General features: G+C 43.8%; 1 protein-coding gene across 4 annotated transcripts; it reads right to left on the bottom strand.

Moving 5' to 3' along the window:
* Nucleotides 1-6123: 6123 nt before the first annotated feature.
* LOC115460506 (membrane-spanning 4-domains subfamily A member 4A-like) lies at nucleotides 6124-67686 on the bottom strand. Of its 4 annotated transcripts, none has more exons than XM_030190273.1 (7): nucleotides 67662-67686; nucleotides 55396-55567; nucleotides 44124-44243; nucleotides 41182-41238; nucleotides 36241-36417; nucleotides 22949-23068; nucleotides 6124-6532 (listed from the first exon to the last, which is right to left on the bottom strand). In XM_030190273.1, exons 2-7 carry the CDS (start codon nucleotides 55555-55557, stop codon nucleotides 6347-6349), a joined length of 822 nt encoding a protein of 273 aa, XP_030046133.1. In that variant the 5' UTR covers nucleotides 55558-55567; nucleotides 67662-67686; the 3' UTR covers nucleotides 6124-6346. The 4 variants fall into 4 exon arrangements, with proteins under 4 accessions (XP_030046133.1, XP_030046131.1, XP_030046132.1 ...); XM_030190271.1 differs by lacking the exon at nucleotides 67662-67686 and adding an exon at nucleotides 67132-67445; XM_030190272.1 differs by lacking the exon at nucleotides 67662-67686 and adding an exon at nucleotides 66182-66246.
* Nucleotides 67687-121896: the final 54210 nt, after the last annotated feature.

Genomic DNA, 121896 nt, shown 5'->3' with positions numbered 1-121896 from the left:
ATCCTAGCTTATTGATAATGCCCATCTTAATACGTGTCCATATTCAGCTTGTCCATGAGCTTGTTTGCATTCAGCGCTCTGCTATTGATACCTTGAGTCTTTGTATTTAACTGGGATCCCCTTCACCAATTTAAATTTTTATCCACTCCTACCCTAGCTGAGATAATATTTACCATCTCTCTGACCTCATGTGCACCTTCCTTTAAATTAGTTACCTTACTTTCTAACTCCTCCTACTCTCTTACCTATCTCTGTTTTCCATCTTTGCTTAAACCCCACGCTGTCTATTAAAAATGTTCTATTGTGTTGATATTGTAAATAGTATACTAGACAATACTTGGTATTGTTATTTGAATATTTTTACTGCTGTAATTCTCTATTGCACATGTTTGATTTATTCTTACTGTACACTGCCTTGAGTGAATTCCTTCAAAAAGGCAGTAAATAAATCCTAATAAATAAATAAATAATTGGTAGCCCTGCTTTTTAAAAGGAGCCCTAAGTAAAGTTGATTTTAGAATTTTGTAATTTAAATCAAAAGAACTGAGGGCAACTTTCCTGTTAATAACTGTGATTTTTTTTTATTTCTGATTTTTGCGCAGCTGTTCTTATTTTTAAATATATTTGGTTAGAATGAATTCAGTTATCTCAATATTGACTGGATAAATGTGACATCAGGGAGTGCTAGGGAGATACAATTCCTAGATATGACTACTTCTTGGAGGGGTAGCTATTTTAGATCTATTCCTTAGTGGAATGCAGGACTGTATGACAGGTAATTGGTGTTGGGTCCACTGGGAAACAGTGATCATAACATGATTAAATTTGACTTAATAAATGGAGTGAAATCACCGAGGAAATCTACCGTAGCAGCATTTAATTTTCAAAAGGGCATCTATGACAAGTGTTTGTTCGTTTTGCCTGTCTGGTCTGACAAAGAATCCTGGTGGTTTGTGTGTTGGGTTTGTGAGTGCTTTATGGGAACTGTAGAACCACTGGGAATGTGGCCCCCAATAGCCTAGAAATCTCTGGGGCTAATTGGAGAGCGGGATATTTGCCCAGAGGAGGTTGTGACCCAGCTGATGGGAGGAGGGTGCTAGTGTAGAGCACAAGTGGCAGGTGCAGGTAGACCTGAGCTGTGTTGGGGATAGACTCTCTAAGTGGCTGTGGGTAACCCCAGGCGGGTGACTAGGCATTTTGTGACAATATGAATGGTTGTGTTCTGGATGGATTGCAGATATTTTATTAAAGTAGCGTTGATGCGTGTGTGAATGATGTTACAGTAGTTTAATCATGAGCTAACTAAGCTATATAAAAGAGTCATAAAAGCCGAGGCATTGAGGTATTTACTGACAATGCAATAATGACATAGATCAATGAATCTGAATTTAATGGCAATAACCAGATGATGATCTAAAAGAAAAATGCTATTTATTTATAACGTGATATTCACGCTTTAAAGTGACATAAGTATAATGTTTTTAACGTGTCAGTACAACTGTCAATCAGTTCTAAAAACAAAGAATAAGCAGCTGGGGACACGACCAGCTTGCTTTAGCCATGACTCAAAATGCTAAGTGAAAGTAGCATCAGAATCAGAACCCATTAACTATTATTATTATTAACATTTGTATAGCGCTACCAGACGCACGCAGCACTGAACACCTGACACAGAGAGAGACACTTCCTGCTCAATAGAGCTTACAATCTAAAAATACGGACAGACAAGACAATTAAGGGCGAAGGAAGTAAAGGGTGAGAAGGAACAAGGGGAGGGCAATTGAGAAGTGGCTAGGAGCCAAAAGCAATGGTGAAAAGGTGGGTTTCCAGCATAGATTTGAAAACAGGTAGAGATGGAGCTAGACGTACAGGCTCAGGAAGTCTACTCCAAGCATAAGGTGCCGTGAGGGAAAAGGAACGAAGCCTGGAGTTAGCAGTGGGGGAGAAGGGGGACGACAAGAGAGATTTGTCCAGTGAGCAGAGTTCACAGGGAGGAATGTAGGGAGAGATGAGAGTGGAGAGGTAAGCAGAATGGATGCATTTAAAGGTCAGCTGCATAGGTCTTGCATCCCTGAAAGACATTGTTATGAATTAAAAACAGATATTAAAGCAGTGGCGTAGCCAGACAGCCAATTTTGGGTGGGCCTGAGCACAATGTGGGTGGGCACAAAATTTTCTCTCTCTCCCCCCCCCAGCCAAGCATCTGTTCCCTCTTTCTACCCTCCTCACCCTCATAGCCTATTTCCCTATACCTTTTACCTCCCATCACCAGCATCTTCCTGTCCCATATCTCTCCCCTCCCCCATTGTCCAGCATTTTCCCTTTCTCTTCCCTACCATCCATTGTCTATCTTCTCTCCCTGGATCCATCTTCCATCTTTCTCCCCTCCCCCGCTTGTGCATCTCTCCTTTCCTCTCCTCTTCTCCACCTTCTTCATGTCCAACTTTTCTCCCTCTCCCTGCCTTGAGCCCCTGGTTTAACATCTCTCCCCCCCCCCCCCCCCACCATCTCTCCATCCTTCCTTTCCCTCACCTCAATGCCATGTTCAACATTTCCCCTCTCATCTCTCCCTCCCTTCCACTTTCATGTCCAACACACATTTTTCTCTCTCATTCCCTTTCCCTCCCTCTCCCCATCCCACCCATATCCAACCATTCTCCCTCTCTTTTCCCTTGCAGCATCTCTCTGTCCCTCCCCCTACCTGTCTCACTCCCTCATCCCAACAGTGCTCCTGTCTCTCCCTGACCCCCCCCCCCCACCACCACCACCAGCACACACACACACACACAAAACAAACCTACCACCCGCCAGCATGCTGCAGGTTTTTTTCCCTCCCTTTTCCCAGCCACCACTCACTGACATGCTGGCTGCAGGCCTTCTTTCCCTCGGGCCCTCCCTCCCCTTCGGGCAGCGCCGCAGTCTACCTGTACAGGAAAGCTGCACGGCACCAGGTCCGTCCTGCCGCTACGCTGCTGCCCTCCGCTCCGTGGTCATTATCTTTCTGGCACAGAGTTGTTACTCGTTCTTCTGCTGCTTATCTGCGGCGGATCCGCGCGCTGCCAGGGCTGTATGCTGCTGTGACTGCTTCCTCTGCGCTGGCCCCGCCTTCTTGAAGAGGCGGAAGTCGGGGCCAGCGCAGAGGAAGCAGTCGCAGCAGCATACAGCCCTGGCAGCACGCGGATCCGCTGCAGATAAGCAGCAGAAGAACGAGTAACAACTCTGTGCCAGAAAGATGATGATGACGGAGCAGAGGGCAGCAGCGTAGCGGCAGGACGACCCGGTGCCGTGCAGCTTTCCTGTACAGGTAGACTGCGGCGCTGCCCGAAGGGGAGGGAGGGCCCGAGGAAAAGAAGGCCTGCAGCGTGCACCGTTGCTGGGTGGGCCTGAGGCCAAAGTGGGTGGGCCCCGGCCCACCCAGGCCCACCCGTGGCTACGTCCCTGTAAAGATCATCATCATTCACAGGTTGCTTGAAATAAATGTTGCTATTTTTCAAACAACTGATTACAACTTGTTAGCAAATAATTTACAATTTAGATATGTCATTTACAATGATTTAATAACTCATTTGCAACTCTTCAGAGATCCAAAATTATGACCCAGATTCACATTCTAAGTCATCAAACTGTAAGTTAGCTGTTTCTTTAAAAGAATGAAAAGCAAATTAATACATAAATTTATCTTTTTTTTTCTAAGAAAAAGGAGGAGAAGTTGCATGACACTTTTAAGGGGGAAGTTATCAGTGTGGGCTACTGTTATGATTTGTTATTGTACTGTTAACCCCAGTTACTACTACTACTACTTAACATTTCTAAAGCGCTACTAGGGTTACGCAGCGCTGTACAATTTAACATGGAAGAACAGTCCCTGCTCAAGGAGTTTACAATCTAAAAGACAGTTATTAGTAAAATGACACCTGTGCTAAAATAGCATGAGTTAGTGATAAAATAATCCATCGTAATAGTAGCCCGTGCTGATAACTACACTCCTTAGTGGTCCAGTAGGAGCCATTATATAAGCAAAATGTAAGCTAGTGAAGAAACTGTTCAGACTAATCTTGGCTATTTGTGGACTTTTCATGATATTGGGTGTCAGAGGTTCCAGAGTACAACATGAATTAACATGGGACAAAATCTTCCATATCTGTTAGCTAAAGCACTTTCTTTTTTTGTGTGATATCAGTATAAAGTGCAGCACAGTACAATAAACTGTTAAGCAACACATTCTATATGTAAGCGCCTTCTTACTGGTGCCCAGGGGCGTATCTGCGTGGGGCCTCAGGGGCCTGGGCCCCCGCAGATTTCGCCCTGGAACCCCCTACCGCTGCCAACCCTCCCCCTCCGTTGCTCGCCTACCTTCGCTGGCGGGGGACCCCAACCCCCGCCAGCCGAGGTCCGCGTCCTCCTGCCGCTGCCGGCTGCCTTTGGTCCTTTCATTTGTCCACTGAAGCTGGCGCCGACGAAAGTTTCTTTTGAGTCTGACGTCGCTGCACATTGTACGTGCAGGACGTCAGGCTCAGAAAATGTTTCTGAGTCTGACGTCCTGCACGTACAACGTGCAGCGACGTCAGAGTCAAAAGAAACTTTCGTCGGCGCCAGCTTCAATGGACAAATGAAAGGACCAAAGGCAGCCGGCAGCGGCAGGAGGACGCGGACCTCGGCTGGCGGGGGTTGGGGTCCCCCGCCAGCGAAGGTAGGCAAGCAACGGAGGGGGAGGGTTGGAAATGGTAGCAGCTGGGGGGAGGGGGATCGGCAATGGCAGCGGCGGCGGCGGCGGCGGGGGGGGGGCTATAATGTGCCCCCTCACTCTGGCCCTGGCCCCCCCTACCGCCGCAGTTCAGATACGCCCCTGCTGGTGCCCCAATGCCACATGGTGACAGCCTAATCTAGAACAGCATTTGGGCACCCGGATTCTGCTAATTAGTGTAACTCGGCATTGGTGCAGCTAAAATCTATGCAGCGAAGCTGCACCAGCCATAGACCTGGTGTAACTGTGGACACCTAAATGGGGTAAAGGCATGTGTAACTTACACTATTCTGTAAGGTACGTATGTAAGTCAGAGCACCGCCCATTGCCTAGCCATGTACTGTTCAATGTGAGCACCCCTTGCACTTAGCACTCTGCCACTTACGTGTGCCATTACAGAACACTCTTACACAGGGCCGCAGAGAGACTAGGCCTGGCCCGGGGCAAGGGTGCCCCGCCGTAGCCGCCCCCCATCGCTCCCTCTGCCGCTGCAGTCCCCGGTCTCACCTGCCTGCCTCCATGGCTCCGGGCCCCCTGCATTCAAAGCGGTAGTCGCAGATCGCCTCTCTTCTGGCCTTCCCTCCCTGTGTCCCGCCCTCGTCTGATGTAACTTCTGGTTTCTGCGAGGGCGGGCCAGAAGAGAGGCGATCTGCGACTACCGCTTTGAATGCAGGGGGCCCGGAGCCGAGGAGGCAGGTGAGACCGGGGACTGCAGCGCCGGTGGCCTGACCCCAGCACCGGGCCCCCCACTTGGAGGCCCGGGCCCGGGGAATTTTGTCCCCCCTGCCCCCCCCCCCCCCTTGGCAGCCCTACCCTTACGCACATAAATGTACATTACCATGAACATGCTGGTATTCAGTACATTTACACACGGAAGTGGCATGTAAATGCGGACACCTGGTTATAGAATTAACTTAAAATGCTACCCTGATGGCATTTATAGGAAGCACATATATTGGTCCATCAACCTTTAGTTTTTTTTGGTAAAAATCCACAAAAGCTAATTTTGTTGATTCCCTGGCTCTTTGCAGAATATAGGACCCCTTTTACAAAGTGGTGGTAAGCCCAACTCAGGCTTACCACTCACTAAAAAGGAAGTACCGCCAGGCTACGGCAGCAGCCCGGCGGTAGTTTCCACATCCAGCACGCTGTCATATCCAGTGCTACAAAATATATTTATTTTTGTAATGCCGGTGTATACCTGGCAGTAATCAGGCAGTGCCATGTATTGCCCGGTTACCACCGGGTTAGCGTGGGAGCCCTTACCGCCACCCCCCCCCCCCCCGAAATGGCCACGCAGCAAGTGCTTCACTTGTCTCATGACCATTTCTTTAAAAAAAGAAAGACCTATCTTTTACCCGCTGCGGTAAAAGAGGGCCTCAGCATGTGTCAAAAACACACGCCAACACCAGTGCAGACCCCCCTTTTTACGAAGCTTGGTAAAATGGTTTCATAATAAGCAGACTCTACTTCTAAATATTAGATATTTTGCCTCATTTCTCTCCCTCACCATCCTTATTTCTCAGGAGATCTTGTTTTACTCATTTATTATTAGCTGTCAGAGGTGCCAGAGAGGGAGGGTCGACATGAGGTCTGCATGGATCAATATTGTTGCACAATGGGGCTGCCATAGCAGAAAGGTTGACTGCTATCAGTATACATTGGTGCTGGTACAAATGGAAAGTTGGGGTCTAGTCCGAACTGATCATTCACAGAATATACTGGTGGGGGTCCAGGATTGAAGTTCGTCTCTGGTTTGGGTTCATGATGCAGGATGACGACTGATTGCTAAAGGAAAAAGAACAATATGGTCAGGTTTATTGTTAACTAGTAAAAAAGGCCCATTTCAGAAACAAATGAAACGGGCGCTAGCAAGGTGATGAGTTTCTGGCATTAATGTTTAAAATGGCATTATTTTCTGAAATGTTTTCCCATGTTTAAAAATATGTTTGTTTTTTTTGCAGTATGTGTAATATGATGTGTAAAAAAGAGCTGTGTGACATTTGCATGTGTTCCGAATTCCACTGTAACACTTTCTTTATTGAGTGGGTTAGGGGAGGGAGTGTGTGTCTGTGTGTGAGACATAGAGATGCTGTGTGTCCTTGACAGTGTGTGTATGAGAGAGTGACAGAGAGGTTATTTTGGATGTCAGAAATCCAGTGAGATGCAGCTGTGGGAGGGGCGTAGGCGTAGACTGGGGGGGCGAGGGGGGGCAATGCCCCCCCAAACGACGATGAGGCGCTGCCGCTCCATTAGTTAAAAAAAAAAAACAACACATGCAGGCACGCGCTCCTCTCCATCTGCTTGGCTTCCCTGCCCTCTCTGTCTGCGTCCCGCCTTCGACGCAGAGAGGGCAGGGAAGCCAAGCGGACGGAGAGGAGCGTGTCCGTCTACCCCTCTCTCTTCCTCCCTCTCTCCGGCGCAGGCAGCAGTCTTTTTCAGTGTTCCTGGCAGCGGTAGCAATGTACACGCTGCCTTCGGCTCTGCCCCAAAGCCTTCTCTTCAAGTTCCTGTTCCTGCATAGGTGGGAACAGGAACTTGAAGAGAAGGCTTCCGGGGCAGACCGAAGGCAGCGTGTACATCGCTACCGCTGCCAGGAACGCTGAAAAAGCTGAAGACTGTTGCCTGCGCCGAAGGGAGGGAGGAAGAGAGGGGGTAAACGGAGTCACGATCTTGGACCTCGGGGGGGGGGGGCAGTAGAAGGAAGATGGATGGAACTGGGAGGGGTGGGGAGCAGAGGGAAGATGGATGTACTGGGAGGGGTGGGGAGCAGAGGGATGGACCAGGAGATGGATGGGATTGGGAGAGGTCAGGCACAGCAGAGGGAAGGAGCAGAAGATGGATGGGATGGAGGGATGGTGAGCAGAGGGAAGGAACAGAAGATGGATGGGACTGGGAGGGGTGGGGAGCAGAGGGAAGGAGCAAGAGATGGTTGGGACTGGGAGGGGTGGGGAGCAGAGGGAAGGAGCAAGAGATGGATGGGACTGGGAGGGTGGGGAGCAGAGGGAAGCCTACTGGAAAGAAGACACTGCATAAAACAGAAGACACTGGGACCAAAGCGAATAGAAAAACTAAATGATCAGACAACAAAGGTAGATAAAAGTATTTTATTCATAATTTATTAATTGAAATGTGTCAGCTTTTTGAAATGTGCATCTGTGATATTTTGCCTGTAAACTTCAATTCCTTCCTCCATATTAGCATATTCATTTGCATATGTTTATATGCAAATGATATGCTAATATGCTCCGCCCATTCTTTGCCCCCCCAAATGAAACAGTCAAACTACGCCTATGGGGAGGGGGGAGTATTTGAGTGAGTCAGCCACTCTCCTTGTACTTGTTCTGTGCTGGCAGCTGTTACGGAGGTGCAGGCCGGGGTCAAGTCCTTGTCAGAAAGGTCTCTGACCTGCTTTGTGTGATGTGTGCTGATGATGATCGTATCTGTGGTGTCGGGACAGAGTGGCTCCTGACACCGTAACTGAGCCTGTGTGCATCAGACTGTGGAACATGTAGGCACGCTTGAGTGTTGAAAAGCAGCAGCAACCACAACAATTAAGAAAGTGTGAAAAAAAATGGACACTGTAGTAATAAAGCCGAGGCAAGAATCACCGAGGCTGTCTGCATGAGACTGCGGAAGATGTAGGCACGCTTGAGTGTTGAAAAGCAGCAGGAAGAACAACAATTTGAAAAGCAGCAGGAAGAACAACAATTAAGAAAGGGGGAAAAAGAAATCTACAGTAGGAATAAAGGCGAGGCCACAAATTTCAGTAGCACATCAGTAGCAAGAGCCTTGTTTTGGTGCAAGGGTTTCTCCAGGAGCAGCGGGGAGTCTGGATCGTGCAGTGTTTTTTAAAGCTGTGCCTGTCTCCCTGCAGGACCTGGCTGGCATCGGAAGCAAGGCATCATGCTGGCCTTTCGCTTCATGTTTGCTCTGTGCAAGCCAGGCTGGAGTGTCAGTGCTGGGTTTCTGCAGGAGCAGCGGGGACTGTGGAGCATGCAGTGTTTTTTCAAGCTGTGCCTGTCTCCCTCCAGGACCCGGCTGGCCTTTCGCTTTGTCTTTGCTGTCTGCAAACCCTCTGCAAGCCAGGCTGGAGTCCCGTGGAGATCGCGTTTCCTAGAGTGTCAGTACTCCGCCCTTGTCGTCATCACGTTGTAACGCAAGGGGGGGCAAACAGTCATGGTGGAAAAAGACAAATTCCGATCTACACCACCATGCAAGAGGAAGTTGCAGCTTCATTTAGAACGTTGGGGTTGCGAATTATGTCCGGAAGGGGCGTGGCTGAGGGCGGGTCTATGAGTGACAGTGAGTGGTGCATGAGTGAGAGTGAGTGTTGCTGACAGCCTAGCCTTCAGTGTTTCCCTCCCACAGAGTCAGCTTCAGAATGTTGCAGGTGAGAATTATTTATATAGATGTGAGTAATATCTCTATCATTGTACAATTTCTTTCTTCTTCTATTCTATTTCATCATAATGTGCCGGTATTCCCTCATCCATTTTCTTCATCACCAGCATAATTCCCACCATATACATGACCATTGTCATGACCATCATCTTTCTACCACTATTTAATTATTTACTTAGCAGATCTTGATGACATGCTTCATTAAAAAATGGAAGCATTACAAATATTAATAAAGCATCATAAAAACCTTTCATCCCAGTCACTCTCACTGACCCAACCCTCCTAACCCACTCAATTCCCACAATTCTAATTCCATCTAACTCAACTCCCCCAATCACCTCCATTAACTAAATGCCCAGTTAAAAAAAACAAAACATGTTTTCACTTTATTCCTGAATGTCATATACTGTAATATCACTCAAAACAAGCTCAACATAAAACCTGATTTAAAAAAACAGAGTTAAATCTTTTCCTGAATGCAAAATAGTGGCATTTAACATGAAGGTCAATAAGTAGAGAGTTCCATAACTTGGGCCTACAGATCACAAATAAGTACAAAGAGTAGGGATACTGAGGTTCTGGTGGGTCCTCTTATAGATTTGTTTAATAAATCTTTGGAGATGGGAGAGGTTCCACAGGATTGGAGAAGATTGGAAGTGATTGATCCCTCTTCACAAAAATGGTGACAGAGAAGAAGCTATAGGCTGGTAAGCCTCACTTCAGTCACAGAAAAAGTAATGGAAGCACTGCTGAAGGAAATAATAATGAATTTCCTGTAATCCAATGGGTTACAAGATTCAAGTCAACATGGTTTTACCAAAGTTAAATTGTGTCAAATGAATCTGATTGAATTCTTTGCCTGGTTGACAAGAGAACTGGATTGAGGACATGTGCTAGATGTAATCTACTTGGATTTCAGAAAAGCCGTTGACACTGTTCCTCATAGGAAGCTCTTGAATAAGCTTGGTGGGCTGAAGTTAAGACTCGAAGTGGTTAACTGGATTAGAAACTGGTTGATAGCTAAGATACCAGAGGATGGTGGTTAATGGAATTCACTTGGAAGAAGGAAAGGTGAGTATTTGAGTGCCTCAAGGATCGATGCTGAGGCCGATTCAATTTATTTGTGAGCAACATTGCCAAAGGGTTAGAAAGTCAGATTTGCCTTTTTGCAGGCGATACCAAGAGTTTCAACAGAATGGACACCCCAGAGGGAGTTTACAACATGAGAAATGATTTAACAGGATAAGAAGAATGGCCTAATGTTTGGCAGTTATAATTTAATGCAAAGAAGTGCAGAGTGATACACTTGGAGAGTAGAAATCCATGGGAGCTGTATGTGCTAGGAGGTAAGAGGCTGATGTGCATAGGCAGGGAGAGGGACCTTGGGGCAGGGGCGTAGCCAGACAACTGATTTTGGGTGGGCCTTGACAAGAAGTGGGTGGGCACCAAGTGTTCTCTCCTCCATCACCACCACCAAAAAAAAAAAAAATCTCAGCTGGCAGGAAAATGCTTCTTTCCACCTTGGCACTCTGAAGTAGGCATGCACTGAAAACTGAGAATGCGTGAGTGTCGGTATCGTGGAGAGTCGCATTTTTGTTACGTCGGCCTTCGTTCTTCTTCTCTGCCTGTCCCGCCCTCGTGTGACGTAACGTCGTCGAGGGCGGGACAGAGGCAGAGAAGAAGAAGGAATGGCGATGTCGGCAGCTCAGCAGAGCTCAGTGCTGCGTTCCCGGACCCTCGCTGTTTCAATAGCGGAGCGAGGGCCCGGCCGGGTGGAAGGTGGGTGGTGACGGCTCGGTGTGGGGGCGCGAACTCAGAGGGGGAGGGGCAGCGGCGAACTCGGCGGTGGGGGCTGGCCTTTCAACCCCCCCTTCCTATAATAGCCCGTTTTTACGGGCTCAAAGTCTAGTACACATATAAATGATTATTTCAGAAGGCCACTGTTCACACATTTCAAAGGATCATGGTGGGTATGTGGTTTGGACATGCCTTGAGTGGGACAAAAATCTCCATGTGCATTCCTCATTTTATAAAGGGGGTTTGTGGCCCTCTTAGAAAGCACTCATGCTCTAAACAAACAGTAGCTAAGCCCTGCACATCAACATCCACAACAAGTAAGACTGTTTTCTGAACTTTTCAACTGTTTATGCTGTTTCAATAGCGGAGCGAGGGCCCGACCGGGTAGAAGGTGGGTGGCGGCGGCGACTCAGGTGGGGGGAGCTTTAGACGGCGGTGTCCCTCCCTCAGCATTAATGCGCAGTACAGACCCTCTGTGTTCCGCCCCCCTTCATCACATATTAACGTGGGGGCGGGGCAGAGAAGGTCTCTACTGCGCATTTGCGAGTGAGTACGGTCACTCGCCGTTTATATGTTTGATATGCTTCTATTTACACACGGATATACTTCTAAAATAACTCTTGTTTCTCAAGCTTGATTTCTGGGCTCAGCATCTCTTTTCTCATGCTTGTCACTATTCTTTTTTCTTTTCCCTGTCTCTCCTAAACATTTCTTCATTTCTTTTCAGTAGTCTGTCCCTTCTCTTTCACTCAGCACTGAATATTTTAACAATATTTTCTCATCTCTTTCTTCCCCTCATCTACTTCTCTCCTTGCTTCCTTCCTCTTTGTCTCCTGTCTTGACTCCTCCTATCTCCTTCCCTTTCCTTATTTTTCCTCATCTTTTTCAGACTCTCTCCTCCATTCCTTATCCCTTTCTTCTTACATTATTCCTTTGGATTCTATCCCCCCCACACCACAAATTTAGTCTTCTCTCTCTCATCCTCAATTCCCAGATCTCCCTATATCCCACTATCCTGGGCCCTCTCTCCTCTCTCTTTACCCAATACCTGGCCAATCCTCCCTTCATCAGCATCCAAGGTACTTCCTTTCTCATTCTCATTTTCCTCAGTTCTCTGTTTTCTTCCATCCATGGTTCAGCTTACTCTGCCTTTGATCCCCGTATGCCTCCAAAAAAAGCTCTCCCCACATTTTCTCTCTCCCTTTCTCATAATCTCTCCACACATTTTCTCTTCTCCATCCCCAGATTCCTTCTCTGCCCACCAACATTATTTCAAAGTCTCCACTCATCCTCCATTCTTCTCCCCAATGTTCACGCAATCCCATGTGATACTCTACCTCTCCACTCAATCTCAGAGTTGCCAAGTTACCTATTCCAGCTTTTACAAGATATATGGCAAAGATAGCAAATTCATAAAGCAAGGAGACAGTTCAGGAAGCCAGACTATTTCAATTCAAATGGGATAGACTCAGGAATTAACTAAAGAAATACTTTTTTACAGGAAGGGTGGTGGGTATGTGGAATGGCCTCCCTGTGGAGGTGATGGAGATGAGGACTGTGTCTGAAAACAGCAAAATGTGAGACAAACACTGCGACAGAGGAAGGGATTGTAGAGCTGAGCAGTAGGTGTGACGGGCAGAGTCAGACCAGAGAAGCTATATGGTCTTTATCTGCTGTTATTTTCTGTGTTTCTGTCTGTCAGACAGGGGCGGGCCCAGCAGGAGAAAGACGCGCCATCGAAGCTGGGTGAAGGCAGGCATCAGGCTTTCTTCTTGCCCGTGCAGCGCCTTCGGACAGAGGAGAGAGGCGCTGCACGGGCCCGGTAAGAGGGAGGGGGGCCCGATGGAGGAGGGGAATGGCGGCGACGACCCCAAAAGGGGGCGGGGCACAGGACGGAGGATGTCGGGAGGCGGAGCTGAGGTGAGAGAGTAGTGAGGAAGGGTGGGGGGCAGGGGTTGCTCGAATTTTGCTTTTTCGGGGTGGGGGGAGCGGCGGAAAGTGGGGAGCAGCGGGGGGGGGGCAAGGCCGTCCGTACAGGACGCTCCTGATGAGCGCCCTTGCCCCCTCCCGACCCTTTTTTTTTATTTTTGTTTTGATTTGGGAGCCATGTGCTTGTGATTTGACTGTGTTTTGACTGTTTGTGGCATGCGCAGAGCAGCTAACATAACGCTTGGCTGCTCTGCGCATGATTTGGGGGGCGATTAACGATGTGTATTGTGATTCTTTGATACATTGTACGTTTCAATACCGATCTCAGCATGTGTGACTTTTTTTTTTGGTGCATTTTTCGTTATTTTAAAATCGTTAGGGACTTTAACGATTTAGATTTTTTTACGTTTGGTTGATGCATCTGCCCCCTAGTTTGTATCTTGAATGTTGCTGAAAGAGGGCATTGTACAGCATTCTGCCAGCTCTGACCTACTGCTAATCTCAGTACCAGGGAGACTCTTTGCCAATGGGGCACAACCTCTGATCTGCAGTTAACTTTAAGTAAAGGTGCTTATTCCAATAAAGGACGTTTTCGGAGAGATTAGTCTTCAGGTGTCAACTGGTGTTCCAAGATTATACAGCAGCAACAAGTCCTAGAGGCCTGCATGTATGCAGGTCCCTGGAGCACTTTTAGTGGGTACCGCAGTGCACTTCAGGCAGGCGGACCCAGGCCCATCCCCCCTACCTGTAACACTTGTGCTGGTAAATGAGAGGCCTCCAAAACCCACTGTACCCACATGTAGGTGCCCCCTTCACCCCTAAGAGCTATGGTAGTGTTGTACATTTGTGGGTAGTGGGGTTTGAGGGAGGGGGGTTGGGGGCTCAGCACCCGTGGTAAGGGAGCTATGCATGTGAGAGCTGTTTTTGAAGTCCACCGCACTGACCTCTAGGGTGGCCAGTTGGTGCCCTGGCATGTCAGGGGGGGGGGGCAGTGTACTATGAATCCTGGCCCCTCCCACAACCAAATGGCTCGGATTAGGACGTTTGTGAGCTGGGCGTTTTTATTTTCCATTATCACTAAAAAAAACAAAAGTCCAGCTCAGAAATGAACAAATCCATGGCATTTGGTCCATACAAACCATATTTTCGAAAAACAAAAAAGACGTCCATTTTTTTCGAAAATACGGTCTGTCCCTCCTCTTCACGTACCCGTTGTCGGACATAGACGCCCATGGAAATAGGTGTTCGCGTTCGATTATGCCCCTCCATGTCTCATCCTGTCATCACAATATAATACAAACAAAACCAATACCATAAACACTCCGGATTACACCTTCCCGGTCTCAGACAGCTTAAAAATTTGGTGAGTCACAATCGATCGAAATCTCTCACTTGAAGATCATGCGAAAAATACTGCAAAAAAAATATTCTACTCAATGTGGAAACTCAAAAGAATTAAACCTTTCTTCCCAAGGGAAGTATTCTGCAGCCTAGTACAATCAATGGTGTTAAGCCATCTAGACTACTGCAATGCCATTTATGCTGGATGTAAAGAACAAATCATTAAGAAGCTTCAAGCCGCTCAAAATACAGCAGCCAGACTCATATTTGGGAAAGCGAAATACGAAAGCGTCAAACCCCTAAGAGAGAAACTACACTGGCTCCCACTAAAAGAACGCATTGCGTTCAAAGTCTGCACCCTGGTCCACAAAATCATTCATGGGGAAGCCCCAACCTATATGTCAGACCTTATAGACTTGCCTATCAGGAATGCAAAAAAAATCAGCATGCACATTCCTCAATCTCCATTACCCTAACTGCAAAGGACTAAAATATAAATCCACATACGTGACCAGTTTCTCATACATCTGCACACGGCTATGGAACACACTACCGAAGGCCATAAAAATAACGCAAGACCTAACTATCTTCCGAAGGCTACTGAAAACAGATCTGTTCAAGAAGGCATACCATAAACATCCATCTTAAATACTAAATAACAAGACTTTACATGACGTGGACACAAATAGAATCTTACCACTTGACTGATTACCTCTCTGTTCCAAATATGCTATGCTACTTGTATGTTACCATGTTACCTCTCATTCCAAGTATGCTAATCCCAGGAATAACATGTATAGAATGTTTGTACGTTTGGGAAGCTTGCCAGGTACCCTTGGCCTGGATTGGCCGCTGTCATGGACAAGATGCTGGGCTCGATGGACTCTTGGTCTTTTCCCAATATGGCATTACTTATGTACTTATGTAAGTCCATAGACCATTATTAAATGGACTTGGGGAAAATCCACTATTTCTGGGATAAACAGTATAAAATGTTTTGTACATTTTTGGGATCTTGCTGGGTATTTGTGACCTGGATTGGCCACTGTTGGAAACAGGATGCTGGGCTCGATGGACCTTTGGTCTTTCCCAGTATGGCAATACTTATTTACTTATTTATTTACTTGTATGTTACCATGCATAGGAGCCAACTTTTCAGAATGATTTGGGGTGCTAAGCCCAGTGGAAATAACCCTTCCCTGGCCACATACAAGGAATTTTCTCAATATTGGGGGTGCTCGAGCACCCACAGCACCCACAGAGTCGGCTCCTATGTTACCATGTATGTAGGTATACCATTATCTGTTCCATGTATGCATTACCTATTGTAATTCTGTTACCCAGAAATGGCAACCGCCATTACGGCAAATGTAAGCCACACTGAGCCTGCAAATTGGTGGGATAATGTGGGATACAAATGCTACAAATAATAATAATAATAATAATAATAATATATTGTTAGATGCTTTATCTGTTGTAGATTTATGCCAGGTACTAGATCAATGTACTCACGTAGCCAGGCACATATTGGATCTTGTGTTTGTGCCATTATATTGTAATTCCACAACTGTGTTGCAGTTTTTGTCTATTGTTTGGACTGATTATTATTTGTTGTTACTAGATATTCCACTTTTACAATCCACTGTGGATGGGAGGCTACAAATACTGTTAGGACAATCAGGCCCAAAGTGGATCCCATGACCTTAATGGCTGCCTGATCTCCACTGTTGGGTGATGTTTCCAATACCCACTGCCACTCAGCAGTGGAATATGTTTGAGGAGGTGAAGAAAATAGAAGTTAGATCTCATTAGAAATCATGTCAGCCAACAGTTTCAGTTAGTGAAGTATGTAGTCCTATATTGTTAAGGGACATGGAGAAACTATCTGTCCCTGCTTTGACAACTATTGTTAATTCAATTCTGAGAAAAGGTGTATTACCAGAAGTGTTGAAAACGGTTACAGTTCATCCTTTAGAAAAAATGTTTCCCTGGGATTTAAGGAAACCTCCAATTTTCGTCCTATTTCTTTATTATCAATAACAGCTAAGCTTCTTGAAAAATCTGTGTATGTACAATTGGATAATTATTTATCTTGACAATCTGTGCTGTATCCATTTTAGTATGGCTTCCACAAGGCCCACAGCACTGAGGCGTTAATAGCTGCCACTGTATGAAGTACATCATGGTCTGGATTATCATACAAATTATATTTTTATTTTTCTTGATATTTCTGCAGTGCTTGATATGTTGACTCATCAGATTTTGCTTTTGTGGTTGCGAGAATGTGGCCTTGTGAGAACCATACTGCAGTGGTTCCAATCATTTCTTGTAGGAAGAACTCAGTTGGTCCATATTGAGGACCGTTTATCTCAGGATCACGTGTTGGAGATTGTGGTGCCCCAGGGTTCCACAGTCTCAGCTATATTGTTCATTCTGTGTCCTCTTTGTGAATTGATGAAGTCATGTGGTACATCCTATCAAATCTGCGCAGATGATATTCAGTTTTTCGTTCCATTAATGTTATCAATGGCTACTACTGTAGCAAAACTACAGGAGGTATTTGAGGGGATACTGGAGTGGATGAATGATAACTCCTTGCAGTTGAATGTGAATAAAACAGAGGTGTTAGTGTCCTCTGACTCTACTCCAGATTACTCCCAACTGTCTCTCTGGCTGGAACTTTCATTGTTCGGAATCTGGGAGTCCTGTTGGACTCATCTTTGTCCTTCAGATCCCAGATCCAGGCAGTGATTAAAAACTTACTTTAAGTTTCAATTATTGAGTAAGTTGAGACCCATGCTATCTAGGGGTGATTTTTGAAAAGGTAAAACAAGCCATGATTTCTAGCACTTTGGATTATTGTAACATTATGTATTTGGGTTTACCTGCTTCTTGTACACAGGCGCTGCAGATAGTACAGAATTCTGCCGCGCATTTGCTGTATGGACTGTCAAATTTGAACATGTGTCAACTTTACTCCAGCAGCTGCCTTGGCTTCCTCTGGTCACAGAGAATTAAATTTAAATTACTGTTGCTAGAAAGGGGATATTAGCGGTATACAAGAATTGATTTGATGTTCAGTGAGTACCAGTGTACTTGCCATGCCAAACTTAAGGCATTTACACCTGAGCATTGCAAGAACTGGTACGTTTTCTGTAGCCAGCCCTTCAGAGTGGAACAAGTTGCTCTTAGCATTGAAATCACAGTAAAATGTTGCATCATTTAAACCAATGCTAAAATGTTATTTTTTAAGCCAAGCTTTTGACCTGACATAATCTGCCTTGCCTCACTGATTCTGCCCCCTTGCTGCACCATGTTTGTTGATTGTATTTTAATTGTATATGTTGCATTGTTACCTGCCTTGGATAAAGGCGGACCATTAATAATACAAATATAAACATAACAGAAATATGATACAGACATTTAAATACTTGAAAGTATTAATATAGAAGCAAATCTTTTTCAGAGAAGGTGAAATGGTAAAACTAGAGGGCATGAATTGAGGTTGCAGATGGTAGACTTAGATGTTAGGAAAATCTTTTCACAGGGAGGGTGGTCAGTGTCTGGAATGCTCTCCTGAGGGAGATGGTGGAGACAAAAATGGTGATGGAATTCAAAAAGGTGTAGGATGAACACAGAGGATGTTAATTAGAAAATGGATGTTATTTAAAAAAAAAAAAAAAAACTTAAATGTCTGCTGATGTATCAAGTGGGGAATAGATGGCAATTGCATTTGTGAAGAACTAAAGCCAGTGCTGGGAAGACTTACTACTACTAATCATTTCCATAGTGCTACTAGACATACACAGTGTTATACACAGGTACTTTCTCTATCCCTAGAGGGCTCACAATCTAAACTTTTGCCCAAGGTCACAGGGAGCTACAATGGGAATTGAACCCAGGTTCCAGGGATCACACCCTGATGCACTAACCATTAGGCTACTCTTCCACTTCGACATAGGTTTGTGTCCTGTATATGACAAAGACAGCTTGGGATGGGCTGGAGAGGACTTCAGTGGCAGCGCCAGTGGTTGCAACATGAGAACAGTGGCAGGTGGACTTGCATAGTCAGGGCCGGTCTGAGGCCGAGGCGACCGAGGCGGCCGCATAGAGCCCTGCGCTTAGGGGGGCCCCGCGCGGCGTGCCTCAGTCAGCCTTGACCTAGTTCCGCCCGCCCGGGGATCGCCGCCGCTCGTCCCAACTGCCCACCCTCTTCTCTCCCCCATGATCAATCCCATTCCTTTTTTTTCTTTTAAATTTACCTCCAGTCCGGCAGCATCAGTGAAAGCGCTCCCAGTAAAAGCGCTTCTCTTCGCTCAGTGACCCGCCTTCTTCTGATGTCAGGACGTCAGAAGAAGGCGGGACACAGAGAAGAGAAGTGCTTTTACTGGGAGCGCTTTCACTGACGCTGCCGGACTGGAGGTAAATTTAAAAGAAAAAAGGAAAGGGATCGATCGTGGGGGAGAGAAGAGGGCGGGCAGGGGAAAGAGGCGGGACATGGATGGGATGGCAGCCAGGGCTCAGGGAGAGAGGGGAATTGCTGGATATGGGTGAATGGAGGGGAGAGAGGAACAGATGGGAGGGCAGGGCCCAGGGAGAGGAGAAATTGCTGGAAATAGAGGGGAAGGGAGAGGGGAGAATTACTGGATGTGGATGGAGGAGGGAAGGGCAGAGAGGGCCAAGAATGGACTTGGATGGGATGGCAGGGCCCATGAAGAGGAGAAATTGCTGGAAATGGAGGGGAAGGGAGAGGGGAGAATTACTGGATGTGGATGGAGGAGGGAAGGGCAGAGAGGGCCAAGGATGGACTTGGATGGGATGGCAGGGCCCATGGAGAGGAGAAATTGCTGGAAATGGAGGGGAGGGGAGAGAGGAGAATTGCTGGATGTGGATGGAGGAGGGAAGGGCAGAGAGGGCCAAGGATGGACTTGGATGGGATGGCAGTGCTCAGGGAGAGGAGAAATTGCTGGAAATGGAGGGGAGGGGAGAGGGGAGAATTGCTGGATGTGGATGGAGGAGGGTAGGGCAGAGAGGGCCAAGGATGGACTTGGATGGGATGGCAGGGCCCAGGAAGAGGAGAAATTGCTGGAAATGGAGGAGAGGGGAGAATTGCTGGATGTGGATGGAGGAGGGAAGGGCAGAGAGGGCCAAGGATGGACTTGGATGGGATGGCAGGGCCCAGGGAGAGGAGAAATTGCTGGAAATGGAGTGGAGGGGAATATTGCTGGATGTGGATGGAGGAGGGAAGGGCAGAGAGGGCCAAGGATGGACTTGGATGGGATGGCAGGGCCCAGGGAGAGGAGAAATTGCTGGAAATGGAGTGGAGGGGAGAGAGGAGAAATGCTGGATGTGGATGGAGGGGAAATTGTTGAATTTAAGGGCTGGATCGGAACAATTTGAAGGCAGATGCTGTAACTGGAGAAAGGATAGGGACAGGGGGCTACAGATGGTAGACAGAACACGTAAGGACACAGGAGGATGGTGGACATGGTGAGAGAAAAAATATCAAACGGAAAGAAGACACTGCATAAAACAGAAGACACTGGGACCAAAGCGAATAGAAAAACTAAATGATCAGAAACCAAGGTAGAAAAAAAGTATTTTATTCAGAATTTATTAATTGGAATATGTCAGCTTTTAGAAATGTGCATCTGTGATATTTTGCATGTAAGTTTCAATTTTTCTAGTATTGCTGCATGCAGAGTCTGACTTCTTGAGGTAACTTTCCATTCAGTATTTTGCCTTCATACAGTGGGGGAAATAAGTATTTGATCCCTTGCTGATTTTGTAAGTGTGCCCACTGACAAAGACATGAGCAGCCCATAATTGAAGGGTAGGTTATTGGTAACAGTGAGAGATAGCACATCACAAATTAAATCCGGAAAATCATATTGTGGAAAGTATATGAATTTATTTGCATTCTGCAGAGGGAAATAAGTATTTAATCCCTCTGGCAAACAAGACCTAATACTTGGTGGCAAAACCCTTGTTGGCAAGCACAGCGGTCAGACGTCTTCTGTAGTTGATGATGAGGTTTGCACACGTCAGGAGGAATTTTGGTCCACTCCTCTTTGCAGATCATCTCTAAATCATTAAGAGTTCTGGGCTGTCGCTTGGCAACTCGCAGCTTCAGCTCCCTCCATAAGTTTTCAATGGGATTAAGGTCTGGTGACTGGCTAGGCCACTCCATGACCCTAATGTGCTTCTTCCTGAGCCACTCCTTTGTTGCCTTGGCTGTATGTTTTGGGTCATTGTCGTGCTGGAAGACCCAGCCACGACCCATTTTTAAGGCCCTGGCGGAGGGAAGGAGGTTGTCACTCAGAATTGTACGGTACATGGCCCCATCCATTCTCCCATTGATGCGGTGAAGTAGTCCTGTGCCCTTAGCAGAGAAACACCCCCAAAACATAACATTTCCACCTTCATGCTTGACAGTGGGGACGGTGTTCTTTGGGTCATAGGCAGCATTTCTCTTCCTCCAAACACGGCGAGTTGAGTTCATGCCAAAGAGCTCAATTTTTGTCTCATCTGACCACAGCACCTTCTCCCAATCACTCTCGGCATCATCCAGGTGTTCACTGGCAAACTTCAGACGGGCCGTCACATGTGCCTTCCGGAGCAGGGGGACCTTGCGGGCACTGCAGGATTGCAATCCGTTATGTCGTAATGTGTTACCAATGGTTTTCGTGGTGACAGTGGTCCCAGCTGCCTTGAGATCATTGACAAGTTCCCCCCTTGTAGTTGTAGGCTGATTTCTAACCTTCCTCATGATCAAGGATACCCCACGAGGTGAGATTTTGCGTGGAGCCCCAGATCTTTGTCGATTGACAGTCATTTTGTACTTCTTCCATTTTCTTACTATGGCACCAACAGTTGTCTCCTTCTCGCCCAGCGTCTTACTGATGGTTTTGTAGCCCATTCCAGCCTTGTGCAGGTGTATGATCTTGTCCCTGACATCCTTAGACAGCTCCTTGCTCTTGGCCATTTTGTAGAGGTTAGAGTCTGACTGATTCACTGAGTCTGTGGACAGGTGTCTTTCATACAGGTGACCATTGCCGACAGCTGTCTGTCATGCAGGTAACGAGTTGATTTGGAGCATCTACCTGGTCTGTAGGGGCCAGATCTCTTACTGGTTGGTGGGGGATCAAATACTTATTTCCCTCTGCAGAATGCAAATAAATTCATATACTTTCCACAATGTGATTTTCCGGATTTAATTTGTGATGTGCTATCTCTCACTGTTACCAATAACCTACCCTTCAATTATGGGCTGCTCATGTCTTTGTCAGTGGGCACACTTACAAAATCAGCAAGGGATCAAATACTTATTTCCCCCACTGTATTTGTTGTGTCATGTGTTTTTCATGTGTGATCAAGGTACAGTTTCCTGCTAGCGTGTAGTATTTGCAGCCCTTTTTTTTTTTTTTTCACAAGGTAGTGTATTGGAGCCTGGTGTAATTACAGTTCTGCCTTTCCATGCATAAGGTTGTAGCTCGTCCTGTCCTTGGAATTAGTGTTGTTATGGTTTGGTAAGGTTCTGACTGTGTTTTTGCACAAGTTTGTGTATAGTGTTTTGCAGTGGAGAGATTGTGTGTCCGCACCTCTGACCCCCCGGGGTTATGAGAATTGGAACTACTAATTGTGGACTTGAACTGAATAATTTCTTGGGAGGGGGGGGGGGGGTTTCATGATAGCATTGTGCTTATTATTTCAATCAATTTTTCTGTACAAGTTTAGCTTCATTTGTCTTTATTTGAAATTTCATAAATAAAAAATGTTCTAAAAATTGAATAATCTTATAAATGGGTGGGGCGTGGGGTGGGGCTAGTATAGGGGAGGGGCTAGGATGGGGCCCCACCAAATTGGTCTGCATAGGGCCCTGCACTTGCTAAGACTGGCCCTGTGTATAGTCATAACATAAGAGCATAAGAGTACCCATACTGGGTCAGATCAATGGTCCATCTAGCCCAGTATCCTGTTTTCTAAACAGTGGCCAAGCCAGGTCACAAGTACCTGGCAGAAACCCAAATTGTGGCAGCATTCCATGCTACAAATCTTAGGGCAAGTAGTTGCTTCCCCATTTCTGTCTTAATAGCAGACATGTACTTTTCCTCCATGAACTTGTCCAAACCTTTTTTAAACCCAGATATGCTAACCACTGTTACCAAATCTTCGGGCAAAGAGTTCCAGAGATTAGCTATTCATTGAGTGAAAAAATATTTCCTCCTATTTGTTTTAAAAGTATTTCCATGTCCTTGAGTGTCTATGTCTTGTCTATGACAAGATGGATTCAGATAGGCTTGTGAGGGCTTCAACGGCAGCTCATGTGGTTAGAACGAAAGGACAGTGCCAGGCAGACTTCTATGGTCTACGACCCAGAGTACCAAAAAAAAGAAAAAGATCAAGTATCTTATACCACATCCATTATTGGATTAATTGATAATGTGTGTGACTGTTGGGCAGAGTGGATAGGTCATTCAGGACTTTATCTGCCATCATCAGCTATACTACTGTGTTTAAATTGGGATTTGAAACTGGGTTCCTTGGGTCTTTTGGGTTAGAGTCCACTGCACTAACCACTAGGCTACTCCTCATATTTGTTACTAGTTTTAGAAAAAAATAAAGAAGTCACTCTAGCAGATGGTGTATTTGAGCCAAGAAGCAGATTTGTAGTCTGAGGACTACAGTGTATAATAGTGGTTTAATCAGAGATAATTAGTTTGTTATAATTACCATATTGTTGTTGGGCTTGTAGCATATAGCTGCACAACTAAACACGCAGGTTGATTTTGAAATGCAGAACTCCAGGAGCATCAGAACCAGGAGAACACCTTCAATTCCATTCATGGCACTCTATGAAGAAAATAAGAGGGGGGGGGGGGGGGGGGGGGAGAGAACAGCATTTGTTTAATTTCTATACATTTTTATTTTTATTTATTGGGACTTATTAGTCACCTTTATGAAGAGATTCACCCAAGGCACTGTTCAACATGGATAGCTTGACATAAACAACTTAATTGTGGAGGAGTGGCCTAGTGGTTAGGGTGGTGGACTTTGGTCCTGAGGAACTGAGTTTGATTCCCGGCACAGGCAGCTCCTTGTGACTCTGGGCAAGCCACTTAACCCTCTATTGCCTGCCGCATTGAGCCTACCATGAGTGGGAAAGCGCGGGGTACAAATGTAATAAAAATAAACAGCATAACAATAATTAAATGTCAGCATAAAATACAACCAATTAGGTAAGCTCGGAGGTATGTAAATTCAATCCTAGTAAATAGCAATGACATGATACAGTATCAGAAATATAGTATAGTAAACCATTCATATAACAGAAATATGATAAATGTCAGCAGAGTGCAATGATATATCATAGTATGCTGTATCATTTACTATACCATCACTTATTGCATTGCAAATCAGAACAGTTTACACATCTAAAAAATACAATAACAAATTTAAACTATGCAAGAACATTCAAATAACATAGACATGCATAGATGTGATACTCATAAGCCTTTACAATACAGTGAACCATCTTAATAGGCAACCAGGGAGGTGGGAGAGGGGGGTGAAACAAGTGCAGTTCAGATTGATATTGACAAGATGGGCAGGACAAAGTTATTAGAAATTAGAACAGGTACAAAGAGAGGTGATGAAAATGATGAAGGGGATAGATTTCATCTCATACAAGGACAGGCTTAGGTGGTTGGGGCTCTTCAGCTTGGAGAAGAGATGGCTGAGGAGCTATATGACAGAGGTCTGTAGGAATGCGGCTGGTACCAGTAATTCACCACAAAGTGTGGTAGAATAGGGATGTGGATACAGAAATTAGTATGCACTATGGAATAATGATAAAGACCATATCTAGCCAGCTTACCAAGTTTTAACCCTCTGGAGATACAGTGTACTGATAATCTATAAAAATGCGCATAACTAATGATAAAAGGAAAAGGTTTTATTTACAAGAATTAAGCATAAACAAGAATGAAAATGGAAGTAACCAGGATTTAAAAGTTATGTATAAGTACAAAACAAAAAATGTAGAATAAAAGTCTAAAACAAAAATCACATGCTGACATTCTGCTTTCTACTGTGTAGATATACTACTACTACTACTATTTAGCATTTCTATAGTGCTACAAAGCATACGCAGCGCTTCACAAACATAGAAGAAAGACAGTCCCTGCTCAAAGAGCTTACAATCTAATAGACAAAAATAAAGCAAGCAAATCAATTAATGTGGGGGAGTGGTTACAAGTCAAAAGCAATGTTAAAGAGGTGGGCTTTCAATCTAGATTTAAAAATGGTCAAGGATGGGGCAGTAATATTCCAGTAAGATGTGTAAATAAAAAACTTAAAGCAAGATGGTCAATATATTGTATATAGATATGCTGCCTTCTACTGTGTAACCCCTTCCCTATGGAATTCCCTCCCGGCAGGCCTCTGCCTAGAGATTGGATTCCCCAAACTCAAGGCAGCCTTAAAACTCACCTCTTCAAGTTAACATTTGGTGATGTTCAATGATCATTCTTTTGTGCTGGGTGGCAGCAAGCCCTGACTTAGTGCAACTGTGTATGTTAGGTGGTGACTGTGCCCCTACTATATTACTTGTTGTATTTCCTTTTTTGTTTTTCTTTTTATTGAAAGAGTTTTAATTATACAACTAGAATAAACAAAGAAATAAAAAGCAAAATGAATTAACAGTGGCTTCACTAGAAATATTGGTACATAAGGTCATTACTCTTCAAACATTTTCAGTAAGCACTATGGATATAAACATTTAGCTGTTGTTTTAAGAATCTAGACAAAAGGAATCTAACCAAGCCCAGAGTTTTCAAGTTGAGTTAACACTGAGATGTTTATGGGCTAGGAGGGTTTCGTATTTTCTTACTACACATATATAACTCCACCATTCATTGAAACATAAATTTGAATTATTTTTCCAATTAGCGACAATAAGATGCAAAGCAACAGCTAACAATATATTAAACAATTTCTTATCTGGGTCAGAGAGAACAATGTCAGGATGAGATGCTTGTAAAACAATAGAACATGGTAAATGGAGGTCAGAACGTATGGCAAACCAATTACCCACTCACAAGCATACAGTGAGTTATCATCAGTTGGTAGTGAGATATAATGATATTTATAATAGTAAATATCTTGAATACATAAGAAATTATTTCTTAAAGGAGTCCAGAAAAGTGTTTAAAAGCTCCAGGTCATCAAAACTTTGAGTCGTGTTGTGCACAGTCACACGCATATGCGCTGGGTAGAAAAGACCGAATTGCGCTCCCAAGTGTTTTCAGGCGGTCTCTGAATGTTAGAAAAGCCTTCCTTCTTTGCACTGTAGTTTTGTTGAGATCTGGAAATATGGAGATTTTTGAACCATCAAAGACAAGAGGAGCCTTTATTTTAGATTTTTGCAATATGGTTAATGCTGTTGGATAACGTAAAAATTTAATAACCATGGGTGTTGGAAATTTTTGATTTACAGGTTTAAAAAGATGGCGTTATATGCACCCGTTCAATTTCAAGCCATTGATCAGAGTTAAGATCAAGTATCTTCAGCAGAAGAGTTGTTAAAAATTCACAAGGATGTAACCCTTCTGATCCCTCCGGTAATCTGATAAAATGAACATTATTCCTTCTGGACCTGTTATTTAGATCTTCTATTTTTATTTCAGAAAATCAATTTCCTTTGTTTTCCTTTGCAAGTTATTAATCAGGTTTTCATGTACCTCCGATTTAAGTTCCAGTGCTGATGTGCGGGCTTCAGTAGTAGCGATATTTGCTTCAATTTCTGAGATTTCTTCTTTAATATCAGATAAAGAAACCTGAATATCTTGTAAGAGACCTTTAATAGAGAGAAGTTCACCCATAATAGCATGTAGTGATATCTCCGGGGCAGGTTCCATCGCCATCTTAGTAGATCGAAGATCTTGTTTATGTCTCTTGGAGGCTGGAAGAGGCGTTGTTATTGGGTCTATTTTTTAATTTCATCTAGCCATAACAACAGATGTATTATATATATTAGAGTCCCACAATAAGGATTTCCAAAACTGATGGTAAACTCGAGATTCTATCTTTGAAAACAGGAGCCACAGAATCAGGCTGCCATGTTGCTCGAGGCTCACCAGCGCCCTCTACTTGTTGTGTTTCTGATTGCTTAATACTTTCCTTGGCTCTTCTCTGTCCTATCTGTTATTGGAGGTCCTTTCTATATTCTAAAAATGTGTTTTGTAATCCCTATTTGTTTTTGAATAGTGGTATATCAAATAAACTTAAACTATAATCATAACCCTGGGATTGGTAGCATGGAATGTTTCTGCTAATTGAGTTTCTGCCAGGTACTTGTGATCTGGATTGGCCACTGTTGGAAGCAGGATACTGGACTAGATGGTCCATTGGTTTGACCTTGTTTGGCTATTCTTATGTTCTTTTGTAACTATAACATTATATACAAGAATGAACACTTATCAGAGATTAGTTGGAATAAACACACTCTAACTGAGACGCAAAATCAGTGCCACCTGTTTGTTACCCATGAGTGAAAGTGACCACAGAACTTGGCTTCTACAACCTGGGTCGCATCAGTGATGCAACTCTTTCCTACACTTGGAACAACTGGAACAGGTGGCCATCACAGGCAGTGCATTCACCTGAATGCATTGCCTGTGACGGCCACCTGTTCCAATGATCGATGAGTTGATCAGATAAGATGAAAGCTGTGATGTAGATATTGCCCTTTTATATCATTTTGATATCAGCAAGGTCTCTAATAATCTTGATAGCTGGTTGGTTGTGCTTTTTATGTTATGGCTTGAAAAGCCACAGGAATGTCTTTTGATGTCATTCTGGATGCTTTTCCCAGAATTGTAACCCAACAAGTAAGAAGTGGGCTAGAAATGTTTTAAATAAATAAAATAAATACATTTTGGACTCCAAGGAGACGGGGGTTAATATGACTTTCACTTGACTTTCAAATTGCTTACATTTTTTTGTCTTGCATCAGTCAAGTAACAGAGTCACTGGTTCTTTCTTCAGAAAGGGCAAGTCTTAATTATAGCCAATGTATTGGAGCACCAAGCACTGGAGATTTTGTGACAAATCAGCTGTACCAAAAGTATGGCATGGTCAGTCTCCGTAATACAGTTGTTATCTTATGGCAGCTGCTTTTACCCCCGCAGTCTACAAAATCTTGATTGGAATGGAAAATGGGTAAATGGTTATTCATTCTTTATTCTTTCAAAAAGTACAGACTAGGAGACACACCATGGTAACTTTTGAAGCATATAGGAGATTTTTTTTCACTCAACAAATATTTGATGCAGGAAGATATGGTGAAATCAATTTGCATAGCAGATTTTAAAAAGGGTTTAGTCAAGTTCCATAAACTCATATTAAGGAAGATCTGGGGAAAGCCGTGGTTTAATATCTTGCTGCTTCTTGGGATTCTACCAGGTACTTGTGACCTGGACTGGCCACTGTTAGAAACAGGAAACTGGGCTAGGTGGACATTCGATCTGACTCAGGCATTGGGAGAAATAAATGGGTGACCGAATTGAAGGAAAATTATACGAATAAGGTATTTTGAACTGATCTTAGTTACAAAGTATGTGTTAAGCTCATCTAGATGGAGAGTTACTGGACAGTCATTCAAACATTCAAATCACCTTTGAAATCCTTCCTTTTCTCTGCGGCCTTTTCCTCTGCCCAATAGACTTTTCTCCTCCCTCCCCCCCCCCCCCCCTCAGTCTCAGAAAGAGTTTACTTTTTATTGTTGTAAACTGCTTAGTCACATGTATAGGCTCAATTCACTGTATATCAAGTGTCTGGAAATAAAGGCTTGGGAGATGAGCCAGGTTTCACCATGGCTTATGCAAATCGGATTCACAATACTGTAATTTAAGCTATAGGGCTAGATGTATATGTATTCTCTGCCAATTGCACTACTATTCTGGAAAGCCAATTGAGCCTACTTTTTATTATAGAATAAACTTAACACAAAGCCTATAGTAGGTATCCTGTTATAAAATTACTCTGTTTGGGGGTGACTCTATAAGGAGCTACTCATTTCTGGGTGGCAGGTACATGTGTAAATGCTGGTTTCCTGTCACATTACTGCATAAATGACTATTTTTGGCTAAGTGGTATTCTATAAGAAAATGCAAAGATGTGATCGGTGGAGTTTAGGTGGACGGTGGGTAGGGGTGCAGATTTGCACATGTAGATTATAATCTATGTGCATTCTTTTTGAATTTTAGATGCATAAATTTATACCCACTCTAGTTGTGCTTAAAATATGAGCAAGTTCTTGGCCCCTTACGTTAGGCTCAAAATAGGTGCATTCTTGGTACCAAAATCTATATTACAAGTCTATTTATTCTAAATAAGGATGCTGAAATGTGAAAAGTCATCAGCATCATATTTTATCTTATAATTGATTAATAATAATAATAATAATAATAATAATTAGTACAGGGTCATTTTTCAGTAACATGTCAGCTGACAAAATGCACATGTCCTTTTGAGCTCACACATATCAACTTGATCTTAAAATGCAAACTATCCCTGGAGTTTTTGTTTCTGGTGATCATGTGCCCCAAAAGAATGTCTGTGCACGTTTTGTCCTCTCCAAGCAGTTAGCTCATGGGAACTATTACCACACACTGGAATAACACTGCACACTGATTTATACACTAACTGCATACAGCCTTATGGAGCAGGAAATGAGTAGTGCAAGGTACTTGATCATGTGCTGTCGCTGGTGCAAATAGAGTGGGTACACTTACCACCCCCTAAATAAAAGATGGTTAGTGCATCTGCACTCTTCTTACACTTACTGCATGGTGAAGCGTTTCATACTGTGGTAATTTTATGGGAACATGCTGGGAACACCCCCAACAGTCACCACACAGGCTTTGAACTTAGGGGGTAATTCTATAATGGAGGACACCAACATTTAAGTGCCAATAAACATGTGATAGATCTGCAAATCTATCTCCTACGTATTCATTGTATCCCTAAATGAGAGCCCGCTATTTCAGTCTAGTTACAAATGTCTCATAGGTCCCTATAAAAAGTAACTACATATATTCCTGATATAGAATCTTTACTAATATCGAAAAATCACCACCAATTCAGAGACATCTGTCATTAGTTAGACCAGAAATAGGCAATTATGGTCCTTGAGAGCCCCAGGCAGGTCCAGTTTTCAGGATATCCTCAATGAATATGTAGGACCCTATGAGGGGCATAATTGAACAAAAACGTCTATCTCCATGGGCGTTTATCTCCGAGAACGGGTCCGTGAAGAGGCGGACCAAACCGTATTTTCGAAAAAAATGGACGTCCATGTTTTATTCGACAATTTGTGAGCTGGGCGTTTTTGTTTTTCAGTGATAATAGAAAATGAAAGCGCCCAGCTCAAAAACGAATAAATCCAAGGCATTTGTTCGTGGGAGGGGCCAGGAGTCGTAATGCACTGGTCCCCCTCACATGCCAGGACACCAACCGGGCACCCTAGGGGGCACTTTTACAAAAAAAAAAAAAAAAAAGGTAAAAGAGCTCCCAGGTGCATAGCACCCTTCCCTTGGGTGTTGAGCCCCCCAAATCCCCCTCAAGACCCACCACCCACAAGTCTACACCATTACTATAGCCCTAAGGGGTGAAGGGGGGCACCTACATGTGGGTACAGTGGGTTTGGGGGGCGGTTTGGAGGGCTCCCATTTACCAGCACAAGTGTAACAGGTGGGGGGGGATGGGCCTGGGTCCACCTGCCTGAAGTCCACTGCACCCCCTAACAACTGCTCCAGTGACCTGCATACTGTTGCCAGGGAGGTGGGTATGACATTTGAGGGTGAAAATAAAAAGTTGTGAAACGGCATATTTTGTGGTGGGAGGGGGTTTGTGACCACTGGGGGAGTCAGGGGAGGTCATCCCCGATTCCCTCCAGTGGTCATCTGGTCATTTAGGGCACTTTTTGGGGCCTTATTCGTGGAAAAACAGGGTCCAGGAAAAGTGTCCTAAATTCTCGCTAAAAATGCATATTTTTCTTCCATTATCGGCGAAAGGCGCCCATCTCTGATCGCCCGATAACCACGCCCCAGTTCCGCCTTCACCACGCCTTCGACACGCCCCATCAACTTTGTCCGCATCCGCGACGGAGTGCAGTTGAAAACGTCCAAATTCGGCTTTCGATTATACCGCTTTATTCGTTTTTGTGAGATAAACGTCTATCTCCCGATTTGGGTCGCAATATAGGCGTTTTTCTTTTTCAATTATAAGCTGGTATATAAAGTAACTACATATATTCCTCATATAGAATCTTTACTAATATCGAAAAATCTTTATAAAACTTGTAATTATAACTTACCAGGTTCTTCTAGTCCTTAATATCTCATTCACACATTCTCTCATAACCTAATACACTCATACTCCAAACCATATAAATTACAATAACACTCTTTCCCTTGAAGAGATACAAAGATAACAGAGATAGCATATGCATATAACACCTCTTATCATTACAAAAATATCTGGCTACAAATTACACCATCCCTTATGTACTTGTCTGTTTTCCTGAGTCCACTCTGATACAGAGTCAGGTGAATTTTCGAAGAGAAGGGTGCCCATCTTCCGACACAAATCGGGGGATGGGTGTCCTTCTCGCAAGGTCGGTCAAATCAGCATAATCAAAAGCCAATTTTGGGTGCCCTCAACTGCTTTCCGTTGCGGGGACGACCAAAGTTCACGGGGGCGTGTCAGCAGTGTAGCATAGGCGGGACTGGGGCGTGCTTAGGAGATGGGCGTCCTCGGCAGATAATGGAAAAAAGAAGGGCGTCCCTAACGAACACTTGGGTGACTTTACTTGTTGCATTTTTTTTCACGACCAAGCATCAAAAAGGTGCCCGAACTGATCAGATGACCACCGGAGGGAATCGGGGATCACCTCCCTTTACTCCTCCAGTGGTCACTAACCCCCTCCCACCATAAAAAAAAGCTTACAAATACTTTGCCAGCCTCTATGCCAGCCTCAAATGCCATACTCAGGTCCCTCGCAGCAGTATGCAGGTATCTGGAGCAGTTGTAGTGGGTGCAGTGTACTTTAGGCAGGCGGACCTAGGCCCATCCCCCCCACCTGTTACACTTGTGGTGGTAAATGTGAGCCCTCCAAAACCCACCACAAATCCACTGTACCCACATGTAGGGGCCCCCCCTTCATCCCTAAAGGCTATTGTAGTGGTGTACTATAGAAGTGATTTATAGTAGTAGTAGTAATAGTGTACAGTTGTGGGTTTGGGGTTTTGGGGGGCTCAGCATCCAAGGTAAGGGAGCTATGCACCTGGGACCTTTTTCTGAAGTCCACTGCAGTGCCCCCATAGGGTGCACAGTTGGTGTCTTGGCATGTGAGGGCGACCAGTGCACTACGAATGCTGGCTCCTTCCACGACCAAATGGCCTGAATTTGGTCGCTTTTGAGATGGGTGTCTTCAGTTTCCATTATCGCTGAAACCAGGGATGACCATCTCAAAAACGACCTAAGGACGACCATCTCTAAGGTCGACCTAAATTTCATGATTTGAGCGTCCCCGACCATATTATCGAAATGAAAGATGGACGCCCATCTTGTTTGAATAATACGGGTTGCCTCGCCCCTTTATGGGGCTGTCCTGTGAGGACGCCCTCATGAAATCTTGGGCGCCCCGTTCAATTAGGCCCCTCAGAGTCTCTTTTCTTGTATTTATTTCTGATGTACGTTAGCCAGCATTATGTTCTTTTTTTAAATCCACTTTTCCTTATATATGCATTGAGTCTGTCTTCCTGTTGTTACCAATATACAAATGTCACCATTATTCCTTGTGGTTTGACGCCTACTCTTAAGCTTAAAAGGAATCCAGAATGCTTATAAGTAGTGGAGAGAGGAGAAATATCCACAGATTCGATCATGGAAGTTACTCATAATCACTGTAGTACCGAAGATGAGAATGGGTGATGACTAATATAATGCTGGCTAACGTACATCAGAAATAAATACATGAAGAGAAACTCTATGTATTGTAATACTCGTATCCCGGTAGCAATCCCTCTGGGGTAGTGGTAGCTCCCTTCAGCAGTCCAAAACAAAGTCCTTCCAGACAACACAGCTTTTAGTTCAAACCCAGTCTATTCCCCCTCCTCCACAAAACTCAGTTCAAAGGGGGGTAATGTTCCATTCAGTTCCAAACATAGCAAAAAGAAAAACTCTCAATTTACATCCAAGTTCTCCCAGTTCCAACCTCCTGGGTTTCAGTTTTAAAAGTCTCTCCTCTTGGGTAGTTGCAGAATGGCAGTACACCTCCCACAACACAGCTACTTGACTCCTGTGACCACCCACTGCCTTCAATCCCTGCAACTCTGCCCCAGAGTACAATTACAGTCCATGTCAATGGGTTCCTCCAAACCTGGTGAGCTGGACCCTCCTGACTCTCCATCCTCCAAGCACTCCATTAACTCTGCTTCTCTGCCAGTTTGTTGGTTAGTGCCTTTCCCTGCTTCCGCCCAGGTGGGAGGAATCTTGTACTGATTTCTGACTCAAGGGAATTGAGCTTTGTCATCACGGCTCCCCCTTCTGGCCCTTGTCTGCCATAGCAGCTGCTCTTTCCAGTCCTTACCTCCCTCCCTTCCATGGGGTGTCCCTACCGGGTTTTGGAACCTACCCCCCCCCCCCCCCCCCCGATTCCTTCTCTCAGGGTCTTGTGGAGAATGTAGTCTGGCCCCATACCTCCTCCTAGCCTGCTTAGACCCTCCAACCTCCTTACAGTATCAGAGTGGACTCAGGAAAACAGAAAAGTAAACAAGGGATGGTGTAATTTGAAGTCAACTCCCGCGGTCACTGCTAAACTTGGATATTCAATTCCACGCCTTTTCCGGTGACCGGCACTGAATATCCGGTTTATTTTTGGCAGGTTAGAAGATAACTGGCTATATTGACATTCATACTTAGCTGGTTATCTTCTAACCAGCCAAAGATATCCCACATATTCACATGGCCAAATATTGCTGCTGAAGTGGGGCTGAAAATCAGTGTATAACCGGTTATGTCGGCTGATATCTGCCAGCCGCTAACCAGTGATATTCAACGGGAGATAGCCAGCTATCCCCGCTGAATATTGAGGGATAGCTGGTTATAGGGCATTTAACCGGCCAGGTACCGATCCAGGCTGATTAAATGCTTTTGAATATCGGGGTGATTGAGTGTGCACGCTTTTGGAAAAGGATGCACTGTGTGCAAAGAGGGCACACTCTTTCTGAAAAGTGCACAATATCCTTTGGATTCTATAAAAGGTCACCCAAATTTGGGCATGGATCCAAGATCCATGTGCAAAATAATGATTTAATTATTAGAGCTAACAAGTGGCTCTGGTTGCAACACTGGGTGCTTAAATTGACTCACGTGCAACTCAGAAGGGGGAAGGACATGGAAGGGGCATGGGTGGGTGAGGGGCATTCACAAAATTTAGGTGCAGAGTTATAGAATATTGGGGATCCACACCCAACTTGCGTGCTACAATTCACACCAAGTTTTCGGCAGGTGTAAGTCATTATGCCCACAGTTGGGCACAAGAATCCATGCTAGGCATTATTCCATAAAGAATGTGCTTTTATTGTTTGTTGTAGACCCTTGAGGCAGGCCATTCTTGCCAAAACACGAGTCATGTTGGGTCTTTGTGAAGACTTCAATAAAATACCTTTTCAGACACCATTGTTTTAAGGACCTTTTTAGTCTCCTTCATTGTTGTGTGTTTGCTGTGCTACAATTTACACCAGGTTTCAGCAGGCATAAGTCATTATGCCCACGGTTGGGTGCTAGAATCCATGCTAGGCACTATTCCATAAAGGCTGCTCATCCTGGAGTTCCTTTTGTAGAATAGCGCTGAGTGTGGATTTTTCCTGGCATCTAATTTTTGGCATATAATACTATAAGCATAAGGTACTTGTATTATTTTAATAACTTATTCAAAATTAAATCACAATAAATATCACCTCAAATAAAATGAAAGTATATATGTATAATGTGCTCAGATTCTTAACTTCACTCACTGCACCATCAGACAAGCAAATGGAAACATCTTAGCACATTAAGCTCCCTCTTAGGTATGTTGCTCATTTGCCTTATCGATGTCATCAAACAATACAAAAAATTATATATAACCAAACTTATCTGCACAAGAGAGACTCAGCTGGAGGTTCCATCCAACTATTGATGTCATAAGAACAAAGTACCCCCCCCCCCCCTGTTTACTAAGCAACTCTGACACAGCCATTCAATGTGACGGCAGAAAAAGACCTGCACAGTCCATCCAGTCTGCCCAACAAGATAAACTCATATGTGCTACTTTTTGTGTATACCCTACCTTGATTTGTACCTGTCCTTTTCAGGGCACAGACCGTATAAGTCTGCCCAGCACCATCCCCACCTCCCAGCCACCAGTCCCGCCTCCCACCACCGACTCTGGCACAGACCGTATAAGTCTGCCCAGCACCATCCCCGCCTCCTGCCACCGGGTTTGGGTGGCAGAGCCGGTGGCGGGAGGCGGGGATGGTGCTGGGCAGACTTATACGGTGTACCAACAGACTTATACGGTGTACCAACAGTTGCTAGCATGGCTTACTAAACAGGGGGATATTATTTCCCACGGTGTCCCCATACTTAATGTGCTGTGATAAAGATAGGATTGTGTTTTATACAGCCCCATTTGTCTGTTTAACTTAGGTGGTTAACTGCTGAATATCATCAGGTAATCGCATAAGTGCCGACTGCCCCCCCCCCTAAAATAGCCGATCTGTAGTAATATTCAGGTAACTGCCCTGTACCTCCAAATTTGGGTGACCGTTATAGAATCCAGGGATATGGTTTGAGCATTGCAATGGGTGCCCTCTTTGCAAAGAGTGTGCACTGTTATCAGCAAATGATAAAACATTATTTTTTGTGGGGTTTTTCTGTTCATTATCATTTGATAAAGACGGGCAGTAATGTAGGATATTGGGCAAATGAATGCCCATCCTTAGTAAATGTTGGCACTTACACATGTAACTAATAGTATTCTATAAGTTTTGCTTGTAAATGTGCAAATTGCCCCTCGCATGTGATCGCCTCCCCTTTGCAGTCACGTGCTATAGAACTTCTGCACTGCAGTATGGAATGGCGCCTCCGTGCATTTAGATGCGTAACTGCTGTTTCAGCCATGTTTTAGTGCTTAACTTGTGTTTCAGCGCAGAAGTTATGTGCCATATTTGGTGCCCAATATAAGGAGTATATATTTAGGAGGGATATGTATAAGAGCCTTAAATTAAGTAATAAGCCTGCAATTTTTATTGTATTTCATTTTGGAGCTGGAGATAAACAATGGGAGATGAAGAAGAAACACTCCCTTAATCCATTGTGTAAATCCCTGGCCAAAATGAGCACTTTTAAAAAATCTGTGTGTGCCTCCGTGTTGGTACAAAACCTGATAGGGAAATGTTTCCCATATGTGTATTCTAGCTGTATAATGGGAACATATGTATAAATTATTGGCCAACTCAAGCCACCCCCACCACTGCCCCTTGAAATCTGTATGTAGTGTGGATGTCCACTTATAAAATATTACTTTCTGAAATCACCATTTACATATGAATGTGATCCACTGCTCTTTAAACTGAGAGATGCTTCTAAAATAACTTCAAAAAAATCACTACATCTTTTTCATAGAAAAACTTTTCTCAGCATAGGGAACCCAAAAATCATTATCACCATGAGTCTCATGATCTATTTTAAGCCAAATCTTGGGGGGGGGGGGGGGGGGGACGACTGACTATGGGGACAATATGGCAGCACCCAAGGCCCACAGCAGTAGGGGGTCAATTCTCCTCTAGCTTCCATCTAGTCTAATTATTTTTGATGAGGTTAGGGGCCCGTGATCCTCAGTGCCCAGGGGCCCAGATCACTGCCAGTCCGCCCCATCTTAATCTCATAATATAATTATTTGAAAGAAAATGTACCTCTAAGAAACCTTGAATCTCCTGGCAGTTGTCATCACTATTATAATAGAGTGAATCGTAATTGTTATTGCAGCTGTAGTTGCTATTGTAGGTAGAGCTCAGATCAACAACAATAAGAATAATTCCAATTACTGCAACAACAGCGCCGGTAATATTTAACACCAAGATGCCCTTCACCTGCCACACAAAGAATACAAGAATAGAGATTGTTAGCTTTCTGTTAGTGCTTTATAATGTTTATTAGAAGAAAAGCAAGGTATCTCTCAACATCTTTATCTATCTTTGCCTTATTTGCATCCCATCTTTTCAAATTTTTTATTCACTCTAATATTTACCACCATCACCATTATCGGTATTACCTCAACAGCTCAAACCTCAGCTATAACAGACTGGGATCTGATCCCATGGAGGGGCATTTTCAAAAAAAATTTAAGTAAAAAAAAAAATCCCTGTTCATAGCCTCCAACCCCCCCCCAAAACATCCATGCCATAGCCATAATCAAACAAGAAAAACATCATGATTTCTTGTTCAATAGTGACACAGACGTTTTTGCACTAAAAACATCCAAAATAAATAGCCATTTTCCAAAATGAAACGACTAAATTTTGAACAACAAAAAAAACAGGGACATGAACGTCTATCTGGCATCATTTTCAAAACTATGGCCACATAGAGGTCCCTGCAGAACCAAAGGATGCATGTTTAAACCAGGGGCATAGCTAGGTGGGGCCACGGGGGCATGGGCCCCCACAGATTTAGCCCTGGCCCCCTCTACTTTCAACCCCCCCCCACCGCTAACCCTCCCCCGACACTTTTGATCCCCCCTCCCGCTGCCGCCAACCTTCCCCCGCCACCGCCAGGTACAGGGAGGGGGGCAGCAATCACTGGTGGATTAAGAAGGGGTCATGCCTTAATCCCTTCAATGGTCAGCTGATCAATTAGAGCAACTTTTTATAACTTGGACATGACTGAAACAGTTCTAGATAAAAATGTCCTTTTTAGACATGGACGTTTCTTCCCACTCGAAAATCCTGGATGTCCTATTTTGTGGCCTTCCTAGTCCCGCCGAAAACATGCCCACAACATGCCCCCTTGCTATTTGCATGAACTGCAGTGTGAAATGTCCAAATTCTGATTTTCCGACATCAGGATTTGGATATTTTTAGCAGATGGATGGTTTTTAAAGCATTTTATAACACTCATCAGCTTTGATAATGAGCACCATAAGGTCTCATGATCCTGACAGGAGTAGAATGGACCACTAAGTGGATGGAAAGTCTGTAAGGAATGGTGTTCCTGCAGTAAGACTCAGTAGGGGGCAGTCTTCCTGTCTGAGTCAGTACTAAGCCAGTAGCCTAGGCAGGATGTTAGCTAGCTGATCATTACTCCTCCTATGTCGGTAAGTCAGGCACCCAATAGTCATTGAAAATCTGGGACAATGTTACTCCTGGTATGATGACTAAACTCCAACATAAGTTGTACAATTTTGTTGACATTCCTCAGTAGAAAGAAGTTACACTGCAAAAAATTTCAGGTCAACATTCAAAGGCACTTAGCCATGTGGTTAGCAGGCACTGGTGGAAAGGATCTTCAGTGGCACTAACCAGAGAGTGCTGCTGGATATGTCATCTCAGCACCTTGACACAGACAGTATTGGGGGTGGACTGTAGCAAAGCTTGGGCAGAGTTGGAGGTTGTTGAGTTACAGAATGGAGGAGTAGCTTTATGATTACTTCAGTGGCCTAAGAACCAGGGAAACTGGGTTCAATTCCCAACCTGGCCTCTTGTGACTCTGCACAAATCAGTTAATCCTCCATTGCCCTAGATGCAAAATAAAAACCTGTGTATAATATGTAAATTGCTTTGATTGTAACCACAGAAAGGTGGTATATCAAATCCCATTCCCTTTCCTTTTCCCCATCCCTTTGCCATATGCAGACCACTCAGTAGATAGCAAACCGATAAAATTAGGACAGAAAAAGCCACCTTAACTTTATCTAGTTAGCTGATTAGTGGAGGGTCAGTACTGAATATCTAGTGTTATTTTAACCATGCTGCTTAGAAATGTATTTGTTTTTTTTAGCACTTGATATACCACAGGTGATCCTTGAGGTGACTATCCTGCTTATTTTCGAAGGAGAAGGCCGGCCATCTTCCGACACAAATCAGGAGATGGCCGGCCTTCTCCTAAAGCCGGCCAAATTGGTATAATCGAAAGCCGATTTTGGCCAGCTTCAATTGCTTTCCATCACAGGGCTGGCCAAAGTTCAAGGGGGCGTGTCGGCAGTGTACCGAAGGCGGGACAGTAGCATGGTTAACAAATGGCCAGCCTCGGCCAATAATGGAAAAAAGAAGGCTGGCCCTGATGAGCATTTGGCCGACTTTACTTGGTCCCTTTTTGTTCACGACCAAGCCTCGAAAAGGTGCCCAAACTGACCAGATGACCACCAGAGGGAATCGGGGATCACCTCCCCTTACTCCCCCAGTGGTCACCAACCCCCTCCCACCCCAACAAAAATGTAAATACAATTTTTTGCCAGCCTCTATGCCAGCCTCAAATGTTATACCCAGCTCCATGACAGCAGTATGCAGGTCCCTGGAGCAGTTTTTAGTGGGTGCAGTGCACTTCAGACAGGTGGACCCAGGCCCATCCCCCCCTACCTGTTACACTTGTGGTGGTAAATGTGAGCCCTCCAACCTCCCCCCCAAAACCCACTGTACCTACATGTAGGTGCCTCCATTCACCCCTTAGGGCTATGGTAGTGGTGTACAGTTGTGGGGAGTGGGTTTTGGGGGGGATTTGGGAGGCTCAGTACCCAAGATAAGGGAGCTATGCAGCTGGGAATAATTTGTGATGTCCACTGCAGTGCCCCCTAGGGTGCCCGGTTGGTGTCCTGGCATGTGAGGGGGAGCAGTGCACTACAAATGCTGGCTCCTCCCATGACCAAATGGCTTGGATTTGGCCGGGTTTGAGATGGCCCCCATTAGTTTCCATTATTGGCGAAAAACAATGGCGGACATCTCTAACGCCGGCGATCTCTGAGGGTGGCCCAAAATGTTGAGATTTGGCCAGCCCCGACGGTATTATCAAAACAAAAGATGGCTGGCCATCTTGTTTCGATAATACAGTCAGGTATGCCGCTTAATGGGGCCGTCATTACAGATGGCCGCCCTTATAGATGGCAGGCCCCGTTCGATTATGCCCCTCTATGCGGTTTAGAATTTCTATTTCAGGTACTTTGCACTGTCCCTAATGGGCTCACAATGTAAGTTATGTGGAGGGGCATAATTGAACAAAAACGTCTATCTCCATGGGCGTTTATCTCCGAGAATGGGTCTTTGAAGGGGCAGACCGAGCCGTATTTTCGAAAAAAAATAGACGTCCATGTTTTATTCGACAATTTGTGAGCTGGGCGTTTTTGTTTTTCAGTGATAATGGAAAATGAAAGCGCCCAGCTCAAAAACGAATAAATCCAAGGCATTTGTTCGTGGGAGGGGCCAGGAGTCATAGTGCACTGGTCCCCCTCACATGCCAGGACACCAACCGGGCACCCTAGGGGGCACTTTTACAAAAACAAAAAAAAAAGGTAAAAGACCTCCCAGGTGCATAGCACCCTTCCCTTGGGTGTTGAGCCCCCTAAATCCCCCTCAAAACCCACCGCCCACAAGTCTACACCATTACTATAGCCCTAAGGGGTGAAGGGGAGCACCTACATGTGGATACAGTGGGTTTGGGGGGCGGTTTGGAGGGCTCCCATTTACCAGCACAAGTGTAACAGGTGGGGGGGGATGGGCCTGGGTCCACCTACCTGAAGTCCACTGCACCCCCTAATAACTGCTCCAGTGACCTGCATACTGCTGCCAGAGAGGTGGGTATGACATTTGAGGGTGATAATAAAAAGTTGTGAAACGGCATATTTTGTGGTGGGAGGGGGTTTGTGACCACTGGGGGAGTCAGGGGAGGTCATCCCCGATTCCCTCCAGTGGTCATCTGGTCATTTAGGGCACTTTTTGGGGCCTTATTCGTGGAAAAACAGGGTCCAGGAAAAGTGCCCTAAATTCTCGCTAAAAATGCATATTTTTCTTCCATTATCGGCGAAAGGCGCCCATCTCTGATCGCCCGATAACCACGCCCCAGTTCCGCCTTCACCACGCCTTCGACACGCCCCCATCAACTTTGTCCGCATCCACGACGGAGTGCAGTTGAAAACGTCCAAATTCGGCTTTCAATTATACCGCTTTATTCGTTTTTGTGAGATAAACGTCTATCTCCCGATTTGGGTCGCAATATAGGCGTTTTTCTTTTTCAATTATAAGCTGGATATTGTACCTGGGGCAATGGAGGGCTAAGTGACTTGCACAGTGTCACATGGAGCTGCAGAGGGAATTGAAGCTGGTTCTACAGCATCTCAACCCACTGCTGACTGTCAGGCAGCAGCAGGAATCAAATGCTGTTCCCCAGGTCTGCAACCCACTGCCCTAACCATTAGTCCACTCTTCCACTCTGTTGGGTTGAATCACTGGGTTTGATTCCCAGTGCAGCTGCGTGTGACCTTGGGCAAGTTACTTAACCTTCTATTACCCCAGGTACAAGAAAAAAAAAAAAAAAAAAAACTTAGATTGTGAGCCCTCTAGGAACAGTTAAAATGCCTATATATATATATAGGGCCTTATTCTATAAAGGTTATGCTCCTAAATAACAAGCATAATCTATTTTGGAGCATAGATGATTATGCTTGTAATTTAGGAGCATAAATTATAAATTTAGGAGCATAAATTTAGGAGCAAAACCTTTATCAATTAAGGCCCATAATGTGTACATCTAGTAGCACTATAGAAATCATTAGTAATAATTCCATTCTCTTGCTTGAAAGCCCACCAGTAGTTCAATTCAAAATAAAAGAACAGATTGACAAAGGAGATGGGTTTATAGTCACTCACCAAACACATTTTTGCTTTATTCTTTGCTGCCACAGACAGAGATCCTGAAATGATGAACTGATAGAGAACAAGTAAATAAATACAATTAACCAAAAGTATTAAACACTGAAAATGTTTGCAGGGTCAGTTCCTCCAGTGACAAACTAATAAATGTATTTTTTTTCTCTCTAGTGTGAACTTTCTGTAATGATAATCATCTTTAATGTCTTATCAGTGAAAGTTTATAGAATTATTTTTAGTGTTAAATAGACAACAATATCTTCAGAGACTTGAAAGAAACTTATTTAATTCTAAGAAGGAACATGAAGAGACCCAGAGAGTTCTGTGAATGAGAGTTTGGGTCAGTCATTTCCTTCCTGACACCCCTCCTGTTGAATTTTGGTGCCTGTAGCATTGATCTAAAATGGAAGAAACAGAACTGCAAATCCTACAGTGTCTAGGGATGCAAGTTTAAAGTCAGAACTCCAGCAACTTGGGCTCTTGGTATCTCAGTATAAATGAAATTAAATCCTCTAGTGTCATCAGAACTCACACACAACCAGCACATCTGTGTGTGTGTGTGGTGGTGGTGGTGGTGGGGCAAAGTCCACACTATCAAATCATGCTGTGTACTTTTCCCACTAGGTGGTATTCTATAACAGGTCTTTATGTGTTTAATTGGCTACTTATGTGTATAAATGACTACAATACAAATATTTATGTGCCTTCTTGTCACCTAAAGCTGGGCAACTGCTTAAGGAATTATTCCCTTAGGGAACCTCCATTTCAGCACCCCAAGGACACATTGTTGGAGCCAATTCCATTATATAATACTAGCATAACCTAGTATTGGTGCGCCTAACATTTAGGCACCCACACTTATACCAGCCAAGGACACTCATAACTTAGAGTGTTCTGTAGGAATAAGGGGCCTGGTTTTCAAAAGGCCAGTCTGTATAGTCAATCTGTGGCACTGACCCCACAAATCCTATTTTTAAAAAATTTCCTGAGATTATTTGCATATTCTTTATGTGCACAGGTTGCTCTACACATAAACGGTGTGCAAATCAGAGGATGAGGAAGTGCTGAAGGTATTCTGTGAATCAGAGCTAGAAGTTATTTGCAGAGTGGAGAACTTCAGTCACTCTGTGTATAGCTTCTGCATAAGTTAGGCAACCAAAACAGAAGATCTAACTTACACGTATGAGCAGTGATATGTTCTTTATTTATATATGCATTCATTTGTGCCATTTAAATGCACCACTGAATATTCCTCAATAGTACAACTAGTGATAAATAATGTGCACTACTGATTAACAAAGTGTGATATGTATTAATAGTGACACTATTGACAATGAGGGAGAAAGCCCTGAAACTTTTTTCTCCTGTTAGAAACATAGAAACATGACGGCAGATAAATGCCAAATGGCCCATCCAGTCTGCCCATCCTCCGTAACCACTAACTCTTCCTTTTCCTAAGGGATCCCATGTGCTTGTCCCACGCTTTCTTAAATTCTGACATAGCCCTCATCTCCACGATCTCCACCGGGAGGCCATTCCATGCTTCCACCACTATTCCCGTGAACAAATACTTTCTTAGATTCCCCCTAAGCCTATTTCCGCTTAACTTCGTCATATGCTTCCTCATTCCAGAGTTTTCCTTCATCTGAAAAAGGCTCACTTCTTGTACATTAATGTGTCTGAGATATTTAAACATCTCTATCATATCTCCTCTCTCCCTCCTCTCTTCATGTTGAGGTTCATAAGCCTGTTCCTATATGTTTTATGTCCAAGACCGCTTACCAATTTTGTTTCATTTAAAAGAATATGAAATGACATGGGTCATGGCACTGAGCTTTCCCCAAGTTCGAGTGCCAGTCTTTACAGATATTAGGATTAGAATCAGAAACTTACTACACACCACTAGGATCTCATTTTAGTCATATTTAGCTTGATAATGCAAATGATTCTCTATTCCACTGCTTGATGAAGCAAAGAACAACCCTCTACTTCCTTGTTACAGAGACAAAATCAGTTTCTTTAGACTGGATAAATTAATGTTGGAATAGAAATTAGAGAATAGCTGAAATGAAATGTGCTTTCGTTTTCAGTGATTGATAGCATGATGGAAGCAATTTTTTTTAACTGTTCACACTGGGATAAAGTCAGCAGCTATGTTTTATTAGTAGACTTTGCACTGAGTTTCAAAGTAATATAGGAACAGAATTCTCCTTTGAAATCTGCTATAGTGAAAAGCATTAATAAGCTTGAGCACCAGTTTGTTTTTCAAATTCAGGAGCCCTTTTACTAAAACCGTGTAGGCACCTACATGCTCCCAATGCACATCAATTTTGAGTTACCACTTGGCTACCGTGTGGCCCTTATGGTAATTTCATTTTTGACACACATCCGATACGCGCACCAGAAATTCTTTTTATTTTCTGGTGCGTGGGCGGTAATTGGGCGGTAATCGGCATTTTACGCACGTAGACCATTATCGCCTGGTTACCACGTGAGACCTTACCACTAGGCCAATGGCTGGCGGTAAGGTCTCAGACCCAAAATGGACAGGTTTCATTTTGCCACACATCCATTTTTGGCAAAAATTTTAAAAAGGCATTTTTTTACAGGTGCGCTGAAAAATGATTCTGCATGCACCCAAAACATGCGGCTACACTACCGCAGGCCATTTTTCAACGCGCCTTGTAAGGCCCCTCAGCCTTCAAAAATGTCTCCACTAAGTCTGGCTATAAGTCTGCATGTTGTGATACACAGTTTGTGCTGTTAGCTGGATTGATGGAGGGCAGTTTCCAGATGGTCAGTTTACAAGTTACCCACATCAATGGCTTTAAAAACAGTTCTCCTCTTGAAGAAACTTCTACAGCAGGAAATATTTTTTGATGTGTCTTTGAATTCAGTTTGAAATCTGAGCACAACGTTTAAGAAATATTCCATGTACTTACAATGACACCACCCCAGAAAGGAATGCCGGAATTCACAAACACACTGTAAATTGGAGAAACAGCAGAGACCAGAACGATTCCGAAGATGAACTGAATGATGCCTATCATGATCTGGATGGCCTATTAATAAAAAGGAGCATATAAAACATTTCATGATTGTTTTTTTTGTTTTCATTTTCTTTGGTTTATTTATATCGCTATAGTGTATGGAAGATTTGTTTGCCTTCCAGGCGGCTAGATGGGATAAAGAAATGTCACGCTTTTTGTTAATTGCTGATGGATATTTAGACTTCAGGCATCAGATCAAGACCTATCATGTTCAGAAATTTGTATATCAGGGGTAGTAAAATGATTTTGTTATTGGGTATATATTTTATCTTTTACTTTGTAATGATTGCATTAGTATGAATGTCTGGTTCTGCTGTTATTTTATATTTTGATCTGCACTGAACTATAAGGCTTTTGAGAAATATAAGAATAAACTGTTCTGTAATGTTATAACTGGATATCTGCATTTACATACCTCTTACACATACATGTACAGAATGCTAGCATTTAAATGTACACTTACCCCTGAATTCTATATATGGCACTGAGACGCACACAAAAATTAATTAACAAGAAATAATTGGATGCTAACAATCAATTATTGCAGTTAGGGGCCCTTTTACGGTAACTGCTCGCTGAGACCCTTTTTATCGCAGTGGTTAAAAAGGCCGAAAAAAGACATGGCCGTGTGGTAAGATTTTACTTACCACATGACCATACAGGGGGGGGAGCACTTAATGACACTCATTGAGGTGGCGGTGAGGGATCCTCTGCCAACCCGGTGGAAACTGGGTAGTACATGGCATTGACTGATTACTGCTGGGTAAATAATAGAACCCTATTTTCCCTAGGGTGGGACATGGCGCGCACTGGGCCGGAACTACTGCCGGTGCCCGCATTGGACTGGCGCATGGTAATCCCGCGTTGGGCTTACCGCTGCTTTGTAAAAGGGCCCCTTAATTTGGACTCTTACAATTTGCAAGCGCATCTGGCCATACTCTGTTCTATAATGCTGGGTGCCTAAATCTTATAGCGTGCAACCCAAAATGGAGCATTGCTATGGGAGTGACATGCAGGGTTGCCAGATTGAAAAAAATTTTCCCCACCCAAAACCAGCCCCAAATCCGCACAAAGTTAAACCCCGCCCCCGACGTCATCAACCTCGCCTCCAACATCTTTAACCCCGCCGCTGACGTACCCTCCGGGTCATTAACCCCACCCACGATGTAGCCGCCGACGTCACTAACCACGCCTCTGACGTAGACACCGACGTCACTAACCCTGCCCCCGATGTCATTAACCCAGCCTCTGCGGGGCTTCTATTGGACCAAATTGGACCAATAGAAGCCCCAGAAAAGCGCCCAAATCCACACCGCGGCTTTTTAAAAGCCGCCCAATTTCCCGCAGCCCACAGCCGGCAAAAATTGCCCGCAACCGGTCGCGGAAAGCCACCCAATTGGGCGGGAAACCCGCAGACCTGGCAACTTTGGTGACATGGGTGTTCCAAAAAATTACAGGCAGTGTTATAGAACGTTGGGTTTCTTTGCCCACTGGGATTTTCAGCAGGCGTAACTCTAGTGCCCATAGCTGGGTGCAGGAACCAGTGCTAAGCAGTATTCTATAAAGGGCACATGGTCTTTATAGAATACCACTATAGTGGGACTACAGGGGCATAGCCAGACCTCGGCGGGAGGGGGGTCCACAGCCCGAGGTGGGGGGGCACTGTTTAGCCACCTCCCCCCGCTGCCGACTCCCCCCCGCCACTTTGGACCCCTCCCTGCCGCAACCGCAACCCCCCGCCTCTGCCCACCCCCTGCCTCTCCGCCGCATCAGGTACCTTGTTTGCTGGCGGGGGTCCCCAATCCCTGCTAGCCGAAGAGTCTTCTTCAGCGCCGGTCGACTCCAGCCCCTTCGTTGTGTGATCATCTGTCTCTGATGCCTTACGTCCTGCACGGGGCTACAATCACGGTGCAGGACGTAAGGCGTCAGAAACAGATGATCACACAACGAAGGCACCGGAGTCGACCGGCGCTGAAGAAGACTATTCGGCTGGCGGGGATTGGGGACCCCCGCCAGCAAACAAGGTACCTGATGATGCGGCGGCGGGGCGAGGGGGGGGTCAAATGTAGAGGGGGCCAGGGCGTACTCTGTGGGGGCCCATGCCCCCGTGGCCCCACGTAGCTACACCCCTGGTGTGACATCGCAGATAACAGCATAACTGCAAGGGACATTTACATGGACAGAGCGTGGGTGTGACAAGGGCGGGACTTCCAGTTACACATGTCACTTACACGATACTGTCAGTTACGCATGTCTCCGCTGCATTTACTGACTGCAATTGCACCCGGTCTATGGCTGGTAGAACTGTGGTGGTATAAATGTGCGATACTGGTTTACACTGGTATCGTATAAAGGAATTCAGATGCCCAGATGCAATTATAGAACAGATTCTCATCATGTGGCATTGAGGCACCTAAATGGAGGAACCCACTTGTAGAAATGCCCCAATAGCAACCAATGAGAAAACTGAATGATTCTTGAAGTAGTTTTTACAGTAGAATTAACAACAAATAAAATGAAATAAAAGGATACATTATTCTGTGTAGTCTACATGTATTGTGTGTGTATCTATCTATCTGTTCCTTGTGTATGTGCTGGCCATGTGTTGTATCTCTGTGGAAGGTAGAGAGGGGGGACACGTGTGGGGGTGACACATTTTAGGGGATGGGGGAGCTTGGAGCATGCAGGAGTAGTTGTGAGGGGACTAGTTTTGAAGTGGAACAATTCTTGGTTTGATAGGGAAGTTGCAGAGGGTATCTTTTGAGGTTAAGGCACTTCGGGGGTCTTTTACTAAAGATGAGCTTGAGTTATCTGCAGCAGGGCCCATTTTATTCCTATGGGCCCTGCAGCAGATAACTTGAGCTAATCTTTAATAAAAGACTCGCTTAATCAGGTGTAGTGTCAGCTGTGGGTAGGGTAGTTTTCGGGACTTGGTTAGTTTGGGGGATAATGGAGCGGTTTGGGGGGGGGGGAATGACGGGGTAGGAGTAGTTTGGTGGTTTTTAAGACAAGGAAATAGCATCTTTTAAATTGCCTTGCTCTGTTCTCTATCTGTAACATTTCACTTGAAGTTTCTGTGCTTCAGAAGCTGGAACTCTCTTTCTATAGAAATGCATTGGGCCATTTTTTTTTGGGGGGGGGGAGGCTTATTTCTCTGAAAGCCGCACTCCTATTTGACCCATTTTCTTACTTAGTGTATGTTTTTACTGGGTTTTTCTCTCATGCTAAGTTTCATCGCATTCCACAGTGAGTGACCCCTACCTATCATCACCTCTGGCCATTGCTACTCAAACTTCTTACAACTGGTGACTGTTTTTCCTCAGCCTACTGTAGCCTCCCCCACCCCTCATCCCTCTCCCATTTCTACTCCTTCTCAGCATCTTCACCCCAAGACACTTGTTGGCTCTCTCTATTGTCAGCCCATTGCCTCAAGCACAGCTCATTTCCCTGTCTCCTATCTGTGCATGTGGAGTATGTGTGTACATATTTGGCTCTGAGCTTATCTGTAACAAGGAAAGGAGAGAACAGGGAAGAGGAAGTTTGAAAGCAGGGATTTTCTAATCGCTATGTTTCACTGTGTCAAAGTTTCTATGTTGTAGAAGCTGGAACTGCCTATCCCATAGAAAAGCAATGGGCAATATTTTTGGGGAGTCTATTTCTCTGCAATTCCCAGTCTGATCTGACCCATTGTTGAACTCTTTCTGCAGTTTTCCCTCTGCTAAATTGGGTCCCATTCTGTTACATTTTCAGATAATTATTTTGCCCTCAAGCAGTGATGGCAGATAAAGAACTGAAGGTCCATCCAGTTTGCCCAACAAGCTAGCCACAGCCTCACCCACCACTTTGTGCAGGTCATAGCCATTCATGCTTAAACACTGCTTGGCATTTTGCCATCATACCAACCCAATATAAGCCATTAAATATGATGCAGCATTTATAACCCATATTACCCCAGGTCTGATGGCAATACTTTGATTAACTTGTTAATTTCAAGATTAAGATGTCTTCCCCTCCCCCTTGTGAGCACTACTACTACTACTTAACATTTCTAGAGCGCTACTAGGGTTACGCAGCGCTGTACAAAACATTTTATACCATGCAGGTAGCTTTGAGAATTTTCTTCAAAATGGTAGAGTAAATAAAGAGATGTGATACTGAAAAGAAAAGCATGGAACAGTGGAGGTAACAAAGAACAAGAAAAGGACCAATCAGCAGAAGACAGGAAACTAATCACACTGCCATGATCAAAGGTTTAGAGGGTGTGGGAGAATACTGACAGAGAAGAAGAGAGACAACAAGGGGACTGAAGTGATCAATTAAAAAAAAAAGGTCAGGAATGACAGCTGATCATGAGCAGTTCTGAGAGCAACCAGGAAACGTTTCAAGAAGGATTTTGGACGAAGAAGAGGAAAAATATTAAAATAGAGGGCAGTATAATGAAGAAGGGAAGAAGAAATATAATGATGGCTATAGACATAGAATTTCAGATAAGAACATAAGGAACAAGGAGTAGGGATGGCTCTTCAGAACAAGACCAAGGAGCAAAACTTTATTGGATGTGAAATGTATTGATTGTCAATACACTCATGCACATCAGCCCAGTATCCTGTTTCTAACAGTGGCCAAACCAGGTCACAAGTACCTGGCAGAAACCCAAATAGTAGCAACATTCCATTTTACCAACCCCAAAGATAGCAGTGGTTTCCCCATGTCTGTCTCTATAACAGACTAATCCTCCTGCAAAGACTTCCAGAGCTTAACTATTCATTGAGAGAAAAAAAATATTTCCTTCTATTTGTTTTAAAAGTATTTCCATGTAACTTCCTTGAGTGTCCTCCTAGTCTTTATACTTTTTGAAAGAGTAAAAAATTGATTTACTTTTACCTGTTCTACAGAACTCAGGATTTTAAAGACCTCAATCATTAATCCCTTCAACCCAAGCTGAAGAGCCCTAACCTCTTTAGCCTTTCCACATATGAGAGTGACGCTTTATTTATATTGATATTCAGCTACACTTACAATAGGGCCAGTTGAGCATCAGCACAGATCACTGCAGCACTATCTGCTTCACGTTGGGTGCTTCAGGGATGGAGTTGGGGTTGTCATCAAAGTAATGCGGGCACCAGTGATACTCAGTTAGGGTTATCACATGGCTCCAGAAAAAGGAGGACAGATTGAGCCAGTCTGGATTTTACTTCCATTGCTTTCAAATGGAAGCAAAACCCGGACCGGATCAGTGTTCTCCTTTTTCTGGAGCCATATGGTAACCCTATACTCAGTGTATGACCAGCAAGTTAGGGTTCAAGGAAGGGAGGAATAGAAGAGTTAGCTCTCAATGAAACCCCACAGGCTCCTCTGTTTCCAAAGAAAATATGGGGGAGTAAGAAGAAAACCCTCCTTACCTAGAAACCTACTGTCCTTGTCCTGAGGAACACTGTTTAGCAAAAAGAAACAGAAGCTATGAGGGAGGGACACAAGGAAGCAAAACCCAAGATTTGGCTAGGCAGACAGTTTGGGAAAGAAGCTAAGACTCCTGGGAAGTGTAGTTCTAGACTAGAGAGTTACATAGGGACAGATAACTTACTCGTCTCCGCCCACCCTTCTGGAATCTTACCCATCCCCACCCATCCCTGCAAGAATTTAACCTGTCCCCACAAGAATTTAACCTGTCCCCACCCGTCCATGCAAGAATTTAATGGTATATTAAAAAAAATTTCAGTTGGCTCTCTCAGTCTCTCTTTGGGTTTGAGCTGCAGTGCTGCAGGCAAGGAAGGAACAGAAGTTGGAACTTGGAACACTCTTGTGCGCACATGTAAGACTTGTCTCTGATTCACGCACATGTAAGACTTGTCTCTGATTCACTGGCTGAGGTCTGCACATCAGCCCGGGAGCAGAGAGGATTAATAGTAAGAGATTAAAAGTGACAGCAGATAAAAACCTGAACAGTCCAGTCTGCCCAATAGTCACACTCATTGTCAATTCATAATTAAATCAACAATGAATGAGATATTATATACTTGATTATGGTCTTTCTTTGGCATTTCTGGGACATAGACCATAGAAGTTCGCCCGGCCCTATCCTTATGGTCCAACTGCTGGAGTTGTCATTGAAGCCCACTCCAGCCTATCTGTCTTCTCATTTGCAGGAAACAGACTGTCCAGCACTGTCCTCGTGTTCCAGCCACTAAAGTTGCTGCTAAGCCCTTTCCAGCCCATCCTAAACCAGACTGCCATATATGAGACACAGACCATACAAGTCTGCCTGGTATCGGCCCTAGTTCATCACCTCTACCACCTCCTTAATGGAGACTTTCTGCATTTGTGCTGTTAAAGCAAGGAGGAAGAATCGTTTCCGTCCCCATGGGAACCCCACAGGATTGGCTTCCGTCCCCATGGGGACCCTGCAGAACTGCTTCCGTTCCCGCGGGAACCCCGTGGGTTCCACAGGATTCCCACAAACCTCATTCCTGTGCAAGTCTCTATTCTAGAGAATCTAGACCTATTTTCCCTACAGGTCTTTACCTGCCTTTGTAGCTACAGGAGTGGGTGTGGCTGGAAGCAGTATGTCAGGGAGCCTCAGAGAGGAGCCCCACTGAATCTGAAATATTTTACATTTTGAGAGAAAGTCCTTGTATGTGAGGTTTCTTTCTATCCTCCAGCTTTTCACACAGAAAAGGTGGAGGATAGAAAGGAAGATCTGTGAAGGAGACGCAGAGAGAAAGTTGTGTCTCCCTGTATGTGAAGTGTTTGTCTAGAAAGGAGCAGGGTTTGTTTGAATGGGAATTGCCCAAAGCTTTCTGCAGGAAAAGAGAGAGAGAGAGAGAGAGAGAGAGAGAGAGAGAGAGAGAGAGAGAGAGAGAGAGAGAGAGAGAGATTTACTGTTAAAAGGGGGTTTGCAACTTACACAGTTAAAGTAACAGCTATTAAATTTGCTATACTGTTTGGCTTATTAAAGAATAACACTACAATAAGATAATGAAAAGAACACCAACACTTCGATAGGAAGGCATAAACATTCCTCTAAAATTATATAGGTCAAATAAAAATGTTAAAAACATCAAAATGCTAGGTGCTTAGTCATTGCTGAACCTCCGGGAGAGCCACATCAAACACTATCTTAAAATAGGGAACTTCATTTGGGATTTAGCCATGCTGGACCTGTAAAGGGGGGGGGGGGGGGGGGATCAAGTGGTAGGGGGTAGTGATTTAAAAAAAAAAAAAAATCTCCCTCCAGAAACCACTTATACCATAGCTGGGCCTGATTAAAAAGCGAGACGTTTCCAGCAAGATAGATGGCTGGACTCGGGCCAGTTACCATAGAACTATCGGGCAAGTAGAATCATATAAACAGCAGCTCTAACTTGCTTAGGGGCCGATGCTCTAAGCTGGGCACAAAAGCCCACAGTGCAACAGTGTACATAGCAACAAGAACACGTAAGAATACCTAAGTGATGCTCAAAGCAAATTATATTTACATTTTATGCATGGCTAAACCACACTATGAAATCAGAAAGCAAGGGGAGAAATGTGCCTCTGGCATATGCACCCAAGGAATTTGCAGTAACCACAGCTCTTGTGCACAGATCCAGACAAAACCAGAAGTGCACGCACACATCAGTGCTGTTCTCTGTTTTTAAATATGACCCTTTCAAAAATTGTTTGCACTTTAAAATTTTGAAAGGCTCATGTTTAAGTGTAGATAAACAGGTGCCGATGTGTGCCTTCACTTTCAGTTTTGTTCAGACTCACACACGTTTGGTTCTCACTTTAGCGCTTAAAACTTGCACAGGTTTCCTTTGGCTTGTAAAAAAGGACAAAACCAGAGGTTCACTCTGAAACAGTGATGGCAAATCCTCTCCTCAAAACCCTTAGCGCTGCCCCTTACTTGCCATTAATTTTTCAGAGTTAGAGGTCATCATATGTGCATTGCAGGGGCAACCGTCTGTGCACTGAGAAGGAATGTTTGACAACCTCATTTACATGCTTGTCAATAAATTTCAATACAGTTTGCAGTCATCTTTACCATTGTTAGCATGTGTGCACAAATTCAGCGCTAACCGCTTTTTACTGCTGGTGTTAGTTTTGACCATTGGCCCCTCAGATATCCATCAGGATACCAGGACTGAATGTTGCAGATACCCGGATAACTTCTGGAGCCACAGAGTTCCCAGATATTCACTGCCACTACCCAGACAAGGGCTGAAAGTGAGGAGCATAGTTATCAATGTGGGCTACTGTCAATATGTGTTATTCTACCACTAACTTGTGCTATTTTAGCACAGGTCCCATATTATGCAATGAGACCTAATTACTAATAACCAGGGGCGTATCTGCGTGGGGCCACAGGGGCCTGGCAGATTTTGTCCTGGACCCCCCTACCGACGACCCTCTCCACCCCCCCTGCCGCAACCCGTCGCTGATCTTTGCTGGCGGGCGACCCCAACCCCCGCCAGCCGAGGTCATCTCTTCCATTGCAGGCTGCAAGTTGCAAAGCTTCCTGTTCTGAGTCTGACATCCTGCACATACAACGTGCAGGATGTCAGACTCAGAATTTGAAACTGAGTCTGACGTCCTGCGCGTTGTACGTGCAGGACGTCAGACTCAGAAGAACAGGAAGCTTTGCAACTTGCAGCCTGCAACGGAAGAGAGAACCTCGGCTGGTGGGGGGTTGGGGTCCCCCGCCAGCAAAGGTAAGCAACGGCAGCGGGGGAGGGTTGGCGGCGGGAGGGGGGTGGAGAAAGTCGTTGGTGGCGGGGGGGTAGGTCTGGCAATGGCGGGGGGGATCAGTGGCGGCAGGGGGGGGGGCTAAAATGCGCTCCTCCCTCTGGCCCTGGCCCCCCCTACCTCCCGAGTCCAGATACGCCTCTGCTAATAACTGGGGTTAAGAGTAAAATAACATGTCTCAACGACAGCCCATGCTGATAACTTCCTTCCTTAATTAAAGAAAGAAAGAAAGAAGAAATGTATCTAGAAATGGACATCACTGCTATATGTAATCAAAGTGAGCCAAGTTTAGGACAATCAAGCCATTGTGACATCACTGATGAGGTTGCCTATTAGGCACTGGTGGAATGAGGCATTATGACATAGAAACAGAGAAACATGATGGCAGATAAAGGCCATATGGCCCATCCAGTCTGCCCATCCTCTTTAACCTCTAACTCTTCCTTTTCCTAAGCGATCCCACATGCTTATCTCATGCCTTTTAAAATTCTGACACAGTCCTCGACTCCACAACCTCCACCGGGAGGCCATTCCATGCCTCCACCACCCTTTCCATGAAATAATACTTTCTTAGATTACTCCTAAGCCTATTCCCTCTTAACTTCTTTGTATGCCCCCTCGTTCCAGAGCTCTCCTTCAGTTGAAAAAGGCTCACTTCCTGTACATAAAAGCCCTTGAGATATTTAAACATCTCTATCATGTCTCCTCTCTTCCAGCGTATACATGTTGAGGTTCATAAGCCTGTTCCTATATTTTTTGTGTTGAAGACCGCTTACTAATTTTGGAGCCGCCCTCTGGACCGACTCTATCTTGTTTATGTCTTTTCATAGGTGCTGTCTCCAGTTTGGAAGCTTTAAGGTCATCAGACACAATCACCCCCCAAGTCCCGCTCTTCCTTCGTACAGTGAAGCACTTCACCCCCTATACTGTACCGTTCCCTCGGATTCTTGTGACCCAAATGCATGTCCCTGCCTTTTTGGGGATTAAATCTTAGTTGCCAAATATCGGTCCATTCCTCCAGCTTCGCTAGGTTCTTACTCATGTCATTCACACCCTCCAGGGTGTCCATCCTGTTGCACAGTTTGGTATCATCCGCAAAGGGACAAACCTTACCAGACAGCCCTTCCGCAATATCGCTCATGAAGACGTTGAAAAGAGCCGGCACAAGGACCGATCCCTGCGGTACTCTATTGACAGCATCCTTTTCTTCAGAGCAAGTTCCATTTACCACTACCCTCTGTCTCTTTCCATTCAACCAATTTTTAACTCAATCAGTTACTCTAGGTCCCATACCGAGGGCACTCAATTTATTTATCAGTCACCTATGCAGAACCGTATCAAAGGCTTTGCTGAAATCCAAGTACACCACATCAATCGTCTCTCCCACGTCCAACTGTTTGGTCACCCAGTCAAAGAAGTCAGTCAGATTCATCTGACACGTTCTGCCACTAGTGAAGCTATGCTGCCTCGGGTCCTGCATGCCATTCAGTTCAAAAAATCTTACAATCCTCCGCTTTAGTAGTATTTCCATTAGCTTACTCACCACCGAGGTCAGACTGACAGGTTTGTAATTCCCAACCTCCTCCTTACTTACCCTCTTGTGCAAAGGAACCACATTCGACATCACAATATCAGGGGAACGTTATCAATGTGGGCTACTGCTAAGATGTGTTATTTTAAAACTATCTTGTGCTATTTTAGCACAGGTCCGATTTTATGCAATAAGACCTAGTCACTAATAACTGGGGATAACAGTGAAATAACACGTCTTAACGGTAGCCCACACTAACTTCCAGCCCCACTTGAATATCTGAGCACAAATCAGCCTGTGGAGATAAAACACTGATTGCTGCTGGCCGGATATTGGGGTGATGAATTCAATATTCCACCTTTACTCAGGGTAAGGAACAATGTAGATTACTTAAAAGATTGACAGGAGCTCCTTGGTTGGTTTCCTGGGTTTTGCTGTTGTAACTGTTGTCATTCCTATTAGATGTGAATAATCACAGATTCAAACTACTCAAAATAGTTAACACAGCACATTTATAAATAGACAAGAGTGAATCTGTGATATTTGCATCTGAAATGCATTGAAAATATTTGAATTGGGCAAATACAGCACAGCAAAGTCAAGGCAAGAACAGCTCAGATATATCCACACTGCATTTTCCTCTTTGACTAATTTTGACTATATTTAATCACAATTAGTTTGCCCATTAGTCATGAAGATGGTGATGGTGGGTTTTACTGTGTGTTCCATCCATGGGCACTCATTCAAGGCATTTCTCTGATGGTCAAAGAACAGTGCTTATCAATCTTTTTGTAGCAATGTCCCCATTATCTCAGCCAAATAAAATAGTGTGACCCTATAGATGTGAGGTGCCAACCCACAGTTTGGGAAGCTCTATCACAGAGTATGAATAAGGTAGAGTAAACTTACACCTAGAGCCTTCGGTTCCCCTTTGAAGAATTGCTGCAGAGCCTTTGGGACTTGGCCTTGGGTATTTTGAAGAACATTGGTCCTTGTCTGTATGACTTGTTGGCCATTTGGTGGGATAACCTGAGTGAGAACCCCATTGGCTCCAGCTATCTGAGGATTCATTGCTCACAATCTACAGAAAACACAAAAGCAACAAAAGGATGGCTATGTATTTCCATCATATCTATTTTATGATTGTACACCATCTTGGCTATTACATCTATGTAACCAATTCTTAATCCACAATAGAACATTGCCTCCTACTCCATGACTCTTTAATTTTGTAAGGGGTCTCTCATGAGGGACTTTGTCAAATGCTTTCTGAACATCTAGATACACTACATCAACCAGCTCACCTTTATTCACATGTTTATCCACACATTCAAAAAAATGAAGCAAATTGATGAGGCAAGACTTCCCATAGCTGAATCAATGTTGACTCTGTCCCATTAAACCATGTTTGTCTATGTGTCCAATGATTTTATTCTTTATAATAGTTTCCACTATTTTATCTACCACTCACATCAGACTTACTCATCTGTAATTTTCCCGATCACCACTGGATTCCTTTTTAAAAATTAGTGTTACATTGACCACCCTACAATATTCAGGTAAACAGGCAATTTTAATGACAGGTTAAAGATCACTAACAGCAGATCTTCCATTTTATATTTGAGTTCTTTCAGTACCCTAGGGTATATATCATCTGGTCCATGTGATTTACTACTCTTTAATTTGTCAATTTGGTTAAATACATCTTCCAAGTTTACAGAGATTTCTTTCAGTTGCTCTGCATTGTCATCCTTGAAATCCATCTCTGGGACAGGTACATAAGAGCATAAGAATAGCCATACTGGTCAGATCAATGGTCCATCTAGCCCAGTATCCTGCTTCCAGCAGTGGCCAATCCAGGTCACATCCAGAGCTTAACTATTCTTTGAGTGAAAAATATTTCCTCCTATTTGTTTTAAATGTATTTCCATACAATTTCATTGAGTGTCCCCTGGTCTTATTATGTTTGAATGATTTTTCACTCATTCAAAAATAATAAGAATCGATTCACCTCCACCCGCTCCACACCACTCAGGATTTTGTAGACCTCAATCATATCTCTAATCAGCCATCTCTTTTCCAAGCTGAAGAGCCCTAACCTCTTTAGCCCTTCCTCATATGGGAGCAGTTCCATCCCCTCATCTCTCTTCTTTGAACCTTTTCTAACTCTGCTATATCTTTTTTGTGATACGGCGACCAGAATTGAACACAATACTCAAGGTGAGGTCGCATCATGAGGTGATATTTTGGTCTTATTTTGCAACTCTTTCCTAATAATTCTTAGCATCCTGTTTGCTTTTTTGTCCGCCGCCGCATACTGGGCAGAAGATTTCAGCATATTGTCTACAATGACTCCTAGCATCAGATAACTCTGATTTGGATTATTCTTCCCAATGTTCATCATTTTGCATTTGTCTACATTCAATTTCATCTGTCATTTGGTGTCCAGTCTTCCAGTTTCCTAAGATTTTCCTGCAGTTTATCACAATCCAAATGTGTTTTGACAACTTTGAATAGTTTTATGTCATCTGCAAATTTATTCACCTCACTCATCTATCCGATTACCAGATCATTTATAAATATGTTAAATAGCACCAGTCCCTGTACAGATCCTGCGGCACTCCACTTTTCACCCTCCTCCACTGAGAAAAATGGCCATTTATTCCTACCATCTGTTTTCTGTCTATTAACCAATTGGGTCACAAGATATAGGGGACTATTTGGTCTCCCTGAAATTGCAAAAGCTCACTTGTGAAGCTTTAGAAAAATTAAATGCTCCAATATCGGATAATGAAATACAACAGGCATAAAAGTCCCTTAAATATTACAAGGCCCCAGGTTGGATGGATTTAGTGCGGGTTTCTATAAGTTCCTGCAACATAAAGTGATAGGCATGCAAGAAGCTTATTTTACTTTGGCAGTAGGGAGGCAGGCATTCCCAGAAATAGCAAATCAAGCCCTGATAACCCTAATCCCAAAGCCAGGGAAGGACCACTCATTACTGAAGTTGTACAGAACTATTTCACTCATAAATGTGGATTTAAACGTGTTTGTTAAACATTTGGCAGAGTGATCAGCTAAAGAATTCCCTCAAATAGAAGGAGATAAATAAGTAGGATTTGTATGAGGCAAGCAAACCGTAGTAAAGGTCCAAAAGCTAATTACTGGTATAAAGTATTGTAGCAATCATGCATTACCTGCTTTGGCAGTGAGCTTTGATGCAGAAAAGGCATTTGACTGGGTAGAGTGGTCCTTCCTTTTTGTGGTAATGGACAATTTTAGGAGTGAAGGAGTGGCCTAGTGGTTAGTGCAGTGGACTTTGATCCTGGGGAGCTGGGTTCAACTCCCACTGCAGCTCCTTTTGACCCTGGGCAAGTCACTTAACCAGTGGTGTGCTGGTAAATGTTTAACAAAAGGCTCTCTCCCCGGTCCCCCTCTGCGCCCCCCCCCCCCCCCAAATTGCAGAGCTGGCTATAGCCGGGGAGAGAGCCTGGGGGGGGGGGGGGCAATGCATTCCTCCAGGAAAAAAAATTAAATGATCCCAGGTTCCAATCTAATTCATGTTTAATGTGCGATAAAATGCCATAAATAAGTAAATAAATATAAACTTTTAATGTTGAGCAACTGATTCTCAAAGTGAACATATTCCAAACACTATAATGAAAATAAAATGATTTTTTTTCTACCTTTGTTATCTGGTGACTGTTTTTCTGATCATGCTGGCCCAGTATCCGATTCTGCTGCTATCTGTCCTCTTAACTCCGTTTCCAGGGCTTCCTTTCCATTTATTTCTTTCCTTTTCTCCTTTCTTCTTCATTTCTGGTCCTCAGCTTCTGCCTATTTTCTTCATCCATGTGCAGTTTTTCTCCTCTCTTCCTTTCCCCTCATTTCATCTCCTTCCTCACTCTTCCCTCCCCTCCATCCAAGTCCAGCATTTCTTCTCTCTCCCCTCCTCTCCCCTGCCCTCCATCCACCCATGTCCAGTGACCCTTCTCTCCCCCTGCCCTCCATCCACCCATGTCCAGCGACCCTTCCCTCCCCCTGCCCTGCATGCATCCATACCCAGCGACCCTCCTCTCTCCTGCCCTGCATGCACCCATTCCCAATGACCCTACTTTCCCCTGCCCTCCATCCACCCATGTCCAGCAGTGACTCTCCTCTCCCCTGCCCTCCATCTACCCATGTCCAGCAGTGACCCTCCTCTCCCTCGCCCTGCATGCACCCATACCCAGTGACCCTCCTTTCCCCTGCCCTCCATCCACCCATGTCCAACAGTGACCCTCCTCTCCCCTGACCTCCATCACAGCTGACTCACAGAAACAGAAGCCTGCACGGCCGCATTGCTGCTCTGCAAGGGCAGGCAAGGAGTAGCCTAGTGATTAGTGCAGTGGACCTTGATCCTGGGGGACCAAGTTCAATTAACCCACTGCAGCACCTTGTGACTCTGGGCAAGTCACTTAACCATCCACTGCCCCTGGTACAAATATGTATCTGAATATACTATCCACCTTATAATTGAAAGAGAAAAACGCCTAGATTTCGACCCAAATCGGGAGATAGACGTTTATCTCACAAAAACGAATAAATCGGTATAATGGAAAGCCGATTTTGGACGTTTTCAACTGCACTCCATCGCGGAAGCATACAAAGTTGACGGGGGGCGTGTCGGAGGCGTGGCGAAGGTGGAACTGGGGCGTGGTTATCGGCCGAGGAGAGATGGACGCCTTTCGCCGATAATGGAAAAAAAGTATGCGTTTGTAGCTAGAATTTAGGGCACTTTTCCTGGACCCTGTTTTTTCCACGAATAAGGCCCCAAAAAGTGCCCTAAATGACCAGATTACCCCAGAGGGAATCGGGGATGACCTCCCCTGACTCCCCCAGTGGTCACTAACCCCCTCCCACCACAAAAAAATGATGTTTCACAACTTTTTATTTTCACCCTCAAATGTCATACCCACCTCCCTGGCAGCAGTATGCAGGTCCCTGGAGCAGTTGTTAGGGGGTGCAGTGGACTTCAGGCAGGTGGACCCAGGCCCATCCCCCCCTACCTGTTACAATTGTGCTGCTTAATGCTTAGTCGTCCAACCCCCCCAAACCCACTGTACCCACATGTAGGTGCCCCCCCTTCACCCCTTAGGGCTAAAGTAATGGTGTAGACTTGTGGGCAGTGGGTTTTGAGGGGGATTTGGGGGGCTCAACACCCAAGGGAAGGGTGCTATGCACCTGGGAGCTCTTTTACCTTTTTTTTTTTTTTTTGTAAAAGTGCCCCCTAGGGTGCCCGGTTGGTGTCCTGGCATGTGAGGGGGACCAATGCATTATGAATCCTGGCCCCTCCCACGAACAAATGCCTTGGATTTATTCGTTTTTGAGCTGGGCGCTTTCATTTTCCATTACCACTGAAAAACAAAAACGCCCAGCTCACAAATTGTCAAATAAAACATGGGCGTCTATTTTTTTTTCGAACATACGGTTCAGTCCGCCCCTTCACGGACCCGTTCTCGGAGATAAACGCCCATGGAGATAGACATTTTCATTCAATTATGCCCCTCCACGTAAACCACTTTGAATGTAGTTGCAAAAACCACAGAAAGGTGCTATATCAAGTCCCATCTCCCTTTCCCTTTTTTTGTAGCAAACACTGTATAATAACCCATCTGCAGTGGCATGGGTGAACAAGACTATTTCCCTTTAGGAAGAGGAATGTGGCACAGATGTCCCCTCTCCCTGCTCCTTTTTATATTACCTTTCAAGCCATTACTATATTAGTTTGAAGTTAATGAGAAACTGAAGGGGGTAAGTAATGGGTCAGCGCAGATAAAGCACTTGGCTTTTGTGGATGACCCTGAGGAGACCTTCCCTTTGGCTCTTGATACTTTTCAGCAGTACCGACAAAGGGCATAAGCTATGGCTATCTGTCAAGCACGTAGATGTTGGAGGGCCCTTTTCATTGAGATGGACAGATGGGCTACTTTGGTACTTGGGAACTTACATTCCAGCTATGACACACTTATATGAAGCCAAGTATATCGTGAAACAAGGCAGCCTTGTTGAGGATGAACAGTTGGATAGCAGTGCACTGCTGGATTTGTGTCATTTGAGATCTCTAGTATGTTCTTTGGAAGACAGATGGTGTTTGAAACTATGGAGATTTTTCAGTTGCAGACAGGAGCAGTTCCAAAGCTGCTGCTCTTTACTGACGTCTCATTTTTGTTCATTCTTGGCATGCATGCTTCTCCGCTTCTTGCAATTTTTCTTTTTCTTTTATAGAACCCTTTCATGATATATCAAGGCTCATCCATTTTAGGATTCCAGTTTTAGATTTGAGATTGAGGATTTTTTTTGAATCAGTTATTTTTCTCCATTATTGGGAGTCTTTTCCACCGATTCTTTTTTTCCTCTTCTCAGAAGCCAATGATATCAACAGGACTCCTTGGAGGATAGTGTGTTTAAAAAGCTTTCAGCATTCCCATATCAGAAGATTTGAGGTTTCATTTTATTTAATAAATTAGATTTCAGGAACCTTAAGTGGATGGAACTCTTGGTATTTATTTAATGAATTTTGTCTTTTGAATATTATCTTTAGTGATAGTTTGTTACTCCAAAGGGGTTGTCTTTATTATATAATTCTGGTCCCCAGAGGAGTCTATGGGCTGCAGTTATTTCCAATGTTTATAGGGAGATAGGACCTGTTGAAACTACAGGAAGGGCTACAAAAGTTCCTATGTTGAGGGAATAAGATATGTATATCCCTAAAGATTATGATAATACCCAGACAAAAGTGGGTTTGAGTTTCTTAGATATCAGGCTCTATAACTTAGTTGATAATTTGAGATCTGTTGTAGATTAGGTTAATAGCACTTTTCATTTTATGTCATTACTAATTCAACAGACGCTCATAGCTCCATTGAATTTAGGGTTCATAGTATAGAGAGGACTTCAGGGAGTCTCTTTATTGTATACCAACTACATGGAACCGAAGGCGGTCAGATGAGTGTGGCTCTGTTTGGTGAGACCATTACACTGGGTGGGCAGTCTACTATTGCCAATTCATGGCAATGCTGGTTCCCCTGATGAAGTATATCAGACAGTATTCAAAATGTGGAAGGAGAAGGGATTTACATAGGGTTCAAGACACTTTAAATGAGGAAGAACAATCTCTATCTTTAGTGCAACTTCAGAAGAATTGATGGCTAAATACAGGGAAGGTAGGAGAGGGGTAAAGAATTATTAAACTGTCTCTAATATGCAACCAGTGAGGTAACTCAGAGAAATTAGAGGTGCTGGAGAACTATGAGAGATGGTTAAATCTTCACTTTTTGAACTTTCTGAAATTACCACTAATGTCATCAGTAGAAATGTTGAAAAAGTATCTCAATGAAATTTTGCAGCATACTATTTTAGAGGGGGAGGACGGGAACCTAGGCTAGTTGATAGGGGAGCAGAATCTGGAAGTCTGAATTTAACAGAATTCTCAACCTGTAATAACTAAGGCTACCTTTGCCTTAGAACCTAACCAACATTTCTGTTAAAAAAAATTATATGTCTATATTACCTCTTTATTGTATAGTGTGGTTGTTTCTTTCCTTAGAGATGAAATATATTGTTATAATTCAAGATTATGCTTCATGTATTATGATTAAGTAAAATAAAAATAAAAAAAACAAGAATGATGACTGAGGATAGGAAGGAGAGAGGGATTGAGAGACAGACAGTTGGGTCCATGTTTTGGCTAGAGCTGGAGCTGGGATGGGTGTGGTGTAAATGTTGAGACCAGTTGTAAAGAGTCCAGATGTGATGAAATGTGACTTAGCAGAGGCAAGAGGCGTGAATAGGCTTCTCTGGTGAATTTCACCAGCTGTCAGTCTACAAGAAATCTCAGTCTGTTTGTACAGGTCTAATAGGTCAGTTTAAATGTCAAGTATTTAATGCATTTTTATTTAACAAAATTTATAGCCTGCACATTGTAACATTTGAGCTGGTTGCAATAAAACAAACATAATCATGATCATAAACATCATTAAAACAAATAGGCATTATATAAAATTCTAAAATCATGAAAAGATAAAATTAAAATGCAAACTAGTTGTGTTCTGTCCTCCGACAACCTTGCACTAGTTTATAGTGTGACCCTAAAATGTGTTTAATGCCTTTACTGTTATTCTCACTTCTAAGGATTTTTTTACTGCTGCATTCCTCACTGCAAAGATATATGAGCAATGCATTGTGTGTAATGTAGTCTCACAGGTAATGCAGCCACACCTGCCTGTCTGTATAAGGACTGTTATTATTGGTCTGTGCTGTTATCTAGACCTCTTCTCTTTCTCAGCCAAGCTTGGCTCCTTTGTCTACCTGCTATAATTTCCTGGTCATTCTTACTACCTCTGTCCTGAGAGGTCAGTCAGGATGACCTTTCCCTCCAATTGAGGGCTGTCCTCTAGGACCACCCGTGCTACCTGATGGCAGGCTCTGTCCCTATTGGTCTCTTTGCCTCCTCCTCTCTGGGCCTGTGTGAACCCTTCTTGGCCTCTCTTGCTTCTTGAGGCATTCTCCATCTTGCTTCAGACAGCACTTGTCTTGCTAAACTCCTTGGAATGAACTTGGTTTTTAACCTTGAATTTATCTTCCTAACAAGATATTGCACTTTCCAGTCACCCAGCTCTGAGCTACTTCTACCTGTTCAACTATTTTCCCACCTCTGCAATAAAGCTGCCTTTCTTCAGATTTCTACCTCCAATCACTGATACAGCTCTCAGAATTACGGTGTCTCTGTGCCCTGGGGCAACACTTCTGAACATCTGACTGTGAGTAAATTATCTATATGTATTCAATAACGGAAATTTCAGAAAATAAAGAGACTTCAGGTGTGTGCTGGTGTGCCAAGGTTATACTTCAAGATATTGAGACTTTAAAGTTAACAAGTCTTAAGAGGCTTGACAAGTTGTACAAATGAAAAATGCAATTATTACTGTAAATGCATTTAACTAGTGCAAAACGATCAAAACAGTCTAAACTCCTTGCTACGCAGAAAAAGTCTTACTAAACAACAAAGTCTTTGACTGCTTCCTAAACAAAGGCAAGGAAGAAATTTGATGCAAAGACAGCAGAAGAGCATTCCACAATGTGGGGCCAACAACAGAGAAAAGTGCTTTTTGTAGTTTTTCTTGTTGAAAACTTGCTAAAAAGAAGAAATACATTCCTGAGCCTTTTTTTTGCTGTTGTTTTCAGCCAAAGCAGTGGAAACTATTGTATTATTATTAATTAATTTAGATTTTTGATCAACCTTTTTCAGTAATAGCTGAATGTGAGTTACATTCAGCTACACTGGGTATTTCCATGTCCCTGGAGGGTTCACAATCTAATTTTGTACCTGAGGCAAAGGAGGGTTAAGTGACTTGCTCAAGATCACAGGGAGCAGCAGTGGGATTTGAACTGGTGCTCTAACCACTAAGCTACTCCTGTACTCCATGTCACTCCACTCTGTGTTTATGTAATATTTGTAGGGATGGTCTTGATATATGGGGTGAAATCAGGTGAGGGGGGAGCCTGTTCAGATGCAGGGCCACCGAGAGACAAAGCCGGGCCCAAGGCAAACACCCCCCAGGTCCACCGCCACCACTGCCCCCCCCCCCCCCCACACGAGCCCACTGCCACTGCTGCCTCCCCTCATGTGTCCACCTCCCCTGGGCCTGCTTACTTGTCCTGTGAATTATAATAAATAAATATGAAGGTAATCTCCTTCTAATTCTATTAACAAATAATATATTCAAGTGTGGAGGAGATATAAAGATAACATCATCGGCTTAATTTTCTGACAAAAAGTGATACATTCAATTAATTTAAGGAGATGTTGCCTCAAGAAGCCCCCGGCTCAATTATATTACGAGCTCATGAGGGCTGGACCGCTTCATCATTGGCAACACCCCCACATTCACAGAGCAGCCTATCCCAAACGTATGTTCTAATACTCTTTTTTTCTTTTTGTATAAATTTTTTTCTTTTTTCTAACATATGATGGGTCCGTTGGAAATGTTTGATCCTTCAGCTGAGTTAGACGCAGACCATTTGACCCTGAAGCAGGTGACGAAACGCTGGCCATTGTTGGTCTTGGTCGCGTTCAGCATGTAACTAACTAAAGAAGGATTGGACCTTGCAAAAGCTAAGTAGCTGTTATGTTTAACTTTACGATTGCCCATCATATGTTAGAAAAAAGAAAAAAATTAATACAAAAAGAAAAAAAGAGTATTAGAACATACGTTTGGGATAGGCTGCTCTATGAATGTGGGGGTGTTGCCAATGATGAAGCGGTCCAGCCCTCATGAGCTCGTAATATAATTGAGCTGGGGGCTTCTTGAGGCAACATCTCCTTAAATTAATTGAATGTATCACTTTTTGTCAGAAAATTAAGCCGATGATGTTATCTTTATATCTCCTCCACACTTGAATGTTAGCTCTGCTCTGCCGCACAGGTCTTTCTTCCTGCTGTGTCCCCTCCCATGTTTGTGGAACAGGGAGTACTTCACACAGGAGGCGGGACGAGGCAGGAAGACGGACCTATGGCTAGCAGAGTAGAGTTACTACTACTAATCATTTATATAGCACTAGTAGATGTACACAGCACTGTACACATTATATGCAGGTTTTTCTCTGTCCCTAGAGGGCTCACAATCTAAGCTGTTGTACCTGGGGTAATGGAGGGTTAGTGACTTGCTCAAGATCACAAGGAGCTGCAGTGGGAATTGAACCCAGGCCGTCAGAATCAAAGCCCATTGCACTAACCATTACGCTATAATGTGATAACCCAGCACTGTGGCACACAGGAGGAGAATGACTCAGGATACCAATCTCAGCTATGCCGGCACTGGGCAGGCCCACCTTGGAGGCCGGGCCCTGGGGAATTTTTCGCCCCTGCCCCCCCTCTTGGCGGCCCTGCCAGATGGGGTTATCCTGCTTATGGAGTGATCAGCAAGTGTGCAGAGCAGTGTTGGTTGGGGGATCAGGAGGGATGCTACTCTTTGCTGGGCAAGATCGTGGGTAAGGGAGTGAATGTAAAAGGGGCAGAAAGGAGGAACTGCAGGAAAGCAGAGGAATGGATCAAGGATCTATCGGTGCCCCAGGACAGAGCAATTTTAATGCAGACAGAGATTTGCAGTCAAGCAGCAGAAGGATGTTGGCACGAAGCCCGGCTTCTTGAGGTCCTGCTGATGTTCTGCAGGTTGGCTGTTACCAGCAATGATATTTAAAGAGCTACTGGTGGAAATGATATGGACTCATCTGGGTGTACTGTCCTTACACCTGTATAATAATACTAACATCAACCCACTGCTGTCAGGCTATTTTTCATCACAATCACCAGCGTTAAGAGAATTATGAACCCTGCCATTTTGCAGCAGAACTTATGACTTTGCATCATGACATCTATGAGAAATGCACTTTCTACATATCCTCAACAAGCAGAAAATCATCTTAGCAATCACTTGTCCTGTGGCCTTTGACAGCTGTGTAACGGCAAAAAGATGTCACCTAAGTGTTCCCCAGAGAGCTGCTACATAGTAGTCGGGCTTGGTTTGCTTACTGATACAAAAGAAAGACAAAATCTCCACAAAATACATCAAGTCCCATAAAAAGTTGGAGAACAAACACAATTTCCTTTGTTATTTCAAGAAAGTTGACTTTTTAATATACTTTTATCACATACCTTTGGGTTCGAATATTGTGTTTGTTCTCCACCTTTCTCTGGGACTTGGTTTGCATACTGTCAGGTTCAGAAAAAGGCCTGTGTGGTCAACCCACTCTGCCCAACAACCTTGCAGGTTACACCCATCTGTGCCCTGTTTAAAGTGCAAAGTTCATTTTCTTTTATTCCAATCTCTTTCTATATAGGAATCCTTTGTACTTATCCAGTGCATTATTGAATTCTGTCACTAGTTTTATCCCCAGATCAGATGCAAGTCAGGCAAATTACACTTGAGGAAGTCTGAATCACACCAATGTCCCCTTGACCTGCTCTAATACAGCGGAAGCCAGCAGGAGAGCCAGATCCTCTGTTAAATAAGAACCACAGTATCGGAGCAATTTTGAAGTAGATACAAAGTCTGTGCCTACTTTTGCCCAATAATTTTTCATTAATTCTCAAAGGGAAATTATGTGCAAAAATTCCCTTTGAAAACAGGAAAAGAAAAGCATCTTCTATTTCTGTGGATATTTATTCCAGTAAAAACCATGAGCTTGAGATTTAGCCAGCTTCTGGTTAATTAATATTTAGATATATTATATAAAGATATACATATTCATGTTACTGAATGTATGTATAAGTGCCACTATGAAAATAACATGTACAACTGTAGATGTATAGTTTCATATGTAGAAGGTATACCTGCTATTTAGGCATCAGCGGCTGAATTTCACTGCTGAACACATAAGTTTTTCCAATCCACACTGCACCCAAACACTCCCTTTCCCAATGCATATCTTTGGCTAGAGAGCCAAGTGAACAGTGAAAGTTTAGGTCAATGCCATGGGCAGATTATACCAGACTTTCAGCACCAGGCTCTATCTAGGTTCCAGAGAGATGTGCACAGGCTTTAGAAAACTTTCTTCCCTGTGAACAGATCCATTTCTTACTTTTCAAACCATAAGTTTTCTTACCTTCTGACGTGCAGCTCTAATATTTCTCCTCTCACTTGTTTCCTGTATTCTCTTCAGTTCTCTCTCTCATACAGTTCTGCACCTCTCTTTGCTCAGTCTAGTTTTCTGTTTACCATCCCTCTCTGCCTTTAAAGCTGTCTGTCCCTTTCCTTTTGGTTCTTTTTTCCTACTTGTCTCTCTGCTCCTCTCTCATCTCTCTGTATATCTGTCTATATTTGCTTCTCTGTATAGATCGCCTTCACTGTCTATATATGGGTAATAAATCCCAATAAATAATAATAATAATAATAATAAAAATAATATGTACTGCTGTCTCTCTCTCACACACTGTATACCTATCTGTCTCTAGAAACCACTGTCTATTGAAGCCACTATAACTGTTTCTCTCTGAATAACTCTTTTTTACTCTGTTTTTCTGTCACTACCTTCTGGACTATTCAGTAATCTGCCTTGTAAATAAATGGAAAGGGTGGGGAATGCTGGGAGCCAGCCCTCATGTCGCTCACTCACCAACCCTACTAGTTACTCACCTCAGCAGCATCACATACACATGGGCAGAGCTGTGTGAAAAAGGCAGAGAGAAAGAAAACAAGAGATAGCGCAGATCAGCCTTTCTTTCACCGAGGAGGTGTGTGGTATTTATTTATGTGTGGCAAGTAATAGCATATCTAGGACTGATTGGGCCCCGAGTAGAAAAACTAATATCGCTCCTGAAGTCATCGGGACCAGGAAGGAGGGGGGGGGGAAGAAAACACCTTTTCAGAGCTGCAGTAAACAAACCCAACGCAATGCAAAAACATAAGTACATAAGTATTGCCATACTGGGAAAGACCAAGGGTCCATCAAGCCCAGCATCCTGTTTCCAACAGTGGCCAATCCAGGTCACAATATACCTGGCAAGATCCCAAAAAAGTACAAAACATTTTATACTGTTTATTCCCAAAATAGTGAATTTTCCCCAAGTCCATTCAATAAAGGTCTATGGACTTTTCCTTTTCGAAGCCGTCCAAACATTTTTAAAACTCCGCTAAGCTAACCGCCTTTACCACATTCTCTGGCAACGAATTCCAGAGTTTAATTACATGTTGAGTGAAGAAATATTTTTACGATTCGTTTTAAATTTACTACATTGTAGCTTCATCGCATGCCCCCTAGTCCTAGTATTTTTGGAAAGCGTAAACAGATACTTCACATCTACCCATTCAACTCCACTCATTGATTTATAGATCTCTATCATATCTCCCCTCAGCCGCCTTTTCTCCAAGCTGAAGAACCCTAGCCGCTTTAGCCTTTCCTCATAGGGAAGTCGTCCCATCCCCTTTTTTCATTTTTGTCACCCTTCTCTGCACCTTTTCTAATATCACTATATCTTTTTTGAGGTGCGGCGACCAGAATTGAACATAATATTCGAGGTGCGGTCGCACCATGGAGCGATACAAAGGCATTATAAAATCCTCATTTTTGTTTTCCATTCCTTTCCTAATAATACCTAACATTCTATTTGCTTTCTTAGCCGTAGCAGCACACTGAGCAGAAGGTTTCAATGTATCATCAACGACGACACCTAGATCCCTTTCTTGGTCGGTGATTCCTAACATGGAACCTTGCATGACGTAGCTATAATTCGGGTTCCTCTTTCCCACATGCATCACTTTGCACTTGCTCACATTAAACGCCATCTGCCATTTAGACGCCCAGTCTCCCAGTCTCGTAAGGTCCGCTTGTAATTTTTCATAATCCTCCTGCGATTTAATGACTTTGAATAACTTTGTGTCATCAGCAAATTTAATTACCTCACTAGTTACTCCCATCTCTAGGTCATTTATAAATATGTTAAAAAGCAGCGGTCTGAGCACAGACCCCTGGGGAATCCCACTAATTACCCTTCTCCATTGAGAATACTGACCATTTAACCCTACTCTCTGTTTTCTATCTTTCAGCCAGTTTTTAATCCACAATAGAACACTACCTCCTATCCCATGACTCTCCAATTTCCTCTGGAGTCTTTCATGAGGTACTTTGTCAGACACCTTCTGAAAATCCAAATACACAATATCAGCCGGCTCACCTTTATCCACATGTTTGTTCACCCCTTCAAAGAAATATAGTAGATTGGTGAGGCAAGATTTCCCTTCACTAAATCCATGTTGACTTTGTCTCATTAATCCATGCTTTTGAATATGCTCTGTAATTTTGTTCTTAATAATAGTCTCTACCATTTTGCCCGGCACCGACGTCAGACTCACAGGTTTATAATTTCCCGGATCTCCTCTGTAACCTTTTTAAAAAACCGGCGTTACATTGGCCACCCTCCAATCTTTCAGTACAATGCTCGATTTTAAGGATAAATTACATATTACTAACAATAGCTCCGAAAGCTCATTCTTCAGTTCTATCAGTACTCTGGGATGAGTACCATCCGGTCCAGGAGATTTGCTAATCTTCAGTTTGTAGAACTGCTCCATTACATCCTCCAGGTTTACAGAGAATTCATTAAGTTTCTCCGACTCATCAGCTTCGAATACCATTTCTGGCACCGGTATCCCACCAAATCTTCCTCGGTGAAGACCAAAGCAAAGAATTCATTTAATCTCTCCGCTACGGCTTTGTCTTACCTGATCGCCCCTTTTACTCCTTAGTCATTTAGCAGTCAAACCGATTCTTTTGCCGGTTTCCTGCTTTTAATATACCTAAGAAAAAATTTACTATTGAGCTTATTTTTGAAAGAGATCACCGGCCATCTTGCGACACAAATCGGGAGATGGCCGGCGATCTCCTGATCCCGGCCAAACCAGTATAATAGAAAGCCGATTTTAGCCGGCCCCAACTGCTTTTCGTTGCGGAGCCAGCCAACCTTCAAGGGAGGGTACAGAAGGCGGGACGGGGTGGGGCGGGACAGGGGCACGGTTACAAGATAGCTGGCGTCACCCCATAATGGAAAAAAGAGGCCGACTCAGACGAGCATTTCGCCGGCTGCACTTGGTCACAAAAAAGTGCCCCAATTGATCAGATGACCACCGGAGGGAAACGGGGATGACCTCCCCTTACTCCCCCAGTGGTCACCAACCCCCTCCCACCCCAAAAAAAAAAAAAAAAAAAGTTTTTTGCCAGCCTGTATGCCAGCCTGAAATGTCATACCCAGCTCCCTGACAGCAGTATTCAGGTCCCTGGAGCAGTATTTAGTGGGTGCAGTGCACTTCAGGCAGGTGGACCCAGGCCCATCCTCCCCTACCTGTTCCATCTGAGGTGGTTAATATTGAGCCCTCCAAAAAACCCCAAAACCCACTGTACCCACATGTAGGTGCCCCCCTTCATCCCTTAGGGCTATGGTAATGGTGTAGACTTGTGGGGAGTGGGGTTTGGCGGGGATTTGGGGGGCTCAGTACACAAGGTAAGGGAGCTATGCACCTGGGAGCTATTTTTATTTTATTTTTTAATTTCTAGACATGCCCCCTAGGGTGCCCGGTTGGTGTCCTGGCATGTGAGGGGGGCCAGTGCACTACAAATGCTGGCTCCTCCCACGACCAAATGCCTTGCATTTCGTTGAGTTTGAGATGGGGGGGCCCGGTTTCCATTATGGCTGAAAAACGAAGTTGGCCATCTCCTCTAAACCCGGCGATCGATTTAGCCGGCCCCAACTGTATTTCGTAAATACGGTTGGCTCCGCCCCCTTGCGGAGCCGGCCCCGAAGATGGCCAGCCATCTATTTGGCCGGCGCCGTTCCATTATGCCCCTCTATGTGTTTTTGCCTCCAACGCAATCTTTTTTTCGAAGTCCCTCTTAGCCTTCCTTATCAGTGCTTTGCATTTGACTTGACATTCCTTATGCCATTTCTTATTATTTTCAGTCTGTTCCTTCTTCCATTTTCTGAAGGATTTTCTTTTAGCTCTAATAGCTTCCTTCACCTCACTTTTTAACCACAGCGGCTGTCGTTTGGTCCTCCGTCCTTCTTTTTTAATATGCAGAATATATTTGGCCTGGGCTTCCAGGATGGTGTTTTTGAACAGCATCCACGCCTGATGTAAATTTTTGACCCTCGCAGTAGCTCCTCTAAGTTTTTTTTTTCACCAACTGCTCCATAAAGCTGTCCGTGTTACGTTTACCCAGTCAATATTGGGGTAATTGAAATCACCCATTGTTATTGTGTTGCCCAGTTTGTTTGCATCACTAATTTCCTTTAACATTTCTGCATCTGTCTGTTCATCCTGGCCAGGCGGACGGTAGTACACTCCTATCACTATCCTTTTCCCCTTTACACATGGAATTTTAATCCACAGTGATTCCAAGAAGTGTTTTGTTTCCTGCAGAATTTTCAATCTATTTGATTCAAGGCTCTCGTTAATATACAATGCTACCCCTCCACCAATTCGATCCACCCTATCACTACGACATAGGAGCCAACTTTTCAAAATGATTGGGGGTGCTGAAATTTATTTTTTTTTACAGGCAGTGCGTTCTCTCCCCCCACCTTAAAATCCTGTCTGCTGCAGTCTTCACCTGGGCAGTGGCAGCGCCACTCATAGGCTGCCTGCAACCTGCACCAGGACTTCTTCTCTGTGTCCTTATCTTACTCTCTCCAGCATCTCCCTCTTTGTCGCTATCCTTCCTCTTGTATCCACCTCTGTGTCCCTGTCTCTATGCTTCCTCCATGCCTAGCATATCTTGCCTATCTCCCTGTTCCTCCCCATGTCCACTTTCTATTCTCTCTTTTCTCTTCCTCCTGCACCCCAACACTAACCATCCCATGGTCTGGCATCTCTTCTTTTTCTCCCTCTCTCCTTGGTCCAGGGTCTCTCTTGGTCCAGGGTCTCTCTTTCTCTCTCTCTCCCTCCTTGGTCCAGGGTCTATCTCCCTCCTTGGTCCAGGATCTCCATCCCTCCCTGGTCCAAGGGCATCTCTCTCCCCCCCCCCCTTGGTCTGGAGTGTCTCATTTTCTTCCCCCCCCCCCCCCCCATATTTGATCCAGTCTCTCTCTCTCTCACCCTCCCTCCTTGGTCCAGGATCTCTTTTTCTCTTTCGGCCTCTCTCTCCCTCCTTGGTCCAAGGTGTGTGTATGTGTGTCTTCTGTCTGTTCCTCTCTCTCCATTCTTTATCCAGGTACTTTCTCTTTCTCTCTCTCTCTACTCCCCCCCCCCCCCCCCCCCCCCCCCCCCCCCCCCCCAGGTCTCTCTCTCTCGCGCTCCTACTATAGTGCACAAGCTGTTTGCCTGTATGTCTCCCTCCCTCCATACTTAAGAACATAAGTGTTGCCATACTGGGACAAACCAAAGTTCCATCAAGCACAGTATCCTGTTTCCAACAGTGACCAATCCAGGTCACAAGTACCTGGCAAGATGCCAGAACAGCAAAACAGAGTTTATGTTACTTATCCTAGAAATAAACAGTGGATTTTCCCAAGTCCTTCTTAATAATTGCTTGTGTATTTTCCTTTAAAGAAATAATCCAAATCTTTTTTAAACCCTGCCAAGCTAACTTTTTACCATATTCTCTGGCAATGAATTACAGAGTTTAATTACACATTGAGTGAAAAAATATTTTCTCTGATTTGTTTTAAATTTACTACTTAGCAGCTTCTTTGCATGTCCCCTAGTCCTAGTACTTTTGGAAAGAGTAAACAAGCAAATCACGTCTACCCAATCCACTCCACTCAGTATTTTATAGACCTCTATCCTATCTCTCCTCAACTGTCTCATCTCTAAGCTGAAGAGCCCTAGATACTTTAGACTTTCCTTATAGGGAAGTTGTCCCATGCCCTTTATAATTTTTGTCGCCCTTCTCTATACCTTTTCTAATTCTGTTATATCTTTTTTGAGGTATGGTGACCAGAGTTGCATGCAGTATTTGAGGTGCGGTCACACCATGGAGCAATACAAAGGTGTTATAACATTTTCATTTCCTTTCCTAATAATAATTCCTAACATTCTATTGGCTTTCTTAGCCATCACCGCATAATGAACAGATGGTTTCAATGTATCATCAATGATAACACCTAGATGACACCTAGATCCCTTTCCTGGGCGGTGACTCCTAATGTGGAACTTTGCATCATGTAGCTATAGTTTGGGTTCCTCTTTCCTATATGCATCACTTTGCACTTGCTCACATTAAACGTAATCTGCCATTTGGATGCCAAGTCTCCTTTTGCAATTTTCCACAATCCTCTTGAATAACTTTCAGGCTTCTTTTCGAAAGAGAAGGGCGCCTATCTTTCGACACAAATCGGGAGATGGGCGTCCTTCTCCCAGGGTCACCCAAATCGGCATAAACGAAAGCCGATTTTGGGCATCCCCAACTGCTTTCCGTCGCAGGGACGACCAACGTTCATGGGAGTGTGTCAGAAGCATAGCGAAGGCGGGACTGGGGCATGCTTAACACATGGGCGCCCTCGGCTGATAATGGAAAAAAGAAGGGCGTCCCTGACGAACACTTGGCCGACTTGGTCCTTTTTTTTTTACGTCCAAGCCACAAAAATGTGCCCTAAATGACCAGATGACCACCGGAGGGAATCGGGGATGACCTCCCCCTGCTCCCCAAGTGGTCACTAACCCCCTCCCACTCTAAAAAAGGTTTTTAAAATATTTTTTTCAGCCTCTATGCCAGCCTCAAATATAATACCCAGCTCCATGACAGCAGTATGCAGGACCCTGGAGCAGTTTTAGTGGGTACTGCAGTGCACTTCAAGAAGGGGGACCCAGGCCCATCCCCCCTACCTGTTAAACTTGTGGTGGTAAATGTGAGCCCTCCAAAACCCACCACAAACCCACTGTACCCACATCTAGGTGCCCCCTTCATCCCTAAGGGCTATGGTAGTGGTGTACAATTGTGGGGAGTGGGTTTTTGGGGGGCTCAGCACACAAGGTAAGGGAGCTATGCACCTGGGAGCTTTTTCTGAAGTCCACTGCAGTGCCCCCTAGGGTGCCTGGCTGGTGTCCTGGCATGTCAGAGGGACCAGTGCACTACGAATGCTGGCTCTTCCCATGACCAAATGGCTTGGATTTGGTCGTTTCTGAGATGGGCGTCCTCGGTTTCCATTATCGCCGTAAAATCGGGGATGACCATCTCTATGGACGACCATCTCTAAGGTCGACCTAAATGTTGAGATTTGGGTGTCCCCGACCGTATTATTGAATTGAAAGATGGCCGCCCATCTTGTTTTGATAATACGGGTTTCCCCTGCCCCTTCGTGTGGACGTCCTGCGAGGACGCCCCCAGGAAAACTTGGGCGCCCCGTTCGATTATGCCCCTCCATGTGTCATAAGCACATTTTATTATGTAACTAGTCATTACCATCTCTAAATCATTTATAAGTACATTAAAAAGCAGCAGTCCCATCAGTTTTTAATTCACAATATTTATTTATTTATTTTAAAAAAATTCTTATTCTGTGCTATCACAAAAAGATCTAGGTGGCATTTGTGATATGATGTCTAAGTCCAACATTGGATGTTTTGCTCAAAATGTTCAAAATTGAAGTGGAGAATATAACCTTTTTTTTCAATGGCTATTTGCTAGATGTTTTTGTGCTCTATGTGTTTATCTTTTGGGTCTATTTTCAAAAACAAAACAAAACCTGTCCAAGCAATAAACACACAAAATCAAGCCATTGGGATATAGGAGAAGACAACATTCTTAGTAGGCTGGCCACACAAACATCCTAGGAGAGCAGTGGGGCACCCTTGGGGACACGGCAGTGGACTTCACAAAAAAGGTTCTAGGTACCCATCTCACGATTGCTCCCTTATATTGTCAAGTGAGCCCTCCAAAACCCACCAAATACTTACTGAAAAACGTCCAGGTCTTAGGAACACCCAAATCCCACCCTTAACATGCCCTGACATGCCTCCTTGAGATTTTAATGCACTGCATTTGAACAGCATAGAAAAATGTCTAGAAAATGGGTTTAAAAAATACTGATTTGGACGTTTTTGTGAGAAAAATGTCCAAATGCTGCTTTATGCCACTTTTTAGATGGTTTTCTTTTTTGAAAATGAGCCCCATAGTATAATCCAAATTTTAAAATATGACATTATCTCTTATCCCATGAATTTCTAAACACCCTCAAAGAAATGTAGTAGAGTGGTGAGGCAAGATTTACCTTGACTAAATCCGTGTTGGCTTTATCTCATTAATCCATGTTTATGTATATGCTCTGTAGATCACCTCTGGAAGCACTTTTTAAAAATTGTTGATACATTGGTCACCCTCCAATCTTCCAGTACCATGCTGGATTGTAATGATAAATTTAAAATGGCCGTGACCTAATGGCTCACGTTGCAGCTAGTTCGGACAACAGCTAACCGGAGAATCGGCTGAAAACGTGTTAAGCGACCCTCAACCCAATTAGTAAACCAATCCTAGGTCAGTAGAACTAAAATCGAATATAATTTGGCCTGATATACGAGTTTGGAGAGGTTCGAGCAACCTTTTGTCACCACCCGTTTGAGTCGCCGTGTGCCACCAAAGGTCGATAATGGCCGCCTCACATGATCTAAATAGACTGAGGATATTGATAGACAGCGACTGTTGCTAGACTGACCAACCAATTGATGATCAAATCAATAAAATAGACAGACCGCAGTCACTTCACCAATTGAGTTGTTAAGAAACACAACCTCCTCTTGCGGTGAGCGTACAGCCACACCATCGAGACAATCGCGGACTTACCTGAAGGGTGAATCTGTAAATTGGACGAAGAACTCAACACGCAGACATTCTGGACAATTCCCCCTTCGACGCATCATCATGTGTAGCCGCGCACCGTCTCAGTTCCCCTGCCTCAGGTAACGTTTTGCTGAAGCATGACGCCTACATCTATCACCAAATCGGCAACTGACCGGTTGCCCACTCTAGGAGGAATAAGGAGATATAGTAGGATACCACCATACCGCGCTAAGAGCGATATTACCAGTGAGAGGTGTGGAATTTGACCGAGTACATCACTATAGCTGTACACAGCTATTGTTGGCTGGCTGCTGCTTTAAATCCATCATCTACCCTCACCGTTAGCTCAGCTCCCATGACTGTCCTGTTATAGCCATACAACTGAACAGCAAGGAGATCATTAACTCTTATTGCATTTATTACAGTCCATCGACTTCTCATCAACTCTTATTGTCTTGTATTGCTGGTTATTGACCTTTAACTACTTCTACTGCATCATATTGCATTATACTGAATTGTATTACTAACTTGTATTGCTGGCTACTGACCTTCAACTGCTTTTACTGCATCATATCGTATTATACTGAATAGTATTACTGGCTATAATTCCCTTCAGTTACTACTGCTTCTACTGCATTATATTGCATTATACTGAACTGTACTACTGACTGTAAATTTCCATCAGTTACTATTGCTTCTACTGCATTTCTACCTATTCATCTTTACCTTTATCCTCTAATAATATTCTGTATTCCTTTTACTACGTAAGCCGCATTGTATCTGCTTTGAGTGAGAAAGTGTGGGGTACAAATGTAATAATAATAATAATATACTGCATCTCAAAAAAGATATAAAGTAATTAGAGAAGGTACAGAGAAGGGCGACGAAAATGATAAAGGGAATGGAACGACTTCCCTATGAGGAAAGGCTGAGAAGGTTAGGGCTCTTCAGCTTGGAGAAAAGGCGGCTGAGGGGTGATATGATACAAGTCTACAAGATAATGAGTGGATTAGAGCAGACAGATGTGAAGCGTTTGTTTACACTTTCAAACAACAACAAAACCAGGGGACACAAGATGAAGCTAGAATATGGTAGTTTTAAAACAAATAGGAGAGGTGTGGTAGCCGTGTTAGTCCACTCTTAAAGGTTATCAATAGAAATCAAACAAAATAAAACATGGAAAAGAAAATAAGATGATACCTTTTTTATTGGACATAACTTAATTCATTTCTTGATTAGCTTTCGAAGGTTGCCCTTCTTCGTCAAATCGGAAATAAGCAAATGTGGTAGCAGATAGTATATATAAGTGAAACATCCAAGCGTTACTTTGACAGTCTGACAGGGTGGGAGGGTGGGGGTGGGTAGGAGGTATGCATGGGGACATCAAAGCATTTCATTGATAGTCTACAGGATGGGTGTGGGTAGGTGTGAGGAGGGTGATAAACAGAGAAATACAACTTTATGGTTTATAATGGGCTAGAAAACCCAGGTCCTTGTTAAGTCCTGTCTGTTGGGTGTCAAAATATTCAATCATTCTGACTTCAAATGTCTTACGTTCCTGTATTGTTTTAAAATTACCTTTCAGTATTCTTACTGTGAAATCACTGGTACAGTGTTCCGGTCTTGTAAAGTGTTGGCCCACAGGGGTGGGAACCTGACTGTCACCGGCTTTCTTCATGTGATGTCTATGTAGATTAAATCTTGTCTTAAGCATCTGGCCTGTTTCTCCAATATAGCATCCTTTGTTACATTTTTTACACTGAATGATATATACCACATTGGAAGATGATCATGTGAAAGATTCCTTTATGTTGAATATTTTTCCTTTGTGAATGACTGTGGGGTCCTGTGAAATGTTTTGGCATAGCTTACAGCTGGATATATTACAGGGAAATGTGCCCTTTCTTCTTTTTCAGTCTGTGTTGGGAGTTTACTTCTAATTAACTTGTGTTTTAAGTTGGGTGGCTGTCGGAAGGCCAGCACTGGTGGGGATGGGAATATCTCTTTCAGTAATTCATCCTCTTGGAGTAGTGGCTGTAGATCTCTTATGGTTTTCCTCAGTTTTTCCACTCTGGATTGTATGTCACTACAAGGGGGATGTCAATTTTGTTGAGTATTCTTTTGAGGATTTGATGGTTGACCATGTTGAATGCGCTTGACATGTTGAATTATAGTAGTAGGTTTTTTCCATATGTGATTTCCTTTTTGAAGTTGGCCAGTAGTGTTATCAACACTGTTTCTGTGCTGTGCTGAGGTCTGAAGTCTGATTGATATTGGTGGAGTATAGAGAATTTGTTGATGTAGTCAGTTAGTTGGTTGGATGTTATGCCTTCCATTAGTTTGGTCATTAGTGGTATGGATGCCACTGGCCTGTAGTTTGAGGTATCGTTGATGTTTTCCTCGGCATCTTTTGGAATTGGTGTGAGCAGTATGTTGCCTTTTTTCAATGGAAAACAGCCTTCTTGGAACATGTAGTTCAGATGGGAGATGAGTTGGTCTATGGATTGGTCAGGGGCGACTATTAATAAGTGATTTGGACATGTATCTAAAATGCAGTAGGAGGTGGAGAATTTTCTTAGCACCTGTATCACTGTCTTGTTAGTGAGTTGTGTGAAGGTGGTCCATGTACCTGTTGGGGCTTCTTCTGGATGGTTGTTGAGTTCTTCTATGAGAGTTTTGAGGTTTGTGTCATTTTTTGTTATATTGATCCTGAGTTTGAGGATCTTCTCTTCAAAGAATCTGGCAAGTTCGTTTGCTGACAGGGGGTCCTCGTTCGACAACAACAGATGCTTGATGTTATTAGGTTATTTATCGTTTTGTATAATTATTTTGTGTCTCTATAGTCTGAGCCTATTTGTATTTTGTAGTATTTCTTTTGGTCTGTCTCATTTGGGTCTTGCACCTATTTCTCACGTTCCTCCATGCGATTTTGTTTGTTTCATTTTTGTTTTTCGTCCATGCTCTTTCTAATCTTCTGCACTGGGTTTTTGACACTTTCAGGTCTTCATCAAACCATGGGACTGATTTGCACATAGTAACATACCACCTCATTTTCAAAAGTGATGGCCGGCCATTTCCCGACATAAATCGGGAGATGGCCGGCGATCTCTCAAAAGCAGCGAAATCGGTATAATCGAAAGCGGCTTTTTTGACAGCATCACCGCTTTCCCGTCGCCTCGCCGGCGAAAGTTCAAGGGGGCGTGTCGGCGGTGTAGCGAAGGCGGGGCATGGGCGGGCATGGGCGTGGTTACCAGATGGCCGTCTTTCATGGATAATGGAAAAAAAAGCGGCATTAAGCAGTATTTCACCGCCTTTACTTGGTCCTTTTATTTTCACGACCAAGTCTCAAAAAGGTGCCCCAACTGACCAGATGACCACCGGAAGGAATCGGGGATGACCTCCCTGTACTCCCCCAGTGGTCACCAACCCCCTCCCACACTAAAAATCACAATTATAACCATATTTTGCCGGCCTCTATGCCAGCCTCAAATGCCGTACCCACCTCCATGACAGCAGAATGTGTTCTATCCTCTGACAGCCTTTCCCTGGTTGTGATGTGGCTCTCGGGTGAGTGTGACGCCTTTTCTGTTAGGTGCACTGCAGAGTCACATCAGCAATGCATTGTGGTGGGTGTAGGGTAGTGGGCTCTACTCCCATGGTGCTTTTCCCCCCTGCTAACTGGGTCAGAATGTGCCCTGTTTTGTTTCCGGTAGTCCATGAGGTAGTGGCCATTTTTGTAAGCCAGTTTTAGATCCCTTTCATGTGTTACCCACGTTAGAGAACTTAGTTAATACCTTGAATGTTGCTGAAAGAGGGCATTGTACACCATTCTGCTAGCTCTGACCTACTGCTCATCTCAGTACCAGGGAGACTCTTTGCCAGTGGGGCACAACCTCTGATCTGCACTTAACTGTGAGTAAACGTGCTTATTCAAATAAAGGACTTTTTCAAAGAGATTAGTCTTCAGGTGTCAACTGGTGTGCCAAAGTTATACAGCAGCAACAAGTCATAGAGGCCTGCATGTATGCAGGTCCCTGGAGCACGTTTAGTGGGTACCGCAGTGCACTTAAGGCAGGCGGACCCAGGCCCATCCCCCCCACCTGTAACACTTGTGCTGGTAAATGGGAGCCCTCCAAAACCCACTGTACCCACATGTAGTTGCCCCCTTCACCCCTAAGAGCTACGGTAGTGTTGTACATTTGTGGGTAGTGGGTTTTGGGGGGGTTGGGGGGCTCAGCACCCAAAGTAAGGGAGCTATGCATGTGGGAGCCATTTTTGAAGTCCACTGCAGTGCCCCCTAGGGTGCCCAGTTGGTATCCTGGCATGTGAGGGGGACCAGTGACCTACAAATGCTGGCTCCTCCCACAACCAAATGCCTTGGATGTTGCCGGGTTGGAGATGGCCGGCATTTTTTTCCATTATCGCTGAAAAACAAAACCGGCCATCTCGAACCCGGTGAACTCTGGCATTTGGCCAGGCTAAACCGTATTATTGAAAAAAAGATGGCCGGCCATCTTTTTCGATAATATGGTTCTGGCCAGCTGTAGCGCCGCCGCCAAAATAGATCACCGGCGATCTATTTCGCCGGCGACGTTCGATTATGCCCCTCATAGTAACATAGTAGATGATGGCAGAAAAAGACCTGCACGGTCCACCCAGTCTCTGTCCAGTTTTTTTTTTCATTGGAGCTATTTCATTCAGTATGTTAGTGCTTCTTTCATCCCATTCTGTTAAGAATTCTTCCATGTTAGTTGTTGGGGACTATTGATCTTTATATATGGTTGTCCAGAATTTGAATGTGTCTCTTTCCTCTTCTCTTGTTTTGTATGGTGTCTGAGTTTGTGTTGGTGGGGTCTTGAGTTCTTTCCAGTAAAGAGTTGGGTTTAGCTTGAAGTAGTTAGAGCATGGAATTTCTGTCCATTTCAGATTGTGTATTTTGAAGTCATTTTCCTGTGTGAATCTATAGGCTAGCATATTTATGGCATTTCCTTTGATGTGGGCTGTGGTCACTGGTGGTTGTTGGAAGTCCCATAATATGAGGAAGTCATCACAATCTTTGGTGCTTTCTGTTTTCTGGTTATCTAAGTAGAGGTTAATGTCTCCTAGTAATATGGTGTTGGGGTTGATCACACATGTGTTTGATATGAAATCCATAAAGATTGTTTGGGTCATTTCCCAGTTATTCTAACCCTCTCCCTTCTAACCCTACAAGTTATTGATTCAGGACAGTGATAATCTAGGAAAACACTATCCTTGAACATGGGGTATGCTCCTAAATTCACACCTGCCCTCAGAGTTGTCAGTGGCTTCATCCTGCCTTTCAGTGTCTAATCATATGGATGCTCAGTTGCTCTCAGGCTTGTGGTTCAGTACTGTACAATGTCATACAGCTGTACCCACCTTGTAAACCTACACATTTGGGATGTCTATCTGTACACGTATGTGTACTTAACCAGGTGGGCACAGACTATATTCTGTCTCCTGCATATTTTTATTTGTTCTGTAAGCTTGATACCCTCTTTACACACATGGTTATGGTAAACTATGGCAACAAAATGTGCTGTGCACAAAGATAATTCGCTTTCCCCAGTAATGGTGTGGCTACAGCACTTACTGTGGGTAATGCCCATAACAAGAATGTTTGGTCAAAATTGTGCCATCATCATATATGCACTGCCATGTCATTGTAAAATTACAGCTTCATTGGAGCATCTTTACTGATGTCCAGCTGTTCTGTATCCTACAGAGAACTCAGAAGATAGCAGCAGAGGAACAGACAGATGGGTGAAGATGCCAGTCCCCCTACACAGGGAAATCATGACTCACATCCACCACCACCACCAGCTGTGGAACTTGGCCAGGAGGAATCGACATCTGCATCTCCACCTAAGGATCCTGGAGAGGAGGAAGCGGGAGCAACATCCAAGAAGTGACATGGAGAATTGTGTGCAGTCTGATCACTGCATTAAAAAAAAAAAAAAAAGATATAGTGGAATTAGAAAAGTTACAGAGAAGGGCAACCAAAATAATTAAGGGATGGAATTATTCTCATCTAAAGAAATGTTAAGGAGATTTGATTTCAGTTTTAAAAAGTGAAGAATGACAGATGACAGAAGAGGTCTAAAAAATCCTGAGTGGCATGGAACGGGTAAACACAAATCAATTGGTTACAATTGGTACAAAGATTAGGGGACATACCATGAAGTTGCAAATTATTGGAGGTTAAGTCCATAAACTTTTAAAAAGGTAGGAACTAGGGAAAGCTGCTGTTTTATCCCTGGGGGTATGTACTTAATAAGAATTTTTTAAAAAACTGGCATACACCAACTAGTTGTAGTCAATTTCAACATGTTGAGTGAAAGTAGCATCAGAACCCATTAACTGCACCCAGATATGCATTACACCTCTGAAAGAAGACATTATATTGAGGTAAAAAAAAATAGGCTGCAATTTCCCAAATAATTGATTTACAATTTGTTAGCAAATAATTTGCAATCTAGATAACTCATATACAATGATTTACCTACACATTTGCCTCTTCAGAGACACAAATCATTATCCAGATTCACATTTCAAATTGTAAGTAAACCATGTCTTCAAAATAAGGAAAAGCAAATTAACTAAATTTACCAGAAATCAAATGTCTCTCTTAAAAAAAACAAACAAACAGAAGAAGTTGTGTGATACTTTTAGTGGATTAATAGGAGCCACCACATAGGTGAAATGTAAGCTGTTCATGATACAGTTCAGCCTTGCCATGATATTGGTGGAAGAGTTTCTAGAGCACAACATGATTTAATGTAGGGGAAAATCCCTCCATATCTGTGAGCTATAGAACTTAGGGGCCATTTTACTAAGGAATGCCAAATTGGAACTACCCCCGGGCTACTGTATGCCTCGGATGGCAATTCCATTTTTGAACAAACAATCCACAAAAAATTACAAATGACTCTGTGTGCAGGGAAAAAGCCTCAAAGAGCTCCGAGATCAAACATCAATCCCACGGAGCTTAAGCAGACACAACAGTCTTCTCTTCATCATAGGCAAAAAAAACCCTGATACCACAGATCTGAAAAAAAACCTTTATTTTCTGTGGTCAAAAGACAAATTTAAGAAATATTTGTGCTGTTTTAAAGAAATAATATGTCTTCTATACGTAGATCACCACTGGAGCATACCATGCTATCCAATACGTACTTATTACACTTATCTTTGTTGAGTAGTGTTCATTGGATGCTACTCTCTGCTCTCCGCTGTGCGGTCCTTCACTTGCTGCCCTGAGCCAATGGTGGCGAGCGTTTCGCTGCTTCTTCAGGGTCTCAGGCTGCAACTAGAGGAAATAACACATAATCTAAGTCCAGCGCAACACACTTGCACAGAATGACAAAAAATAAAAAAAGCAAAAAACTCAAATCAGCACAGTACATAGGACACTAGCACAGCTCTCCACGGCAGCGTACTACATTTGAACAACCGCCGATGTGTGCTGTAATGTAGTGGTTGTGACGTCAGATGCCACTACATATGTAGCCAATAGAATGCCTAGAAAAATTGCCTAGAAAAAATGACACCATTCTATGCGGGCATTCAAACCTGATTCTAGGCTTCCATTTTTGACACATGTCCAAAACACGCGGTAGAAAATATTTTCTATTTTCTACCATGTGGCACTTACCCGGTGGTAGTTGGAAGTTTATGTGTGCTGGCCGCTTACTGCCCGGTTAGTGCGTGAGACCTTACCGCTAAGTCAATGGGTGATGCAAAGGTCTTAGGCCGAAAATGGACGCACACTGGTTTTAATTTTGCCGAACGTCTATTTTCAGCTATTAAAAAAATGCCTTTTTTCAAGGCACGCTGAAAAAATAATCTGCGTGCATCCAAAACACACACCTACACCAGCGCAGGCCACGTCTAGGCGCGACTTAGTAAAAGGGCCCCTTAATTTTTTTGTGTGATATCTAACAAAATGATGTGCAGTAGAGTATGTTAACTGTTAATTGGCACATGGGGGCAATTCTCTATGTGGGCACCCTTACAGGTGCCCCAGTGTCACATGATAAGAGCCTCATCTATAACAGCATCTGGGCACCTGGATTCCATTAATGAACACTACTACTACTAATCATTTCTGTAGCGCTATAGCGCCGTACTTTTTCTGTCCCTGGGGGGCTCACAATCTAAGTGTTTTGTACCTGAGGCAACGGAGGGTTAAGTGACTTGCCAAAGGTCACAGGGAACTGCAATAGGAATGGAACCCAGGTTGCCAGGGTTAAAGCCCACTGCACTAACCATTAGGCTACTCAGTAGCATAACCCAGCATTAACACACCTAAAATCTAGGTGCCAAAGCTACCTGGGGCAATGGAGGGTTAAGTGACTTGCCTAAGGTCACAGGGAACTGCAATAGGAATGGAACCCAGGTTGCCAGGGTTAAAGCCCACTGCACTAACCATTAGGCTACTCAGTAGCATAACCCAGCATTAACACACCTAAAATCTAGGTGCCAAAGCTACCTGGGGCAATGGAGGGTTAAGTGACTTGCCTAAGGTCACAGGGAACTGCAATAGGAATGGAACCCAGGTTGCCAGGGTTAAAGCCCACTGCACTAACCATTAGGCTACTCAGTAGCATAACCCAGCATTAACACACCTAAAATCTAGGTGCCAAAGCTACCTGGGGCAATGGAGGGTTAAGTGACTTGCCTAAGGTCACAGGGAACTGCAGTAGGAATGGAACCCAGGTTGCCAGGGTTAAAGCCCACTGCACTAACCATTAGGCTACTCACTAGCATAACCCAGCATTAACACACCTAAAATCTAGGTGCCAAAGCTACACCAGTCAGACCTGGTGTAATTGTGGATACCTAAATGGGGCCAGGGCATGTGTAACTTGTAGTATTCTGTAAGATACATATGTAAATGGGAGTTGCATTCATTGCCCACCCATGTGCTGCTCATGTGAACTCCTCCTTGCATTTACATACTCTGCTACTTACATACACCATTACAGAACACCCTTATACAGGTAAGGGTTGTAAATAATCAACCTACCTAGGCCTTTCCAAATCCAGACCTAAGGATTATGGCCTCTGTGTGACTCAGAGGCTCATGAGCTCTGCTGACAGGCTTGCAGAAGAAAGAACATGAAGCAATTTTCCATGCAAGGTGTTTACTAAAGAATGTGGTTAGGGGCTTTTTCAGATATAATGTCTGGAACATAGATAAATGGCTGCTGGTGAAATGGAACATGCTAATCAGTATGATGTTGCTTTAGCCCTTACCAATAATCTTGATCAGTATGGTCTGAACTAATAATTATCTACATTGTGGTTATAATGGTGGAAGAGTATAAAATGTGATAGATGACAAGTCAAAATTAGGGAAGTACTCAGAGATAGCACTTCTGTGCAGCTTTGTTGTAACTCTCTCATGATAAAAGAAACGTGGTTTGATTTATTGCTTGGTAAGTAATAAAGGGAATATTTTTTCATCTCTGTGTGGCCTTCACTTCTTCTTCTCTCCCTAACTGTATGAGTGTGTGGAACATTCTATTGGGTTGGGGAGGGCAGAAGGTTAAACAGGGTGCACTTACCACAAAAATGCCACTGTTCTGTACAGTTAACCATGCAAGTGGAGGAGTGGCCCAGTGGTTAAAGCATCAGTCTTGCAATCCAGAGGTGGCTGGTTCAAATCCCACTGCTGCTCTTTGTGATCTTGGGCAAGTCACTTAACCCTCCCTTTTCTCAGGTACAAACTTAGATTGTGAGCCCTCCTGGGACAGAGAAATATCCAGTGTACTTGAATATAACTCACCTTGAGCTTGAAAAAGATGTGAGAAAAATCTAAATAAGTAAGTAGCATGCCAATGTGGGCATCAGTGTTATACAATTGATCTTTAAATGCTACCCTGATGGTATATGTAGCAAACTCATATATTGGTCCAAAAGAAGCCATTCATTTATCAACATTTTGTTTTTCATTGATAAAAATCAGTAAATGCTAATTTTCTGATTCCCTGTTTATATATGGAATATAATAAGCAGGTTCTACTTCTGCATATTGGGGGAAATGGGAAAAGGGAAATGGGACTTGATATACCGCCTTTCTGAGGTTTTTGCAACTACATTCAAAGCAGTTTACCTATATTCAGGTACTTATTTTGTACCAGGGGCAACGAAGGGTTAAATGACTTGCCCAGAGTCACAAGGAGCTGCAGTGAGAATTGAACTCAGTTCCCCAGGATCAAAGTCCACTGCACTAACCACTAGGCTACTCCTCATTTCTCTTGCCTCATTTCTCTCCCTCACCATCCTTATTTCTCAGATGATCTTGTTTTACTCATTATTATTATTATCTGTCGGTGGTGTTGGAGAGGGAGGCTTGACATGAGGTCTACATAAATCAATGTTGTTGTTGTACAGTGGGGTTGCCATAGCTGAAAGGTTGGGTTCTGGTCTGTATTGACTGTTTTCAGTATGCGCTGGTGCTGGCACAGATGGAAAACTGGCTTCTGGTCCATACTGATCATTTACATTATACATTGGTAAGGCCAGCAGGATTGAAGTTCGTCTCTGGTTTGGGATAATTTTGCAGGATGACATGTGATTGCTAAACAAAAGAAAACATTATGGTCAGATATATTGTTAATATGAGTAGTGTCCCTATCACTGTGCCTTTATTTTTCTTATCCATTTCATCATAATTTGTGGCACTAGTTTGCACTTTTATTTTATCATCAGCACAATTCTCACCCTGGCTTAGGAGTGAGGTTCTTTCCTGTCATGTGTGTGCAAGACTCGTAACCTTGGGGTCATCTTCAACTACTCTCTCCTTGTCTGCACATATTCAACAGACTGCTAAAACCTGTTTCTTTCTCTATAATATCACCAAAATTTGTCCTTTCCTTTCTGAGCACACTACCAGAACCCTTATCCAAACTCTTATGACCTCTCGCTTAGACTATTGCAACTTGCTTCTCACAGGTCTCCCACTAAGCCATCTCTCTCCCTTTCAATCAGTGTCGCTATGCTCATATTAGCCCTCTCCTCAAGTCACTTCATTGGCTCCCTATCTGTTTCCACACAGTTCAAACTCCTCTTAAATTGACTTACAAGTCCATTCACTCTGCAGCTACTCAGTACCTCTCCACTACTCTCCCTACACTCCTCCCCGGGAACTCCGTTCACTGGGTAAATCTCTCTTATCTGCACCCTTCTTCTCCACTGCTAACTCCAGACTTTGTTCCTTGCCGCACCATATGCCTAGAATGGACTTCCTGAACCAAGATATCAAACTCCATCTCTGGTCGTCTTCAAATCAAGCTAAAAGCCCACTTTTTTGATGCTGCTTTTAACTCCTAACCCCACTCACTTGTTCAGTACCCATATTTTATCATTCCCACCTTAGTAATTCCCTTATCCCTTATTTGTCCTGTTTGTTTGACCTAATTAGATTGTAAGCTCTGTTGCGCAGGGACTGTCTCTTCATGTTCAAGTGTACAGCGCTGCATACGTATGGAGTTCCTCAGGGGTCGGTGCTGGGGCCTATTCTGTTTAATATATTTGTAGGAGATATTGCTGAAGGGTTGGAAGGAAAGGTGTGCCTTTTTGCGGATGACACAAAAATAGCCAATAGAGTGGATACCCTGGAGGGAGTAGAAACGATGAGAAGGGATCTCCGAACGTTACAAGAATGGTCGAAGGTCTGGCAGATAAAATTTAATCTTGAAAAAGCAAGTAAATATAGTGGGTTTTTAAATAAATACCGGTTTCTAACTAAGTAAACTTATGAATGTTCCAGAAACCAAATTGTGGAATTATTAAATCAAGTCTATAATGTGTTAATAATATTCAAACCTAAAATACACACAAATAAATAAAAAGATACCTTTTATATAGTGAATTGTGCTCAGTTTTTTTTAGTGCTTTACAGCGACCCGAAGGCTGCAAATATGTAAGGACACCATTCCAGCATCATTGCACACCCTACCTCCAAACCTATAAATTATCTCTCACAAAATAAGCAGTCATAAAAGAAGTGTAGTCATGAAAAATGGCTACTTAGCTGTATTCTCGTAAGAAGAAAGCTCTTGTAGAATCTGGAGGAGGATGATCCTATAAGCAGGCTGATGTAATCACTGGTGTCGTTATACAGCAAACTGGCGCAAGCCCCGGGGCGGAGTAATGCTTATATATTTCAAAACAGTCCATGATACATTAAATGAACATTCCTTAATCTTCTCACAGAAACAGAAGCCTTGCAGATCAGCAACGTGGCTGCACTGGAGAAGAGAACTTTGGCTGGCGGGGGTTGGGGACCCCTGCCAGCAAAGGTACCCGACGGCGGTGGCGGTGGAGGGATGGCGATGGGAGGGGGGGGGGGTCGAAAGGGTTGGTGGCGGCAGGGGGCCAGGGCCAAATCTACGGGGGCCCATGCCCCCTTAGCCCCACGTAGCTACGCCCCTGGCACCAGGGTGCTGTGGCGCATAGTTTGGGAAACGCTGAATTAAGCAAAGCTTTCTATGTAACACTGAACCATAGGAAGAAATAGATTGTAGTTATAGAATAAGTGGGATCTGCACCTAATTCAGGCATGGGGATTTACACCAGGGTTTCACTAGTGTAAATGGCTGTAACTAAATGTAGTCGTGCTTCCCATCACTAAGCACTATTCTATAAACAGTGTCTAGCTTTGAATGCCATTTATAGAATTGTGCTTTGCACTTTTTTTTCAGTGCCAGTTTTTTAGGTGCTGTTTATAGAACTTAGTCCTTGATGGGGCTTATTTTCAAAGCACTTAGACTTACAAAAGTTAAGTGGAGGGGCATTTTCGATATGACGTCTAAGTCTGACTTTGGACGTTTTGCAAAAAAATACTGTTTTGAACAAGGTTTTGTGATTTGGACGTTTTGCTTTTTGGTCCATTTAAAAAAAAAAAAAAAAAAAAAAATGTCCAACTGGAAAATGCACAAAATCAAGCCATTGGGATGTAGGAGGAGCCAGCATTTTTAGAAGACTGGTCCCCCAGACATCCTAGGAGAAAAATAGGGCACCCTAGGGGGCACTGCAGTGGACTTCAAAATCATGCTCCCAGATACACATCTCACTGTTGCTCCCTTATTTTGTCTGCTGAGCCCCCCAAAATCCACTAAAACCAAATGTACACCACTACACTAGCCCTTATGGGTGAAGGGAACCACCTATATGTGGGTACAGTGGGTGACTGGTAAGTTTTGGAGGGCTCAGTTTCCACCACAAATGTGACAGGTAGAGGGAGATAGGGATCTGAGTCCCCCAAGCCATGGTGCACTGCACTGACCACTATACTACTCCAGGGTCCTGCAGGGCCTGTCAAACTCAGTAAGCGGGGTAAGCACTGCAGGGGGGCGCCTGCCTTCAAGGGCACCGCTGTGGCGCTGCATCACCATACTTTGCCGCCCTTGGGGGGTTTAAATCTTTATTTACCTCCATCCCAGCGGCCGCGTCATTTCAAAGCCTTGCCTCCCTTCATGAGTTCGTTCCCTCAGAGTCCCGCTTTCTGACATAATTTCCTCTTTCCTCAAGGGCGGGACTCTGAGGGAACAAACTCACGAAGCGAGAGACGGGCAAGGCTTTGAAATGACGCGGCCGCTGGGACGGAGGTAAATTAAAAAAGACAAACCTCGCAGGGTGGCAGGAAGAAAAAGTGGGATGTTGGGGGGAGAAGAGGGCGGAGATGCTAGATGGGGCGGGGCATGTGGGCGGAGGGGGCACCAACTGATAGTCTGCAGGGGGGCACCAGAGACCCTAGGACCGGCCCTGGGGTCCTGCATACTGCTTTAATAGACCTGGCTCTAACATCTGAGGCTGTCACAGAGGCTGAGAAGTCATATTTGTATTCACATTTTTGGGGCTAAGAGGGGGTCAGTGACCACTGGAGGGGTATTGGGGTCACCCCTGATTCCCTCTAGTGGTCATCTGGTCATTCAGGCACCCTTTTGTGCCTCATTCATTATAAAAACAGGTCTAGCTCAAAACATCTTAGTTTTAGTCCTGGATGGTTTTGTTTTGTTCCATTATAGGTGTAAAACGTTCAAGTCTTAGGAATGCCCACATCCCAACCCTTAACACACCCTCAACAATGCCCCCTTGTGTTTTGAACACACTTCTGACTGACTTCATAGAAAAACATCTAAAAATTGGTTTTGAAAATACTGATTTGGACGTTTTGTGAGAAAAACGTCCAAATGCTGCTTTATGCCACTTTTTAGACATTTTTTCTTTCAAAAATGAGCTCCATGGGAAGCTATGAAACTTTGTAAGTCTAAGAGCTTTGAAAATACGCCTCATCTTCTTGGCTAGTGTTTAAGCTCCATGTTGCAGAAACTGTTTATCTATATGTATTTGAGTAGCACTGTGTACACCTTGTAGCACTCTAACAATTGTTAATAGAAGTATTTGGTTTCTCTAAGGCAAGGATTTTTCATGGCCAAATATTTTCCACTGACTAACCAGACTCATGGCTTCTGTAGGAGAGTCAGATGTTTTGCTGGCAGGCAAAGATAGCCTGAATTAACCAGCTAGGTGAAAGTGCTACCTTCAATTGAGGAAATGTTTCTCTTTATTTGTTCCTTGCCTTCCAGGTATGAAAACAAAAGATCCTTTGTGTTTGCATTGTATAAAACAATAACAACATGAATTACTTCAATAATTGCTGGTATACACACCTTATTTTGACAAAAGAAAATTATAGAATGATAATATGTAAATCTATATGTCAAGTTTTGTTAAAGCAATGGTACCTTTTGTGGATAGCACAGTTACATCCAGCTGCCCATCAGTCCATATACATCACTTGTTATTCTTAGGAATCTGCATGTGTATAGGTGTTATCACAAAGACCAAATTTAAGGACATTGTTATGTTTTATGGTTTATTAAACTTGCTTTACTGCCTAACTTGTGCAAGAACACAGCAGTATACAATAAAAACGAGAATCAGAAAAGGAATTCCGATCATTGGATAGGAAAGTACATACATACGAGATCAGTCATGTCAGATCTAGGTATCCAATTACTCCCCTAGTCCTTCCATGCAAATTAATGGGCCTTGGAGCCACTTAGACAAGTATGTCATCGCCAACAAAATCCAGCTCTGGCATGCACATTTACCCTCATGATGCCTTATCCCGTAGCCCCATCTTGGTTCAAAATCAGCACCAGTCAGCCACTCCTGAGTATCTCTGCTTCCTTCTTCCATGATACAGTACATTCTGCAGCACCGCCTGGACAGTTCACATCAGCAAAGAGCCTCTCTCAGCCTTTCTTAAGACAAATCAGAACAGCTGCACTACTACTCCCAAAACTTTCAGCACGAGAGCATAACATAAGGGAAAGGAAAATGGGACTTGATATACTGCCTTTCCGAGGTTTTTGCAACTACATTCAAAGCGGTTTACATATATTCGGGTACTTATTTTTGTAGCAGGGGCAATGGAGGGTTAAGTGACTTGCCCAGAGTCACAAGGAGCTGCAGTGGGAATCAAACTTAGTTCCCCAGGATCAAAGTCCACTGTACTAACCACTAGGCTACTCCTCCACTCCATAAGAACATAAGAGTAGCCATACTGGGTCAGACCAATGGTCCATCTAGCCCAGTATCCTGCTTCCATCAGTGGCCAAGCCAGGTCACAAATACCTTGCAGAAACCCAAATCGTGGCAACATTCCATGCTACAAATCCCAGGGCAAACAGTTGTTTCCCCATGTCTATCTCAGTAGCAGACCATGGACTTTTCCTCCCTCCCCTTGTCCGTTCCCCTATTTCCTCAACCCCTCCGTCCTTTTCCTCCTTTCCTGAGGTCACTGATGAAGAAACATCACATCTTCTCTCCTCCTCAAAACAAACTACTTGTTCCTCTGATCCCATTCCTACCCACCTTCTTAACACCATCTCTCCTACTCTCACCCCTTTTATCTGTCATACCCTCAATCTCTCTCTTTCCACTGTGACCGTTCCTGATGCCTTCAAACATGCTGTGGTCACACCGCTCCTGAAGAAGCCTTCACTTGATCCTACCTGTCCTTCCAAATATAGACCCATCTTCCTCCTCCCCTTCCTTTCCAAGTTACTTGAACACCGCTGCTGCCTTGACTTTCTCTCATCTCATGCTGTTCTTGACCCACTCCAATCTGGCTTTCGCCCTCTTCATTCAACTGAAACTGCACTTACAAAAGTTTCCAATGACCTGTTTCTGGCCAAATCCAAAGGCCTGTATTCTATCCTAATCCTTCTCGACCTATCCACCGCTTTTGACACTGTTGATTACAGCCTACTCCTTGATATGCTATCTTCATTTGGATTCCAGGACTCTGTTCTTTCCTGGTTTTCCTCCTATCTCTCGCTTCGCACCTTTAGTGTACACTCTGGTGGATTCTCTTCCACTTCTATCCCTCTACCAATCGGTGTACCTCAGGGTTCTGTTCTCGGTCCTCTCCTGCTCTCCATCTACACTTCTTCCCTTGGCTTTCTGATATCATCCTATGGCTTTCAATACCATCTCTATGCTGATGACTCCCAAATCTACCTCTCTACCCCCGAAATCTCAACCACCATCCAGACCAATGTCTCAGCTTGCCTGTCTGATATTGTTGCCTGGATGTCTCAGCATCATCTGAAACTCAACATGGCCAAAACCGAGCTTCTCATCTTTCCCCCTAAACCTACCTCTCCTTTCCCCCTTTCTCTATTTCGGTGGATGGCACTCTCATTCTCCCTGTCTGATCTGCTCGTAACCTTGGGGTCATCTTTGACTCCTCTCTCTCCTTCTCTCCTCACATTCAGCAGATTGCCAAAACTTGTCGTTTCTTTCTCTACAAAATTAACAAAATCCGTCCCTTCATCTCTGAGCACTCTACCAGAACCCTTATACACACTCTTATCACCTCTCGTCTTGATTATTTTAACCTACTTTTCACCAGCCTCCCTCTTAGCCATCTCTCTCCTCTTCAATCAATCCAAAACTCTGCTGCGCGACTCATCTTCCGCCAAAGTCGCTATGCCCACATTAGCCCTCTCCTTAAGTCACTTCACTGGCTCCCTATCCGTTTCCATATTCACATCAAACTTCTCCTACTGACCTATAAGCTCATCCACTCTGCCGCTCCCCAGTACCTCTCCACTCTTGTCTCTCCCTACGTCCCCCCTCGAGTACTCCGTTCTGTAGATAAATCTCTCTTATCTGTCCCTTTCTCCTCTACTGCTAATTCAAGACTCCGTTCCTTTTATCTTGCTGCACCTCACGCCTGGAATAGACTTCCCGAGCCTATACGTCTAGCCCCATCTGTAGCCATTTTCAAGTCCAAACTCAAAACCCACCTCTTTACCACTGCTTTTGACTCTTAACTCACTTGCCCTGTCCTTTATCCTCACCTCTTTATTCCCTTACCCTTAATTGTTCTGTCTGTTTACCTGTATTATCTAGATTGTAAGCTCTTTGAGCAGGGACTGTCTTTTGTGTATGGTGTACAGCGCTGCGTATGCCTTGTAGCACTATAGAAATGATAAGTAGTAGTAGTAGTAGTAGTAGAAATTGACCAAACCTTTTTTAAGCCCAGATATGCTAACTGCTGTTACCACATCCTCTGGCAAAGAGCTCCAGAGCTTAACTATTCATTGAGTGAAAAAATATTTCCACCTATTTGTTTTAAAAGTATTTCCATGTAACTTCCTTGAGTGTCCCCCAGTCTTTATACTTTTGGAATGAGGAAAACATTGATTTACTTCTACTCATTCTAGACCACTTAGGATTTTGTAGACCTCAATCCTATCTTCTCACATCTGTTTTTTGTTCAAGCTGAAGAGCCCTAACCTTTTTAGCCCTTCCTCATATGAGAGGAGTTCCATTTCCTTTATCATTTTGGTTGCTTTTCTTTGAACCTTGTCTAATTCCTCTATATCTTTTTTGAGATACGGTGACTGAAATTGAGTGCAATACTCAAGGTATGGTCGCACCATAGTGCGATACAGAGGCATTATAGTATGTTCAGCCTTATTCGCCATCCCATTCCTAATAATTCCTAGCAACCTGTTTGCTTTTTTTGGCCGCCACTGCACACTGAGCAGAAGATTTCAGCTTATTATTTACAACCACATCTAGATCTTTTTTTGAGTGCTGACCTCTATGATGGATCCTAGAATCAGGTAACTGTGATTCGGATTATTCTTTTCAGTGTGCATCACCTTGCATTTGTCCACATTAAATGCTATCTGCCATTTGGATGCCCAGTCTTCCAATTTCCTAAGGTCTTTCTGCAATATTTCACAGTCTGCACGTGTTTTAACAACCTTGAATAATTTTGTATCATGTGCAAATTTGATCACCTCACTCGTCATTCTGATTTCCATATCATTTATAAATATGTTAAATAGCACTGGTCCCAGTACAGATCCCTGCGGAACTCCACTGTTCACCCTCCTCCATTGAGAGAAATGGTCATTTAATCCTACCCTCTGTTTTCTGTCCAAGAACCAATTCCTAATCCATACCAGAACATTGCCTCCTATCCCATGACTCTTTAATTTTCTCAGGAGTCTCTCATAAGGAACTTTATCAAAAGCTTTTTGAAAATCTAGATACACTACATTAACTGGCTCACCTTTATCTGCATGTTTATTTATGCCTTCAAAGAAATGAAGCAAATTGGTGAGGCAAGACTTCCCTTGGCTGAATCCATCCTGACTCTGTCTCATTAAACCATGTTTGTCTATGTGTTCTATAATTTTATTCTTTATAATAATTTCCACTATTTTGCCCGGCACTAAAGTCAGGTTTACTGGTCTGTAATTTCCCTGAGCCCACCTGGAACCATTTTCAAAAATCGGTGTCACGTTGGCCACCCTCCAATCTTTAGGTATTATGGATGATTTTAAAGACAGGTTACATATTATTAACAGCAGATAGGCAATTTCATGCTTGTGTTCTTTGAGTACCCTTGGATATATGCCATCCAGTCCAGGTGATTTACTACTCTTTAATTTGTCAATTTGGCTCAGTACATCTTCCAGGTTCACTGAGATTTCTTTCAGTTCCTCCACATCATCACCCTTGAAAACCAATTCCGCTACAGCCAGATCTCTTACATCTTCTTCCGTAAAGACTGAAGCAAAGTATTCATTCAGTTTCTTCACTATCGCCTTGTCCTTCTTGAGTGCCTCTTTTGCTCCTTTGTGGTCTAACAGCCCCATGGATTCCCTCGCAGGCTTTCTGCTTCTGATGTACCTGAAAAAGTTACTGTGAGTTTTAGCCTCTGCAGCAAGTTTCTTTTCATGTTCTCTTTTAGCCTTATTTATTAATGCTTTGCATCTCATTTTCATCATTTGGGTCCTTTTTCCATTCTTTTAAGGACAATCTTTTGGCTGTAATAGCCTCTTTTACTTCACCTTTTAACCATGCTGGCTGCTGTTTTCTCTTCTTTCCACCTTTGCAAATATGTGGCATGCTTCTGATCTGGACTTCCAAGATGGTATTTTTGAATAATGCCCCACACTCTCTCCACACACAGGTTGTCCCCACATTACTTCAGCAACCCAGTGGCAGTAGTGGTGGGTGCACTAGCACCTCTTCCAGCTTGACTCTTTTGCCCAATCACATGACTACCTCTGTCTTGTTGAGTCCTGCATGGTGATATAGAAATCCTAAGGCAGCCATAGAGAGTAGCTGTCCCTCTAGCGGAAAAAAAAAGAAAAAGCAAGGAAGGGGGAACAAAAATATGAGAAGGTACCCAAAGAGAAAACACCCTCACAAATCACTAAAACCAAAACACATACTAGGAAATGTACATGGAAAGCAATGACCACAAATGCTCGCAGTCTAAGCAATAAAATTCATGACCTTCAAGCCCTGATTTTGGAGGCTGACTTGGACATAGTTGCAGTCACAGAGACATGGCTCAATGGTTCCCATGAATGGGATGTAAACATACCAGGCTATAATCTTTTTAGGAAGGATAGAGAGGGACGTATAGGTGGAGGAGTAGCTCTGTATGTGAGAAATGATATCGCAGCGACTGAAATGACAGGGAACTGGGGAAAGGAAGAAGCGATATGGATCACCTTAAAAAGAGAGGATAGAACCTTGGTCCACGTGGGTGTTGTCTATAGACCCCCGACACAATTGGAAGAACTAGATAAAGATCTGATCGCTGATATTCAAAAGTTGGGGAAGAAAAGAGAGGTGCTGTTGTTGGGAGATTTTAATCTGCCGGATGTAGATTGGAAGGTTCCGTCTGCAAAATCGGAAAGAAGTAGAGAGATTGTGGATGCTTTCCAAAGTGCTCTGCTCAGACAAATGGTGAACGAACCCACGAGGGAGAGAGCCACGTTGGATCTGGTGCTCACGAATGGGGATAGTGTGTCAAATGTCCGAGTGGCTGCACACCTGGGAAAAAGTGACCACCAAACGGTTTGTTTTGATGTAACGGCTCATGTGGATGGCGGCCACTCTAACCTCAAAGTCCTGGATTTCAAGCGAGCTGACTTTAACAAAATGGGAGAATACCTGAGGAAGGAGCTGATGGGCTGGGAGGACATACGAGAAGTGGAAGGACAGTGGTCCAGGCTAAAAGAAGTAATAAACAGGGCCACAGACCTTTATGTAAGGAGAGTAAATAAAAGCAAGAGAAAAAGGAAACCGATATGGTTCTCAAAGCAAGTGGCTGAGAAAATAAAGATTAAAGAGTTAGCGTTCCAGAAATATAGAAAATCTCAAGAGGAGGAACACGGGGAGGAATACCGGATGAAACTGAAAGAAGCCAAGAGAGAGGTACGTCTGGCGAAGGCGCAAGTGGAAGAACAAATGGCTAGAAATGTAAGGAGAGGAGACAAAAACTTCTTCAGGTATATTAGTGAAAGGAGAAAGACTATAAAGGGAATTGTGAGACTAAAAGATACAACAAAACGCTATGTAGAAAATGATGAAGAAAAAGCCAATTTGCTAAATAGATACTTTTGTTCTGTTTTCACTGAAGAATACCCTGGGGAAGGACCGAGAGGGACTAGCAAAAGTACACCTGAACATGAGGTGGACAGAGCGCCGTTCACAGAAGAGAGTGTGTATCAACAACTTGGAAAGCTAAAGGTGGACAAAGCCATGGGGCCGGACGGGATCCACCCCAGAATACTGGGGGAGCTCAGAGAGGTTCTGACGGGTCCTCTTAAAGACTTGTTTAATAAATCCTTGGAGACGGGAGAGGTTCCGAGGGATTGGAGAACGGCGGAGGTGGTCCCTCTTCACAAAAGCCACTGCAGGATCTAATTTAGTATTCCCCCCCACCCCTAGGACAACTCCTCATTTATAGTCAGTTATTGTAATTAGGGTAACAAGCAAGGAGTGCTCTTATAGAGTTTTAAATACATTTCATTACCATCTAAGAAGGAAATACTAAAATCATACAATACACTATATAAAGTAAAAGACACTTTTATATTAGGCTAATATCCTTAATACTGTAGCAAGTTTTAAAATATTGGAAAACTCAAAAACACTAAGATGGAGTCAGCAGTCCAGCAGCGAGAGGGGTGCTATCCAGTCTTTTGCATTGAGTGTCACATGTATGATTATCTCCCAGTTGGTGAGATGTCATATGTTTGCGCCCGATGCAAAGAGCTCCTAGCTCTTAGAGAACATGTCCGTTCTCTTGAGGCTAGAGTAGCAGACTTGGTGGAGCTGAGAGAGACAGAGAGGTACATAGAGGAGACCTACAGGGATGTTGTAGAGAGGTCCCACCTCCAGTCTAGTAGCCCTTGTGCTACCTTGGAGGAGGGAGGTCTCCTAGAAGGAGAGCATCACCCTGGTGAAGTAGGAAGTACTCCTTTAGCCAGGACCTGCCCACCAGGGAAATTATAGACCGGTGAGTCTGACGTCGGTGCCGGGGAAAATGGTAGAGGCTATTATCAAAAACAAAATTACAGAGCACATCCGAGGACATGGATTACTGAGACCAAGTCAGCATGGCTTTTGTGTGGGGAAATCTTGCCTGACCAATTTACTTCAATTCTTTGAAGGAGTGAACAAACATGTGGACAAAGGGGAGTCGGTTGATATTGTGTATCTGGACTTTCAAAAGGCGTTTGACAAGGTACCTCATGAAAGGCTACAGAGGAAATTGGAGGGTCATGGGATAGGAGGAAATGTCCTATTGTGGATTAAAAACTGGTTGAAGGATAGGAAACAGAGAGTGGGGTTAAATGGGCAGTATTCACAATGGAGAAGGGTAGTTAGTGGGGTTCCTCAGGGGTCCGTGCTAGGACCGCTGCTTTTTAATATATTTATAAATGATTTAGAGATGGGAGTAACTAGCGAGGTAATTAAATTTGCTGATGACACAAAGTTATTCAAAGTCGTTAAATCGCGACAGGATTGTGAAAAATTACAAGAGGACCTTACAAGACTGGGAGACTGGGCGGCTAAATGGCAGATGATGTTTAATGTGAGCAAGTGCAAGGTGATGCATGTGGGAAAAAAGAATCCGAATTATAGCTACATCATGCAAGGTTCCACGTTAGGAGTTACGGACCAAGAAAGGGATCTGGGTGTCGTCGTCGATAACACACTGAAACCTTCTGCTCAGTGTGCTGCTGCGGCTAAGAAAGCGAATAGAATGTTGGGTATTATCAGGAAAGGTATGGAAAACAGGTGTGAGGATGTTATAATGCCGTTGTATTGCTCCATGGTGCAACCGCACCTTGAGTATTGTGTTCAATTCTGGTCGCCGCATCTCAAGAAAGATATAGTAGAATTGGAAAAGGTGCAGCGAAGGGCGACTAAAATGATAGCGGGGATGGGACAACTTCCCTATGAAGAAAGACTAAGGAGGCTAGGGCTATTCAGCTTGGAGAAGAGACGGCTGAGGGGAGACATGATAGAGGTATATAAAATAATGAGTGGAGTGGAACAGGTGGATGTGAAGCGTCTGTTCACGCTTTCCAAAAATACTAGGACTAGGGGGCATGCGATGAAACTACAGTGTAGTAAATTTAAAACAAATCGGAGAAAATGTTTCTTCACCCAACGTGTAATTAAACTCTGGAATTCGTTGCCGGAGAAAGTGGTGAAGGCGGTTAGCTTAGCAGAGTTTAAAAAGGGGTTGGACGGTTTCCTAAAGGACAAGTCCATAAACCGCTACTAAACGGACTTGGAAAACTCCAAAATTCCAGGAATAACATGTATAGAATGTTTGTGCGTTTGGGAAGCTTGCCAGGTGCCCTTGGCCTGGATTGGCCACTGTCGTGGACAGGATGCTGGGCTCGATGGACCCTTGGTCTTTTCCCAGTATGGCATTACTTATGTACTTATGTACTTATAGGGAAGAAGCTGGAAACTACAGGCCGGTAAGCCTCACTTCGGTTATTGGAAAAGTAATGGAAGCCATGCTGAAGGAAAGGATAGTGAATTTCCTGGAAGCCAATAAGTTGCAAGATCCGAGACAACATGGTTTCACCAAAGGGAAATCGTGCCAAACGAATCTCATTGAATTCTTTGACTGGGTGACAGGAGAATTAAATCAAGGACGTGCTATGGACGTCATCTACTTAGATTTCAGCAAGGCTTTCGACACGGTTCCCCACAGGAGGCTCTTAAATAAACTAGACGGCCTGAAGATAGGACCCGAAGTGGTGAACTGGATTAGGAACTGGTTGACGGACAGACGCCAGAGGGTGGTGGTGAATGGAGTTCGCTCGGAGGAGGGAAAGGTGAGTAGTGGAGTGCCTCAGGGATCGGTGCTGGGGCCGATTCTGTTCAATATATTTGTGAGTGACATTGCCGAAGGGTTACAAGGTAAAGTTTGCCTTTTTGCGGATGACACCAAGATTTCCAACAGAGTGGACACCCCGGAGGGTGTGGAAAACATGAAAAAAGATCTGAAGAAGCTAGAAGAATGGTCTAACGTTTGACAATTAAAATTCAATGCGAAGAAATGCAAAGTGATGCACTTAGGGAGTAGAAATCCAAGGGAGACGTATGTGTTAGGTGGGGAGAGTCTGATAGGCACGGACGGGGAGAGGGATCTTGGGGTGATAGTATCTGAGGAACTGAAGGCGACGAAACAGTGCGACAAGGCGGTGGCAGTAGCTAGAAGATTGCTAGGCTGTATAGAGAGAGGAGTGACCAGCAGAAGAAAGGAGGTTTTAATGCCCCTATATAAGACGTTGGTGAGGCCCCACCTAGAGTATTGTGTTCAGTTTTGGAGGCCGTATCTTGCGAAGGATGTTAAAAAAATGGAAGCGGTGCAAAGAAAAGCTACGAGGATGGTATGGGATTTACGTTCCAAGACGTATGAAGAGAGGCTTGCTGACCTGAACATGTACACCCTGGAGGAAAGGAGGAACAGGGGTGATATGATACAGACGTTCAAATATTTGAAAGGTATTAATCCGCAAACTAATCTTTTCCGGAGATGGGAAGGCAGTAGAACGAGAGGACATGAAATGAGATTGAAGGGGGGCAGACTCAGGAAAGATATCAGGAAGTAGTTTTTCACGGAGAGGGTGGTGGACGCTTGGAATGCCCTCCCGCGGGAGGTGGTGGAGATGAAAACGGTAACGGAGTTCAAACATGCTTGGGATATGCATAGAGGAATCCTGTGCAGAAGGAATGGATCCTCAGAAGCTTAGCTGAAATTGGGTGGCGGAGCAGTTGGGGGGAAGAGGGGGTGGTGGTTGGGAGGCGAGGATAGGGGAGGGCAGACTTATACGGTCTGTACCAGAGCCGGTGATGGGAGGCGGGACTGGTGGTTGGGAGGCGGGAAATACTGCTGGGCAGACTTATATGGTCTGTGCCCTGAAAAGGACAGGTACAAATTTAAGGTAAGGTATACACATATGAGTTTGTCTTGGGCAGACTGGATAGACCATGAAGGTCTTTTTCTGCCGTCATCTACTATGTTACTATGTTACATGCATAGCTTGGCATTGTGCAAAGGTAGGCAGCCTCCAGCTTCTCCTTCACTGTGTGACACAATGACACCAAGTGAGTAATTCTATAAATTGGGAGCTAACATATAGACACTCATTACATGCACATATGATCAGAATAATATTACATACATGTGTGTATGTCAGGGGCGTAGCCAGACTTCGATGGGAGGGGGGTCCAGAGCCGAGGTGAGGGGGCACATTTTAGACCCCCCCCCAGCACTGCTGGCCCCCCCCGCCACCAACTTTCATCCTCCCCCGCTGCCACAATTCTCTCGACTCCCCCCTTCCCGCTGCCAACTCTCCCCCACCGTGTACCTTTGCTGGTGGGGGACCCCAACCCCCGCCAGCCGAGGTCCTCTTCTAAGCCGTGCGGCATTTCTGACCCCCCCCTTCATGCTGCCAACCCTCTACCTTTGCTGGCGGGGGACCCCAACCCGTGCCAGCCAAAGTCTTCTTCTCGGCCGCGTGGCATTGCCAAATGTTCTGATCAAGTTTCTGTGCATGCGTCTGACGTACAATGTACAGGACGTCAGACGCACGCACAGAAACTTGATCAGATCATTCAGAAAGCAACGCCACGCGGCTGAGAGAACTTCGGCTGGCGGGGTTTGGGGTCCCCCGCCAGCAAAGGTACGTGACGGCAGCGGGGGAGGGTTGGCGGCGGGAAGGGGGGTCAAGAGGGTCACGGCAGGGGGGTCCAGGGCCAAATCTACGGAGGCCCAAGTCCCCGTGGCCCCATAGTAGCTACGCCCCTGCTTCAGACTGTAGTGCGGGACCAGCCGCATGCCCAATAACAGCTCTGCAACGTCCTAACTCCCACCCCTTAGGACACAAACTTCCTGTTTCTGATATACAGAAATAGGAAGTTTGTGTCCTAAGGGGTGGGAGTCAGGATGCTACAAAGCTGTTAGCAGGCATGTGGCTGGTCCCATGCTACAGTCTGAAGAATGGATGACATCTCCCCACAGATCTTTGGGTGATCCAGTGGCAAGCACTAATGAAGGGCCAACAGAGTTGCAGAGGAAAGGAGCTGCTGCAGTGAACAGGAAGATAAGAAAGCTCAATGGAGGGAGGGTAAAGGGGAGATGGGGTGACTGGGCAGGCAGGAAATATGACCCAGATCATGTAAGGGCACCAGGGTAGTGGCAAATAAGGACATAGGAGGGTGGAGAAATAAAGAGGCGATGCTAGATTGGGGTGGTGGAAAACAAAGCATATAGAGAAGGAATGAAGCAAGGAACTGGAGAGAATTCTACACATAGAGAGAGGGCATGCTAGGGGGTATAATTCTGGCCACAGGGAGGGATAGGTCACAGAGAGGGGGTGCTGGGCATGAGGGAAGAAATAGGGGAGATTCTGGTTAAGGGAGGGACAGGACACATAAAGGGGGTGCTGGGCATGAGGGAAAGAATGGGGGAAATTATGAACACAGCCTACACTGATGAGACAAAGTCAGCACGGATTTAGTGAAGGGAAGTCTTGCCTCACCAATCTAATGCATTTTTTTGAGGGGGTAAGCAAACATGTGGACAATGGGGAGCCGGTTGATATTGTATATCTGGATTTTCAGAAGGCGTTTGACAAAGTGCCGCACGAAAGACTCCTGAAGAAATTGCAGAGTCATGGAATCGGAGGTAGGGTACTATTATGGATTAAGAACTGGTTGAAAGATAGGAAGCAGAGAGTAGGATTGCGTGGCCAGTATTCTCAGTGGAGGAGGGTAGTTAGTGGGGTCCCGCAGGGGTCTGTGCTGGGTCCGTTGCTTTTTAATGTATTTATAAATGACCTAGAGATGGGAATAACTAGTGAGGTAATTAAATTCGCCGATGACACAAAATTATTCAGGGTCGTCAAGTCGCAGGAGGAATGTGAACGATTACAGGAGGACCTTGCGAGACTGGGAGATTGGGCGTGCAAGTGGCAGATGAAGTTCAATGTTGACAAGTGCAAAGTGATGCATGTGGGTAAGAGGAACCCGAATTATAGCTACGTCTTGCAAGGTTCCGCGTTAGGAGTTACGGATCAAGAAAGGGATCTGGGTGTCGTCGTCGATGATACGCTGAAACCTTCTGCTCAGTGTGCTGCTGCGGCTAGGAAAGCGAATAGAATGTTGGGTGTTATTAGGAAGGGTATGGAGTCCAGGTGTGCGGATGTTATAATGCCGTTGTATCGCTCCATGGTGCGACCGCACCTGGAGTATTGTGTTCAGTACTGGTCTCCGTATCTCAAAAAAGATATAGTAGAATTGGAAAAGGTACAGGGAAGGGCGACGAAAATGATAGTGGGGATGGGACGACTTTCCTATGAAGAGAGGCTGAGAAGGCTAGGGCTTTTTAGCTTGGAGAAGAGACGGCTGAGGGGAGATATGATAGAAGTGTATAAAATAATGAGTGGAATGGATCGGGTGGATGTGAAGCGACTGTTCACGCTATCCAAAAATACTAGGACTAGAGGGCATGAGTTGAAGCTACAGTGTGGTAAATTTAAAACGAATCGGAGAAAATTTTTCTTCACCCAACGTGTAATTAGACTCTGGAATTCGTTGCTGGAGAACGTGGTACGGGCGGTTAGCTTGACGGAGTTTAAAAAGGGGTTAGATAGATTCCTAAAGGACAAGTCCATAGACCGCTATTAAATGGACTTGGAAAAATTCCGCATTTTTAGGTATAACTTGTCTGGAATGTTTTTACGTTTGGGGAGCGTGCCAGGTGCCCTTGACCTGGATTGGCCACTGTCGGTGACAGGATGCTGGGCTAGATGGACCTTTGGTCTTTCCCAGTATGGCACTACATATGTACTTATGTACTTATGTACACAGGGAAGGATAAGGGCAGGACCTGGGGAGGAAACAGATGCTGGATACAGGAGAGGATAAGGACAAGGACACAGAAGGGAGATGGATGTTGGACATGTAGAGAGAGGACATGTCAAATGGACGGGAGATCTTGGAAAAAGAGTTAAGAGAAGAAAGAAGAACACAGAAACCAGACACTGGGATAACATAATAAGAAACATAAAATGACCAGACAACAAAGGTATAAAGAAGAATTTTATTTTCTATTTAGTAACTGGAATATGTCAATTTTAGAAATGTATAGATCTGGTGTTAAACATGGCTAAGACCCAAGGCAGAAATTTGGGAGTAGACCTCAAAGCCTGTTAACAGGCTGTGCCTTCTTCAACCTCAGTCAAGCTTGAGGCCATCTGTGGCCTGGGGACCCAAAGTAATTGCCCTGGTTGCAACTGCCTCCCCCTTCCCTCCCCCCCCCCCCTGAGCAGTGGCCCTGACATCTAATGTCTTTATATTTTTTACAGTACCAAGTGGAATATTTTTGTTGTGCTGTATTGCATACAAGAGTCTGGTTTCTTGGGGTTTCAGCTGAATTTTTATCAATGTATTTCTGTTTATGGTCACTGAGTTGGTATTCGGTGAGGGACTCTTTGTGTTCTGTGTGAGTAGCAGAAGCCAGATATTTTATTATCATGGAGTTTCTATAAAAGGATCTGTAGTAATCTGGCTTGTTAAAGTTTTCCCAATAACTGTGCTGATGTTCTAGGGTCCACTGCATGTTTATTGTGCTGCCTCTGCCTAGGTATGGTCCTCGTTATATGAGTTTTGAAAGTTCTAGCAAAATGGTAGATTTGCTCTAGGTCCTGAGTGAATTTTTGTACAGTTTTGCATTACTTTACAATATGCCTGGTACTGACAGAGTTTATGTTGCTGTTATAGAGATTGTATTAGAAACAAATATTTTATGTACAGCATGTTTTATGGGGAAACGTCTGTGCTCTGCTGTACACCAGTTATTGGGGAGAGGCAAAGTAGCTCCTAGAGATGGGAGTAACTAGTGAGGTAATTATATTTGCTGATGACACAAAGTTATTCAAAGTCATTAAATCGCGGGAGGATTGTGAAAATTATCAGGAGGACCTTACGAGACTGGGAGACTGGGCGTCTAAATGGCAGATGACGTTTAATGTGAGCAAGTGCAAAGTGATGCATGTGGGAAAGAGGAACCCGAATTATAGCTACGTCATGCAATATTCCACGTTAGGAGTCACTGACTAAGAAAGGGATCTAGGTGTCGTCGTTGATCATACATTGAAGACTTCTGCTCAGTGTGCTGCGGTGGCTAAGAAAGCCACTGGGGGGGAGGGTGTTTAAGTGTGAAAGTTTTTCAGATGATGGTCAGAGAGGGGAAGAGTTGAGGCGCAGAAACTGGAGAGTGAGCAGTTGGAGAAGAAAAGATCAAGACAGTGGCCATTCTGGTGAGTAGGGGTAGTGGAGCACAGTTGAAGATTGAAAGAAGATGTTAAAGTGAGAAACTGAGAAGCGTCACAGAGATCATTAGCATGAACGAGGGAAGGAGAAGAAAGTTCAAGAAACAAGGAAAGTCAGGAGTCAAAGTCAGTAAGAAAGTGACTTATCAGGGGGTCGATAAATGACTGCTACTCAGAGAGGTAAAGGAATGAATAGATGGATGGAGTGGACTTCAAGAGAAGAAAAGCAGTGAGACTGAGGTGGAAGAAGAGATTGCAATCTACAAGGTAGTGACAGTAGTAGCCCAACACCACCTCCATGGCCAACTGGGCAAGAAGTATGGGAGAAAAGGAAACTTCCATGACATAGGACTGTAGCAGAGCCAACTCTCAGTTAGGGCAAGCAGGAGCCAAGGCCCTGGATGCATCGAGGTGGACCTGAGAGTCATCCCAGAGAAGGCTGTGAGGATATGCAGGTGGGCTGCAAGTCCTCCACAGTACCTTGGTAGGCAGCTGGTGGAAGCACTAGCCACCTGGAGCGAAGGCCTTGAATGGATCGGGGTGGACCTGGGAGTTACCCTGGAGAAGGCTGGGAGGATATGCAGATGGACTGCAAGTCCTCCACAGGCCACAGCACAGTGCTGCTCTCTTATCATAGGGGTAGAATACAAGCAGAGCTCTTTTAAATTTAATTTAAACGAGCTTTGCGTTATTGCTTCTCTCGGGCACTGTCAACCCGATGATCATGGGGGTGCAGGTAAATACGGGCGCTAGTGACCTCTAGCGCCCTCATTTACCTTTGATCATCCGACTGTGAATGTGAGAGACTTGGCAGGTCTGCATGTTCCACTGCTTCTCTCCTCTCCAAAGGTCCCATGCAGAGCTCAGCTTCCAAATCCCCCACAGCCCTTGTAGCTCAGCCCCTCCTTCCTGTGACTATGCAGCATCCCACAGTCTCTGCACTGGAGAGTTGTAGAGGGCTAAACTATGTGCTGTGTGTCAGTATGACAACTGATTAGGACTGTGCAAGACAAGAGCAGGTGGTGGTGTTTTTTTTTTTTCAGCTAGCGCTCTCCCTCTCTGTTACCAAAGATTAATTACAAACAATTAAAAAGAAATACCTAATTTGAGACTGTCTGCTTCCTGCACTGCCTCTTGGCATGGTTAATTCTTGTACAACCTTTGCATAGACATTCTGTGAGTATCAAGTAAATGTCTTCCTGTGAGCACATCTCTGTACACTCACACCACTGCACCAGGAAGGCTCTGCTTTATTTCTGTCTCTCTCTTATGCCCTGCTTTTGAGACAGATCTGTTTCTGTACAATTCTTCCTCATTCTCTCCCCTCTCCTCTCACTAGGAAACTTGCCTTTTCACTGTTGATTGCTGTCCTCTGCATCAAACTATAATTGCTAATTACCATTCCTGAAAAAGTATCACTAGGGATGGCCGCCTTACCCTCAGGGAAGTTGTAACTGAGGGAGATACCCACTGAGGAATGGAACAGCTCCCTTAGAAACCAGATTAATTTGTTTTGGTGCTTTTGACACCATTACATTCACAGATTTCCGTATCTGTAATCAGTCAGGAAGCTTCAGTATGTCTGTGAGATCCCTATTTAACTAATAGAAAGGTTGAATAGTTTCTTATACTCTGGTGCCATCTTGTGGTTATTCAGGTGAAACACAGGCTAAAAATCACACTTCAAAGTCAATGAAAACATTATATTAAAATTGTAAACCAATCTTACTTAAATCCTGCCAGTACAAATTTGAAAAACCTATTTTAAAGGTAAGATTCCAAAACTTAAATGAGTGGGAGCCACAATAGACAGAAGTAAGCTTAGTGACAACTTGAGCATGAGCATACAGCCCGAGTCGCATTACTCCTCATCATTCAAACAAATTTTTAAATCCATAATTACACTTATATCTGCATACACTAATTCTTCTATCATTTAATACTTTAATAATTTGTAGAAGGATGTGTATAACTTAGCTTAGCTTTTAAAACAAACATGAGAGGAACACAATGTAGTCGGCGGTTAGGTCCGCATCCTGAAGCAGCTGGGGCATATTACCCAGCGAAACATGGTCCATGTAGGACCTAGATAAGGACATGTTTAAAAGCTAAATTATGCACATCCTTCTACAAATTATTAAAGTATTAAATGATAGCAGAGTTAGCGTATGCAGATATAAGTGTAATTTTTGTGATGGATGAGGAAGTGTTGAGCATTTGAGCAAGTATGAATTTGAAAGACATTCCATTTGAGTTTAAATCACACTGTAAAGGAAATGGAGTGTATTTCAAACTCATCCAACATGTGTTCATGTTGTTTCTTCCTTTTAAGCAATTTTCCAAAGCTGCATGAAGTCTAAGGCTGCCTAGACTGTTTTTCTTGCTGAAAGACACTTTTGTTGTTTCCTAGGAAGGTTTGACAAAATGGTTCAGATGGCTGAAAAGCTGTCAAGCTTTTAGTACAGTCTCTTAGCACAGTTTGGTCAATGGCTATCCAGCTTATTTTCGAAAGAGAAAGACGCCCATATTTCGACCCAGATCGGGAGATGGGCATCTTTCTCCCATGGGCACCCAAATTGGTATAATTGAAAGCCAATTTTGAGCGTCTTCAACTGCAATCTGTCGCGGAAATGGCCAAAGTTGATGGGGGCGTGTTGGAGGCGTGGTGAAGGAGGGACTGGGGCATGTTTATCAGCTGAGGAGAGATGGGCATCCTTGGCCGATAATTGAAAAAAGAAAGGCATTTTTAGCGCGAATTTGGGTCACTTTTTTTGGACCCTTTTTTTCACAAACATGTCCCAAAAAAGTGCCCTAAATGACAAGCCTGCTTATAATCGAAAGAGAAAAACGCCTATATTGTGACCCAAATCGGGAGATAGACGTTTATCTCCCAAAAACGAATAAAGCGGTATAATCAAAAGCCGAATTTGGACGTTTTCAACTGCACTCCGTCGCGGATGCGGACAACGTTGATGGGGGCGTGTCGAAGGCGTGGTGAAGGCGGAACTGGGGCGTGGTTATCTGCCGATCAGAGATGGGCGCCTTTCGCCGATAATGGAAAAAAAATATGCGTTTTTAGCGAGAATTTAGGGCACTTTTCCTGGACCCTGTTTTCCATGAATAAGGCCCCAAAAAGTGCCCTAAATGACCAGATGACCACTGGAGGGAATCGGGGATGACCTCCCCTGACTCCCCCAGTGGTCACGAACCCCCTCCCACCACAAAATATGCCGTTTCACAACTTTTTATTTTCACCCTCAAATGTCATACCCACCTCCCTGGCAGCAGTATGCAGGTCACTGGAGCAGTGGACTTCAGGCAGGTGGACCCAGGCTCATCCCCCCCCCCCCACCTGTTACACTTGTGCTGGTAAATGGGAGCCCTCCAAACCGCCCCCCAAACCCACTGTACCCACGTGTAGGTGCCCCCCTTCACCCCTTAGGGCTATAGTAATGGTGTAGACTTGTGGGCAGTGGGTTTTGAGGGGGATTTTGGGGGCTCAACACCCAAGGGAAGGGTGCTATGCACCTGGGAGCTGTTTTACCTTTTTTATTTTTTGTAAAAGTGCCCCCTAGGGTGCCCGGTTGGTGTCCTGGCATGTGAGGTGGACCGGTGCAGTACGAATCCTGGCCCCTCCCACGAATAAATGTCTTGGAGTTATTCGTTTTTGAGCTGGGCGTTTTCGGTTTCCATTATCGCTGAAAAACAAAAATGCCCAGCTCAAAAAAAGATAAACGTCCATGTTTTTTCGAAAATACGATTCGGTCCGCCCCTTCACGGACCCGTTCTCGGAGATAAACGCCCATGGAGATAGGTGTTTCTGTTCGATTATGCCCCTCAAGATGACCACCGGAGGGAATCGGGGATGACCACCCCTGACTCCCCCAGTGGTCACTAACCCCCTCCCACCCCAAAAAAAGAACTCTAAAAACATTTTTTCCCAGCCTGTATGCCAGCCTCAAATGTCATACCTAGCTCCATCACAGCAGTATGCAGGTCCCTGGAGCAGTTCTTGGTGGGTGCAGTGGACTTCAGGCAGGTGGACCCAGGCCCATCCCCCCCCCCACCTGTCACACTTGTGGTGGTAAATGGGAGCCCTCCAAACCGCCCCCAAAACCCACTGTACCCACATCTAGGGGCCCCCCTTCATCCATAAATGCTATGGTAATGGTGTAGAGTTGTGGGGAGTGGGTTTTGGGGGGGATTTGGGGTGCTCAGCACCCAAGGGAAGGGAGCTATGGACTTGGGAGGTATTTGACTTTTTTTTTTAATTGTTACAAGTGCCCCCTAGGGTGCCCGGTTGGTGTCCTGGCATGTGAAGGGGACCAGTGCACTATGAATCCTGGCCCCTCCCACGACCCAATGCCTTGGATATGTTTGTTTTTGAGCTGGGCGCCTTCGGTTTCCATTATCGCTAAAAAACGATATCGCCCAGCTCAAATCCGCACAAATCCGATGCATTTGGCTGGCACAAACCGTATTATAGGAAAAAAGATGGACGCTCATTTTTTTTTTTAAATACAGTTTGTCCCGCCCCTTCATGTACCCATTCTCGGAGATAGACACCCATGGAGATGGGCGTTTGCGTTCGATTATGCCCCTCTATGGGTCTCATGTTAGTTTTCCCAGGGAGGAGGAGTAGCCTAATGGTTAGAGCAGGGGAGGCAAGTCACTTAACCTTCCATTGCCGCAGGTACATTAACTTTCCATTGTCGTGGCTATAGAGCCCTGCAGAAAGATACGACTGCTTTTTTATGTGGTCCCATTTATGTGGTTACCTTGGCTGGTTAAGTTCTGAATATCAATCACAAATGGCTGGCAAAAATACCGTGTTTCCCCGAAAATAAGACACTGTCTTATATTAATTTTTGCCCCCAAAAATGCGCTAGGTCTTATTTTCAGGGGCTGTCTTATTTTTCGGGGAAACATCGGGGTTGGATCGCCTGCCCTCCGTCGCTCCCGGAACTAACTTTAAACGCCTCCTTTCACCTTCGCAGCAAGCAGCAGCAGGGCAGGCCACTCCTTCCTTCCGTGTCCCGCCCTCGCCTGACGTAACGTCCGCGAGGGCGGGGCATGGAAGGAAGGAGAGGTCTGCCCTGCTTCTGCTTGCTGCGAAGGTGAAAGGAAGCGTTTAAGGTTAGTTCCGGGAGCAACGGAGGGTGGGTGGAGGGGGGGGGGGCGGCGACCTCGGGTGGGGGGTGGCCCGGGGGTGGCCTTGTCCAGCTCTCGGCGGCCCTGCTTTCAAACAAAAATTTGCTAGGTCTTACTTTCAGGGGAGGCCTTATGTCTACCAATTCGGGAAAACCTCTACTAGGTCTTATTTTCGGGGGATGTCTTACTTTCAGGGAAACAGGGTAGTTTATATAACACAGGTCCAGGAATCAAATAACCATATATAGAATCTAAAAAAGATTCCTATAATGCACAAATTATTAAATCATTTAAATTTTAAGGTATGGCATGTCAGCAATGCTAATCCCAAATATACTTCAAAGAGATTCCATCCGCATCAATTTATTCATTAGTACCATAGATCAACTTCAAAGCTTTGACTGATTTCTTTCATTTCTTATATATATTTCTTAATTTTTAACTTTTAAATTTCATGAGAATAATAGATATCGCTTAGCTGAATAGTGATTTTTCAAAAGGAGAAGCAGTGCTGACCAGGGGCGTATCTGGACTCCGGCGGTAGGGGGGGCCAGAGCCAGAGGGAGGGGGCACATTTTAGCGCCCCCCCCCCCGCCGCCGAGCCCCCACCGCCACCAATGACTTAGTCTCTCCACCCCCCTCCCGCCGCCAACCCTCCCCCGCTGCCGTTCTTACTTTTGCTGGCGGGGGACCCCAACCCCCGCCAGCCGAGGTCTGCTTCCACCTGCCGCTGCCTTCAAACCTTCTTCTTCAGCCGGCGGGGGACCCCAAACCCCCGCCAGCCGCCCCGCGCTGTTTAAAATTCATCTTCGGCCTCCGTGGCCGTGCTGCTGGGATAGGCGGCGCTGTTGAAATCCACTTCGGAGTCTGACGTCGTTGTACGTTGTACGTGCTGCGACGTCAGACTCCGAAGTGGATTTCAACAGCGCCGCCTATCCCAGCAGCACGGCCACGGAGGCCGAAGATGAATTTTAAACAGCGCGGGGCGGCTGGCGGGGGTTTGGGGTCCCCCGCCGGCTGAAGAAGAAGTTTTGAAGGCAGCGGCAGGTGGAAGCAGACCTCGGCTGGCGGGGGTTGGGGTCCCCCGCCAGCAAAAGTAAGAACGGGCACGGGGGAGGGTTGATGGCGGTAGGGGGGGCCAGGGCAAAATCTGCGGGGGCCCAGGCCCCTGAGGCCCCACGCAGATACGCCCCTGGTGCTGACATATGTTTTCCAAACAACTGTTTCAAGGTGCTCCCCTTTCAGCACTTTCAATATAAGCTGCTCACTTCCCTGAATATTCACCATTTAACTAGTGGAGTGCTGACTCTGTCCCCAGAACACCCCCCAAAATAGCCAGTTTTTTAGTTCTTTTTAAAGAATTTGTATTTGGACTTTGCTCACACCTTTTTCAGTACTAGCTCAAGGTGAATTACATTTAGGCACAGTGGATATTTCCCTATCCTTGGAGGGCTCACAATCTTCAAGTTTCATACTTGAGGCAATGGAGGGTAACTTGAATGACTTACCCAAAATCACAAGGAGCAGCAGTGGGATTTGAACTGGTCACCTCTGGCTGTCAAGAGCAGTGCACTAGCCACTAGGCCACTCCTGCACTCCAATTAGCAGCTTTAAGTGGCACTAACCACTGAGAATTCAATTCAAATTAGGTCTTCTATACTTGTAATATCCCCAGTTAGGGTTCAGTGTGGTTTACAACATTTAAAGCACTTCAAATGGAACAAGGCATGAAGAAACTATTTAGAAGGCTAAGGAGAGAGAGAGACATGAACGGGAGGGTGGTAAAAAAATGGGTAGAATGACAAAGTACTGTGTGGTGACAGGGTTCAATGAGATGTTTTTGGGAACAGAATTGTTTCTAGCTTCCTCCTAAAGCTAAGATAGACATTGAGGGGCATTTTTGAAACTAACATCTGGATCAGAATTTGGATGTTTTACAAAAGGAAAGGGAAATAGGACTTGATACACAGCCTTTCTGAGGTTTTTGCAACTATATTAAAAGCAGTTTACATATAGTCAGGTACTTATTTTGTACCAGGGACAATTGAGGGTTAAGTGACTTGCCCAGATTCACAAGGAGCTGTAGTGGGAATTGAAATCAGTTCCCCAGGATCAAAGTCCACTGCACTAACCACTAGGCTACTCCTCCCAAATTCCAAACAGGGAAGAAGGTCATTTTCAAAAAAGATGGATGGCTCTCTTTTGTGCTCGAAAATACTATGGATGTCCTGTGATTTGGACGTTTTCTGATTTGGCCATTTTTGAAAAAAAAAAAAAAAAGTCCAAGTGTAAAACGTACAAAATCAAGCGATTGGGACGTAGGAGGAGCCAGCATTTTTAGTAGACTGGTCCCCCTGATATCCCAGGACAGCAATAGGGCACCCTAGGGGGCACTGCAGTGGACGTCATAAAATGCTCCCAGGTACACATCTGACCACTGCTCCCTTACTTTGTCTGCTGAGACCCCCAAAACCCACTACCCCCAACTGTACATCACTACCATAGCCCTTACGGGTGAAGGGGGCACCTATATATGGGTACAGTGGGTTTCTGGTGAGTTTTGGAGGCCTCACAGTTTCCTCCACAAGTGTAACAGGTAGTGGGGGTATGAGCCTGGGTCCACCTGTCTGAAGTGCTCTGCACCTACTACTAAACTACTCCAGGGACCTACATGCTGCTGTAATGGACCTGAGTATGACATCTGAGACTGGCATAGAGGCTGGCAAGTAATGTTCTTCAACGCACTTTTTTGGGGGGTGGGAGGGGCTAAGTGACCACTGGGGGAGTAAGGAGAGGTCATCCCTGATTCCCTCCAGTGGCCATCTGGTCATTTGGGGCACCTTTTTGTGCCTTATTTCTTCCCTTACTTAACTTTGGCACATTATCAATTGTATCTGATTTAATCTTTGCACATTACAAACTGTATCTGATATCCTGTAGACTATGTCATAACCACACTCTGTAAGCCACATTGAGCCTGCAAATAGGTGGGAAAATGTGGGATACAAATGCAATAAATAATAATAATAAAAACAGGTCTAGCTCAAAACGTCTTAGTCTGGACGTTTTTGCTTTGTTCCATTATGGCTGAAAGATGTCCAAGTCTTAGGAACACCCAAGTCCCACCTTGATCACACCCATGGCACGCCCCCTTCAGATTTGGACATCCTTCTGACAGACTCCAGAGAAAGACGTCCACAAAGAGTTTTCGATAATACTGATTTGGACATTTCTATGAGATAAACATCCAAATGCTGACTTATATCACTTTTTTGGCCGTCTATCTCTTTTGAAAATGAGCCCAAATGTCTGTTTACTCATTTATTTATGCATTCTTGTATCTCACTATTTTCCAAAATAAGTTTTGGTTCAAAGTGGTTTACAATTTACATTTAGGTGACGTTACAGTTGTGTTTTTCAGTTAGAAAGTTAGGCGAAGTTTTCAGTTGGAAAGTGTGTTCTGATAGCGATTGGCAGGAGGTTCCAAAGAGAAGTCCCTGCCACTGGGAAAAGTGAGTTGAAAGTTTTCTGAAATCTATTGCCCTTATAGGACCTGGAGGATAAGAACAGCTGGTCTTTCACTCCTTTAAAATGTGCCAGATAAAGTGATGATATTCTGATCAGTAAACCGAATGTAATGCCATGCAGAATTTGAAAAATAATGCAGGTGGCTTTGAATCTAATTCTATCAGCTACAGGAAGCCAGTGTAGTTTTGTCACATATAATGAAACACTATTGTGTTAATTTCATTTGAAAATCAGTCTTGCTGCTGTGTTTTGTATTTATAGTTTGCTTAGGTATTGTGATTTGCTACCAAGAAATAAAATATTGCAGTAGTTAAGTACAGAAGTAATGCCACACTGGGAAAAGACCAAAGGTCCATCGGGCCCAGCATCCTGTCCACGACAGCAGCCAATCCAGGCCAAGGGCACCTGACGAGCTTCCCAAATGTACAAACATTCTATACATGTTATTCCTGGAATTGTGGATTTTTCCCAAGTCCATTTAGTAGTGGTTTATGGACTTGTCCTTTAGGAAACCGTCTAACTCATTTTTAAACTCTGCCAAGCTAACCGCCTTCACCACGTTCTCTGGCAACGAATTCCAGAGTTTAATTATGTGTTGGGTGAAGAAACATTTTCTCCGATTTGTTTTAAATTTACTACACTGTAGTTTCATCGCATGCCCCCTAGTCCTAGTATTTTTGGAAAGCGTGAACAGACGCTTCACATCCACCTGTTCCACTCCACTCAATATTTTATATACCTCTATCATGTCTCCCCTTAGCCGTCTCTTCTCCAAGCTGAAAAGCCCTAGCCTCCTTAGTCTTTCTTTATAGGGAAGTTGTCCCATCCCCGCTATCATTTTTGTTGCCCTTCGCTGCACCTTTTCCAATTCTACTATATCTTTCTTGAGATGTGGCAGGACAAGCATCTTGACCATTCTGGTTGAACTGTGACCTTATTAGTCGAAGTTGCCTCATTTTGAACAATTTTTTTTCCATACCTGATTGATGTGAGTGGAAAATGTTAGACAGCAATCAAGGTATATACTGAGCACTCTGGCTTCAGATTCAAATGTGAGTACCTTGTCGTTGCCCACCGTTATTGATGGAAGGACATTGAATCCTAGATTTTGGATTAGCGGTTAGGCCCAAATAAGTGATTTAACTGTCTGGGAGCCAGTATGTTCATTATAATCAGTTTAGTTATTAGGTGGAATAGAAATTTTAACGTAAATAAATAAATAAATAAAATATCAACCCCATAGGTTTTGCATATAGTGGCTGATTATCGCTGTTATAGTTGACAACAATAAATATGTATATTCAGCTCTTCTAACTATTTGTATAGTGGTGCTGAATATGTATTTTTTTTTAATGTCATGTCCGGCATTTAAAATAAAAAAATAAATTCTGACTTCTGCTTTTGAAAATGATTTCATATTTACTGGACAAAAAGGGTAATTTTATCTATTACTTCACACACACATGAAAAGCACAAAATTAGAAGTGGGATTCTTGATTCCCAACATTTTCTTTATTCTCCTCTCACTTTATTCTCCTCTGTAGCACCTCTCCACTCTACAATTCTTGGAAATATTGCAGGCTGAATATTCCTGTGGACAGCACTCCACACACTCACTAGAGGGATTCCTGAACCCAGGGTCACCTATCTCAAACATTCCCCAAAACATAGGCTTCAGTTTAAAATAGCCCAAATTCTTTTAACTTCTTGTCAGATGTCCTCTTCCCTGACACCTGGTTAGTTTCAAGGTCATCTCAGTCTCCCTATGACTTCTCTTTTCAGCAAAAGGATAGATAAAATATTTCAACTGTTTTCATTGTGTGTACCAAACTGGGGATCCCCCATGGATTACTCTTTTCTCTTGGAGTGTATGATATTAAGGATCACCATTGCATCATTTGTTATTTATTTATTGCAAGACTGAATTAGGCTTGGCATTCACCCTCCACAAGGCCTGAGTCCCTTGGCTGCCAGGCACTCAGCCTGCTTATGGAAAGCAGAGAAAAGAGGAAGGAAAAACATACATTTCCCTCTACGACTTTTCTATCACAACTCCTCCCTTTCCTTTAACATAACATAACACAATAAAGCATTTATAGACTTCTATAACCAAAAAAAGTTCCAAGCAGTTCACAATAAGAAAAAAACCTGAACAAACATCTGGGAATGATGAAATTAAAGAAAACATAATAGAAATATTTTGTACAACATATTTCTTAAAAACCCAAGTTTTAAGATTCTTTCTAAAAGTCTGATAGGAAGTTGCACGATAAAATAAATCGATAGCTCTTGCCAGAGGTTAGAGACTTGATAAGCCAATAACATTTCAAGAATCTTAATTCTCTTACAATCTTTAAGGTTATCAATAGAAATCAAACAAAATAAAACATGGAAAAGAAAATAAGATGATACCTTTTTTATTGGACATAACTTAATACATTTCTTGATTAGCTTTCAAATGTTGCCCTTCTTCGTCAGATCGGAAATAAGCAAATGTGATAGATGACAGTATATATAAGTGAAACATCCAAGCATTTAATTGACAGTCTAACAGGGTGGGGGTGGGTAGGAGGTATGCATGGGAACATCAAAGCATTTCAGTGATAGTCTAACAGGATGGGGGTGGATAGGTGAGATGAGGGTGATAAAAAGAACAATACAACTTTATGGTTTATAATGGGCTAGAAAACCCAGATCCTTGTTAAGTCCTGTGTGTTGGGTGTCAAAATATTCAATCATTCTGACTTACCTTTTTTATTGGACATAATTTAATACATTTCTTGATTAGCTTTTGAAGGTTGCCCTTCTTTGCCAGATCGGAATTAAGCAAATCTTTAAAAGAGGGAAAAGTAAATGGTGAATCTGATCCTAGTCATAGGAGCCAGCTAGAAACATTCTTAGTATTTACGTCTTTTTTCAGTAGCTTAGGCAAGTTGTAACCTTGCCAGAAAATGAAGACACCCAGTTTGTTTTAGAAAGGATATGTTTGCATCCTAGCACAACTAGGGGTCAATTCTATAACTGGGCTTCAAATTAGGCACCCAGAGGAGATAAGGTAAAAAAAAGCACCTGTTCTATAAAGGAAAAAAGGCGATTACTTTCCTGTATAAAATACTAGCATAACTTGTCATATACATACCTATGAGCTTAGGTGCTCATACTTACAACAGGATGCATATAATGTATAAGATTCTATAACATACATGTGCAGGTAGGAGTTCTGCCTATATCCTGCCCATGATCTGCCCCTGTGTACAATCCACACGTTAATTCTTTTACACCTCAACCTCACTAGTACAGTTCTCTCATGCTTTACCTCATTTCTTTCCTGCCGTTCATTTCAGGTTGTCACCCAAGATTCCATTTCAAACCAATATCACCTGTCATGTGGGGTTCCCCAGGGTTCAGTCCTCTCCCCTCTGCTCTTTAACCTATTCCTAAGCCCACTGGCAACACTTATCCAATCTTTTGGTGCATCAGCATACTTTTTTGCAGACACCATACTCCTTGGTTACCCAACTAATCCGTTTGCCCTCAACTTATCCCTCCTACAGTCTTGTCTTGACAAAGTAGACAGTTGGTTAAAAGAACATAAATTAATCCTTAATAAAGGAAAAAAACACTACCACTTCTGGTTCACTAGTACTTTGCCACAACCCTCTATTAGAGTGAAGTTGTTTGATACCATAACGATTCCCATTTTTTCCTTCTGTTATCTTGGAATCATTTGGGATTCCACCATATCCTTTTCACCACAAATTTCCAATTTGATCAAATCTTGTTTTTGTGCCTTTCGACAGTTGCGTTGCATTCAACATCTCTTCAATCATGATGATTTTCATTCTTTAATACATTCATTTATTATATCTAGAATCAATTATTGTAATATAGTGTATGCTGGCTTGCTCCGATATTCCATGAAAAGGCTTCAAACAATTCAGAACACTGCAATTAGGCTCCTTTGTGGTGCCCATCATTCAGATCATGTAACACACCTACTTAAAAATCATCACTGGTTACCTGTGGAACAAAGGATTATTTATAAATTTGCACTACTCACCTTCAAAGCCTTCCATATAGGGATCCCCAAACTATTTGTCTACTCTTACAATTCCATACTGTCCTAATAGAGTTCTACGATCCTTTAATAATCATCAGCTTGTAGTGCCAAACCCTAAAACTGCCCACTACAAATCCACCCGACGACAGCTTTTTATTTCTTGGTTCCATTCCTTTGGAACAACTTACCACTTTCTCTCCGTGCAAGCCTATCTATTAAAAGTTTTAAAGCTGACCTTAAATCCTGGTTATTCAAAGAAGCATATGGTATTTCTGACTGACCATTCTGGATCCTTTCTATTCTTTTATCTCTTCTCTCCTATTTTTCCTTTCCTTTTCTTTTGGTGGTGTCTGTATTACTTTCTTATAATTTTATGGAGTTCCTTTCCAACTGTATTTTAGATTATAAACTGCTTTGCAATATTTTTCCAGTTTCAGCGGTATAGCAAATTTTAATAAACTATAAACTTTAAAGAATAGCGCTTAGCTGTGATTCCCGCACCTGAGGACTTACGCTTGCTGAAGCCTGGTATATATCCTGGTGTGTAAATTGGGCATACAACCAAAGAATTCTATAACACCGCACAGTCCGTACCTAAATATTTGGAAACTCCCGACCCACCCATGTCCCTCCCACGGTCACACCCCATTTTGGGATGTACACGAGACACATTGGGCCACAGCATTATTTATTTAAAATAATTATAGCCCACACATCTACAACCCTAGGCGGGGAACAACCACATTCATAATAATAATAATAATTCACATTTCACAAAACATAAACATAGCCATGTTATCTTCTAAAACCTTAAAAATCTAACAGTAACCAAGTCAGTCCAAATCTTGCCCTTAAGAAGAAATATTAAAGTGAAACAAAGCAGTTTTTAAAGCACATAAGCACGTAAGTCCAAATTAGTGCCAATTTACACCCATAATTCAGTGTTAATTAATAAATTTATTTGTTGTATTTGTATCCCACATTTTCCCACCTATTTGCAGGCTCAATGTGGCTTACAGTATGCCGTACATAAGCACATAAGTAATGCCACACTGGGAAAAGACCAAGGGTCCATCGAGCCCAGCATCATGTCCACGACAGCGGCCAATCCAGGCCAAGGGCACCTGGCAAGCTTCCCAAACGTACAAACATTCTATACAGTACATGTTATTCCTGGAATTGTGAATTTTTCCCAAGTCCATTTAGTAGTGGTTTATGGACTTGTCCTTTAGGAAACCGTCTAACCCCTTTTTAAACTCTGCCAAGCTAACCGCCTTCACCACGTTCTCCGGCAACGAATTCCAGAGTTTAAATATGCATTTGGTGAAGAAATATTTTCTCTGATTTGTTTTAAATTTACTACACTGTAGTTTCATCCCATGCCCCCTAGTCTTAGTATTTTTGGAAAGTGTGAACAGACGCTTCACATCCACCTGTTTCACTCCACTCATTATTTTATCTACCTCTATCATGTCTCCCCTCAGCCGTCTCTTCTCCAAACTGAAAAGGCCAAGCCTCCTTAGTCTTTCTTCATAGGGAAGTCGTCCCATCCCCGCTATAATTTTAGTCGCCCTTCGCTGCACCTTTTCCAATTCTACTATATCTTTCTTGAGATGCGGTGACCAGAATTGAACACAATACTCAAGGTGCGGTCGCACCATGGAGCGATACAACGGCATTATAACATCCTCACACCTGTTTTCCATACCTTTCCTAATAATCACCATTTCCGGAATGAGAAATACAACATATTATTACATTAAAGTTCATAAATGTTGAAGTAAATTATAAAGTAAGTTGGATAAACAGTTCATTTCAAGCATGAGAGATAGGGGGTAGGACGTTAATGTTCATTGGTGACAAATTGATTGAAGCAATCAGGTGTAAAGAATTCGGTTTTATCTGGTTCTGGTAGAGTTTTGATGTTAGGTCATTTATGGTATGTCTTTTTGAACAGGTAGGTCTTTAGTAATTTCTGGAAGACAGGTTGTGCATTGTTTTTAAGGCCTTTGGTAGTGCATTCCATAGTTGCGTGCTGAGGTAGGAGAAGCTAGATGCATATATTGATTTATATTTGAGTCCTTTGCAATGGCTCATTAGGTAATTAAATTGTGTGTGCATCTGCCCTGCACACCCAAATTTGGGCGGCCTTTGTAAAATCCAGGGGTTTGTATCTGAGGTAAAAGTAAGCTATAGCATTTAACCTATTTGTCATTGTCTTTGAAGGGGGTGAAAATGGAAACATGGAGGTAGCTTAACAAATCTTTTGCTGTGTCACCCAAACAACAAGCTACTGCCTAAGGAAAAACAACATGACACCTGGCAAACTCCTGCTATCTCTTTTCTGGCATAGTCTTAAACTACCGTATGCTATATAATGTGTACCTTTGCGTTAAAATGATCAGATGCTATGGTTCCATTTTTGTGTGCAGCTAAGGATACTGTAAATGATTTTTCAGATTGCCGATGAGGGAACATAATCACGTGAGTTAACAAGTTTCTTTGCAAACATAGAAGTCAGGATTCTCACAGTTCTTACAGCACTATCTCGTACAGACCAGATGGAAGCTACAGCAACTTCACTAATTTTAAGTCAGAGTCACTTTGGATCCAAACGAGCTGAAGGGGAGCTGCCAAATACTGTGGGTTTTTTTTAGTAAGGTGTGCTGAAAAATGGCTTGCGCTGGTGTAGACACGTGTATTGGACACGTACAGGTCCATTTTCCAGCTCGCCTGCAAAAAAGTCCATTTGTTTTGGCTGAAAACGGACATGCGGCAAAATAAGATTTGGCGCGCGTCCATTTTGGGTATGAGACCTTACCGCCACCCATTGACCTAGCGATAAAGTCTAATGTGTTAACTGGGCGGTAATGGTCTATACGTGTATAATGCTGATTACTGCCCGGTTAGCGCTGCGCACCAGAAAAATTCTGACGTGCTTAGTGAACAGGTGTAAAAAGTGAAATTACTGCCCGGGCCACGTGGTAGCCTGGTGGTACTTCAAAATTGACGTGGTAAGGATACACATATGCACCTATGCAGATTAGTAAAAGGGCCCCTGTAGCTTCTTATATGGGGTTGACCAGCATGTGTTGATCATATATGTCCCTTCCAGCCTGCCTTCAAGATTTTATATATATATTATATATAAAAGCAAAAATATCAAACAAAACCAGGTCACAATAGCCCATCTTGATTACCTTAGTTTCTTAATATCCCAATTACATTCCTACAAGCTATCTATCACACCTTTGGCAGCCATCCTTAAATTGCTCAAGATTCAATATCTATTCTTCCAATTATCTTGGAACTAAAAACACATATTCATGATCCTGAAACGTCATGAAGCACTTCCATGAAAAGTTCAAGAAGAAACATGAAATTGCAGGTTTTAATTAACTATCTATCTACAGTATATATCTCTTTATCTTTCTATCTACAGTATCTCTCTATTTCTTTATCTGTCTCTATTTATAGTATCTCTATCTCTCATTATCTCTCTTTCTTGGTCTATCTACAGTATCTTTCTATCTCTTTATCTTTCTGTCTAGAGCATCTAACTCTTTATCCCTCTCTCTCTTGGACTATCTACAGTATCTCTCTGTCTATCTCTTTATCTCTATTTCTGAGTCTATCTATAGTATATTTCTATCTCTTTATCTCTCTCTCTCTCTCTAGAGTATCTCTCTATATATCTCTTTATCCCTCTCTATCTACAGTATCGCTCTATTTATATCTCTCGGTCTATCTACAGTATATATCTAGCTACAGTATCTCTCTATCTCTTTACCTTTCTCTCTCTCTCTTTTCTTGGTCTATCTATCTCTCTCTATCTCTTTTTCCCTCTCTCCCAGGTCTATCTATCTATAGTATCTCTTTATCACTCTCTCTGTCTACAGTGTCTCTCTCTTTATCTCTTTCTCTTGGTCTATCTACAGTATCTCTATCTTTCTATGGTATCTCTCTATCTCTTTTTCCCTCTCTTTCTATTTATCTACAGTATCTTTCTCAATCTATCTACAGTATCTCTCTGTCTCTTCATTTCTTTTCTTGGTCTATCTATCTATCTATCGTGGAGCCCTTTTGTGAAGTCCACTATATTTTGCAGATACTTTAGCTTAAAACAAATTAGTA

This window comes from Microcaecilia unicolor, chromosome 1 (assembly GCF_901765095.1).
Source record: "Microcaecilia unicolor chromosome 1, aMicUni1.1, whole genome shotgun sequence".
NCBI lineage: Eukaryota > Metazoa > Chordata > Amphibia > Gymnophiona > Siphonopidae > Microcaecilia > Microcaecilia unicolor.
Note: the sequence above shows the minus strand (reverse complement) of the source record. Positions and strands in the feature narration are given on the sequence as shown.

What these genes read in the sequence shown, in the direction of transcription:
- LOC115460506 (XM_030190273.1), bottom strand. Translation starts at nt 55,557, where the DNA reads ATGAATCCTCAGATAGCTGGAGCCAATGGGGTTCTCACTCAGGTTATC. An exon ending in ATAAAGCAAAAATGTGTTTG is followed by an intron (nt 36,418 to 41,181) that starts GTGAGTGACTAT and finishes TTTGTGTGGCAG; the next exon opens with GTGAAGGGCATCTTGGTGTT. An exon ending in AGATTCAAGGTTTCTTAGAG is followed by an intron (nt 23,069 to 36,240) that starts GTACATTTTCTT and finishes TTTTCTTCATAG; the next exon opens with AGTGCCATGAATGGAATTGA.